This window comes from Hyperoodon ampullatus, assembly GCF_949752795.1.
Source record: "Hyperoodon ampullatus genome assembly, chromosome: 2".
NCBI lineage: Eukaryota > Metazoa > Chordata > Mammalia > Artiodactyla > Ziphiidae > Hyperoodon > Hyperoodon ampullatus.
The window spans coordinates 198,318,700-198,462,878 of NC_136915.1; the positions used below are offsets into that span (position 1 = coordinate 198,318,700).

Below are 144,179 nucleotides of genomic sequence, written 5' to 3' on the forward strand. Positions count from 1 at the left end.
AGGGCAGAGCCTGCGTGTTCACAAGTGTTTCCTTGACCCACACCCTCCTAGCTCTCTGTGAGGGTGCACTCTCCTTTCGTCTCCCCTTCTGACATCTCAACCCTAAACCAAGTTTCCCTGTCAATTCAAATATAATAAAGATATCATTCCCACAAGGAGGGCCGATGTGAGGACTGGAATGATTTGCCAACATTCTGAGAAAGCTTACTTAAAAATAGCATGGCTTTAAAGACAGGTTCTATTCCTTGAAGACGGGAGGAAAGAGGGGTCTTTGTTAGTGCGGATTGGAGGCATATGGCCCACTGAACAGAGCAGGATACAGAAGAATCCCCTAAGGTCTGCAGGCTACCATCCACCGCTACTGCAGCCTGGCTGGGCAGAGGCAAAAGCAAGCAACGCCTCTGCTCTTCAAAGCCCACAGGTGCAGGGGCAGAAGCAGATGTAGGCTCATGGCTCTAAATAACCAGCATTTAGTGTTCTATTAGGACCAAGGATTTATTCCACAATATAAACTGCAACATTTGATACAAGCTACCAAAAAAACAGGCGAGGAGGGAAGGAGCAAGGAGAAAGCCAAAATACAGCTGTGGCAGGTACTTACAGAGCTGCCTCTTTTCTATGTCACTAGGTCACCAGTGACACTAGAAACTAGACGTTTGCGTTCTGACATCAACCAGATGCTAAAGCACCAACACGCTGTTTGGAAGTTTGTTTTGTTTTAATTCCAGCCACTGAAACCAACATGGAAGTTATTGCTCAGATAAATAAACCTAGTCTACCAGGAAAAAAAGAAAAGTGGATAAAAGAAACAAACAAAAACCCCAAAAGTGAAAAACTTAAGCTCCCCAATATGGTAACAGAGTAAACAAGAGAGAAATCCCTCAAATGAGGATTTACTGGAATTTCTGGTGCTCTTCTGGGCACTGAAACTGAGTTGGACTCTTAAGCCGGTAAACCCCAGAAAGAGGTAAGACTTTAATGCTGTACATGAAAAGGTGCAAGCTCCAATCCTTCCACATTGGTGGGAACCCCTGCAAAAAACAGTCAGCATTTCAAACCTCAACAATCACAAACAGCTCTTAAGGAAAAAAATACAAAAAGTGTCAAAAAATTTTTTTAGTCGTTTTTTTCTTTTTTTCAAAGAGTTCTGGAAAAATGATCCCGTAAGGAATAGAAATAGCACCGTTCACAGGCTGGTTTGAATGCCAGTCCTGCAGCTTTGCTGTGACACTGGAGGAGTCCTCTGGCCGAGTCCTGAATTACAGTTAGGGTCTGTTTGTTTTATCTCCGGCCTGGCGCGTCCGTCGCCGCACAGCACGCGCACACGTAGTCCTCCTCCTCGGCCGTCTCGGGAGAGACACCAACACAGACCTGATGGAACCACCGATTGCAGCTGCCATCACACTGGACCCAGTCCACCTGGTTACAGAGAGCAGGGAGACGGGGTTTTCAGGGGAAGAACAGGCCTGACAGACACCGGGCAGGCCACTGCCCCAGCACTGGGACCTCGGGCACAGCAGCCCAAGCGACCGAGTCAAAGCCAGTCTTCAAGTGGTGACTGCTCTGGGGCTAAGACAGCGCAGCCCTGTGACACGGAAGCAAAGGGCGTGGCAGCAGCATCCCTCCCACCTTCTTAGCGCTGGGCGGTGAAAGCTGGAGGAGCAGGAAAAGGAAAAAGGGAAGAGGAAGAGTTTCTTCAAGAAAAGGGAGAAGACCCAGGAACGATGTGAGAGCAGAGATACCAGTGGGGGAGGGTGAGCAATCCACTCAGATCGGCTCAAGGCAGGTAAGCAGGAGAGAGACCCGGCCAGGTGAGCTGTAGCTTACAGGGTTTCTGAGTTAAGGGAACGCACGTCCTCCATGGCCCAAACCTCACTGACCTCGTCTCCTTCTGGCTGCAGGCAGCTCACGGCCGGGCAGACGGCGTCCTCGTCCCCAGAGTCCTCCTGCTCCGAGCAGGACGTGTCTGAGGGCAGGGACTGAGTGTCGGCAGAAGGGACCAGCTCATAGCCACGCGCCCGCTCTAACTTGAAACTGTTCGTGTCCTTGCGGTGGCTCAGTTTGATCCTCTTCTTTTTAGGGGTCCGCAATTTGGCGACTCGATCCCACCGCTCACTGGAGAGACCTTCTCTTTCCAGGCGTCTCTTTACTTTGCTCTCGAGGCCGCTGACTCCGTCTCGCTTCCCACGGCAGCCGTCACTCTGGGTGGAAGACGGCAAACTCCATTTAGCCTCTCGCCAAAACCAGCGATGCTAAGAACCGGCTGCACAAGAAGCAGGTGCTCCCCATCGACACCGACATGTGCTGCACCCCACCCCACCTCCCTTCACATCCTACAGGACCACCTAACTTCACTGTTTAGTCTACCAAAGCAACACTGGAAAACAGAAATGTCACAGACACAATTCGTCTCAAATTAGCCAACCAGCTCTGGGAGATGGGAGATGCCACATTCTTTTGGCCAAACCCACGAGGAAGTGCCTGACGTCCAGAGAGTTTCTATCTAGGTGTTAATAACCCACAGACAGCTAAGGAACCAAGGCAATACCTTGCTTCTTTATGCACATCTCCACCCCTTATAGGAGGAAGGTGCATTAACTGAACACAGCTGATAACAGTGCTACACTATTTGGTGTCATAATGAAAAACAACTCCTAAATGCCAGCGTCTGCCCTCATGCTGTTTTCAGTGAGATTCCTCCCTATCTGACTACATTCTCAGGGGCCTTAAATGTTACAGGTCAGCAAGTTCACTCACAGGAAGCAGCAGCAGCATCTTACGCTACTAAGAAACAGGACATTATTAGTTATCCCCTTCAAGTAAGTCAGCACTCAAAATGGGCACCCTTGGGACTTCCCTGGCGGTCCAGTGGTTAAGACTCCTCGCTTCCACTGCAGGGGGCATGGGTTCAATCCCTAGTCGGAGAACTAAAGATCCCGTATGCCGTGCGGTGTGGCCAAAAAATACCCAAAAAACAAACAAACAAAAAAAGGGTACCCTTGGTCTAGTCACCTGGTCCTCACACCGGCTGTTGGGTTTGGTTTAGAAGAGTTAAAGCATTTGTTACATGTTGACTCCAAGAATGAAGGCTTTATCCCAAAGGCCTTTCCAGCTATAATTACATTTTCATCTCTACAGTAATTCTCTTACTGAAGAAAAATAATCCTGCTTCTAGCTATTATCACATGGAAATGATGAGAAGCACACCTTGCTAAAAAGAAAAAACAATTTCACACAGTGGCTTAAAAACCAGCATCAAAATCCAGGTTGTGAGCCCAAAGTGCTCAGTGACAGCCGTTGGAACAGGGCTGTGGGGTAGGTGGTCTGCATCCTTTCCTGGACCAAAGACAGCATCTCGTCCCCGAGCTATTGATGGATGATGACACTCTGAAGCACGCTGCCGCCCAGACCCCGACGCCCACCTTCTCACTGCTGGGTCTCACTGGAGAGCTGCGGTCAGCTTGCTGTGCAGGGCTGGGCTTTGCCAGTAGCGTCTGGTAGAGCTCCTGAATTTCAGGAAGGGACACCTGGAGCAGCTGGGCCTCCATCAACAGCTCACTCACTTCTGGGCTTAGACCTGTCGGAGACCAGACCAGATCACGGTGACACCCACCTGAGACAAGAGTGAGGGAAGACCACCGCTCCCATTACCACCCTTTCCCTTCAAGTGAGGTTCACTCCACAGGCCCAGAGCCACAGCGTAGCAGGCCCAAACTGGACTGTGTAAGTCTATCAATGACTAGGAGGACTCCTGCTAATGCAGGAGGGAGATACCTCTGCTTTCACAGAAGCACAGAAGAGCCAGGGCCTGGGCACTCTGAGTGGGCCCAGGGTTCCAGGCAGAACTCATGGGGGAGAGTCGCCCTCAAGGAAGGACAGGAGGAAGGAGGCAGGGTCTCTAGAGCCCCCTCAAGTCTCCTAAGTAATGAACCAACAAGGGAACCCATGACTTAGCATCTGATGACCACGATGCCTGGTGTTTAATTATCAGTTGGCATGGCATGAACCCTTTCATCCCTGAAAACAATGGATATAAAGACTTCCTTTCTGTCTCTTTTGCATTTATGAGCCTTTAACTACGATTCTTCTCCTACCTTGCAAATACATAGTAATCCATATCCTACATATGAGGATAAAATCCTTTTTAATGGTTCCTGGTTTATGTGCAACAAAAACCTACTGCACGATCACTTTTTACTATTCAGCCCTCAAAATCATAACAATAATAATGGTGATGATAATAATAAATACAGACCATGGAGGGGGATACAGCTCCGTCCAGTAGAGAAGGGAGAGTGTAAATATGAGGTTCTGCTGTCCCAGTCACCAGGTAAGGAGAAGGACGTGGAGCCAGGAGGCTGAGATAGCTGGCGGAAGGAGAACATCGCACAGTGAGGCTTCTCCAGGGCTAAACCACTCCCACCAGCCCAAGGGAAGTAGCTTGGGTTATCAGGCAGCCACCAGCAAAGAGAAAGACTTGATTTTCCCAAACTGAAAGAAGTCTCCTGGCAACTCAGATCTGGCCGAACCAACTCATATCCAGCAAGCCTCTGGTCTTCCTGGTTGTACCTGGACTGACTGCAGAGGTCAAGAGCACCACTGGGAAATCAGTCACTTTCTCTGTGTGGAAACAGGTCACACGGCCTTTTAATCTCTAGGTAATCCTCCTTCTGAAGAGTCTAACCCGACTGACACAGACATGCACCCCCTCTGGGTAAACCAACTGAGGAACTGCCAGACAGTATTCACATCCACGTCCCTACCTTCACCAGAGCTTATCAGAGGAGCTGGGAGAGACAGTCCTTTGACCACAAATTAGTAAGTAAATAACAGCTGTGTCTTTCCCTTTTATTAACATAGGTGAACTCCTAGTACATCCTGTGTAAGGAACACAAATGTCTCCAATGTAGGCTACCCAAATACCCACAACTCAACTATGAGACAAAAATGTAACACATCATTTGCTAAGTGCCAGGCACTGTATTTCGGAAGCCTGGGGAGAAATTAAAAAGACAAGAAGACAAATACAACAGAGACCAATCTTCTGTCCTCGTCTCTAATCTGTATGACCTTCAACTCTTACACTTCACACATCTCTGCTGGTGCAGCACAAGGGACGCGTAGTATCTGCAAGAGAATCTGCCAGACTTGGAAGTCACCAGGTTAACATTATGAGAGGCCTGAGTACTGCCTGCCTGGCGGCACTCCTCATCACCCACGGAAGAAGACAGAAGCCCGGCCGTCCCAGTGACGCTCAGGGGAATCTGGCTTTGGAAGAAAGATCACAGATGGTATGAAACCCACCACCTCTGCTCTGAAGCAACTTACTAACACTCAAGATACCTCAAAACCTCTTCTTCCTCAAAAGGCAACAAGAGACAGGAGGAGGCACTTCCCCTTTCTCCTCGGTGACTTACACGAGAGGAAGCAGGAAAAAAACAGCCAAGCAAAGAATTTTAAAACACATGTATATTGGGCTTCCCTGGTGGCGCAGTGGTTGGGAGTCCGCCTGTCGATGCGGGGGACGCGGGTTCGTGCCCCGGTCTGGGAGGGTCCCACATGCCGTGGAGCGGCTGGGCCCGTGAGCCACAGCTGCTGAGCCTGCGCGTCCGGAGCCTGTGCTCCGCAACGGGAGAGGCCACAACAGTGAGAGGTCCGCGTACCGCAAAAAAAAAAAAAAAAAAACCAAAAAACCCCCCACATGTATATTAAAAATACATCTGGTTCACACACATCAATGGAAAAAGCACATGCGCATATGAAGAGGTGAAATCTGCTCCACAGGAAGCGTGCCCGGCTATCGGGAGCAGAGGGAACTGAGGCAACGCGGCAGGTGCACGCAACCCTCGAAGGTAAAGCGGGTGCCGGTACCGGTGGCACCACCAGAGCTACCGGCTCCGGAAGAAGGTACAGGGCTGAGTCTGATAACCAGCGAAGGAGAGTTCTGGCTCACCTTGCTCGTCTCTGGCGCCTGTCCTGCTGAGGCCTGCCATCTGCCACATAACAGTCCTGAGCCCGCTCGCTCCTGCATGGACTGGAGGTTACCTGACGAGAGCAGCTGTCGGGCTCTGTGCTGCCAGTTCACGGTTCTTTCAATCATATACCGCAGCGCATCTCCCTCGGGAAGGCGAACTCGGATACGCTGGAGGGAGGCCAGCAGGGGCAGAATTTTCTCTAATGGAGGTTTCTCTGACCTCCGACAATGGGGACACAGCCAGATCCGGGGGCCCTGCGCAATACTGGGTACCGCCACACAGCCGGTGTGGAAAGCATCCCTGCAGAGTTCACACTGGATCATGGGGGCAGCTGGGGCCTTCTGACACAGGCAGACCCTCATCTCCACATCCTGGACTGGCGACAGCAATTTTCCCTCATTGGCTTGTCTGAGAGACTGCAAGGCTTCCATTTCTCGTAAGCGGGCTTCCCCAAGCGTTGCCATCTAGAAAGGAGATAACAATCAGGGACAATGTCACAGAGAACTCAGCCTTCTCCTAAAACTAGGGTCCTGGTGGCTAAGAACACCAGGCTCCAGAGTAGACTCTGCCTGCCTCACTAAGTCAGGTGGGCAACAACATCCACTGTGGCTAAATTTCCACACGTACGAAGTAGAGTCAGTAAGAGTGCCCACCTCACAAGGCCGCTATGACGATGACATGGGCTGTGTGACAGACGCTCTGACTGGCACCCAGCAAACCCTCAGTGTGAGCAGCTACCTAACACACCATTCTTCGAAGTCCAACTTCCTCACACATTTCTCTCTTAGAAAATGTACCTCTCTTGAAGGATACAGGCTTTTCACAGTCTAGGTGTATTAATTTCTGAGGTTTTCCATTTGTTTTCAGTTCCACTAGCTTTTGAGTTCTTCCAGAAGGGCACTTTAGATGAGAAAGTCTGTTAAACAGCTGTAGTAACCTGTGTCTCTTACTGCCTTTAACATTAGGCCTTATATGTGTGCTGGACACTGGAACTGTGCGTAGTGAAGCTGGGTCCCTCACGAAAGAATCAAACAGAACCACTTCACCAGACTTCCCTTTCTCAGATACACACACACACACTCACACACTGTAAGATCATTAGGGCAGAGACAAAAGCAAGCTGCTTTTCTGCAGAAAGTGGCAAGTATACTCATTATAAAGTCTTTTCTCTCTATTAAAACTGAGAGCCATGTCTCAGCAAAGTCCTGAGTTCAGTTAATCTGTATAAGCGACTTGAAAACACAAACATAATCAGCTTCACAACAAAAAGCTGAAGTGACACTGAACACGTTTCTGACCAGTATGTACAAGCTGTCCATACAAGGGACTTCTACGTGAACAGACCAGGCGCCCACTACATAAACCAGTCCAGGCGTTACCGATTTATTCACCTCCCACCATGAAGTAAAAGCTGCCTAAGGGTGACCAATTCAAATCACTAGCTATGTCAGAGTTAGTCACTACCCCCTCGAACATAGCACATCCATCTTCCACAGTGGAAGGCTGGACCACCAAAATACTAATACTTCACTGAGGGAGAAATACAGAGCAACAGGGGGTAAACACAGGCCTTTAAAACTGAGCCTTCCCCTTTAGAAATAAACACTACAGGCTGCAGGAACCATTCTTTTCCCAAGTCTATTCCTATAAATAAGTCCTTAAAACGTTAATTTGTCATAGTTAAACCATTCTCGATGATCGGATCCAGCCACCACCAGATCCATCCCGATTGACTAGAAGAGGAAGCTGAGTCCTAAGGCCAGATCGACTCTTCTGGATGAGAGAAGAAAATGTATGAATGATGGATTAGGGAAGAAACAGATCCAGAAGTAAACCACCTAACAAACCTTTGGTCTATTTAAGAAACCTACTTATTTCTCTAGCTAAAAACAATGTACAGGCAGCATATACGGGTTATGTGATCACAAAGTGATCAATAGGTAATGTACAGAGGTTCACAGACTAGATCAGCAAGACTAGACAAGCAAAGCTCAAGACAGACAGTGTCTTTACAAAAACGAACCACATAACAGTGGAAAGTAGCACCTTGAAAACACCAGAATTATGCTCAGGCAGCCGCAGCTGATTAGAGCCTGAAGTAAGGGACAAACATGCCAAAGAAAGTCTGTGTCAAAATACATAAACACGTCAGGGAAATCCCATGTCAATCACAAGAGAGATCAGGCAGCTACGAAGGATCAGACCAGAAGGAAAGTGCCTGGACCAAGGACGAGCCCAGGCCCAGTAGCAGGTATGTTCCTGCTCTGGAATGGACAATGCTTTGTGCCTTCAAAACCATCCTAAAAGTTTGACTTCATCAAACCAAAAAGCTTCTGCACAGGGAAGGAAATCATCAACAAAATGAAAAGACAACTTACAGAATGGTGGAAAATATTGGCAAATTATAATTTGATAGGCGTTAATACCCCAAATCAATGAAGAACTCATACAACTCAATAGCACAAACAAACAAACAAAACAACATCACCACTACCAAAACCAAAAATCCAATTAAAATGGGCAGAGGATCCAGTAGACATTTTTCCAAAGCAAATACACAGATGGACAACAGGTACGTGATAAGATGCTCAACATAACTAATCATCAGGGAAATGCAAATCAAAACCGCATTGAGGGCTTCCCTGGTGGCGCAGTGGTTGAGAGTCCGCCTGCCAATGAGGGGGACGTGGGTTCGTGCCCCGGTCCGGGAGGATCCCACATGCCGCAGAGCGGCTGGGCCCGTGGGCCATGGCCGCTGAGCCTGCGCGTCCAGAGCCTGTGCTCTGCAACTGGGGAGGCCGCAGCGGTGAGAGGCCCGTGTACCGCAAAAAAAAAAAAAAAAACTGCATTGAGATTATCACCTCACACCTGTTAAAATGACTGTCATCAAAAAGACAAGAAATGACAAGTGTTAGGCAGGATGTGGAAACAAGGGAACCCTCGTGCACTATTGGTGGGAATGTAAACTGGCGCAGCCACTGTGGAGAACAGTACGGACGGTCCTTAAAAACTATTAATAGAACTACCATATGACCCAGCAATTCCACTTCTGGGTATACATCTAAAGGCAATGAAAACACTAACTTGAAAAGATTATCTGTACCCCCATGTCCAGTGCAGCATTATTCACAATAACCAAGATATGGAAACAACCTACATGTCCACTGATGGATGAATGGATAAAGAAAATGTGGTATGTATATACAATGGAATATTATCAGCCATAGAAAAGAAGAAAATCCTGCCATTTGCAAGAACATGGATGAACTTTGAGACCATCATGCTAAGTGAAGTAAGTCAGAGAAAGACAAGTACTGCATGATCTCACTTATATGTGGAATCTACAAAAACAAAACAAAACAAAAACCACCCCACAGATACAAAGAACAGACTGGCAGTTGCCAAAGGCGACTGGTGGGGGAGATGGGTGAAGAGGATCAAAAGGTCAAAATAAGTCCTGAGGATGTGATGTACAGCATGGTATGACTATAGTCATTAATACTATGTTACATATTTGAAAGTTGCCAAGAGCGTAGATCTTAAAAGTTCCCATCATAAGAAAAAAAAACTGTAACCATGTGTAGTGATGGATATTAACTAGATTTATAGTGCTCATTCTGCAATATATACATATACTGAACCATTGTACTATACAACTGAAACTAATATAAACATTACAGGTCAACTATAGCTCAATTAAAAAAAAATTTTTTTTTTTAAATTTTCAAAAAGCATCCAGATCACACAGCTATCTTCTTCTGTTCTGATATTCTGCTCAGTAAACATTAGCTAGATACTGCTTCATCTTCCTGAAGATGATACAATCTTTGAATCAACAGGGCTTACGCTAAATGCAGGTCAGACTCAAAAGTATCCAGTACCCTTTTAAGTGTATTTCTTGTTGTAAACTAGTAAGTTGGCATTGCAGTTCCCATATCCGTTAGCCTGGGTGTCCTGAGTCTGCATCCCTGGACCAAGCCTCGGGCACTGGAAAGATTGTTTCTGAACCTGGGAGGTCTTCCCTGAATCCTTTGCACCTCCATGCACCTTCCATTCAAAACTTTTACAAATAACAATTCTCCCAAAGTCGTTTTGGCAAAACAGAGTACTTTTAAAGTTATTCTTCTACTTGCCTTCCCAATATGACCAGTCAGTAAGAGAAGAGTTAGAAATTATCCTCCCCCACGGAGAAAAGAGGAGGAAAAACCCCAGTACGTACAGCTGAAGCAGTCTCTCTGCTTTCAGTCAGAGCTCTCTCCAGGTCACTCAGACTCTCTACTCTGGGGCTTCTCTTCTTGCCACTTGGCAAGGGCTCCTTTAACTTTCTCTGCTTCCTCTTCAATCCCAAAAGGCCAATATCACATCGAGGACACAGCACCTAATATGGACAAAGCACAACCGCTGGTAAAATGGATTTCAGATGAAGCATTAGGAAGTCCCCCAATAAAAGCCTAAGGAGTGGGAAGGATGTGAGTTTCTTAGTATTTTCTGTGTAACATGCCTCCCTGAAGCCAGAAACTCTCTTCTACAAAGGAAGGAAGAAAGGAAGAGAGGGAGGAAAGAAAGAAGGAAATCTCACAAAAAGACAGACTTTGATTCCAGATTCAATCAAACAGTAAGTTAAAAAGTGTGATGTAGAACGATTCCAGTCATAATGTGTGACCAGCATCAGCTTACAAAAAAACACAGGAAGCAACTATAGCACTTTGAGAGGTGGATGAAATCTTTTATTGAGCTTGTTAAAAGCAAGTGGTGAAGCATGGCCAAGGTTAAACGTCCAATTTCAACAAACTGAGGAACTTCAAGGAGGAAAATTTCTTCCTTAGACAGTGAATGCTATCCCTAAACATATGCAGAAAACATTTCAAGATTCTTCTAAGTTTCAATTGAAGCTTTCAGTAGAAACTTAGAAGAATCTCCCTGGCTCCACTGAGAAAAATATAACTCCTAGAGCATAGATCAGTCAGTGATGCCACCTCCGTGTGTGAGGGACTACATGTTTTGCCAGGCTAGGGGACCCAAGGTCTTGTAGGTGGGCTAACTGCAAACTTACCTCCAAGAGAGAATAGGACGAATTCTCAGTCAGGAATGTATTAGCAGCACATTCTTTCCAAACGTGAACCTCAGCTACTAGTGACTCCAGTCTCGGTAAAGAATTCAGATGCACCGGGATAGATCGGCCTCGTGTAACAAGTTCTATCAGTGTGTCTAACACTGGCACACGTCCTCCAGCCTAATAAATCAAGGGGAAAAAAAAATACTTCTATGTAAGTGGGAAAAGTACCATTCGGACCGGGCCTACCCCATGATTTCAACATATTAAATTCATGGACGGGTGCTGACAAAACCTGCCAGCTGGCCGATGGTGGTGGAGGTGGAGCAGCGTGGGTTCTTCCACTCGACAAGTAAGAACCTACTTTGTGCTGGGACCATGGATACAACTTTGGACCTGGCATATACTGTGGTCCCTTTGTTCAGACTGTTTATGCCCTTGTCAATTCACTTGTCATTTTTGTCCCTATGGATGGTTTGAAAAAAATTCAGCAGAAATGTAAATTTGTAATAACTCAAAGGATTTCCATACTGATTCAAGAGAAATAAAAGCAACAAAACAAATATTTTACTCCAATTCACTCACCAATGATGAATTATAGTAACTCAGTATAGATTATTCAGGAAACCAAAAATGAGTTGTGAAAGCCCACTGGCTCTCCAACTTTATTATGCATTAAGAATCATCTGGGGGTCTTCTATTTATTCTCACAGGATTGAAACTATAAGGGCATAGGTATTCTGCTGGATGCGTAAAAAAGGTGTCTCACAAATTATATGCTCTGCCTATGGTACTCCATTTAGAAACATATGGAGCACTCCCTAAGTGAACAGCAGAATACTGGGTGACATTTTAAAATAAATAATCCACTAAACACGAAGAGGTTCCTTGTTGTTGCTCACACCTCTCTACTATTCCTTCAATATATGACGCAAGGAAAGGCCAGGCTATTATTTCAGGAATGGAGCAAAACTTGCTTTTTGTCCTTATGGACATTGTTGCAAACACAGTACTAAGTAGTACATACGTTACAGCATGTGAAGGGAGCAAACCCACCCAGACATGTGTCCTTGCTTCTGATTTCATATGCTCACGTCTCCTCATCGTCATGACCTCACCTCCTGGCTGCCAGCAACCATGAGTGCAAGGGGGGACAGTGACCGTAACCACTACAGTTCCAACAATCACAGACAAGAGCCTGCATCAAAAACCTCACTGGAGGGCTTCCCTGGTGGCGCAGTGGTTGAGAGCCCACCTGCCGATGCAGGGGACACAGGTTCGTGCCCCGGTCGTGCCCCGGTCCGGGAAGATCCCACATGCCGCGGAGCGGCTGGGCCTGTGAGCCATGGCCGCTGAGCCTGCGCATCCGGAGACTGTGCTCCGCCAACGGGAGAGGCCACAGCAGTGAGAGGTCCGCGTGCCGCAAAAAAAAAAACAAAAACCCTCACTGGGGAAGTTTATGTACACAGTAAACACTTTCCTTGGTTTTTTCTTGGCGGGCTGGGGTCGCCCCTTAATTATGTAATATTTATCAAACAATGTATCTTCTCTTCCCTATTAACAAGAACAGATGTCCAGATGTTTTGTTGAAAACACGTGGCTAAAACTGTCCTGTTTGGCATTTCTCATTAGCAATTGGTTAATTAGCACCACTTAAAATTACATAGATATTCAGAAGACCAGATGGTATTTTATTCCTAGAACCTGATGGCTTCAACAAAACAGAACTTAAGCCTCAAGAACAATATAAATTAAAAATTTAAAAACCTATCCCATTAAATAATTCAAAGATCTTTTTTCTCAATAGGCCCGTAAGACCCACTGATTTATGATCGTTAGAGAGAAAAAGGAAGACACTCCCACCAACCACTTTTCAAATGAAGTTATCCAGCTGAAAATTGGGAAAAACATAGAATATATTCTGTCTATACCTTAATAATGTTACAAGTGAATTTAATTTTCTATGTTAACTTATAGGTAAGTCTTAGCAAGTATAACATCTAGCACAGGGGCACAGATACTCAGTGCTGATTACTTTGGACAGTTACTTTTAGAACGTGCTCATCTCACTGCTTTTGTAGGTATGGAGCACATTTAAGTCACTACTTGGTGAAACTAAGGGCCTAGTTTGGCCATGTAATCACGTATCAAGACTCACTGAATCTGCTACTCTTCATTATGTAAACTCCAAGTAGTTGGCAAGCCAGCAAGAGACAGCCGTACTTGTCAGACGTTAGAAACTGTGTTTCTCCCACAACTTCATTTTTAGCTCTTTTTCTTCAACCCCAACCAAGTAATTAAGTCTGTTATGGGAGGGTCCCAAGCTCCTAGAAGAGGTTGGTTAAATTATCTAAGCTTTAAATACTGAGCCAACTAGTCAGGACAGTAGACGGGGTGGGTAAGTGCATCTACATAAGGTTGAAGAGAAATCAGTAATCTGGCCAACCCAAACACTGAACCTGTGTAGTGAGGTCCAACATATCCCCCTTTGCAAGTGTTTACATTACTGCTCTTTATAGACGCACTTACACACACGGGACATTTTGTAAACCCACCTGCAGGGCCTCTACGTCCTGAAGCCAGTCTCTGGCTCTCTGCACAGAGTCTTTCAGAGCCGCACCATTGGGCAGGTATGCGGGGATCTCCTCGATCTCCTTAACCACTGTAGCAAGGCTGTTCAATGAATGCCGAGGCCTACAAAAGCAAAATGACGCTACTCAGCTTTTACACTGTGGCTCACTTTTCTCGTGGTTTACTTACCAGAGAAAATAGGAAAATCACTTCAGGGACTTCCCTGGTGGCACAGTGGTTAAGAATCCACCTGCCAGTGCAGGGGACATGGGTTCGAGCCCTGGTCTGGGAAGATCCCACATGCTGCGGAGCAACAAAGCCCCTGCACCGCAACTACTGAGCCTGTGCTCTAGAGCCCACAAGCCAAAACTACTGAGCCTACACGCCACAGCTACGGAAGCCCGTGCGCCTAGAGCCCATGCTTTGCAACAAAAGAAGCCACTGCAATGAGAAGCCCGCACAACGCAACGAAGAACAGCCCCCGCTTGCCACAAAAAAGAAAAATCACTTCAAAGGAAATTCAGAATAGCAAATAACTTTTTTCAAAGAGCAAATAACTACTAGATATCAAATTATCTATTTTCAAATGGTTGCATAAGACTGACGCAAATAACTCAGTGAAGCATTTAAGTTCTACTTATTTCTGACACAAATAACTCAGTGAAGCATTTAAGTTTTACTTATTTCTGATTTGACATTGGAATAACCATAAACTTCCATTTGCAAAAGATAACTTAGGGATAATTTACGCTATGTTAAACTAGATACGCTATCAAGACTCATACAGCTTCACTAAGAAAATTAAAAATCTCCAGGATATCAATATACCAAAAGCACAGAACCCAAAACTTTTGTACTCTCTGCTCAATGACCACTATTTTAGGATTACAAAATAAGGTCTGCAACCTAGGTATTTCTTGTACTTTATGTTGTCAATTGGAATAATAAAGATCTGTCAGACAGAAAGCAAGATTAGGGAGGGAATCATCATCTCCCCTCGGATGGTTAGCTTGAGTCCAACCCATCTCTCGAGTATAGATAAGGTCACAAAGCTACAGCATTAATGTGGAGAATTACGGCACCACCTTCATCTTAAAGACAGTGCACACTGACTCTCAGATGTTTCTCTTTAAGGCTCCTTGGAATCTTATTCATTAACTGTGGGTTTAAACAGTTCCACTTATTTGTAAATGTTTTCTTCTCTCAAAGATGTTATCCTCAAGGTCCAGGGAAATTTCATTAAACCAACTCTAGAAAAGGTATTTCCATTTGAACCATTCACTTCACAATCGGTTAAGCAAGGAAAGAAATTAATATTCTTTTGCCCAAGCTCCAAAGCAGCTCCAAACACCTCAGCTATTTCCACACACACAGCTCAGCTACTGTGCCCACGTCCCGTCCTACCCCCCATGCTCTGTGCTTCCAGAGGGACACAGTGCCAGCCTTCCCCGGGCAGGGGCATGGGTGTGCTTGTTTACCTGGCCTTGAGGAGACTCCTGGCTTTGTCATCCCAGTGCTCTGATACCGTAAGCAGTTCTTGAAGCCGTGCCATAGCCTTCTCCACAGCTGAATACGGGGCCAGACCCACCCCCAGGTCTATGAGACGTCTCATATCATCCAAGGTGAGGGAGCTGGGGTCTAGGCAAGCCTGCTGCACCTCCTCCAGCCAATGGGCCTGCTCCAGCCGAACACGCATCTCAGCAAGCTGGGGAAGCTCGACATCAAATTCAAAGCTGACGTCTAGCAAGTCTTGCAGCTCAGCGGCACTGGGCATCTCTTCAGAGAGCAATTTCTGGCTATGCTGTTGGAAATCTTCTACACGATTCAAGAGATCCTTAAAAAACACAGGTTGTTGCATCAAAACAATATTTTCAGTAACTGGCTTCTTGAAAACTCAGAATCTTCAGTGCATGTTCAACATGACCCTCTGCCATTTCACTTGATTCTAGCAACAATACAGGTAAACAAGGTAATACATAAGCCAACTGACAGTTACACAAGTGACTCTAAGAGAGACTTGTACCAACTGTAGTAGCTGGTGGTCACTGTGAAAGGTAAAAATTTCCAACCTTCTCTCTCCTCTGCAGGCCCGTTACAATCTCTTTATATACACGTACCACTCAAAGGGTTACTAAAAGCATTTGCAAATAAATGTACAAATTAACCACAGGGGAAGACAACTTGATCATGTGAACTGGGCTCGTGTACAAAATACAGGAAGGCGGGCAGCCCCACCTCCCCATCCAGGTACCTTCAGCAGTGGCGTCTGACTGAGGACACAGGGCAGGGCGTGCAGCTGGCTCACGAACTGTCGGAGCTCATTCACTGTCAACTGATTGTGGGATTTCCCTCCACCAGATCGATACCTAGACAGACAAAGGCCCAAGGAGACTGCATGAGAGCAGGTACCCCACCAGCCCCAGACTCCAACGTTATGGGTAAAACCAGCCACAACAGGCTGCCGAAGAGCCCAAGCCAGGGCGTGCACAGCGCCCACCTCGTCTGCCTCTTGCCGTTAAGCAGCTGCTGGGCGACAGAGGCACATTTCTCCGCGTCCTGCGTCACTAAGCGGAGGTGACGTAAAAGATCGTTGTCCGGGAATTTCTTCATCTCAGATTCCTCAATCAAAGCCTTAAAGCTGACAAGGCCTAGGAATAAAGAAAAGATCATCTTTTCTGTGATCATTATGTATGAAATACAGAGGGGGAGGTTCAATTTGATCAGTTCTTACCTATGGATATTTGCAATGTTTTACCTCTTTAATAAATTTGCTCTTTTTTTTTTTGGCCGAGAGTGGAAGCTTTAAAAGCGCCTAGAACTGCCCTTCACTGTGGACATGTCTAAGAAACAAAGAACCCCTGCCTTGTCAAAGCAGAGCAAACGCAGTTCTTCTTGTGGCTGGAACCACCTTTTCCTCCTGCATTTTACTCTGCACCCAGCAGGGAACTGGTGGGCTCAGAGACAGTGACCTGCACCCGCCCCTAAAGAGGAGAGGGAAGAGTCACCTGCTGAGCGACAGAAAGGAAAGCAAACGAAAAATGAAAAACGCTTTGAAAGAAAAGATGCGAAGGGAAGCGGTGACTTTCAAATGTAATAACAAGAGACAGAGACTTTGACTGAACTAAGAAGTAATAAACCAGCATTTCACAGACTCTTAATTTGATGATATGCTGTCTTTGTCCTGAGATCTAGTTCAAAAACAACAAGCAAAACAAACAAAAACCTTTTCTAAAGGTCCATATAAAATGTGAAATACTTTTATTTCTGAGACAAAGAGGTGTAAAGGTTATTTGGTAACAATATGATGTTTGTTAAATACACGATCCTGCACAACTCATATATCAAGACTTCACTTTGATGTAAGGACATATGCCTCATTCACTCTTGGCTTTAAAACCTCTGCTAAAGCTCCAAACCTGGCTGGACAGATGGGTTAAGTCAGGCTGCTTCAAGTAATCCATTTGCTGATAACTTTAAGTTGACTATGTTACAACCAGTCCCAATTTGCCAATCACCAAGTCACACTTTCTATATACCACGTACTTTTCTTCTTATTAATCTTTGCCTCCAAAGCTTCGTTCACATTCAAGGCCCATTCGTTGTAAGATTCTGCTCGAAGCTTCAGTGCATTCATCATGGGGTAGAGATCATCCAGAGTGTATCTATACCTGGAAACAGAATAGCAGGCTTAGCTCTGAGATATGTGGGTTTGGAGGAAATCAGATGTTTTACACTAAGGATTTAGTGTTTTCCATAGAAAAAAATCATTCTTTCTACTCACCGCAGTTTATATTTATAAGGAGGACAGGAACATAATTCCTTTACATGATGCAGGCAAACAAGCAGGCCAGGTTTACAAGAACAGGAGATGGCAGACATGAAGCATGTGGTTTTGCATTTTACACACTGACGCTCATCATCTGGCAACAGCTCAAAATCCATTCTTTCTGCATCAATTACTCCCTAGAATAAAGTGTGTACTTTAGAGATCTCCAAAGGATAATACAATCCACCAGCCCCCAAGACAAACATGTAATAGTTGAGTTTAAAAAAAAAAAGAGCCTTACCAAAGTAGAGAGTAGAGAGTGCGTTGATTAAAAATGTGGGGAGGAATTCCCTGGTGGCGCGGTGGTTAAGAATCCACCTGCCAATGCAGGCGGACACGGGTTCGTCCCTGGTCCGGGAAGATCCCACATGTCGCGAAGCAACTAAGTCCGGGAGCTACAACTACTGAGCCTGCGAGCCACAACTACTGAAGCCCACGTGCCTAGAGCCCGTGCTCCACAACAAGAGAAGCCACCGCAATGAGAAGTACGTGCACCACAACGAAGAGTAGCCCCCACTCGCCGCAACTAGAGAAAAGCCCGCGCACAGCAACAAAGACTCAACACAGCCAAAAATAAATGAATAAAATTTAAAAAATGTGTGTGGACCTAGCAAATGTGGGCAAGTTAATCTATTTCATCCATCTAGGGAGAACCCCTTCTGGACACGGTAGGTCCTTATGTTTGGCCATTTTGACCTGAGCATGAGAACAGTTATTAGCAGGCCCATAAAACTACGGAGATTAGCTGTTTATTCTACTCCAAATTGGCCTTGTCCATATTTTGGGTCTAGATAAGAGCAAAAGAAATGCGTATACTTTCTACTACAGAGGAAATGCTATACAGGGCTTCAGAGCAATGTTGCTGGAGAATCCACAAAAAGAACAAATGTAAGTGAAAGGAAAGAAGATGGGGCAGGTGAAAAAGACTATCGTGCAGGAATTGTCAATGTGAAGACGCTGAGTGGTCTATTAGCCTCTTATATGGGAAGTTCTTGGAAAAGTTCTGTGCAACAGAGACTGTAATCGTAACAAGGAACTTCCCAACTGATACTGTCAAGATAAATGAGGTCTTGAACCAGGCAGTTTCTTTTTTTTTTTTTTTTTTTTGCGGTACGTGGGCCTCTCACTGTTGTGGCCTCTCCCGTTGTGGAGCACAGGCTCTGGACGCGTAGGCTCAGCGGCCATGGCTCACGGGCCCAGCCGCTCCGTGGCATGTGGGATCTTCCCGGACCAAGGCACGAACCCACGTCCCCGGCATCGGCAGGCGGACTCTCAACCACTGCGCCACCAGGGAAGCCCTCAACTGTATTTTTAAATACTAGCAATAAACAATTGGAAATCAAAAAAATTTTAAAGTACCACTCTTAATAGTACCAACAAATGAGAAATACCTTATTATAAACCCAAAAAAATATGTGTAAAACCTGTGTGCTGCAGTCTACAAAATACTGAAAGAAATCAAGAACACCTAAATAAATGAGGGGATAGACTATGTCCATGGATTGGAAGACTCAGTATTGTTAAGATGTCAATTCTCCCCCAAACTATCCATAGGTTGAATGCAGTTCCAATCAAAATGCCAACAGGCTTTTTGGTAGAAGTCAGTAAGCTGATTCTAAACTTTATATGGAAAAGCAAAGGAACTAAAATAGGCAAAACAATTTTTAAAAGGAACAAAGTTGGAGGACTCACACTACCTCATTTCAAAACTTATTAGAAAGTTACAGTAATCAAGACCATATGGTATTAGCAAGAGGACAAATGCATAGACTAACAGACTAGAACAGAGTCCAGAAGTAGCTCCACACATGTGTGAATTCATTTTCAACAAAGGTGCCAGGGTAATTCAATGGAAAAAGGGGTCTTTTCAAGAAATGGTGCTGGAACAGTTAGACAGCCATATGCAAAAACAATGATCTCAACCCACACCTTGCCATAAACAAAACTTACTTAAGAGTATTAAAGACTTAAATGTAAAACCTAAAACTAGAAAATCTAGATGACTACACATGAGAAAACCTTTGTGACTTTGGTTAGGCAAAGATTTCTTAAGAAGGACATACCAAAAAAGATCCATAAAAGAGAACACTGATAAACTGAACTTCATCAAAATGAAAAACTTCTGCTCTTTGAAAGACACTGCTAAGAGAACGAAAAGACAAGCCACTAGCTGGAAGAAAACACTTGCAGAACACTTATCTGATAAAGGACTGGTGTCTAGAATAAAGAGAAGTCTCCCAACAATCCCATGAAAACGGGGTAGAGCGAGACATGTGAGCAGACACTTCACCAAAGAGATACATATGCAGGTAGCAAATAAATACATGATAAGATGTTCAATATATCACTCATTAGCCATTAGAGAAATGAAAAGTAAAAGCACAATGAGACGCCAATATACATCTATTAGAATGGTCTTAAAGGAAACGAGACTAAAGAAAAGCTTCCTTAAAATGGTATCAAAGTACATAAGAACTCTACTAAGTAACACCCAATGACATGCAGTTGGGGTTCCAGAAACCTTACCAATTTACGAACAGTTTCCCTTAGAGCCTTCTCGTCCTCAATCATAATGGCCATGTCTTTCTGAACAGTTGATGCCACTACAACGTCTAGTACGTCCGCCTTGGAGGCCATCTTGCAAATCATCTCGTCGTGGGAAAATACACAGTAGCGGTGCAGCAGGCGGTAATGCTCCACGCACTGTCGGCCTAAGGGCAGCTGCGCCAAAAGACAGGGAGGACACGTGACATTCATCTCTCCCCTTCCTGTTTCCAAAGACTCCTGACCTTTATTATCAATTACCAAATATCACATCTTGGGTCATATATTGATATCATATATCAATCCTAAAACTAGATTCTAACAAGCCTTGGACCTTTTAAAATCTTTGCATCTCAAGGATTGGGCAAATTAGGTACATTGATTAAAAACTGGTTTAAAAACCCAACATATTAATAATGCAGTAATGTCTACAACAATGTAGAATCTAATTGGAAATATGAATTTATACATTTCCTGAAACAAACATGTGGAACTGGTGTGGTTAATCTACTTCACTGGTGTGGTTAATCTACACTCAGCAGACTCTTCACCAGGTCTTGGCTGACACTGCAGGGCCAGGGCCTCTCCTGCTGGGAAGGTACACAGCTGGCCGACCTGCCATTTCAGCAGCAACTGGTTTAAGCAACTAGACACATGACAGCTTCTAAGCATTCTATACCATTTCTGCAGGAAAAACGGTAAATGTGAAAAGGCTTGCTAGGTCATAATTACACACCCAATCGACAGTGCAGAAGTTAACGGCCTCAGCGAAATTAAAACCTTGATTGAAACCGCTGTGGTAGGCTCGTGGAAATGTGATCACAAACTCCCCAGCACACTGATTAGTTCGGTAAACCTAAGGAGACAGAAATTGGAGATTTTCAGTGACATCCTCACGAAAGACAATCTAGACATAGACTATCAGATGATTCTCCAGAAAGGGTAGGGAAAAAAGTATGGCTGAATATTACCTAAGGATATTCATTTCTGCCACAAGATGGAGTAGTTCCCCAGACTGCCAGGTTGATAAGTATCTCAAGAGAAAACAGCTTACACCACAAAAATCTGGCTACATCCAGGATCAGGACACATCTTTCCAAATATTATCATACTGAAATAGGATCTCCTACCACCAACTGAAGAAAGTCCACTCTATTTCAAGGATCTCATTCCACACAGAGATCTTCTTGATTTGGGCCTCAAAATTACCTCCCACCAACAATTCCCCTTTTCCCTCTACCCAAAAAACACCTATATTGCTCTAGGCATAAAATCCTCAAACTGAACGAACCACTACATAATAGTAATAATATTAGATGTCTTTTCAATACATATCTCTCCACCAGCAGTTCTCCAAAATGTAGTTCCCAGACCAAAAGCAGCAACACCAACTGGGAACTTGTTGGAAATGCCAATTCTCAAGCAGCACCCAGGCCACAAAGCCGCGCAACTCAGGCTGAGGCCCCGCCCTGTGCTGGAACACACCCTTCCGGGCTCTGACAGGCCAAGTCTGCAGAGGGCAACCAACCGCAGGAGCACAGCCCTCCATCGGGACGGCCTCCTCCTCCTCAACTCTCTGCCACACGCACTCCCCTTCAGAGCCCCACGCCTCGGTTCAAACGCCATTAGGAGCCCTTTCCAGCCCTTTCAGAGTTAGTGGCTCGGCCCCCGAGTCAACACCACTGTCAAACCATACCACTCTTCCGTGATCTGTGTAAACGCTGTCTTTCCCTTACACTGTGAGTCCCCGAATGCAGGAGTTCATTCACCTACCTCTCTAGGTCCAGAGTCTAGCCCCACGTGGTTTGCTCAACTATTAAAGAACAGGGCGAGAGGTCTCTTTTAAAGCCAGCAACTCATAACAGATCAGAAAGACGGATCAACATGGGGCGGGGGTGGAGGGGTCAAGATGGAAAATGCCAACAATGAGGAGATGGTGGTATTTTGATGACTATTGGTCCTTATTTTCTAAGCTTTGGCCCATGTATATTTTAGGATCCCTCAAAGAAAATTCCTTTCCATCTGCCCCCATTTACTGGCCTGTGAACCCAAAAGCATAAAATGAAGGTCACAAGATCAAGAATTCCTCTTAACATGGTAAATGTATCATTTACATTTGGTTGAGCTAACCAAGATGGATTCTTCAACTTCATACATCTCAATCTGGCCTCCCAAAATGCCTTCAGAGTTTCCTCCAAAAGGAAGCCACTAAGCAAAAATAAGTGCCACTTCGTAGAAAAACCTCAGAGGAAAAAGCACCAATAGCATCTTTCAGTCTAGAGTGGGAACCCCGAAATCCAAGCTCAAGACACTGAAATAAATTTTCTCTTAAGCTTCATTAGGGGCAGCGGGGAGAATGTAAGATCCACCAAGCATGTCACCATGTAAATTCAATGAGTTATTTTCTAAAGTAGGGATGGAGTATGAAGGATTCTGACACAAGAGTTTAGATCTAATTATATCAATAACAGAACCTAGCCATTTTCAGAGTAAACTAATTTATACTAACAACACTTATTTTTTACGGTTTTTGTTTTGCTGAGTTGAAGGACTGAAGTTATAAACAAAAGTTATAGTTTAGAAAGCAGGAATGGTGATGGTGTACAACCTGTGAATGTACTCTGAACCGAACACCAGAAAGGAAAGGAAGACACAGCCTCACAGTTACTACTGCAAAGTAAGGCTGCTCAGCAATCTAGTCATCAGCTGCAACAAATCAGCTTTTTATGGTGTCTGAGGATCCAGTCCCACCGGCTTAATGCAATATTGTACTAAATGACACCAAACAGCTGTTTCTACACAACCACATCAGCTTCATAAAAACGTGAGCAACAGGGAAAAAGAGAAGTGGGGAGTTCAGCCTAGGTGGCAGGAGGATTGACCCACAACATACAGGCACTTCGTGAGTCATCAGGGTATTGGGGTTCATGATGGTGACGAGCTGGTGGAGCAGGTCGGGCTGGGAGATGAAGAGCTCCGGGGCCAGCCTTTTCATCACCGTCTCCAGCTGCTCGGCGGCGTACCCTGGGACTCCATACCAGGTCTTTGGCTCACCCCTAAAATAGATTGTAAAAGCAGATCAATCTCAAAATTTACATGAAATTTCAGTAGCTTCTTCAACTCATACACAAAATCAACCAGCAAACACCAATGCAAACAAGATGGTTAACCAGTTCCTATTTTTTAGATCCTGCTTTGTAAGGCAATGTTCAAACTGAAGAAATATCACCAGAAATATGATCGGAACACATGTAATGCATTTTCCCTCTTCAAGGATAAAGTTTAAACATGAGACTTCCCATCTGAGGTCCCTCTTTTCCCTCCTATTTTACCTGACCCTTGACCCTTCAGAAAATGTAGATATCTAGCATTTCTAAGAATATAAAGTATTATGTTAGCTACAGGGTATGTGGTCACCACAATTTCCTACAGCAACTAGCAAGGGATGGCAACTCTCCGCCCTGACAGCGAGTTAAACCAAACTCTAAGTAAGGCGATTAGCATTTCTAAAGAGCTCCTCTTCAAAGCACGTTTAACTGTCAACCAATTAATCTGTAACATCCCTGTGAGGTATGGTAAACATCATTTCACAGCTGGGAGCAACTGCCTGGGGAAGCAGGACTGACACTCTGCACGTAAAAGGCCAGCTCCCTCTTTCTTGTGGTACATCCTCAAATCCCTTGTGTGGGAATTTAAGTGAGTTACAGATCTTCAAATATATTTGTACTCAGAAAGCAAGGGAAATGGAGGGGAAGGAAACAGATGTAAAATAAAAGTTAAAGAGCCCAAATATCCGCCCCAGCCCACCACACACACACACACACACACACACACAGACACGCACGGATGGGGCGCACTCTACCTACCGTGCACAGTGATGCTAGAACTCAGCAGGCCGTCAGGAGCGGTCAGTCCCGAGGTCCTGGAGGACCCACACGCCCCACGCCCCACTGCTCGCCCAGAGGGCTATCTGGGCCGCTGGGCCCACAGAACGGGAAGGGGTTTCCACAGTAAAAGCAACTCGGTGCTTTCTAACCTTTCTGCGAGTAAAGACTTGACAATTAGCGAAAAGCTGTCTATCTTCTCCCCAGAAGCCTGTTATACTTGAAAACTCATGTGCAAGTGCAGGGTTTCATGCATTTCCTACGGATTCTTAAGAACCTTTGTCTTAAATTGTTAGGATACCTGTCCAATAGTAGTAAAAAAAAAAAAAAAACCTACGGAAAAAAAACCTCATCACTCTTCAGACTCAGTTAAGAGATGTGTCACAACTAAGAGGCGGGTAAGTTTTCCAACTCGGCGTGCATACCATCTGTAGGTTCTCTGGAACCCCTTACCAGTGCAGGTAGTTAATGGAATAGCTCCAGTGGTCTTCAATATGCCAACAGAAGGAAGAAAAGCACATTCCCACGTACAACCAAGGAAGCTTCATGCCACATATGTCAGCGGTGATGTGAGCGAGAACGGACTGCTCCATCACTGGCATGTTGTTCAAATTCCAGCCACTGTCAAGATATTCCTAAAAATAAGGAGAATATCTTGACATTATAAATAAAGTATAAATAAAGGTTTATACTTTATACTTAAATTTTCTATCATGCTAACATTTTGGAACTGCTGGTTTCAAAAAGCTGGCTGAAAGGTCTCCTTCAAAATAAAAAGAATGGCGGGGGGGCCACTATGCTTACCTCCTGGATGCCCATAGATTACTTCTGCCCAGCTCTGTGCTTTACATAAATGGACTTGTGTGTGTGTGTCTGTGTGTGTGTGTCTATATTATGTGTGTGTATCTGGTTCCAATCCCTCAGATTTTCTTCAGAACGAGAAACCAAAGTTACAGAATCTGAAGTCAAAGGGAGGTAAGTGATTCTCCCATATCATCTAGTTGGGACTAGAATTCTTCTATGGGTTCTTTCTACTATTCTTGAAATCATTAAAAATCCGGTAATTAAGGATTTGCTGAAAGTATCATAAATTACTTCAAGCCAGCCAACCAATTTCCATGACTATCTCAAGTTCCAAGTGACATACGTGTTGTAGCACAGCTGCTACTAGCCCAGCGTGACGACCTCTGGATCAACGGTGGGCTCGCTCTAAAGGCGCCCCCCGCCCGTCCCCCCGGCGCCCCCGCAAGTCCACATGCTCACAGCCACGCCTACCTCCTCCTCAGGCGAGAGCTTCACTTTCCCGTCTCGGACCGGGAAGCCACTGCCGAACTCCTTCGAGGCAATATCAGCTCCATATTCCACGGTAACATCCTCTTCAATAGTGCTCACCAGTCGCCAAAATTCTTTCTCAACCAGTTCTGTGGGAACCATCTGTATACAAAACAAGGAAGTAAAGAGAGTGACTCTCCTCAGACACTCACAAACTGCCCGTGACCAATCTGACTAGACAGGCTAAGTGACAGGAGTCACAGGATAGCAGCCTGAGGAAAAACTGTGTACATAACGTCCCAAATGTTCCTCAACTGGACCCCGACAACTCAGACATGAACATCACTTTCTAAAAGGAATTTTATAACCAAGAGCTGACTAAGAATTCATGTTCCTCTATCAACAACCTGGCCACTACTGTAAAAGGAGTCAAGGAAAGCAGTGCTAAGATTTAAGAACTGGAGATGTTTTTCTGTTTTGAGAACTCTAATATACAACCTGGTTGACTTCTGTTTAGTAACAGTAGTTAGCTGTATTTGAACGATGCTTTATCCTCTGAAATGCGTTCAAACACATCACCTGAGTCCACCCTCTCGCTCGTTCCACTAGACCTTGCAGAGAGTAATGTGGGCAGCCACGAGGAAAAGGCAGGGTGCAGCAACTCAGCGGCTGCAGGCCCGAGTGTAAAGGGCTGGCCAGGCTGAGTGCTTAGGATCTGCACTAATCTGATATGAGGTCAGAGGCCTGTCCCTCAAAGTGCAAAAAGCCAACCACAAATACAAGAGGCACCAGGACTGGTTAAGCAAACATATGGGGAAATAATATGTAATGCAGGAGGGGTAAAAAGATCTGAAAATTCAAAGGGACTATTACTTGAATGTATAAGCCTGTTAAATAAGGGAACATTTTAAGTAACTTAACAGTTAATGTTAGTGATGTGAGGCGAAGCAGGTGCACTCATACACTGCTATGGTCCTGTAAATGATACAGCTATTAGATGGGGAAAAAATAGATAAATATTAAGAAAATAATCCAATTAAATAGACACATACAGGACTTCCCTGGTGGCGCAGTGGTTAAGAATCCGTCTGCCAATGCAAGGGACACGGGTGGGCTCAACAACCAGATCCCGACCGGTTCCCGGATCCCTGGTCCGGGAAGATCCCACATGCTGTGGAGCAACTAAGCCCGTGCGCCACAACTACTGAGCCTGCGCTCTAGAGCCCTCGCGTCACAACTACTATAGCCCGTGTGCCCTAGGGCCCACATGCCTCAACTACTGAAGCCTAGAGCCCGTGCTCCTCAACAAGAGAAGCCACCACAATGCGAAGCCCGTGCACCGTAACAAAGAATAGTGCCTGTTCGCCGCAACTACAGAAAGCTCACACGCAGCAATGAAGACCCAACACAGCCCCCGCCCCCCGCAAAAGGAGATGTCTGCTATAGCACTTTGTTGGTAGTGAGAAAAAACAGCTTAAATATCCAGAAGTATGGTAGGAAACCATTCATTTTGGTGTACGCATTTGATGGAATAGTAAATGCTGAATGAAGCATGCTTATGCTTCTAAGGGAATAAAGGAGAATTTAAAATACTAACGTTTAGGGACTTCCCTGGCGGTCCAGTGGTTAAGAATCTGCCTTCCAATGCAGGGGACGTGGGTTCAATCCCTGGTCGGGGAACTAAAATCCCACATTCTGCAGAGCAACTAAGCCCGCATGCCACAACTAGAGAGAGCACCGTGCTCCAAAGAGCCCGTGCACCGCAACTAAGACCCGACGAAGCCAAATAAATAAATAACTATAAAATCCTAAAGTTTACAGTGCTAACTTATGACAACATAACAAGAGGTAAATGTGCCCCCAGGGCACAGCACATGGATTGGCACACAGGAGTCATTCAATAAATTTTGCAAAGTTTTCTTTGAATTTTATTTGTTGAGCTGAAAGGACTGCTGGTGATTTCCTTTCATTGGTATTCTGTTACTGTCGCTATATGATTTGTCTCAAAAGGCCTATCTTTAGAGAAATCAAATGAAAAATTAGAATGCATTTTGAAGTACTGTGGAATGTTAATACTACCGAACAAATTAAAGGTTTCATTGTGCAAGACAATGACTGACTATCGGAGATAAGGGCCAACTCAAACGTCTTCAGATATACCTTTCCCCAAAGTTATTAAAATCCTAAATCGAAGCAGTTATGTATGTACATACATGGACTGGCATGTTGAAGTAATCAGATTTGAATGCATCTGCCATTTCCCCGAAAGTACGGAGGGTATAGTCCCTGGCTGCCTGTTCAAAACCAAATGCTTCTTGTGGCTTACTGCACTCCTGTCAAAACACAAAGAAAGAAAAAGGAAAGATATTTATTTATATGTATATTTACTTATGGTTCACATATATATGTATATATATGAGAAATCATATATATATGTTTACTAAAATTACTTATGTAGTGTAATTCCATTTGTGCAATTTCCATTTGTCTGGATGAATATACATTGAAGTATTAACAGTGATTATCTATGGACTATGAAATTATCTATTTTTTAAGTTTTTCAGTGCCTAAGAATTTTTGCAAAGAGCATGCAATGCTCTTTTTAAATAAAAATTTTTAAAGTGTAGTTATTAAAATGTTTTCCTGATTCTCAGCTTGCTGCACAGCTGTGCAGCTAGCTCACTTCCAAGACCTCTTTCCTATTCAGGCCCACCCCAATTTTTGTCATGAGACTCCTTATTATCAATTGCCAAACCTAAACCGGAAGGTGAAGAAAAAACCTTCTTAAGGAAATTTTCTGATGCCACCTCTGCTATTACTGCTGACCTGAGCCAAACACTTAGGACACCTCCAGTCTCCCTTGGGAACATCATGGAGCGGCGGGATCAGGCAGAAGGTGTGGTAACTGTCATCACACCCATCACACAAGAGAAGCCGGTCCTCATCGTTGCCACTGCCACACAAGAGGCAGACATACAGGTCAACCTGCAGCATGAAAATGGGCACAGAACACAGGGTCGTGAGCTGCTGTTTGATTCTGTGAAACTCTAGGAATGAAATGGATCTGAGGCATAATCTAGTCTCTCCAACATGCTGCAAGTGAAAATGTTTCATCCTCTATAAGGGACATTTTAAATAAAAATGCTTCACCTTCTGTTATGAGATATTTCATAACATCTCATGCATTCCCAACTCTGAAGAGTAATCTCCAAGATTTCTCAATTGTGTGTTTTAATTAAAGTTTGTTACTTAAATATCCAGCTTTTAGTAGCTTATAGAAAGATAGTTTTCTAGAAGAATAACATGTTAGGCAATAAATTATCCACCTAACCAAAAACAGAACTAATGAAGGAAAAGTTCAATTTTGCCATGTTAAAAGGCAAAAGATTTTACAGTTTTTACAAAACTTAGTTTCCTTTTAACATGTTTAACAAAACTGAAGTTAACTAACCACATTAAATTACCACTTTACATTCTAATTAATCATAGTTAAGTTCCCCCAAACACAGTAATAAACCTACACAGTCATTACCTACTATGGGTTGTATCGTGTTTCCCCAAAATTCCTATGTTGAAGTCCTAACCCCCAGTACCTCAGAATGTGACTGTATTTGGAGACAGGGTCTTAAAGAGGTCGTTAAAAAGGTCATATGGGTGGGCCCTAATCCAGTATGACTGGTGTCCTTTTAAGAAGAGACTAGGACACAGACACACCCAGAGGAAAACCATGAGGACACAGGGACATGACCGTCTACAAGCCAAGGACAGAGGCCTCAGTAAAAAACCAAGTCTGCAAACACCTTGATCTCAGACTTGTAGCCTCCAGAACCGTGGGAAAATAAACTTCGCTTGTTTGAGCCACTTGGTCTGTGATACTTCATTATGGCAGCCGGAGCAGACTTTTTTGTTGTAGCTAATAGAAACCTGGGCTCTGCTAGTTTTCTGACTGCTTTGTTTCTGTGCTGGGGCAGAGGAAGATGATATTTATGAACAGAACATTTAATTGGAATAACTTCCAATTCCAAGATCAAAAGCACTGTCATCAAGCTGCTCCCAGGTGCTCAGAAGGGGGCTGAGGAAGAGACCTTGGCTTTTTGTTTCCACCTGAGTGAACAGCTCCCCAGGCCTCTGACCCTGCTAGGCCCTCACCTCCCTCCTACCTGCGCACTCCTTCCCTTATCCTTCCTTGCTGTAAAGTTGGAAAACATCATCTTTACTTCTGATCCACCTTCAGCTCGCTTGGAGGTGGGCTAGTCACTTATCGACAATTCTCCATAGGATCGAGCTCACCAGTATTCAGTGCTAAACCGAACGTCCTCCAGAAAAATGGCTGTCAACGCTCCCAGCTGTTACTACTGATTTCATGATGCATCCGTGTTTCCCTGTTTATAAACTGATACTACAAACCACCTCTAAAGGTCTTTTCATTGTGAGACACTGAGCCAGCAGTCCCAGGTAAGGCACTAAGTATAAACTGGGCTGTAAAAGTGTTTAAAGATGTCGACTCACAGCACTGGTGGTTTTTTTCGCTCGACTCCTGGGTTTCTCCTTCTCACTCTCTGTAATACACTCCTTCCTCTCAGCAGGTTCTTGCTTGAGGCTGCTTTTCCCGTCTTTCTCTGTAGGAAGCAGTCCAGGTCAGCACTCCCTCTGCTCTGGGCCCATCAGCTCCCTCCCCCCGTGCTCATCCCTCCTGCTGCTGAGGCACACCGGGGATTGCTTCAGCACCCGGGATTGCTTCAGCGCAGCAGCACCCAGAGTTACTACGTTCAGGAGCTCCGTGCTGCCTACTTTATGATGACGTGCAACTCTCACACCATTCAAATTCCAAGATACAAGCACAAGATAGGATACCAGATGTTGCTCAGGTCTGTATGCTTTCAAAATGGGAGCCAAAGATATGCTCTTCTTAAGACTAAGACATAACATATGTTGGTGAAAGCAAATTCCTCTTGATCTTGACCATAAGACACTGACCGTTCACCAACAGCACCCCCTCCACGTTACAGATTGTCCCTTCATGATCTAAGATTACTAGCCTCTCTAGCTTCCTGGTTTCAAAGACTGAGAATTTTCTAAAACACTAGCTATCAATTAATGAGCTATTGTGCAGAAAGTATTGCGCTAAATGCTTTCCATCAATTATTATTATGTCAATCACATAATCCTTTGCAACCAATCTGTTTCAAAGACAAGAAAACTGACGTTAAAAGAAGTCAAGAAGTATCTCTAAGGTCATACAACTAGTTAGTGGCTGAGCCAGGATTCAGATTCAGATCTGTATTTTTACAACTCCATCTACTTTCCATTATGTTGCGCTGCCTTTTCCACTAACTCACCAGTCACTAAGAAAAGCCCATTTCAATAACTACTTCTTCATTACTAAGTGCCTGCCTATATAGAATTTCTCTCAAGACAGTGTCAAACCTACCTTTCAGTGACTGACATCAAGCAGTGGCCAGGCAAGCATCTGTCAACTAAAACTCAGATTAAGAAAGCCTGCCTGCCTGCCATGCCTGAAACAAACCTATCAGATATCCAGTCAAAGGCACCTACGCTTCTCACAAATCACTTCTTTACAATTAATGCTATTGAACCAAATTTCAAAGTATTGGGTTGGCCAAAAAGTTTGCTTGGTTTTAAGTAAAAATAAGACACATTTTTCATTTTCACCAAGAACTGTATTGAACAACATATTCACTAACCGAATGAACTTTTTGGCCAACCCAATAGCAACTAGTTACAGTTGAGAAATTCAATCACATTTCTAATATGCATATATTCATTTGTTTATCTCTCCTTCCAGTCATCTAATTATGAAAACAAGGATATTAATATAATAAGATTTTATTTCTCAAGGCACAACCCAGTGACTAGTATGTAAAGTTGTTCCAATATTTTCTTAACTACCAGATGAATGATTGTTTTTACTTATTCACTCTTCCTTCCTATTCATGGATGAACTTTCTTACCATTTTCACACTTTGGAGCTGGACATCCCATTCGACGTCTCAGGTTATGAGTTCTGGCTTCTGCTGTCTCTTCTGGTTCTATTTTAATATTCATGGCCTTAAAAAAATTTGTCATATACATGAATATTACCTTTAAAAAGACAGAAATCTTCTAAAATCCAATTGGAATCACAAAGTGCCTATAATCTTATAAATTCTCTCTATTAATAGGACATTCAAAACTCTCTCCCTTAGAGCAGAGATCCCACCCTTAATATTATTGTTACTTAAGGAATCAATGAGGAAACTTAGAAGTTAGGAGTATTCTCCACTTCAACAGGTCAAAAACTGAGGGAAAAGTCAAAGGATCAGGGATGACTTATGGGAAGTGTTACTACCCAAATCGGGAACAGTGTGTATTTCCTCCTAGAAGCCCCTCAGTTCTCATCTACTCACAACTTACATAACTTAGCCAAATCCTCAACAGTTACATAAATAATGTAATTTCATCAGCCTAGAAGAGTTTGCTGGCTCTTCCAAAGTATGACAGCATTCAAGGAAAACTCAGCTTCCACAACAAGTTTCTATTAATTCTTGTTGTGAACTGTCACTACAAACTGCTCCCCTAACACCGCTGAGTCACAGCTCCCTCATCAGTGAGAGCGCGTGAGCCAGTCTCAGTACCTGGTGTCCACGAAGTGCTCATACTGATTGATAAGCAAAGCCCTGTCTGCTCTGGGACACAAGTGACGTTGTGGAACTGTGCCTGTGTTCATTCATGCACAATCAAGATGTCTACTGCTAACACGATTTCTTCCAGGGCCATACCATCACCATGATGCGTCATCAAGACAGACCTAGGCATCCACAGCACTGGGCGTGTCTTACACATTTAAAGATCAAGATGTGCTCAAACAAGAACTGACTTTAAGATGAATAAACTTGCAGCCTGCTTGTGGGCTTCAAATAACCATATATGTTCCTATTCTGAGGGATTCTCACTTCAAAAAAATAGAGTCACTAAATTTTTTCATATCTCCAACTTACCTAAGTGAAAAGTAATTCTCTTATTTATCCATTTCCTCAGAAACCAAAATGGCTGATTTTTTTCATCCTCACCAATAATTATTAAATAACCCAACTACTGATTTAGAACCCTAACCAATGCCATGAGGCTTCCCAGTTCTAAACTTCCCTAATATATTAACCACTGACTCTTCATACTCATGTGTCCACCTCTGCGTGGGAACAAGGCAGCTGGGAGAATTACTCTTCTCCCTTTCCAGGAGAAACCTCTCAGAGCAGAGAAATCTAAGAGCAGCTTGTCTTCTTAAGTCTTTCACTCCTCATCTTCCCTCGTGCTTCACTCTCATTTTACCTGTGTGTTATATATCACCAGCCCCCCTTGCTGACTGAATATTTTCTGGCTTAGCATAAATGTTTGCCACAGATTCCATACTCCTCTTCAGGAAGTCTGAGAAAAATAGCTTTCACTACCTTCTTCGTAACCTCTCAAAAACAGTACTTTTCAGCAAAAATCTCCAACTTCACTCCTACTAACCTTAATTCCCAATAAACCTTGCCCAACATCACGAGGGTCACAATGAACGCCTATTCACCTATTCTTCCCTAGGCTCTGATAGTTAACCATGCAGCAGCTGACTGTCCAGGCAGCATAAACCTAGAAAGATTTCAATTCCTTGCCCCTCTGACAGTGCAATTCCCCCAAGTGTAAAAGCTAGAGTATACACAGCATCCATCTGTGAGGTTAAGTAAAGTTCAATCTATGAAGAGCACGTGCATGAGAGAAATCCAGGGTCAGACACACGTTAGCACTGGGACTTGAGGCCTGTCTGATCAGCCTCACGAGGCTCTCACCTCCGCTCTCATGCGTTTTGCCCGTCGAGCTGGAGGACACGTTTCCAAGGGCTGCACAGACTGCCTCTGGGGAATATCATGGGGTTTGTATTCCTTGTCCTTTGTGTCTGTGGTCAGGTTTGGCTTCTGCAGACACTGGAAATAAAACACAACCGTACTGATAAATTCTCCGCCACCCCTTTTTTAAAAAAATAAATTTATTTATTTTTAATTTTGGCTGCATTGGGTCTTCGTTGCTGTGCATGGGCTTTCTCTAGTTGCGGCGAGAGGGGGCTACTCTTCATTGCGGTGTGCGGGCTTCTCATTGCGGTGGCTTCTCTTGTTGAGGAACATAGGCTCTGGGCGCATGGGCTTCAGTAGTTGTGGCACGTGGGCTCAGTAGCTGTGGCTCGTGGGCTCAGTAGTTGTGGCTCACGGGCTCTAGAGCGAAGCCTCAGTAGTTGTGGCGCATGGGCTTAGCTGCTCTGCAGCATGTGGGATCTTCCCAGAGCAGGGCTTGAACCTGTGTCCTCTGCATTGGCAGGAGGATTCTTAACCACTGCACCACCAGGGAAGTCCCTTCCTCTTTTTTATTTATTTTTTATTTTTTTTTTGTGTGGTATGCGGGCCTCTCACTGCTGTGGCCTCTCCTGTTGCGGACCACAGGCTCCGGACGCGCAGGCTCAGCGGCCATGGCTCATGGGCCCAGCCGCTCCGCGGCATGTGGGATCTTCCCGGACTGGGGCACAAACCCGGGTCCCCTGCATCGGCAGGCGGACTCTCAACCACTGCGCAACCAGGGAAGCCCCCTTCCCCCTTTTTTAATCTTAAGAGAATTTCACTGGATTTTTGCAGGGTATATTTTACAATGATTTATGGAAATACATAACAGGTGTGCAATTTTTAAAATCTAAATAAACACAAAGACAAGTCTGCAGTTACCAACCATATACACACACATACAGTTGTAACAGCTTCACTTTTTTTCAGGAGGTGAATGGTGTTGCTTCAATTCATTTAATTGTTGATATCACCTCATCAGGTTACAACAGGCCACAGCAGGCTCAAGGCAGTCCCCATGAGCCAACAACAATTATCCCTGCTTGCAACTGTAAATTAAGTGAAGGCCCAAACTGCTAGAAAGGCCCCCTGTATGTTCCCCAAATAGCTTTCCATAATCAGAATATCTCATTTAAAAAAGGTTTACAGTAATAAAATATGGAATCCAGTAAGTTTTCTAAATTTTACAATCTCGTAGGTTTAAACATAATTAGCAACCTTCTATTATCAAAAAGATATCATTTGGGGCTTCCCTGGTGGCGCAGTGGTTGAGAGTCTGCCTGCCGATGCAGGAGACACGGGTTCGTGCCCCAGTCCGGAAAGATCCCACATGCCGCGGAGCAGCTAAGCCCGTGAGCCATGGCTGCTGAGCCTGTGCGACCAGAGCCTGTGCTCCGCAACGGGAGAGTCCACAACAGTGAGAGGCCCGCGTACCACAAAAAAAAAAAAAAAGATATCATTTGAATTGAGAAAACAGACCGTGTGACTATTATCCCTTATTAAAGCTTTCCTTTTCTTCAATATATTCCTACAAAGTCTAACTCACAAGAAAAAGGTTAATAGAGAGCCTACAGCAATAACTTTGGTTCTGATCATACAAGAATCTCTTCTTGCTTTTTCTTTTTAGTTTGATTCTAAGCTCACCGAAAAAGAGTATTTAATGCCAATACAACAAAACACAGTGACAACAAAATATTACCACTGAATCTAATATGAATTTCAAGTAAATACCACTCCTTTATAAGAGGTCCTACAAATGCCACAGGAAACACTTTTAAAAGCAGGCTCCAAAATGTAACCAGTGAAGGTCTACTGTATCATCCATACTTGTAATAAGATACACTGAAACTATAACCTTGTACAACTCTTGGCTCTGCGAGCACCATTACAACCATGCAGTGTCACTAACATGATTGGCTCCTTCCTCCTGACATTTGCAGAAAGAATCCAGAGCATGGGGAGAAGGACAAAAGAAAATACAGAGCAACCATCTAACACAATCTACTTCTGACATTTAAGTAATATGTACTGTTAAAAAAATACTAGAGTAGATTTCTCGATACTCTCAACAAGAACGAATCTACCACTGGGAGCACAACCTATAATATTAAATATTCTGCTTCTTCTAATTAAACCTACACACTGATTTGATCTAGAAACATCAACTCAACCAGTATGGAATATCACTGCCCATTCCACAACAAGTCCTCAATTGAGCGTTTAGAGTATGTTCAATGAAAACATGCAGATGGGAATAAAACCTGTCCCCCATCTAAATTAACCTCCTTTATGTATTATGTACACTTTCTATTGAGACCCGAAAGTATGTGTGATTGTGGAGATATGAACTGAGCTGAATCACAGACATTTTATTAAGTGGATGGTCAGAAATTCACATGTTATATACGTGGTTCTCATCTCCCACTAGTCTAAATGGTTCTGTAATCCATGGCCTGCTTGGCTGTATAAGGACTTTGAAGAACTAAGATAAAATCAAGCTCAGAAGCTCTTTAGAATATATATGAAGAGATTATTTTGTTTCAAACCAGGATTCCAAACATACACTTGATGTGTTTGTTTTATATTTATAATGTTATCACATGCCAACTCTTAAACCTCTGTTTGAGAAACCGGGATTTAGAGGTGATTTATATCATCACACCGTAATGACATCATCCTACAGGGACAGAGCAATCCCTTAAGACGTTTAGAAAACACAGGGATACAAGACTGAGGTCTCTGTCCCGTTATCCAGCACGTCGCCACTCAACTTCTCTCAAGTTTCCCGAAACTTACTTTAGGCTTGAGTTTACCCTTTTGCAACAGTTCCTTCATTGTGCACTCTATCCCCGCCCCCTTTAGTACGGGTTTATTTTTTAAGAGCAGTTTTAGGTTTACAGCCTAGTTGAGAGGAAGGTACCTAGATTTACCGTGCAACGGCTGTCCCCACACATGCACAGCCTCTCCCATCATCGACATCCCCTGCCCGAGTAGTGGGACATTTGCTACACCTGGTGACCCTGCATTCACACATCACCCGAAGTCCACAGCTCACACGTCAGGGTTCACTCTTGGTGCTGCACATTCTACGAGCCTGGACACAGGTGGAGGACCATCCGGAGCACGTCCACCGCCGCAACAATCCTCCGTGCTCTGCCTATTCATCTGACACTCCCGCCCTCAGCCCCTCGCAACCACGGATCTGTTTACTGTCTCCATAGTTTGTTTGTTTCCAGAATACCACTGAGTTGGAATCATACAGTAGATGCAGTCTTTTCACACTGGCTTCTTTAACTTTCATAAAAATATGGACTTGGGACTTCCCTGGTGTTCCAGTGGTAAAGAATCCACCTTACAATGCAGGGAAAGCGGGCTCGATCAGTGGTCAGGGAACCAAGATCCCACGTGCTGCAGGGCAACTAAGCCCATGCGCCACAACTCCTGAGCTCACACACCTCAACTAAAGCCTGCGGGTTACAAACTACAGAGCCCACAAGCTCTAGAGCCCACACGCCACAACTAGAGAAGAGAAAAAAACCTGCACACCACAACTAGAGGGAAGCCCATGCACCACAATGAAGGATCCCGCATGCCACAACTAAGACCCAACGCAGCCAAAAATAAATAAAACAAACAAATAAATAATAAATAAATCCTAAAAAAAAAAAAATGCACTTAAAGTTCCTTCTTGTCCTCTCATGACTTGACAGCTCATTGTTTTTTAGCCTCTATCGTCTGGCTGTACCACAATTTGTTTATCCATTTGCCTACTAAAGGACATCTTGGTTACTTCCAACTTTTGGCAATTATGAATAACAAACCTGCTACAAATATCCGCGTGCAGGTTTCTGTGTGGATATAAGTTTGCAACTCCTTTGGGTAAATACCAAGGAATGTGATTGCTGCATTGTATGATAAAAGCATGTTTATTAGTTTACTAAGAAATTGCCCAACTGTCTTCCAAAGTGGCAGTTCCATTTTGTATTCCCACCAGCAATGGAAAAAGGTTCCTGTTGCTCCACATCCTCGCCAGCATTTGGTGTTGTCATGTTCTGAATGTTGGTCATTCTAATGGTGTGCAGTGGTGTCTCATTGCTGTTTTCCATTCCTTTTTAAAAAAATGTATTTTAATTCTCCTTTCCTCTATGGATTATTTTCAAAAATCAGAAATGGGCATAAAAATTTATGCACAAAGAATTCAGCAAGAGGCGACATTCACAGAAGGATGGACAAAATGAAAAGGCAGAGGACTTTCTACCAGATGAAGGAATTAATAAAGCCCCAGAAAAACAATTAAATGAAGTGGAGATAGGCCACCTTCCAAAAAAAGAATTCAGAATAATGATAGTGAAGATGATCCAGGACCTTGGGAAAAGAATGGAGGCAAAGATCAAGAAGATGCAAAGAAATGTTTAACAAAGACCTAGAAGAATTAAAGAACAAACACCTAGAAGAATTAAAAAACAAACAAACAGAGATGAACAATACAATAACTGAAATGAAAAATACACTAGAAGGAATCAATATCAGAATGACTGAGGAAGAAGAATGGATAAATGACCTGGAAAACAGAATGGTGTAATTCACTGCTGTGGAACAGAATAAAGAAAAAAGAATGAAAAGAAATGAAGACAGCCTAAGAGACCTCTGGGACAACATTAAACGCACCAACATTTGCATTATAGGGGTCCCAGAAGGAGAAGAGAGAGAGAAGGGACCCAAGAAAACATTTGAAGAGATTATAGTCAAAAAATTCCCTGACATGGGAAAGGAAATAGCCACCCAAGTCCAGGAAGTGCCGAGTCCCAGGCAGGATAAACCCAAGGAGAAACACGCCAAGACACATAGTAATCAAACTGACAAAAATTAAAGGCAAAGAAAAATTATTGAAAGCAACAAGGAAAAAACGACAAATAACATACAAGGGAACTCCCATAAGGTTAACAGCTGATGCCTCAGCAGAAACTCTACAAGCCAGAAGGGAGTGGCATGATATATTTAAAGTGATGAAAGGGAAGAACATACAACCAAGATTACTTTACCCAGCAAGGATCTCATTCAGATTTGATGGAGAAATCAAAAGTTTTACAGACAAGCAAAAGTTAAGAGAATTCAGCACCACCAAACCAGCTCTACAACAAATGCTAAAGGAACTTCTCTAAGTGGGAAACACAAGAGAAGAAAAGGACCTACAAAAACAAACCCATGGGGCTTCCCTGGTGGCGCAGTGGTTGAGAGTCTGCCTGCCGATGCAGGGGACACGGGTTTGTGCCCCGATCCGGGAAGATCCCACATGCCGCGGAGCGGCTGGGCCCGTGAGCCATGGCCGCTGAGCCTGCGTGTCCGGAGCCTGTGCTCCGCAACGGGAGAGGCCACAGCAGTGAGAGGCCCACATAGCAAAAAAAAAAAAAACCATAACAATTAAGAAAATGGTAACAGGAACATGCATATCAAAAATTACCTTAAACCAGCCAAAAAACACAGGCTTGCTGAATGGATACAAAAACAAGACCCATATATATGCTGTCTACAAGAGACCCACTTCAGACCTAGGGACACATACAGACTGAAAGTGAGCAGATGGAAAAAGATATTCCATGCAAATGGAAATCAAAAGAAAGGTGGAAGAGCAATACTCATATCAGATAAAATAGACTTTAAAATAAAGAATGTTATAAGAGACAAGGAGGAACACTACATAATGATCAAGGGATCAATCCAAGAAGAAGATATAACAATTATAAATATATATGCACCCAGCATAGGAGCACCTCAATGCATAAGACAACTGCTAACAGCTATAAAAGAGGAAATGGAGGGACTTCCCTGGTGGTGCACTGGTTAAGAATCCGCCTGCCAATGCAGGGGACACAGGTTCAAGCCCTGGTCCGGAAGATCCCACATGCCACGGAGCAACTAAGCCCATGCACCACAACTACTGAGCCTGCACTCTAGAGCCCGTGAACCACAACTACCGAGCCCACATGCCACAACTACTGAAGCTTGCATGCCTAGAGCTTGTGCTCCGCAACAAGAGAAGCCACTGCAATGAGAAGCATGCACACCTCAACGAAGAGCAGCCCCTGCTCACCACAACTTCATTGCCTGCGCACAGCAACGAAGACCCAACACACCCCAAAATAAATTAATAAATTAATTTTAAAAATAATTTAAAAAATTTAAAAAAACGAGGACATCAACAGTAACACAATAATGGTGGGGGACTATTAACACCTTACTTACACCAATGGACAGATCATCCAGACAGAAAGTTAATAAGGAAACACAAGCTTTAATTGACACAACAGACCAGATAAATTTAATTGATATTTATAGGACATTCCATCCAAAAACAGCAGATTACACTTTCTTCTCAGGTGCACACGGAACATTCTCCAGGATAGGTCACATCTTGGGTCACAAATCAAGCCTCAGTAAATTTAAGAAAATTGAAATCATATCAAGCATGTTTTCCGACCACAATGCTATGAGATTAGAAATCAATTAGAGGGGGGTTTCCCTGGTGGCACAGTGGTTAAGAATCCGCCTGCCAATGCAGGGGACATGGGTTCGAGCCCTGGTCCGGGAAGATCCCACATGCTGCGGAGCAACTAATCTCGTGCGCCACAACTACTGAGCCTGCACTCTAGATCCTGCGAGCCACAACTACTGAAGCTCACGCCTAGAGCCTGTGCTCTGCAACAAGAGAAGCCACCACAATGAGAAGCCCACGCACCACAATGAAGAGTAGCCCCAGCTCTCTTCAACTAGAGAGCCCATGCCCAGACAACGAACACCCAATGCAGCCAGAATTAAATAAATAAAATAAATAAATTTATTAAATAAAAAAATCAATTACAGGGGGAAGATGTAAAAAACACAAACACATGGAGGCTAAATAATACGTTACTAAATAACCAAGAGATCACTGAAGAAATCAAAGAGGACATCAAAAAATACCTAGAGACAAATGACAATGAAAACATGAGGATCTAAACCCTATGGGATGCAGCAAAAGCAGTTCTAAGAGGGAAGTTTATAGCAATACAAGCCTACCTCAAGAAACAAGAAAAATCTCAAATAAACAATCTAAGCTTACACCTAAAGAGCTAGAGAAAGAAGAACAAACAAAACCCAAAGTTAGCAGAAAAAAAGAAATCATAAAGATCAGAGCAGAAATAAATGAAATAGAAATAAAGAAAACAATGGCAAAGATCAATAAAGCTAAAAGCTGGTTCTTTGAGAAGATAAACAAAATTGATAAACCATTAGCCAGACTCATCAAGAAAAAGAGGAAGAGGACTCAAATCAATAAAATTAGAAATGAAAAAGGAGAAGTTACAACAGACACCACAGAAATACAAAGCATCCTAAGAGACTACTACAAGCAACTCTATGCCAATAAAATGGACAAGCTGGAAGAAATGGACAAATTCTTAGAAAGGTATAACCTTCCAAGACTGAACCAGGAAGAAACAGAAAATATGAACAGACCAATCACAAGTAATGAAATTGAAACTGTGATTAAAAATCTTCCAACAAACAAAAGCCCAGGACCAGATGGCTTCACAGGTGAATTCTATCAAACATTTAGAGAAGAGCTAACACCCATCCTTCTCAAACTCTTCCAAAAAATTGCAGGGGAAGGAACACTCCCAAACTCATTCTGTGAGGCCACCATCACCCTGATACCAAAACGAGACAAAGATACTACAAAAAAAGAAAATTACAGACCAATATCACTGATGAATATAGATGCAAAAATCCTCAACAAAATACTAGCAAACAGAATCCAACAACACATTAAAAGGATCATACACCATGATCAAGTGTGATTTATCCCAGGGATGCAAGGATTCTTCAATATATGCAAATCAATCAATGTGATACACCATATTAACAAATTGTAGAATAAAAATATGATCATCTCAATAGATGCAGGAAAAGCTGTTGACAAAATTCAACACCCATTTATGATAAAAAGTCTCCAGAAAGTGGGCATAGAGGGAATCTACCTCAACATAAAAAAGGCCATATATGACAAACCCACTGCACACATCATTCTCAATGGTGAAAAAATAAAAGCATTTCCTCTAAGATCAGGAACAAGATAAGGATGTCCACTCTCACCACTATTATTCAACATAGTTTTGGAAGTCCTAGCCATGGCAATAAGAGAAGAAAAATAAATAAAAGGAATACAAATTGGAAAAGAAAAAGTAAAACTGTCACTGTTTGCAGATGACATGATACTATACATAGGGAATCCTAAAATGCCACCAGAAAACTACTAGAGCTAATCAATGAATTTGGTAAAGTTTCAGGATACAAAATTAATGCACAGAAATCTCTTGCATTTCTATACACTAATGATGAAAAATCTGAAAGAGAAATTATGGAAACACTCCCATTTACCATTGCAACAAAAAGAATAAAATACCTAGGAATAAACCTACCTAGGGAGACAAAAGATCTGTATGCAGAAAACTATAAGACACTGATGAAAGAAATTAAAGATGATACCAACAGATGGAGAGATATACCATGTTCCTGGATTGGAAGAATCAATATTGTGAAAATGGCTCTACTACCCAAAGCAATCTACAGATTCAATGCAATCCCTATCAAATTACCAATGGCATTTTTTACACAACTAGACAAATCATCTTAAAATTTGTATGGAGACACAAAAGACCCCGAATAGCCAAAGCAGTCTTGAGGGAAAAAAACGGAGCTGGAGGAATCAGACTCCCTGACTTCAGACTATACTACAAAAGCTACAGTAATCCAGACAATATGGTACTGGCACAAAAACAGAAACATAGATCAATGGAACAAGACAGAAAGCCCAGAGATAAACCCACGCACCTATGGTCAACTAATCTATGACAAAGGAGGCAAAGATATATAATGGAGAAAAGACAGTCTCTTCAATAAGTGCTGCTGGGAAAACTGGACAGCTACATGTAAAAGAATGAAATTAGAACACTCCCTAACACCATACACAAAAATAAACTCAAAATGGATTAGAAACCTAAATGTAAGACCACACATTATAAAACTCTTAGAGGAAAACATAAGAATAACACTCTTTCACATAAATCACAGCAAGATCTTTTGTGATCCACCTCTTAGAGTAATGGAAATAAAAACAAAAATAAACAAATGGGACCTAATGAAACTTCAAAGCTTTTGCACAGCAAAGGAAACCATAAACAAGACGAAAAGACAACCCTCAGAATGGGAGAAATATTTGCAAATGAATCAACAAAGGATTAATCTCCAAAATATATAAACAGCTCATGCAGCTCAATATTAAAAAACAAACAACCCAATCCAAAAATGGGCAGAAGACCTAAATAGACATTTCTCCAAAGAAGACATACAGATGGCCAAGCAGCACATGAAAAGCTGCTCAGCTTCACTAATTATTAGACAAATGCAAATCAAAACTACAATGAGCTATCACCTCACACCAGTTAGAATGGGTATCATCAGAAAATCTACAAACAACAAATGCTGGAGAGGGTGTGGAGAAAAGGGAACCCTCTTGCACTGTTGGTTGGAATGTAAATTGATACAGCCACTATGGAGAACAGTATGGAGGTTCCTTAAAAAACTAAAAATAAAATTACCATATGATCCAGCAATCCCACTACTGGGCATATACCCAGAGAAAACCATAATTCAAAAAGACACATGCACCCCCAGTGTTCACTGCAGCACTGTTTACAATAGCCAGGTCATGGAAGCAACCTAATGCCTATCGACAGATGAATGGATAAAGAAGTTGTGGTACATATATACAATGGAATATTACTCAGCCATAAAAAGGAACGAAATTGGGTCATCTGTAGAGATGTGGATGGATCTAGAGACTGTCGTACAGAGTGAAGTGAGTCAGAAAGAGAAAAACAAATATCGTATATTAACACATATATGTGGAACCTAGAAAAATGGTACGGATGAACCGGTTTGCAGGGCAGAAATTGAGACACAGATGTAGAGAACAAACATATGGACACCAAGGAGGGAAAGTGGCGGGATGGGGTGATGGTGGTGGGATGAATTGGGAGATTAGGATTGACATATATCTACTAATATGTATAAAATAGATAACTAATGAGAACCTGCTGTATAAAAAATAAAATAAAATTCCAAAATTCCAAAAAAAAAAAAAAAAGAATTCAGCAACAGGAGAAATCAAATCAAGTTCTGGGTATAAAAATGGAATTGACACAGAGTCATTAAAACCTGTATCTTCAGGCTTCCCTGGTGGCACAATGGTTAAGAATCCACCTGCCAATGCAGGGGACACGGGTTCGAGCCATGGTCCGGGAAGATCCCACATGCTGTGGAGCAACTAAGCCCGTGCACCACAACTACTGAGCCTGCCCTCTAGAGCCCATGAGCCACAACTACTGAGCCCTTGCGCTGCCACTACTGAAGCCCGCGTGCATGCCTAGAGCCCGTGCTCTGCAAAAGAGAAGCCACCGCAATGAGAAGCCCGAGTACCGCAACGAAGAGTAGCCCCAGCTCGCCACAACTAGAGAAAGCCTGCGCGCAGCAACAAAGACCCAATGCAGCCCAAAATAAATAAATTAAAAAAAAAAAACCTGTATCTTAAAAAATATACAGTGACATGTTATGCAGGAAAAATACTGTATACGTAAAGAATACACTTCCAATTTGTGTATATGTGCATAAAAACAGCCTTAAAAAAAAGCAGATGAGAGGATTAGGAGGGATTTATTTTCATCATACTTTCCTTTGTTTTTATACCTTCCACAGTGAACGTGTATCAGTAGGCCCTTCAACAGGTATTTATCTGTGTTGTAGATGTAATGTTTGTAAACGGTATCTTTGAATACCTGTTCCCTTCAGACTATGATTGTATAAATGCTTACCTACTCTTCAACTATGAAATTTAGGGCCTCTCTAAGTATACAGACAAGCTGTTTCTAAACCCATAAAGCAGAGACTCTCTCTCTCCCTTTATTCACCTAACTTCTGCACCGAGATAAGAAGGTTCAAAGGAGAAAATCTATTGTGGGCAACTGTATGTAGATCTGACTATAAAACAGAGACATAAAGGCTCCATATACAACATTTTTAACAATTTCATCCATGGGTTCACTAAACATTGACACAGTGCACATTTCTTTAAACAACTTTCTGAGTATTAGATTAGTCACATTTTCCAGGCTAAAAAGAAAGCCCATCTGGAATCAAGGGAGAGAGAAAAGAAAAACACAATGCTACGAAAACCTATAGGATTTAAGCATTCCAGATGATATGTCTGTATCAAGACAGAGTTTTGATTAGCAGGTTTACCCTCAGAAACTATGTTGTGATCTTCCTCCCTCTCTATAGCACAGTAACAATTCCTAAAATTATAGGGCTCACTGTTCTAGTGTAGAATATCTCAAAGGGTGTAAACAATTATGACATTCTGCTTTCTACCAGGGCCTAGAATAAGTGGGAAGTTTTTATAATATTGTTTTGCTTTTAATTAGAACAAAAGTTTTTATCTGAATAATTTGGCAAATACCACCTTTGTAAGGAAACAAACACGGTTACACAGGAACTATTAGCAGAGGGCTCCATGAGCTGTCCAGCATTACTGAGTCCCCTACTCTCTACCAATGTCAACATTCTATGAGAATCTCCTTGGAGACCTCAGCTGGCAAAAGAGAGCAGGCAGGCAAGTTATTTCACGTGTTGTATTTTCATGTGACAACCAGGAATACACTTTAAACAGTAAGTGAATGCAAAAGCATAAGCCGTAACAAGTAGGTAATAACCAACTGCTGTAAGAAAGGAACATCTATTGCGAAGTTAATACAGATTTCAGTTTTTGATAACAAAAGAATATTTCCTCTGTAACCTTATTCATTCCAAAAACAACCTTCTTAGTATGGTTGCTCTCAAAACAGAACTAAAACATTGGAGGAAAAATCCATAAAACAAAAGTCTTCCAAGCAAGTCTTCCACACATAATCAAGGCCTTTTCATTCCTCCCAAAGACCATGTGCCAATAAGTAGTGAAATAAAACAGGTTAAGGCTAGCCCCACTCACCCTCAAACTGTCTCCAGACAGGAATAAGTTGTAGGGGTTGAGAATTCGCTCATAATGCCCTCTGATATGGGAGCCCACAGCTTTGCCAGGAGCAAACCCCATCTTGGTGGCAATTTTGGTCCATTTTCTCTCCTTGCAAACAACTGCAAATCCACCTTCCTCTGCAACTAACTGTTGAATAAAACAGCAAAAGAAATTAGTTCTTGGCTGTGGTCATCTTTTAAAAATACATTTTCCGAATAAAATATATATATATATGCACTATTAATTTTAAACTAGAAATTTAAAACACTGCTTTTAACAGCATATTCCATAAACTTTTTATACCCTCCAAAAGCTACTTCTCAGTTCCCCAAAGCAGCCAAGATTTTCCATGAGGAAGAATTAAATTAGCAGTGAAACCTCTGATAAAGAAAAGGTTCTAGTAAGCTGAGGAGGAGCAAGAACGGCAGCATGTCTGGGGGAAATAATGCAGGCTTTAGACTGAAATGAACTTTAAGATATAGAATTGTAACAGCCTTTTCAGTGGGTCAGCTTGGACACTGAAAGCCTCTGTTGTCTTATCTGCAATAAAACAGACAGGACTATCTAAGAGGACCATTATGAAGTTTAAAAATTACCAAAAAACAGGTGGCAGCAAAATATTTCACAAGATAAGGCTTTCAGACCTGACAAGCAGAGACCAATTAATCACAAAACTAAATGAAGAATTTTATTTTACATATTTCCAGCAGTAAGTTTCTTATTTTAAGGCAAAGAAGATCAAATTCATGCTGTCAGAAAAATTATTCAATGAGAAAGATGGTCATTAGGCTTTTACCTTATTAAGCTGAAACAAGTCCAAGATCTTCCTCTCCACATGTGGAATTTTCAGAGTACTTCCCTGTAATTCCCAGTACTTTGCAATCTGGTCCAAGAAATTTAATTTTACACGAGTTTGAGCCTAAATGACAAAGAACTGAGTTTTACTTTTACCTAGCTTATTATAAAGCTCCTATTACCTGTGCATGTGATATTTTCATTCTTATTAAGTGCAATACCACTTGTGAATTCAATAGGGGAAACTTCCCCAAAATACACAGAATAAAACTGGTTAAATAATTATATGTTAACTCAACAAAAATTTAATTCAGCCCCTACCATGTGCCAGGTAAGTAGTAGTTACACACTCAGTAAGTCCTCCCGTAACATAAATAGGCGATCTGAGAGGTGCTTTATTTAAGGAGTATCATAAGTAAGATTCTATATGCCCCTTTCGTCCTTTTACAGTTTGGGTATTTTAAAGTCCTGCTCTCTCCGAGTACAAATTTTCTGATTTGCTCAAACACAAATCTAAAAGCAGATTTACAACAGAACCACTTATCTTTAAAGTCCTGATAACTTAAAGATAACAGAAAACCAGAAACTTTCTTCAATGTTATTCCCTTAACAGATTATTACTGTTGCCTACAAGTCATTTTTTAAAATTTTGTCATTTTTCTTTCCGCTCATTGTGAAATTAAGTCAGACAGTTTTAAGACTTTTATCTTGCACAAGACCAAAATTGAGATCAATATTCAGATATTCCCAACCACTTCAAAGTTAATACCCACCTCCCCATCTTTCAAGCTCGACATGAAAATACACTGAAATACTTGAAAATACATACACTAGATGCTACTACTGCCAATGCCCACAGAATTCCAGTGGACATATGTGCCATTTAAATTAAGAATGTTTAGTTTAGTATAGAAAAACAAAACATGGTTCAATATGAAAATCAGATTAGCAAAACATTCATATAAACAATGAACCTCTTTGCTATCAATACCCAAGCCTTATTCACCCAGCACTTTAGGGCTTAAGTCGCCCACAGACTAAAGAAGAAATACTACCTCTTCTCTAGAGAAGTGCTATTCACTCCTCCTAGGGAAATTAAATTATTAAATCTAACTGAAGACATGTATTTTGGAAGAATATCAGAGCTGGAGAATCTTTTCCATTAAATGATTCTGAAAGCACATGCCTTTCAAAACCTAAACTCTAGGGCTTCCCTGGTGGCGCAGTGGTTGAGAATCTGCCTGCTAATGCAGGGGACACGGGTTCGAGCCCTGGTCTGGGAGGATCCCACATGCCGCGGAGCAACTAGGCCCGTGAGCCACGACTACTGAGCCTGCGCGTCTGGAGCCTGTGCTCTGCAACAAGAGGCCACGATAGTGAGTGGCCCCCGCTTGCCACAACTAGAGAAAGCCCTCACACAGAAAGGAAGACGCAACACAGCAAACATAAATAAATTAATTAATAAAAACTCCTACCCCCAACATCTTCTTAAAAAAAAAAAAAAAAAAAAAAAAAAACCTAAACTCTACTGGTTGTCACCTAGATTGAGAAGGATTTAAATGCATTTATTAATTAATAGGCTGGCAATTACTGACAAAAATCAGTGTTTTTAATGAAACTGGGTTAGCTGCAAAGGCTTATCACCATTTGTTTTACCATGATTATCAGTTACTAGCCATGTTTTCGCTTCACTGAAACCACTAGATTTGTGACACAGCCTCTTTCAAAGAAGCCCCCACTGGAATACAGGCAACCAGCATAGTAGTTAAGACATTACCTCCAATTCATTCAGCCTCTGGATACGTGGGGTAAAATGAAGTTTGTCAACATCACATGCAAATGGTGGCTGCCAAGCCTAGTGGAGAAGCAAAGGTTTTCATTAGAAAAATTTATAATTCTGACATTTAAAAAATGGTTTTAAAGTTAAAACCCTGTTTAAGTAAAGCATGTTATCTCTAATGAGTCAACAGAACACAGGGCAGTAGTTTCTTAACTCTTTTTCCACCAGAACAGCAGAATACGTATGATGACCCTTCTTCAAATGATACATTCTGCACACACCCCGCCTAGCACCCCTCCAACCAGCAACGTCACTGAGCCTCAATTGCCGATGAAAAATCATCAACTCAGGCAAAAAAAGACTTTGACTCCTCTATTCCATAAGTATCTCTCCTCCTACAAAATAGCTATATTAATGTCAAATTATCTACAGACTGTATTTTAATATATGTAACCCAGTTACATTAACTTTTATTATAAAACTGAGGATAAGTTCTTCTGTGGGGGGAAAAGAAAAAAACTGACATCCAAAACCAATTTTAAGAATCACCCTTAACATATCTACTGATACAGGTTCTTGGAAGAACTGCTATCAGGAGAAAACAGACAGGAAGGAGAGTGTGTATGGACTGCTGTCTGTAAGTGGAGAAAACTGGAAACAACTTAAATGTTCATGATAAGAGAATAGTTTAAAGGCATAAAAATTATGCTGTGTTAATAGGTAGAGTTTCAGTTTGGAATAATGAAAAGGTTCTGGAGACGGACAGTGGTGATGGTTGTACAACATTGTGAATGTATTTAATGTTACTGAATTGCATGCACCTTTAAAATGGTTACAATGGTATATTTTATATTATTCAGTATTTTCATATTTCAACATAATTTTTTAAGACAAAAAAGTTCATGCTGTTGTATAGCTCTATTGACATTGAAATTTTTCCTTATATATATTTTATGAAAGAAAGAAAAACAGGCTATGCAATAGGAAAATAAAACACTGGAAAGAGAGCAAAATGGTTAACAGTGGTTTGTCTTTGGTAGGATTATAGGTGATTTTTCTTTTGCTTCCTTACCCATTTTAAATGCAGTCGGAAATATATTAAATACATTAAGTAATACCTATTAAATAATAAATTATTTCAGAGTAAGAGAACAAGTTAATACAAATGTTGGTACATCTGTAAATAACAATAAAATACTCTGAAGTGGTAATAAAGAATATCTAGATGTTCTAAACATGGAAAGATAGCCAACAGTGGATGAGTAAAAAACTAAAACATGCAAATTTGTGTTAACATATGTAAATTTTAAAGACTGTTGTAATAGGAAGGGGGAAAGAGGTTATTTTTATTTCAAATTTATACTGCTGGAGTTTATCACTGCTTTTAGTTTAAAAGTAAAACAGGTTTTGTTTTTGTGATACAAACACTTAAGTAAAAATGCCCACCAGCAATGCCTGATTAAATATTATGTTAAAAAGTAAATTTTACAATTTTTTTTCAAAGGAAAAAAGCAGATTACAAATTGGTACAAAGCTATTTACTACCACCCCAAAAAAGAATAGGAAGAAAAAAAGAAAAGAAAAAAGAAAAAACGGCAATACTGTTTTAGAAGTCAATGACAGGTCAGGACTTCAAGTGTCTAATGCTGTCATACAGCCTCTTCAGCAAAGACTATGGCTAATGTTTAAATGCCAGTTAAAGATATACTGTACTGCTAATAAACTTTAAAAAATACTACCTACTCCATCCTGGGTCAAAAAGATTACAGTGATTTTTGTTTACCTTGATAACTAAAGATAAAGAGAGCAATGTGTTTAATTATATATAATACAATGTAGCAGAAGGAAATCCCATCGCTTCTTAATATTCTGTGGCAGGCTAATGGAAGACTTGATATTGCTCAGAGCTTTGCTCTCTAATACTTTATAAAAGCTGTAGGCTTTCTGAAATGAATTGATCTGGGTTGAAGGTTAGACCAAAAATATATCAAAGACAAATGTGTCAGAATATACAAGTAAATGATTAACATACTGTCCAAATGACCTGCAATTTTTATAGATTAAGATTTATGAGTAATGTATAATGATATCCTCCAATGAATCAAATATGCCTTCTACTCCCAAAACACGATACAAAAATTAATCTCATCTTAAGTGTACATATTAAAGTTTTATAAATTAAGGTGAGCTGTGTCTTTGTATGTATGTATGTTATTTAATTGATACTTGTTTTAGCCTGAACCCTTTTTCAAATAAAATAAATCCTAAAAATCAAACATCAAAGGGAAAACACTATGTATCTGTCACTAAGGAAGTTCACACAGTGGGTATAATACGTTTAAAACTAAAACTATGTCAGTAGATCATTCCTTCATTAAACACAGATCCCTGCAAATTTTGTCTCCTCCTCTGGTTACAATGAAAGAGAAAATGGGATAAATGTCATTCGGTTTTGAGACTTTGTCAGCTGTAAAGTTCTACTCCAATAAAACGATTACATATTATTTGCAATGCTCAGTGTCATATTAGAACAAAGATATTCTTGGCAAAGTCTGGCCTCATTGGGCCATGACTTTTACATGCGGAAAAAAGCCATTTACACAACATTGTAAATCAACTAATTTCAATAAAAAGATTTTTAATTAAAAAAAAAGTCATCAGAGAAGGAAAGAGACCATATTAAAGCCTCTAAGGAGTGAAAAATTTCAAACAGGAATATAATCCTCAAATTAAGTAGTCAAATAAATAATGAAAATCTCCATTTAGAAACGTGATACTTTTTGGTTTGACCCTTAAGTATCTAAAAGGGATATCATGTAATCTAACCAAAACTTTCAGCCTCTACCAATAAAATAGTTCATAAAATCATTTTTTTTCTAACATAAAAATAGCATTTCCAGGGTTTCCCTGGTGGCGCACAAGTTAAGAATCCGCCTGCCAATGCAGGGGACATGCATTCGAGCCCTGGTCCAGGAAGATCCCACGTGCTGTGGAGCAACTAAGCCCGTGCGCCACAACTACTGAGCCTGCGCACTAGAGCCCACGAGCCACAACTACTGAGCCCGCATGCCACAACTCCTGAAGCCCGCGCACCTAGAGCCCGTGCTCCACAACAAGAGAAGCCACTGCGGTGAGAAGCCCGCGCACCGCAACGAAGAGTAGCCCCTGCTCACCGCAACTAGAGAAAGCCCACACTCAGCAACGAAGACCCAATGCAGCCAAAAATTAATTAATTAATAATTTTTTAAAGGAAAAAACAGCATTTCCATACAAACAAGATAATAGATTGCAAGGAGTTCAATGTAAATTCCCTGCTGATATTCATCTTAATTTCCTTTAAAAACTTTAAAATGGTTTTATTTTAACCCTTTCAAAATAAAAGTACAGCTATATTATTTAAAAGCTCAATTATTTTCCTGAGCATTAAAAAATATATTCCTTGGGAAAGCAGTTAAGTAGACCATTGACACTTAAAAACCCTCAGAGAGGCCTGAGAAACACCAGGTAAACATTTTCCTTAGTCCTAGCACTAACCAAGCAAAAATAAGTTACCGCACATTTAACTGAGAGAAATGTTTGAAATTATAAAATTGACCAGTATGAAAATAACTTTCATCGAATGCTAAAGATTTTTCAAAAACACCAGGAAAATTCACTCTGTAAATGATCCACTGTTAGCATCCACATACTTAACATACTGGAATACTGTTTTAATATCAGTTTAAGACCTAACGATCAGCAACACAAGAAAGTATACCCTCTACAGAGCTCACTACAAGTTAGTTCTCCGATTCCCTGCAGACAAAACCAATTAAAAATCAGCGTCAAAAGTACATTCTGGTTAGTTTACAAATAACAACATGAATTAAGAACCAAAGCATTTTTCTAATTGCGTATATTCTATCAAACCCAGTCATCACTGAATAAATGCACTCACAGGATTTTAATCCAGTGCCAGCAGAGGTAAACTCAGTGTTGTTAATACAGATTCTTATAGTTTCTATGTTATCAACATTACCACAGAACTTCGGTGAAACTTTTAACGATCCAAACAAAGAATTTATCTTAGTATTTTAAGGCAAGTTAGAAAAGCTTTCTGTTGAGCCTAAGATTTATCAACCTTAATAAAGATTTCAGTAACACATATATGAAATACAATTTAAAAGACTACTTTCTCATCAATTAAATGGTTTGTCAGTAAGATATCCTTAAGACACCTGCACAAATGGAAGAGGTAGTACAAGGCACAGCATAATCATTATAAATTATAAGAACAGACTTACTATTTATGAACCCCTCAGGCATCCTATGCCACTCATGACGACACTGATAGGTGTCTATCAGGAAAGCTTTGTAATACAAAAGGCTTCATTCAAAGTCTCCCCAAGGTAAATAAAATGCTAGTGATGCTGCTTCTCCCTTGCTTCTTACTTCCCTCTGGGCAGACTTGGCCCCAGGCAGCTTTAATTAGCCACCAATTTGTTCAAAGCCTGTTTAAGATCTCCGGTCCTTAGAGAGCCACTAGTAAAAACACTTTATTTTGAGGATTTCCTCTTTAGACTAAGGAACCACACTTTTATACCCTAAAGCCTAGGCATTTAAATTGTAAATAGAACTGAGTGTATGTGGATTTTTCTGGGAAGGCTCACAGCTTTCACCAGGGTCTCAAAGGGGTCTGTAACCAAACAAAGGTCCTGAGAATATGTCTGGCTTTCCTTTAAAAATTTCGCACCTTTAAGTTCTTATCTCACTACCCCAACCCACTTTCTTTCAATCCCTTCTCTTTATACTTAACCAAGCATAATAATAATGGATAAGACACTTGTTCCTCAGAATGTAAGCAGGCGATTAGTATAGGACCAAAAAAAAAAAAAAAAAAAAAAAAAAGAGCAACGCGCTGAAAGTCAGAAGACCAGAATTTGCGATTCGGTTCTCTTACCACCACTTCAGGAATCTCAACTTTCCCATCTGTAAAGTACGAACAATAGCTACTTTCAGGACTATGGTAAGAACTGAAATTACAAATGTAAAGTTTGTTTTATTATAAAGCAAAAATAACAAGTATTACATGACATTAAGTTCTGACCACTGAAATGTAATTTTCCTCTAACAAGAAGTGAATGCAACCTCAACTTTCAAGGAGCAACTGACCTCTGAAGTTTACCTTTAAGGACCCCATCCTTTCAGCCTAACTCTAGGTAGCATCTAGTGGCCAACCAGCACTTTTCATCATAGCAATTTCAACACAGGTTAAAGAGTTCCCCTAAATAAAGCAAATATTTTATAATAACTATAAATGGAGTATAATCTTTAAAAAAGAAGAGGGCTTCCCTGCCTGGTAGCGCAGTGGTTAAGAATCAGCCTGCCAATGCAGGGGACAAGGGTTCAAGCCCTGGTCCGGGAAGATCCCACATGCCGGGGAGCAACTAAGCCCGTGCGCCACAACTACTGAGCCTGTGCTCAAGAGCCTGCGAGTCCGCACGCCACAACTACCAAAGCCTGCACGCCACAACTACTGAAGCCCATGCGCCTAGAGCCCGTGCTCCGCAACGAGAAGCCACCGCAATGAGAAGCCCGCGCACCGCAAGGAAGAGTAGCCCCCACTCACCGCAACTGCAGAAAGCCCGCGCACAGCAACAAAGACCCAATGTAGCCAAAAATAAATAAATATATAATAAAGTTCCCTTTAAAAAAAAGAAGAAAGCAACATTTTTTAAATTAAATATATATATTTATTTATTTTTGGCTGTGTTGGGTCTTCGTTGCTGCACGTGGGCTTTCTCTAGTTGCGGCGAGCGGGGGCCACTCTTCATCACGGTGCATGGGCCTCTCACTGTCGCGGCCTCTCTTGCTGCAGAGCACAGGCTCCAGACGCGCAGGCTCAGTAGTTGTGGCTCACGGGCCCAGTTGCTCCGCGGCATGTGGGATCTTCCCAGACCAGGGCTCGAACCCGTGTCCTCTGCACTGGCAGGCAGATTCTCAACCACTGTGTCACCAGGGAAGCCCGAAAGCAACATTTTTTAAAAAAGAAATAACAGTATATTTGGGAGAGAAAAGAACTTTTGGTTTTAACTTGCACCCTGACTTTTTAAAGATAATTATATATATCATGTATTAAATCCCTCTGTGTATACACTGCTATTTTATACATTTAACTCAATAAAGTCAGAATAAGCTTATATAAAATTAAAAGCAAAAACAAAAAAGGGCTCCCCTGTATCATCCTCATCTGTCATTTCTTCAGGGCTGAGTTTTAAGGCACAGTGATGCCCTTTACCACCTCCTGTACAGTAGAACAGACGTTAAAGAGGGTAGGCTCTCAGTCACACTGCCTGGGTTCAAATCCTGACTCTACTGTGTGGGTCTGAAGTAGGTTCATCTCCCTGTGCCTCAGGTACATGTAAAAAGGGGAAACCAGGAGGCTTAAATAAAATAATAGGGGCAAAGCCTTTAGACAGGTGCCTAGCATTTACAAAGTAAATGGTTAAAAAAAAATGATAATGATTAGGGAATGTTCATGTTGCAAAGCTTTGTAGTTTCCAGGAAGCCTACTGCAACCTTGTTCTTGTTTTTGATTGGTTATGTTTAACACCGTGGTTTTGATTCTCTAATCTTCATTATAAATTTGTATAAGATAGAATTCATTAATATATACTATGCAAGGTCCATTAATCTATTTTTTTGCTGTACTCTTTTTCCAGCATTGAGATACATGCATCTTGCTTTTTAAAGTCAGAGGATGTACTGTCAGATATCCATGTTTAAAGAGCTTCCTAGGGAATTCCCTGGCGGTCCAGTGGTTAGGACTCTACCCCCAGGTTCAATCCCTGGTCGGGGAAATAAGATCCCACATGCCGTGTGGTGTGGCCAAAAAAAAGGAAAAGAAAAGAAAAAAGAGAGAGAGCTTCTTATAAGATTGTCTTAGGTTTATTAATCCAAGGGTAAGGCAGTTAACAATGGATCTGCCAAGAGAGGAGCTGCTAGGGTGGCAATGGAATTCAGCTTCTGTAACACAAAAGACAACACTCTAGTGGGCAAGCCTACATACGGTCCCGTATCAGTATTTTATATTGACCAAGCCATTTCCTGTATGTCCACTACATAAAACTTCCTGACTGCATATTCTCTTATGGGACAAAGACTAAGCGACAGAATGGGTCTAAAATACTTTTTTCCTAATACAAAAGTAATGCTTACTGCTGAAATTTCAGAAAAAAACATATAAAGAAGGAAAAATGAGCCAAAATCTCAGAGAAAAACCTGTTACATTATGCTACACGTCCTTCCAGTATTTTTTCCAAAATGCTTATCTTCATAATTTCAAACCAAAAAAAATTATATTGCCTTTTACTTGTTTCTATACTGGGAACATTAACGTTTCATTGTATTGATACTTTAAAAATTTCTTAGTATTGGACATTTAGGTTATTTCCTTTACTTTCCAATGTTATTCACTATAAACAAAATATCTATACCTTCTAGGAAGCTTATTTCAGCTCCATTCAGGGTCACATTTTACATACTGAAGTTACAGGAAAAAAGAAATCAACATGATCACAGTGATTACAGGTGCCTGCCTGAGACTGCCTTTTATGAATGATGTCGTGTTCTGCCTCTATAGAGAAGTGTAAAAATGGTTATTAAGGAAGAATTTAAAATGAAAACTACCTTCATAGAACAGTGCTATGGATGTTCAATAAATGTTACTGAACAAGTAAAAAGTCTAATTAGGAAAATTAATTTTAAATGTCTCTATAAAGCTAAAGATTAAAAAATATAAAATCAAAAAAGCTCTGCTAAACAGTTGCCAATGAAGAAAACCTGGTGACAAGAATTTGGAAACAAAGAGAACAATGTTTTAGTAAAAACACATCATGCTCCTTATTTAGATATGGGCAACTGTATCAAGCGAGGTTCATATTGTAGCACAGGGTTTACTTAGGTGTAACACAAAAACTCCCACAGCTTTAGCGTTTAAATCATTCCACAGCCAACAGAAAAGACTGCAAGAATAAATGTCCCTTTAAAAAAAAGAAAAAAAATTTGCCCACATACCCAGTCAGTCCTCAAAACGGTCAAGGTCATCAAAGCCAAGATATCTGAGAAACTGCCACAGCTAAGAAGAGCCTAAAGAGACCTGACAACCAAACGCAGTGTGGTGTCCTGAATGAGATCCTAGAACAGAAGAGGACGTTAGGTAAAACCTCAGTTCATCTGTGTAAGTTCATGGACTTGGGTTAATAACAACAGTGGTTCACCGATTATAATAAATGTGTCATACTGATAATGCAGAATGGTAAGAAAAGGGGAAACTAGGTGAGGAGTATATGGGAACTCAACTATCTTCTCAATTTTTCTGTATATCTAAAACAGTTCCAAAAAAAAAGTCAATTAAAAAAATCATTTGGATCAATTTTTATCTTTTGTGTTCCAAACTCTTCTGATTCCAATAGAGAGCTCTCAAAAAATGAAACACAATCATATCTTTAATACAAAAAAATTTAAACTTGACAAGATGAGACCAAAAAGGTCCACTTCGACAGTTTAGTTGTTGCTGGCTATGTGGAAAAATTTATTGTTTGCCTTTTTGAAAACACTTTAAAATTTTCACTTCACAGAAGCAACAGATAGGTGAATAAGGGAAGTTTTTACCAAATCCTCTACTGGTGTTATAATATCCTCTTCAAAGGTTGAGCACAAAGAGAAACTGCTTATGCATAGGTCCTAGATTTATTCCTATTGAGTCAAGCCTTTGCAGAAGTTAGTTCCTTTTTTAGTACTGCAACTCTCAAATTTTTGGCCTTAGGTCCCCTTTAAACTCTTAAAAATTGACGGCTTCAAAGAGTTTTACTTCAGATGGGTTCTATCCATTCATTTTTACTGCATTAGAAATTAAAAGACATTTTAAAAATTCATTTAATAATAAGCAATGAATTGGTGAGAAGAGTTTTACTTTGCAAATCTCTTTAATGTCTGGCTTAATAGAAATAAGCTGGATTTTCATATCTTCTGCTGTCAATCAGTTGTTGTATATGTTGTTTTGGTTAAAATGTATGAAGAAAAGCTGGTCACAGATAAACATTTAGTTGAAAAGAGGAAGTTCCCGCGGACCTGCTGAAAAGGTCCTGTGAACTCTCCAAGAGTCCTCAGCCCAAACCTTGGAAACAACTAACAGACCCCTCCAGGGTTCCCCATCCAATCTGGTTCTCCAGAGAACTCTGTCCACACAGATTTTAAAAGCAGTCCCTTCGCTTCCCTGGTGGCGCAGTGGTTGAGAGTCCACCTGCCGATGTGGCGGAGAGGTGGGTTTGTGTCCCGGTCTGGGAGGATCCCACATGCCGCGGAGCGGCTGGGCCCGTGGGCCACGGCTGCTGGGCCTGCGCGTCCGGAGCCTGTGCTCCGCGGCGGGAGGCGCCACAGCAGTGAGAGGCCCACGTACCGCCAAAAACAAAACAAAACAAAACGAAAAAGCAGCCCCTTCAAGTGTTTTCTCCATTCACTAACAATGATTTCTTGACCTGTTTGTGTAATGCCAACGTTTTTAGAAAAGCCATATGGCAACCCAGTCTTCCCTAAAGTCCTACCACCAAAAAGAACGTGAAAATACCAATGCAATCATTTGCTAATATACACGGACTTTTGATAGTTGTATTAAGATAAGAAGTACCAAGGAATAAGAACATTTGTTAAAGTTTTAACTCCTATAGATGGGGCTTGGTAAGAGCCAGTTTTCAGTTTTACACAACTTCTTGTTTAAAAGAATGTTTTAATTGCTGAATATTAAGTATTTGGGAAGGCAAAGCATTGTTTCTATGGACCATCTATTAGTAAATGAAAATACACCAGTAAAAAAGAGACATGTCGGGACTTCCCTGGTGGTCCAGTGGTTAAGAATCCGTCTTCCAATGCAAAGGATGTGGGTTCAATCCCTGGTTGGGCAACTAAGACCCCACATGCCGTGGGGCAATTAAACCCGCATGCTGCAATGAAAGATCCCACGTGCTGCAACTATGACCCAGTGCAGCCAAAAATAAACAAATAAATACATAGAGGCATGTCATGGTGTTTACTTATTAAAGCATTAGTCCCAATAAGTTCTTTTTCCACCACTTTTAATAAAACTTGGAAATGATAATCTGTATTTATGTGACCTCTAAATGACTTAAATTTATTATTGTTAAAGCCATATGAAAATATTGATATAAAACAGTCCTCCCATTGATACTGCTTCTCAAACCTCAAAGAAATAGTTTCTTCCCAGGCCCCTCTGTACAAACAAGCTAAGTACAATCTGGTTTATAAACAGTAAGAGGGAATAACTAGATCACATGGAGGCCATCTTACTCTTCCAAAATGTCCTTAATAGATAACTACCAAAGTTACCTGGAGTGATTCATACAGATTTTTGGCATATCCCTAAAGTCTCATCAAGCCTATAATGGAAGTATCCTTTTAAATTCACAGAGGGGGCTTCCCTAGTTGCACAGTGGTTAAAAATCCACCTGCCAATGCAGGGGACACAGGTTCCAGCCCTGGGCCAGGAAGATCCCACATGCCACGGAGCAACTAAACCAGTGCGCCACAACTGCTGAGCCTGCGCTCTAGAGCCTGCGAGCCACAACTACTGAAAGCCGCGTGCCTAGAGCCCATGCTCCACAACAAGAGAAGCCACCGCAACGAGAAGCCTGCACACCGCAACGAAGAGTAGCCCCCGCTCGCCACAACTAGAGAAAGCCTGCGTGCAGCAACGAAGACCCAATGCAGCCAAAAATAAATAAATAAATAAATACATTTTAATGATTTGTCAAAAAAAAAAAAAAAGATTTGTCGGGGAAGGGGGAAGGGGTTTAGGAACGAGGCTGAACTCTTCCCCCTCCACCTTCACTCAGCAACACCCACACCTACCTGGGCGCCAAGGGCAGGGAAAGGTAAACATCCCGCACCCTCACTTTAAGGCCTCATCAGGTCTGTAAACACTTGCTGCCCTACCCCTTTAGTACTTGACAAACTGGTGGTCACTCCTGGAGATTCAAAATCAAAGTCAGGAAAGAGACAGTACTGACACTAAACATCAGCCTGAGCCTCAGAGAAGATACTAAATCTTTGTTTTGTTTGATGGTCCATCTCAAGACACATTTGCAACTGCACTAAACAAACAAACAAAAAAGAAACAAATAGTAAGCCATACATTTCACTAAAAGCAAATATTTAACAGCTCTTCAGCCCTGCTGCAATTAAGATATATTAACTATACGTCTAGCAATAAAAGTGGAAATAATTTTGGAACACATATGATCCCTAATAGCCATATCTGAAGTAAAAGACTGAAGCCTGAACCTGTACTGGAATTGCTAGGAAGCTGCTGTTTATCCCACTGCCGATCATCTAATATTTACACAAGGACAACCTGATAGTCTATTCAGTATACTCTAATTCTGACCATGCTTCAAGGCTAGATCTCCTGTATGAAAGATAAAAGGGTGTACTATTACACAGGCAAGCCCAATTTAGGATGGTAGATAAATAAATCTCATGTCCAAAACTCTTAAAATAAATTTATAATGTATCTCAGTGTTACTGTTTTAGAGAGAGCACTATCTTATTTCTTTCACATTTATTGCCACATTTAATAATTAATTTGGGGAATCCCCTGGAGGTCCAGTGGTTAGGACTCAGGCTTTCATTGCCAGGGCCCAGGTTCGATCCCTGGTGGGGGAACTAAGGTCCTGCAAGCCATGCGGCACGGCCAAAAATAATAATAATCAATTTGATTTAAAAGATGACCCTCTTTAACCTAAAATATAAGGAAGTTCCAGCCTGATAAAACTGGTCCTCATTTGAATGGCTGCCTGGTATCAATGGGACACACCATAAAAACTCTTCTATTACCTACTTTCCCAGATTTTAAATAGAGGATTTTACAGCTGTGTCTACAGTTGAGACTTAAGAAAATCATCACCAAGAAGTCACGTAAGTCTGAAATACAGGCTCAACAAACCAGCTCTTTTCTCTCCTTGGCTTCCCAGCACATTTCCTGCGGCCTCCAACCGGATTCTCTTTACTCCTTAACTGTTGGTGTTTCTGCGAGTTCTCATGGCCCGCACTCTCATTCTGCACTCCTATCTCCTCCCTAAACCTGCCTTAACCTAATGCCTTCCCAGATACCCCCAGGCTGCCCCCTCTCCCCATACTCCACCCACCTCCACATCCCCCCAACCCTAATATCTTCAACCATTCTATATACAATTTCCATTACTTGCACACATCCTACTATATAATTACTGATCTTTCTCACCAGCAGACTATGAGTTCCTTTAAGTCAAAGCTGTAAACTGCAGAACCTTAACACAATTCCTGGCACTTACTGACATATCAATAAATGTACTGAACTGAACCCATAACCAACCCCAAGGACCCAATCCATTTCTTCATTCACCAGAACTGACAGAAAGGATTCCTTAGTTTCTTGTAGTGGAGCTGAGAATTTCTATTAATTCAAAGTCAACAGGTAAGAAAATTCCCTATATTAACAGCTGCCTAAACCTCATCAGGGAATCACCTAAACTAGTAGTTCTCAAACCTAGCTGACCTTTCCAATGGCCAGAGGAGCTTCTTCCATATTCTTCCAATTGAAGCTAAGTGGTCACTGAAATTGATGACCAGGAGTTTCCACACAAATGAGCCAACCAACCAAAAGTATATGGAATGGCCAAGCTCATACACATTGATAAGTTAAAAAATAAGGGCACACGGTTTACTTAAAATTTTATAATTACATTTTACAGGCAACTATAACAGACAAAACAAAATGGTACTGTGCTTTGGTATCACATAAGGGCAGCTTTCTAGTACTGATTTTCCTTCAGTGCGTTAGGATAGCCACAAAGAAGCAAAGGAAGATCACACTCTCCTTCCCAAAAAGCCCAGCTAATTTCTGGGATCTATGAAAGCAGCCACTGGCCACCACATATTAGAAAGAAGAACACTGAACTTGGAAGTAAAAAGCCAGTTTGGAATTCCCTAATTTGTCCTTTAAAAGCTGTGTCACCTTAGACAAGTCATTTAACATCTCTCAGCACAGCTTCCTTATCTATAAAATTGTCCTTGGAATTCACTGGCAGTACAGTGGTTAGGACTTGGCGCTTTCAATGCCATGGGCCCGGGTTCAGTTCAGTCCCTGGTCGGGAAACTAAGATCCTGCAAGCCGCACAGCACAGGTGGAAAAAAAAAATCCTACCTTAGCAGCAAGAACTAAGTTAACAAAAGGGAAAAGGGAACCCTCCTACACTGTTGGTGGGAATGTAAATTGGTGCAGCCACTTGGAGAACAGTATGGAGGTTCCTTAAAAACTAAAAACAGAGTTACCATAGGATCCAGCAACCCCACTCCTGGGCCTGTATCTGGAGAAAACCACACTTTGAAAAGCTACATGCACCCCAATGTTCATAGCAGCACTATTAACAACAGCCAAGACATGGAAGCAACCTAAGTGTCCACCAACAGATGAATGGATAAAGAGGTGGTACATACATACAATGGATTATTATGCAGCCATAAAAAAGAACGAAATGATGTCATTTGCAGCAACATGGATGGACCCAGAAATTATCATACTGAGTGAAGTAAATCAAAGACAAATATATGCCATCACTTATATGTGGAATCTAAAAGATAACAGCAATGAATCTATGTACAACACAGAAACAGACTCACAGACATACAAAAAAAACTTAGGGGTACCAAGGGGGAAAGGGAGGGTCGGGGAGGGATGAATTAGGAGTATGGTATCAACAGATACAAACTACTATACATAGAATAGATAAGCAACAGGATTTACTGCATAACACAGGGAGCAATATTCAATAGCTTGTAATAACCTATAATGGAAAATTATCTGAAAAAGCATATATATAACTGAACTACTTTGCTGTACGCCTGAAACTAACACAATATTGTAAATCAACTACACTTCAATTTAAAAAAAAAGAATAAAAAGGTTCATAATTTTCCATCTGCCGTCTCATGTAATCCCAATTTCATGTGGATATAGGCAATATAAGTAATGGTTAAGAGTACTGTGTGGGCTCGTATCAGGCTCCTCCACTTAGTAGTCACATGACCTTGAGCATGTTTACTTACCTCTTTATGCCTCATCATGTAAAGCAGGGCCAGAATTATCCTCATTTTAAAAGGCAGGTTAGGGCTTCCCTGGTGGCGCAGTGGTTAAGAATCCGCCTGCCAATTCAGTGGGCACAGGTTCGAGCCCTGGTCTGGGAAGATACCACATGCCACAGAGCAACTAAGCCTGTGTGCCACAACTACTGAGCCTGCATTCTAGAGCCTGTGAGCCACAACTACTGAGCCCACATGCCACAACTACTGAGCCCACATGCCACAGCTACTGAAGCCCACGTGCCTAGAGCCCGTGCTCTGCAACAAAGAGAAGCCACCAAAATGAGAAGTCTGCACACGTAAGTGAAGAGTAGCCCCGCTCGCCGCAACCAGAGAAAGCCCGCGCACAGCACAAGGCAGCCAAAAATAAATAAATAAATTTATTAAAACAAACAAAAAAAGGCAGGTTAACGGAATAAAACCTTGAAAATCCAACCTCAAGGCTGGAAGCTCAAGGATAACATGAAGATAATGGAACACACACCAGAAGCCAAATGTGTGGACTCCTGCTCCACGATTTTTCCACGAAATCCCTATTCTCTGCAAGTTTTCATGTCCTAGCTAGCTAATACCAACTGCCAAAAACAAATTACCTTGGATCCTAAATCAAATTTTAAACCCTGTTCCCCTCAAAAAAAATCTGGTGAGCAATTATCTATTAACATAAGTCAAGGATGTATTTTACACTTGGAAGACAGGAAAAGCCACAAGGTTAGCAGTGGGAAAAAAAAGTACTTATAGAAAGGAACCCAGAAGAATGGGCTGCCATTAAGTACAATCTTTAAAAACCCCAAACTCACACCCTACACAAATCCCCAAAGCCAGCCTTCCGCTGGAAAATCTGGTGGCTGTTCTCAATTTGTCCAAAATATTGGATAAGAGCCTCTCTGGGAGAGGAAAAAGCTTGGAATATCTGGAATTTTACAAAATGGAGGTTATAGTCCCAAAATTCTTTCTAGACCTTGCTCATCTCCATGGCCTCACCCCCTGTCCCACAAATAAAAAGACACCAGAGTACAAATCCTAAGAGATCCTCACTCTCCCCGTCCAAGTTAAAGCCTGGCAAGGGTGACATGTTCCCATCTGGTTTAAATATCACCAAATGATGAGTTGGTACAACCGCACAGAAAATTGGGAGGATCCTGCCTTAAAGACCTTGAAATTATGTGGTTTTGACAGGATTTGCCCTTTGTCTCTGGAGTTAGCAGTGGAGTAGACAGCCATGTTCAGGTATCTGTATGCCTCACAGGAATGCATGCTTAACAAAAGCTTCAACCAACGGCTGAAAACACATTCAGGTTTAAACTTAGTTCTCTAAAACTACAATTTTTTTTTCCATCATATATTAATATTGTGTGCTCTAGACCTTCAAATAAATGGAATGGTACAATGTGTGCTCTTTTCTGCACGATGTCCATCACTTAATGTAATGTTTTTGAGATTCATTCATGTTGTTGAATGTTATCAGTAGTTTGTTCCTTTTTATTGCTAAGTAGCACTCCATTGCTTGAATATAACATTTTATCCTAACCTATCTATCATTATGAAATGTCCCTCTTTATCCCTAGCAGTACAATTTGTCTTTTTTTTTTTTTTCTTTTTCTTTTTGGCTGTGTTGGCTCATGGGCCCAGCCACTCCGTGGCATGTGGGATCTTCCCGGACCAGGGCACGAACCCGCTTCCCCTGCATCGGCAGGCGGGCTCTCAACCACTGTGCCACCAGGGAAGCCCTCTAACACTACAATTTGATCAAGCTCTGAAGTGGCAAGAATTAATGTAGGAATGCACAAAAATCTGCCTAGGGCCACACAAGGAACATAGCTGGGAAGAGAAGCTCAGCCTAGCTACGTGCTCGCAACTAAACAAACACTTTCCACATTTTAAAGATTTTAAAACTTTGTATGTACACCACTAGACAGTGTTTTAACACATGTAGAAAACCGTATTGAGTGAATTGCTTGATTCAAGACAAAAACAAAAAAGCCACAATAGTAGAAATACAATATATACGGGTCCACCTAAGAAGCAATGTTATGAGATCCCATAACATATTTGAACAAAAAAACACGGTGAATCTAAATTTGTATGATCATATAGAAACTCTAATTAGCTTTATCTAAAAAAATTAAAAAGTCTGCCTACTTCTTAGTAAAAGAATAAAATATAATCGGGCTCTGTCCTGAAGACCAAAATAAACCTTTTCCCTGACACCTCTTCTACTTTTCTCCTCACTTTACAAGCAACTTAATTAAAGACTCAATCTACTAACCCTTCAGGCAAGAATTGGGACTATTTAAATTATGTTAGACAAAATATAATGCTCTCCATCTGCAGGGCTTCCACAGCATCACAGCCCTCCCACACTAGGGGAAATTAAATAATTTTAAACACTTCTTAACACAAAGCTTACCAAACTCCTACCTGTATAACACACATACACTGCAAATTTTCTGAAATAATTTATAACAGCTCTACCTGAAAAAATTGTTTAATTTCAACTAATTTAAAAAAACATCCAGGTATAGAAAAGCTTCATCTAAACCAACAGAAGAATTTACACTTTGTATATTCTAGTTTTGATGTTGGGCTTTTGACTTTTCAAGTTTCACTTTTAAAATCCCTTCGCTGTAGGAGAAATGAGGGATATGTATTTGGCACTAACCCTCGTCTCTCTAAATCTGTCCCCAGACCCTTCTTAGCAGCGAGCAAGTAAAAGCTTTGGAATTTAAGCTCCCTGCAATCCATCAATTAATCTGGACAACAGCTCTAAGTCAGCGTCAGATCTCCTTAGAGCAGATAAGAAGGCATACATTGGAAAAAAATGACTTTGTCCAAGGTCGTGATGGTATTAGATTCAAGACTCTATCCACTCATTTAAAAAAATTTAGAAACACTCCTTCTTTTATGTAATAGAAAAAAAAAAATCCACATACACTCCCCTTGATAAAGCTTATTTTTATCCCTGCAAAATATTTCTTAAAATTTGCATCAGTTGTAAGATAACATTTCCAAGTGAAATGGAATCAACAAGCTTAAAAAAAAAAGCCGTTTATTATGTCACCTTCTGCCTAGTGATGTTTAACTTAGTTCCTGAAAAATGAAGCTATTTATTATTTTGGGGAGGAGAGTGCTTAGATGTTAAGGGGTTATTTACAGAAAATATTTTTCAATGGCCTGACTTTTAAATCACTTCTTTTGAACATTTGAGGTCACCTAAATGTTCGTCAGCAATTCTGCTGAAACAGGAACTGCATCATCGAGGCTGGAAGTGGAACCACCATCTTCACAGTAAAGTGAACCTAATGACATCCTGACCAGCCCCACATTAGACCCTTTGACTCTCATTTCCTTCAAACTCCTTTTCCAGAAGGGACTTCGTTCTACTTCTTGGTCACTCCCGACTCCCAGCTCTATGCTGCCGAGATGACTGTCAGATAGGAACATGGACCAAGGGCAGGAAAGGGAACAGACGGGCACCACCTCCAACCACCACACCTCTGCATCCAGGAGCTGGCCTGACAGCGGTCAGGTTCCCACACAGGCTCCAACAAACGTGTCACAAAGCAACAAAGGCCCTGTAAAGACTGAGAAATCCAGTTCCCATCCTGATTAGGCAAAGAGTGGCCATCTCTCACTAAAGGCTAGAAACCTCAATTCCTAATTGCTCAAATCTCACTCACCCTGAATAAGACAAAAGCTAAGCCAAGTTGTTCTCTGCACCTGAGGTCACTAGTTTGCTCTCAGTTCCAACACTGCTGCTCTGCTTTCCGCCCTCTTACACCCAGGAAAATACGTAAAGGGACTATATTCTCTACACTTTTGTGTATGCTTGAATTATTTTCATAATTTAAAAAATGTCATTTATACCCTGGAAATGAAGGTTCTAGCAGAGCACAGTAACTGGTCCTAAGTCCAGAAAGAAAACTTAAATGATTAAAAGAAATAAAACAGGGGAACAGATGGGATGACTCTAGGCCATGTCCAAAGGCGTATGGCAATGATGCTTTAAGAGGAATGGTCTACAATTACAATTCTGAATGTTTAAAAAAAAAATTTAAAAAGATAAGAATACATTTAGTCAAATTCTTCCATCTTACAGTTATGAAACAGAAACGTCCCACTGCCCTAGAGGCGGCTTCTCCCCATTAGTCTTCATAAACTTGGAAACTGAAAAAGCAAAGTCACCACTGAACTCATCTAATAGTTAATGACAGAAAAAGCATTTTTATAAGAATTTGTTTTAGGTGTACAAAGGTAATATCTCATTTTTCTCTTTAATCCCATGCTAGGACACAGCAGTTGATAAATACTTAAGAAATCCTTGTTAAGCTGCATACAATTCTCATGTCTTAGACAAGTTTCTCACAACTCAGATTTTAAAATCCAGTTATTAGTTTCTCAGACCTTAAGTAATCAAAAGTAAATGGGAGTGGCCCAGTGATATGGCACGGACCCACTCACCCCAAAGGGACTCACTGCTGTGCTTCTGATGATTCCTCTTCAAGGGATCCAAACTTAGAACTTTCTGAAAGTATAGTCAGTCCTTCAGTTCCGAACATTTATTCCACATTATTAAAAAAAATTTTTTTGAGACTGCAATGATCTTCTACACATAAAACAGGTATATTAGCATAATCTCCAAAGAATATCTAATTCTCTTAGAAAGGAAAAATCACACCACCAGCTCAATGCAAGGACTGTACAATGAGGAAAGCAAGGTCTTTCCAGGTTACTGGTTTTTAAACCCATCTAGGCCTTTGCCAAGAGATACACAAGTAGGCTTCGTGGAACCTAAATCCAGGAACCTAATTAATCAGCACTTTCATTTGGGGGCATGAGGTCTCCCTCTATCCTTTTCTACAACCAAACTTTAACGTAGCCCAATTAAAACAACGAGAGGTTACCAAAGCCTGCAAAAAGCTCCCATTTACAGCATATAAACCAGATTCCTTTTTGTTTTTTTTTTAAATTGAATAGTTCACAATGATATTTTTGCCTTTCTAAAAGAAAATTCTCTCACTGGCAGATTTCTGTCTGCCTATATTAAAGTATTGTAAGCATCCTGGACTTTGCTATTGTCTCTCAAACTAAACAAATAAGTAAATGAATTTACTACTGATCAATCAATCAGAAATAAAAAAAATTAAGGACCTTAGAGACAAAGAATGAAACCGAGGGTTGATCATTTTCTCTAATTTTTCTTATCAGTGTCTCTCAATAATGAACTCAACACCACAGCTTTAAATCAGAACATTTATTAAGACTCTTCAAAGGCAATTCTCTAGTCATTCTGCTCTTTAAAAAAGGTTTAGACTGCATGTTTAAAAACAAATCCTACAACCACAGGAAAGGAAACTTTTCCAGTGGGGGTGGGGATGTAAACCTTAAGCTGTTTCATATATTTGCCATATCACTCACATTCCATTCTAAGAGTCTATTATTAACTTGTTGATTAGTTCACTAAGAATTACAGCTAGATGGATGCCTGTGAGTGTGACCAATCTACCACTGGCAAAGTCAAATTTAGCTAATCACCCATTCAAAGACTACAACAAATGAAGTTTGTTTTTACGTTAAGGCAGACACAAACTAAAACTGTAGGACTTAATCCAGCCTCCTACCAAGTGAGAAAAAAAAGTTCTTCTTTTGAGAGGTACAGTTCTAAATTTCTCTTTAGAAACTAGTTACAATTGGGTACAGGGTTTCTTTTGCGGGTGAGAAACATGTTCTAACACTGATTGTGATGATGGTTGTAAAACTCCATGAAAATACTAAAAACTACTAAATTGCACACTTTAAATTGATGAATTGTATGGTAAATACATTATGTCTAAACAACACTGTTATTTTTAAAAAGTAATAAGTTCTTCCTTTGCTCAAGGATATTTCTATTGATAAGCTTTTCCCCCAAGTATTAAAAGGTTTAAGGTGGCAAGGAATCACAGCTAGAGAAAAATTTCATGACACCAAAGAAACTGGAAAAACAACAGAGAGGATTAGGCCACAGTCAAGCAAACCTAACATTAGGGAGAATGATGGGCTGGAATGAGAGTAAAAGAGCTCTGTATCACTCACACCTCCCCCCATACAAAGAGAAGTATATTTAAGTTCCTTCATGTTCTAAGGGCGGAACCAACAGGCTCAATCAAAGACACTGACTGGATTAAGACACTGACTGTATTAGAACATTTGAAAGTTTTACACTTTGGCTATGAAGCCTAAGGGATCAAACTAATGACCACAGGAAGTTAAAGTTGAAAAATGTGTCTATTGTGCCATCTGGGGTTTGACTTAAATCTCTAATGTCTGGACACCTCCAGAGAAGAAATTTGTGGAATCTGCCTATCTATGGCCAAATGTTACATGTTTGAGAGCAACAGAGTAAATTACTGAAGCCACCACATATATTCCTATCAAACTCGAGAGACTGAGAAAAGTATTTACTGAGCAGTCCACTATTTTCTGCCTAATAGTTACACCCCTAAAATTAATCATCTCCAAATACCACAAAATGACCTGGAAAATATAATTTGTCCTTAAAAAGAAATCTAAATACATCAAGAAGGAAATGAAAATTTGCATTTTAAAGGTAACAAACCAGAAGTCAAATTAATTGTAAATTGGGGGAAAAAAAAAAAAAGTCCAGGAAACAAGCCTAGTTATCCTACATACTTGATGTAATTTGAAAATAGGTTTGTTTACTACCCTCTTTAAACTTATAACTCAGGATCTGAATAACATCTTCTTGATTTTATTACCTTTTAGCATATTTATCTTACTATATTTTCACAAACAAATTTCTGTGAACCTCAAGTTTTCAGTAGCAAAGTAGTTTAGGACCATCACTAAGAAGCAGCTATAAATTGAAGCTACATTAAGTACCATTAATTAAAGATGCAAAGATAAGGACAAAAGAAAATAGAAATGCTTTGTAATTCTTCCCCTTATCTCCGAGAAATAAAATACCAATAAACCCAATCCCCATTTTAATACAGTCACTTGTATTCCAAAAACTTAGTGGTCACAAATCATCTAGAAACATGGGCATTAATAGAGCTATCGCCATGGAAAATATTTCTTATCTCTTGGTTTGTTGTTGCTTTATTTCAACTATATGAAACCACTTGTTCACAGTTAGCTTTCTAAAAGAAAACGGTTTCTAAAACAAAGACTGTGTTTACATCTCCATCTCTTCAGATCCCTTTGTTCCAACAAGACCCTTCTTCAAGAGCTACAACTTCTGGAAAGGTTTCCCTTTTTGCGGTGATATCAACTAGAAATACTCCCAAACTCTTTCCAATTGGCACAGGAGTTTGTTTAACAAAGGAGGAAGCAAGCCTCCTCCACACAAAGGAGGTCTCCAAAACAGAGCCCTGGTTATGTCTGTGGATTATTTATTTGTGCCTCTTTAATACCCTTCCTCGGCTGTAGTAAGTACCACTCTCAATACAAAATGGTGGCCATCACGTCTGTCTGACATTCAGAATGGGGAAAGGCAGTCAGATCACACACTTTGCAGAGCTTACCATTAATATTCTGGCCAAGATGCTGAAATGAGTAGCCAAACCTAACCAGAGCAACACTATCCTTTTAGGAAAAGAACCCGACAAAAGGAATAGGAAAAGAAAGTAGATAAAGGGTTTACCCCAGCCCTAGTGCACCACAATACCAACATGGAGGACAACTCACTCCCAGCAACCGACTGCACACATCTGGGCTACTGAGAACTTACTCAAGTTGCCTAGTTTCAGAATAGACGCCCATGGATGCAAATGGATGCAAAAGCGGACTATTCATAGTCCCCGTCCCTAACGCTGACACAAAGCTCCGGTGCTACCTGTCCATGCCCTGTTCTTCCACAACTAAAACCCTGGCCCCAATCACCGCACAACTTCTGCAGGCCTCTGCGCTCCAACCGACACGCACTTCCCTTAAGCAACGACAATCAACCTTGCCTACTTCTTGAGAGAAAGGCGTCTATTCTCAATCATCTCCCTCATCCTAACTGACCAGTTATTCCCGGAGACAGGTATTTCATCTCCATTTCAAACTAGTCCAAGATAAACTCCAATATAGAGTCCACGTTTCAATTCGGGAGGAGGGGGAACTTGGCATCAGACAGACTCAGTCGGGATCTCCCTCGACACAGCTCTCCAAGCTGAGCGGTTACGCACAGAACCCCTCAACTCCAACGTCATTACAAAGAGCAAGCCTAAGAAAGAAAGGGGCGGGAGCGGGGCTGCCTCCGAGGGAGCGGGGGCGGAGCGGGGAGAAGCTTCTGAAACTGTCGGAAAAGCAGTTAAACCTCCGGCCAACGGTCCCGGCCCATCCAACTGCTCAGGCCGCCTCGGCCGGTCCGAAAGGTGGGCACAGCCCAGGGGTCCGGAGCTTGCGGCCGGGGGCTGGGGGAGGGGAGGGAAAGTGACGAGAGGGGAGGGAGAGGGGAGGGGGAGGGGAGGGAGGAGAGGGGAGGGGAGGGAAGGGAGGGGGAGGGGAGGGGAGGGAAGGGAGGGGGAGGGGAGGGGAGGGGGAGGGGAGGGGAGGGGGAGGGGAGGGGAGGGGAGGGGGAGGGGAGGGGCAGGGGCCGGCAGGGCTTCTCCGTCGACGTTGCAGCCGTTGGTGACCGTGTCGGGAACACCCACCCTCACGCCCACCCGCGCAGGGGGCTGCACGAGGGCCTCCGCTCCGGCTCGGGACGCGGGGCGGCCTCCGCCTTCGGGGCTGACACCGCCCGCCGCGGGCAGCTCTCGGGGCGGGGGCCGGGGAGCCTCTGGGCGGCCGCCCCCCGAACCCCACGCTCACGCCCCCTCGGCACGTCCGCTCGGCCCGGCCCGCGGTGCCCCCGTCAGACGCCGTCGCCCCGCCTAGTCCCCGGCCCGGGGGGCCCGCCAGGGGTCCGGGCCGGGGCGGGGGGTCCGGGGCCGGAGGGTGGGGCGCCAGGTGAAGCCGCCCGGGCCGCCGCCGCCTCCACACAAAGGACCAGGGGCTCCGCCGCCATATTGAAAACTTTCCTCCTCGCGACAACTCGCGGGGCGCGCACCCCGCACCCCCGGCGCCCCGCACCCGCCGCACCCGCGCCCGGGGGCTTCCGCGCCAGCCCGCCCTCCGCCCCGCGGGCTCCGGCACACGGCCGCGACCCCGGTGCCGGCGGTGCTGCCGCCTCTCCGTCCGGATCCGAACCCCGGCCGCGCTCCGTCCGCTGTCGCCGCGCCCCGCGCAGAGGCCCAGCCGCCCGCCGGCCGGCCGCGAGCCCCGCTCGAGACTCACCGACGGCGGCCGCACCTTGCAGATCCCGGTCTGCTCGGCTATGGGCCGAATCTTGTGGATGAAGGCGAAAGGGTCGGCGAACTCCTCCCAGCTGGGCTCGAAGACCGGGCACTCGGGCGGCGGCAGGAATTCGCCCAGCGGGCCGGGGCCGCCGAGGGCCGGCGCGGGGCGCGGGCCAGGGGCCTCCATCCTCGCGGCGCCGCGGACGCGGCTGAGCGACGGTTGTCGGCCTCCTCCGGCTTCTTGGCCTTCCTCCTAATCCTTCTTCTTCTCCTCCTCCTCTTCCTCCTTCTCCTCCTCCTCCTCCTCCTCCTCAGCCTCGGATCCGGCTCCTCAGACTCCGGCTCCTCAGACTCAGACTCCGACTCCGACACCGACCGACAACGCCGTGCCGCGCCGCGCCAGCCACGCCGTGCGCCTCCGCCGCGCGCCTCCGCCGCCACGGCGAGGAAAAGGAGTCCCACCCCACCCCCACCCAGCCCGTGCTGAGCGCCCGCCCCCGGGCCGGGCGGGGCGGCCCCCGGGGGACGGAGCTCGTCCTCACGGCCCAGCCCAGCCGGGACCCACTGACCACTGACTACGTGCCAGAGCCCCTTCCCTCCCTCGGGAAGTTACGGGTCTGGGGGAGAAGCCGGGCCCACGGGTGGACGCTCCGTCCCGTCCCGCCCCGTGGGAAGCGCCGTGGTGGAAGTGCAAGGACACCTGGTCAGACCCCGAGGGGGGCAGGGTGTCGGGGACGGAGGAGGCTTTTCCAGGTAGAGGGAAGAGCTTGAACGTGACAACAGCCTGTAGGTGAGAAAACAACAGTTAGGAGGATAATAAGCTAACACTCTGATTACTTCATCTCCTAGGCCCTGTGCCACGTGCTTTCACGATTAATCTTTAATATACACAGCAACCCTACGAGACAGATACTCGTTTCCATTTTACAAATAAGGACAGCGAGGCATACGTAGGTTGATCAAGAAATTTGCCCAAATTCCTAGGCTAACAAGTGGTGGAGACTCCACTTATTGGAAGGTAGGGTGTTGCAGGGAAGTGTGGTCCGCGAGCAATACACGGCGAAGCTGGATGTGAGAAGAGCGGGAGCCTTGAAATAATCCAGATGAGGAATGATGGGGCCTAAATTAAGGCAGTGGTGCTATTCATTAGGAGGGAGGGATGCAAATGGAGGGCATAAAAGTGATAAATTGGGGAGGCGCGATTCAGGGGTGTAGGTACGTGCCTGAGTGGGTGCGGCCGCTGGCATCGCTGGGGAACAAGAAGTCAGTCTGGGGAGGGAGCTCGTGGGTCCACTTCTGGCCATGTTGAGTCTGAGGTGTCTGGTACAGTTGGAGATACCCAACAGGCTCAGCGTATAAATCAGAAGGGGAGAGATGAGAAGTGGAGATGTAAATCTGGGAGTGATTAGCCTGAATGAGAGCCCTTCTTCATCTGATGCTTACTGTGCATAGGCATCCTTGTAAATGCCTTGTGTGTAGTGGTATATTCGCTCCTTGAAGCTTCACTCCCATCCCGCTTGGGAGGCATTGCTATTACCCCCATTTTGCAGAGCAGATCATGAAGGCACAGAGAGGTTCAGTCACTTTAAGAGGTAAGAACAATTTTGACACATGGTGGGGGGGTCAGGTAATGTCCTGCCCCAGAAAAGGGGAGAGAACTCAGAAAGTAGGACTTCAACATTAAAAAAGATCTCTTTTATCCAGAAAGCAGCCAAACCCATGGAAGGACTGTTTGCCAGGGCCTCCTTTGTAGGTAGGTGTCAACAGAGTCCTAGCCCTGCTTTTAGATTCACCTGGAGTAAAGAAGTCTCATCCTTGAGGATTCTTCAGCTAAAAGGCCGGCGAGGGGAGAAAGCTACTCTTCAGTAAACTCTTAAGTAAACCGAAAGGTCCTTGGAGAAGGCAGGCCTTATCTGTCTAGGGCTTTGGGACCTAGCTAAGCCACGACAATGGAGACCGAGGCCAAGGGCAGCTGGCATCCTAGTAGAGAAAAAGTCATCGGTGTAAGAAGGATATGAGACAGCAAGTTAGAATCTAGGTGCGGGAGATAGGAGTCGGCTGCAAAAAATTCCTTTAACTTTGCTGAATCTTTCAAATTTTTTCACAGTAAAATGTTGGGGAGAAAAAATCCTCGTTGTTGCTCTTTGCCGCGTGCGGTCTGTGCTTTAGAGGGTCTCGCTGGACTTGATTTCCTGTCATGTGCTCTTTCCTAGGAGCGACGTCAAGACTATTTTCACACTTAGCATTGGCATCCGCCAAGCCAGGTAGGCATAACTTTGAGGAAAACTCTAGACACGTACGGATTACAACCGAGATGCAGGACAGCGAACCCACGGAAAACTCTCCAGTCCCCAGCTGCCCCCAGGCCGCCCCCGCCCCTCCCCGCCTCGCGTCCCGAACTTCCGGTAGCGACCCCAGCCACGGGATTTCGTGGCTCCAGACGGCGCAGCAGCTGTCGGCTCCCCGCGGACGCGTCGTGACGCTCAGAGAGGGTCGGCCGCCGGGCGGCCAGGGGAACCATAGAGATGCTCCGGGAAAGAGTGCTCGGTCCGCGGCCGCTCCTCCCGCGGGGACACGGAGGCGCTCCCAGCCCTTTATAACGTGTGTTTACATGCGCGGAGGGATCCAGCCAGCTGACAGCGGCGCCGCGCCGGTCCTTCTTTTTTTAAAGAGCCCGGCCGCGGGCGCTGATTGGCCGGCCGGCGTGGGCGCTGATTGGCCGGCCGGCGCGGCGCTCGGGGGCGGGACACGCGCCTCATTGTCTGCTCCGCGGCCGCCGGGCTCCCCAGTGGCTGGGCTGTGCTCTCGGCCGGAGGTCCGTGTCTCGGTGCAGCTGGCAGCGAGGCAGGGGCGGGCCGGCGTCGCGGCCGGGGCCGGGGCCGGGGCCGGTGGGTGGCAGTCCCGGCGGCCGGAGCGTAACCGAGCCCTGTCCGGGTGCCACGTCTCCAGGAACCCCTCCTCACCCGGGACGACACCCCGCCCCGCCGGGCTCCGTCTCCAGCCGCCGCCTGTGTGCGGCCCCGGAGCCTCGCACACGTCCCTGGGGTCTCTATCCTCCTCCTGCCCGCTCAGCCCCCAGGCCTCCCGAACAGCCTGCCCGACCCCGGGTGGGGTCGGGCAGGCTCTGCATCCTGCACCCCGGGCCGGCCGCCCGGTGATGGGGCGCCCCCGCGTTCCTTCCGGGCGCCGCAGACTCGCAAACCGGGGGGCGACCTGGTCCCGCGCCCACCTCCGGACTGGGCTCCGGGAGCGGGGAGGCCGGCTCCCCGGCGGCCGCGAAGGGGGCGGCCCGCGCGGCACGTAGCGCACGTGGAGGGCAGCTCCCGCCCCGAGGCCGCCGCCGCCTCCGACCGCTTTCCTGGCGCGCGGGGTGGGCGTGCGTCTGCCCTCCGCCTGGCCCCTGTCTCTGCGCGGCGTCCCTTCCACAGCGCCCGTCGCTCCCCAACGCTGCTGGACCTCCTCTCTCCTCTCCTTTCCCCTAATTTCACCGACGCACAGGCCTTTCCTTGGCCTCCTCACGATCCAGCTCGGCCCCTCCCTCTAGTCCACTGTCGTCCTCTCCCACCCCTTCGGGGGCCCTGGAATGCTTGGTGTCAGATGTCCCCTGTGGAGACAGACCCACAGACCTTGAGATCTCGGGATGAGCTGCCGCCTTGGTGGCCTCCATGTTTTGCTTTATTTATTTTGTGCACTCCCACGACGTCTCTTTATTCCTGTTCCTTTAACCAGGTATTTGTCTTTTTCCACTGCCGTCCCTGCCCTCTTGCCCTACACAGGCAAGGGTCTCCACCGGATTGTAAACCGCTGGAGGGAGGGAGTCACGGTCTCCAGCCCGGGACCAGGCACGTGGTAGGAGCTCCACACGTTTGTTGAAGGGGAAGGGAAATAGCCTTTAGTGTCTGTGGCTCTGTCTGGCCGAGGATGGAGTTTTGGGCCGGACAAGGAGAAGAATCTGGTTGCCCAGGGGAAGCAGGAAGAGGTCTCACAACAGATCAGTGTGTGTGGGGGGGGGGGAGCCCACGCACTGGGATGCGCCCCTGACATTCCCCAGCTCCCCTGCCCTGATTATTTCCCTGGAACCAGCAACCCTTCCTGCTCTGCTGGACGTCTCTTTGGTGGGACTTCGGTGCTCCCGGTTCTGCCCCAGCCGCAGCTACGGGGGCTGCCCTTGCAGATCAACTCCCACGGAGACAGGGGTCTCATCCCTGGGCTTCTGTCCCTGGGAAGCTGGGCCTGGGGAGGCACCTGGTAATACCTCTTCCTCCTCCGCATCCGCTCTTCCTCTCCAGTCCTGGGACCCCTTCTCTCTGGCTCAGCCCAGAGGGATCCAGGATCAGGACTTTGGTTTACCTGGGTGTGTGGGTCCCTCCCCAGGGAGCCTCAGTCCTGGTGCCGCCAGCCCTGCCCATAGGGCTGGGGCGGGGCAGCAGCGTTATCCACACTCCCTTCGGGGTGTTTCCTCGCATTCAGGTTGGGCCACTTGGGAGGTTCTGGAATCTGCTGGGAAAAGCTGAGAGGCAGAACTCAAGTTCCCTGTTCACTGCAGCCGCCACCGTCACCCCTAAGGAAGGTCTCTGGACTGAGGACCCCTCTCAGCACGCTCTAGGACCTTGGATGGTTGGAATGTTTGAAATTCTCTGCAGCCGGGATGAAAGTCTTGCAACAGGAATAAAAGGACTTCTACACTAATTATATCTGAACTTCCCAGAGCACTCCCAAATCCACCGTGCTCATTTGAAATCCAGTGTTCAACCAAATCCTGTCACATGTTGTCCGGCACAGGGTCTGACACAAAATCCTAATGCCGAGTCCCTTTCTTCTCTCCCCTGGCAGGAAGGGATGCTATTTGAGCACCTAGAGATACTGTGCGACCAGGAATAAGACCACACCAGCGGCTGGGAGTAATTCATAGTCTATTGGACATACCAACCCTGTGAAGTAGATGGGGGATACTGTCACCATTTTTCAAATGGAGAAACTGAGACTCAGAAGAGTTTGTTAGGCAAAATCACACAGGTGACAACAGAGCTAGGACTGGAGTGGGAACACTGGAGCCTGTGATCTTCCCTAAACACCAAGCTGAGGAAAGAGGACATGGAAACCCCATCCCAAAGCTGACCACCAGCTGGCCCTGCAGCTGCCAACATGTGTCCATTCTCTCCCCTCTAAGCCACGCTGGTTTCACACTTTCTGGACTGTTATCTGTAGTACCTTCGCTTACATTCTAACGGTTTCACAAAACAATACTTGCCCTTATACAGTGATGCACGTGCCGGTTGAGACTCATGAGGTTGGTTTTGTAACCTGTTATGGATTCTGACCCTCAGTTGGAAAAAATGCTGCTTGGAGGTTAGTTTTTCCTGTTGTTTGCTAGCTTTCAAGAAGATGTAGCTGCAGTGGTTTCTTCACACCCACCTCACCTCAAGGTTTGGCCGTTGCTCCTTGCCATGTCTTCCCTACATCCTCCAGAACGCTGTCCACGTCACATACAAGATCAATCCCTATTGCTTAATCTCTTCGGTCTGCTTTGTACTGTTTATTATTCACTTGGCTGCAATCTTCTATTCATTTCCCTCCTACCTCTGCCCACAGCCCTTCAACTCAAGGGGTCACTTTGTGCCCCATCTTTTCAGGTTCCCAGTTTAATAAGACCAGGACCTAGCATAGTCTTCGAGTCTCCCAAGACCTGACTTAGAGCAGAGGCCAAAGACTCAAATGCCTTCAGGGGACAGAAATAAATGAGAGAAACCAGCCAGGCGGACTCTGAAGAAGAGAATGCACGTCTGGCTACCGGGGCCATCACTGCTCAGGCCAGGGTGGCAGCAAGTTGCAATTTTTCAAGAGAAGCCAGAAGTCTAATTATTTATACAATCTCTCCTAATTTTTAGATGTTCAATCTTCAATCAAATTTCTAAAAAACAGTGTGTGGGCCAACCAGACGTGCTTGTGGTCCGAGTGTGTTCTGGGTGGAGCCACCTCCCTGGAGAGGCTGGTGGGGTGATGAGTTTGCTGACCTTCGGGGAGAACAATGGTTACCAAGAGAGCACCAGTGGGAGCACCAGAGAGAGATGCCGGAGGGATAGAGGTGAGCTCCTGCCCATCTCCCCACCTCCCTGCCGGGGCTCACGTTCATGCTTCTAGGCTGGAAGGAGAGCTCTGACTTCCAGCAAAGTCTGGAGCCCACACCTGGGACACACCATGGCAACAAGCACAGCATCTCAGACGGCTCACCCCGATCTGCGCTGCTGCCGAGGGGCCTGCCAGGGCTTGTTTAGTATTTATTTTCATTTTACGTCACTGTGCTTCAATTAAAAAATACGTATTTTCCCCTCTTCCTCCACTGTTTGCCCCCTCTAAAGCCCTCAGAGGAGTGCGAGTGTTTAAGGAGTGTGTAAGAGTCTAAAAGTAAAAATTTGGGTGGGGATTTAGGAATAAAGGGAGATGGGCGTCTCAAATATGACAGAAAGGAAGGCAGTGCTGGTCTCCGTGTCTGAAAAACAGTCACTGTTAGCACACAAGTGCCGACATTTATTGAGTGCTTGCTGTATGCGGGGCATTTTCCTGTGGGTGATTTCTTCTCATCCTCATAAGAACACAGGAGAGTAGCCATCGTTATCTTTAGTTTCTAGATGAGGAACTGGGGTTCAGAGAGACCGAGTCATTTGGCCAAGGTCACATGGCCAGTAAGTTTAGCAGAAGCACACTCTGGCCCGAGTCTGAGTCTGAGTCGAGAATCTGAGCTCTTAACCATTGCGCACGTATTGCCCTTCTCTGTTGTACTGCCCGGTCCTCCTGGCACTGCTGTGTCCCTGGCACCCAGCACATGTTTGTGGAAGAGATAGATGACCACTCACCGTATCGCATAATCCCGATAACTAGTGACTTAATGCATACTTGTTGAGCTCGCTCTCTGGGCCAGGTACTGTGCGAAGTGCTGTGGATGTGGCATTGAATAAAACAAAGGCCGGGCCACCAGCCTAGTGAGTAGAGACAGACAGCGACACATACAAGGAGGATAGCTTCTGGTAGAAAGAAATGCTAAGGAAAATAGAATACGTGGTCGCGCAACGGGAGGACGGGAGAGGTGGCGAGAGGCGACTTTAGCCACGATGACTGGAGGCCGGAGAAAGAACGTCTGAGCTCCGATGTGAGTATAGGGAGGGGTCGGTTCTCGGAAAGTCTCCGGAGGAAAGTTCGAAGAAGAAGACCAAATGCAAAGGCCTGAGTTGAGAAACAGCTTGGTTTGTCCAAGGGATGCTCCCTCCCCCAAGGGGGAGGAGGGGCGGGGAGGGTGGGGGGACGGGAGATGGAGTCAAAGAGACAGATGGCCAGTCAGGCAGGACCCAGGAGGCTGTGGTCTGGAGTTCGCGAAGGGATATCACTTGGTCTACAACGTAAAAGACCTCTTTGCCGCGTGGAGGGAAGGTTGCAGGAGAACAAGGGTGGAGGGAGGGACCAGTTAGGTGGTGGCAGTGGTCCAGGCAGGAGACGATGGTGGTGTGGACTCGGGTTGTAGCAGCAGAGATGGAGAGAAAGGGTCGTATTCCGGATGCCTTTTGAAGGAAAAGATAACAGGACTGAGTAGATTGAACATGGAGTGTTAAGGAGAGAGAGGCTTTGAGGATTTTTCCCATGAGTAGCTGGAAAAGTGGTGGTGCTCTTTACTGAGATGGGGAAAACTTGGGGAGGAAAAGATTTGGGAAAATAGGAAGAGTCTATAATTCTATTTGGCTCTGTTAAAAGTAAGATACCTGTCATCCAAAAGGAGGTGGTGAAGAGTCAGGTAATTTGGAGCTCAGGACAGAGGCCAAAGCTGGAGGTGAGATCAGCCCTAGGAGTTCTCAGTGTGTGCATGTGTGTGTGTGTCTGTGTGTGTGCGTGTGCACGTATATATGAAACGTACGTATATATGAAAGGATGTATGTAGACACACACCTTATATGTGTATGTATGTACACACGTGTATGCACACGCCTGTAATGTACACAGCACCTAAAGCCACGGGACTGGGTCAGAACCCTGGGACGCTCGACAGTCACTGGCTGGGAAGAGGAGAAGCCAGGGAAAGAACCAGGGAAGGAAGGCCGGGCTGGCGAGCGCTGCATGGGAAGGGTGTCTCGGGGAGGAAGGGGCTGAGTGAGATGCAGGAGGAAATGGCGGCGAAGTGAGACCGATGATGACGACACAGCTTTCCAGGGCTGTTGCTCTTGAGGGCTGCAGAGGGACGGGGCAGGATTTGGAGAGAACACGAATTCGGGGAGGGATTTGCTTTCTGCTTTTTTTACCCACCGGAAGATAGCAGATGTCCTTTTTACAGTGCCGGGAATGGTCCAGTAGAGTGGGAGAAGTGGCAACGTCGCAGAAGTGAAAAAGGGTAATTGCAGGGGTGACGAAGTCAGAAGGTGAGAGGGAACGAGAGTCGGGAGCCGACCCCCGAGGGCAGGAGGGACGGGGTAGAGGGAGGGCGTGCTGGGGGGCAGTTCTGTGCTTCTCAGGTAAGCACCGCCCACAGGTAAGTCCTGGCCGGGTGTAGCCCTGATGATGGGACAGGTGGCAGGACACAGAGCAACGTCACAGAGGAGCTTAGCTCAAGGCTGGAGAGCTGGGGGGAGGGGCCCAGTTCGCTGCGCGGGTCCTCAGCACCCCAACTCCTCTTTCTCTCTCTCCTGGTCTCCCAGGAGCCTGTCAAACTCAGGGCTGAGCGAGGGCAGTGCTCCCGCTGGCGTGACAGGTAAACCGCACAGGAGGGGCAGAGGGAACAGGGCTGTTCCCTTGAGGGTGAATTCCTCCGGCTATAGTTGCAGAGCCTTTTATTCAGTCAGTATATGTATCCACGTATTTATGTTCTAGAAAAAAGAAGCCTATTTCTGTTACATGTAGTGGTTTGTATCTGAATGACCTATCTGACTTAAGGAATCCAGGTAAGGAAAGTTTAAGCCTTCCTACCATAAATAAGTACTGTTTCTGTAACTCTTATCAAAAAGCTAAATGGTTAAGGGAGGGAAGCATGGTTACCTCTACCAAAATACTAAACTGGCAGGGAACCATGAAAATGGGGAAATTAGAGAATAGTATAGCCTTGGGAGCATAGAAATTACTACGATTTCTTTCCTTTTGTGTCCTGACTAGGCAGACAGATGACCAAGAGTGGGAGACAAGGTATATCAGAGCCTTTCCTCTGATCATTTAGAAACAATCAGAAAAGCACATTCTCTCCGGAGAAAAGACACTAACAGGGGAAAAAGCACACAAGTGCTTTTGAGTCTGAGCCAGCCTGAATTCCAGCAGCCCACCACTCACAAAAGGATTTTTTTTTTTTTTTTACTCTGAGTTAACAGAATCGTGTTCTTTTTTTGTTGCAGGGCATGGGCTCTAGAGCGCGGGCTCAGTAGTTGTGGCGCACGGGCTTAGTTGCTCCGCGGCATGTGGGATCTTCCCAGACCAGGGATCGAAGCCGTGTCCCCTGCATTGGCAGGTGGATTCTTAACCATTGCGCCCCAGGGAAGTCCCAGAATCATGTTCTAATCAAGGTCTGTGAATGAGATTAAGGATTGGGATAAATTAAGGACGCCCTTTACAAGAAGTAAGAAAGGCACCAAATTGCTTAGCACTTAGCAACACTTCAAGTTCAGCTATTTTAATAAATTGTTTGACTTTTGTTTTAAAAAGTAGGGGTGGGTGGTGGCCATCTTTCTAAGATAAACGGCCCTCATCACTGAAGGCCCAGCAGACTGTTATCATTTGAACAGGGGGAGCCCTGGGGAAGTGGAATCTCCAGACAAACCTATAAAGAGAAGGCAGCAAACATCCCAGGACAGGTGGCCTCCCCTCTTGAGGCCGGGAAGAAGGCTCAGGTTCCCAGGTCAGACAGACAGGTGGGCCTGGGAAGTGAGATAACCGTGGTGAGAGGAAGGCTGGAACAGGGCCGTCGGGAGGGCCAGCCTCCCAGGAGTCCGGGAGGTGGAGGCGTGGACCAGGGAGCACCCCCTGCCATCCTGTCGCCCTCCTGCCCTCTTGCTATAGGAGCTGCCATGCAGGGTTTCGCCCGGCACTGCTGCATCACCTTGGTGGGCGGCGGGTTCCTGTGGCTCTTGTTCACTCTGAAAGTCCCCAGGGAAGTTGAAGACGACCAGAACAGGGTGGCTATCGAAGCCCAGGTAGCAACAGTTGCTCTCACTGTGGGGATCAAGGGTGTGTGGTGGGTGTGGACAGGTAGAGTCTTGGAAATGCCCTGTACCTCTCACCGGAGAGCAGGAGGCTCTGAGGGGGGTGGGGTGCGGACCTGGCCAGACCCACTGGTCCACAGAGAAGCTGCATTTCCCCCCATATTTGTTAAGGTAAGGAAGACAGCAAATACTGCTTGAGCCCTGGATACTCTGGCCAGTGGTCAGACGTCCTGAGAATGTGCTGGGCTTGCTCTGGGGAGACTGACCCGCTCTTTCCCTGGAAAGGCTCATGGGAAACCACTAGAGGCTAAACCCTGTTCTTTTTATGAGAGGACGACCAGGCGGTGCCTCTGCCAAGGCCGCAGGAGGGCAGTTATAGGAGAAGGAAGGATCTGGAGCCACTAGAAGACTGGCAGAATCTCACCTTTGGAAAAAATCCAGCAGAGAAAGAAGAGTGCGTTCCGAGGAGGGGAGCGGGCTCCCCAGGGGACCAGAAGCATCAGGAGAAGGAGGGGCTCAGAGGGAAGAAGGGGGGACGGCGAGGGGCAGCGGGCCCGGCGGACAGTCCTCTCCCTGCCCAAGCCTGTGTGTGGAGGAGGAAGGAGGGAAGAGGTAACGCGGCCGCTGCAGGAGGGGGAATCACTGCGTGAGAGAACCCTGGGGGGTAAGGGGGCCTTCGGGCCACGTGTCCAGTTCACCAGTGTTGAGCTCAGGGGTACAGGGACCCGCTGGAGGCCACAGAGCCAGTGGCAGAGCTGAGACAACAGTCTCGGGCTCCTGACTCCCAGGAGAAGGGCTTTTCCTAGTAGATCTCCTTTAAAGGAGAGCTTTGGAAAGATGAGCTGGGTAGAGTCAAAATGAATGACAATGACTATGAAAATAGCTAATATTGGGAATTCCCTGGCGGTCCAGCGGTTAGGACTCGGCGCTTACGCTGCCGAGGGCACAGATTCGATCCCTGGTGGGGGAACTAAGATCCCACAAGCCGAGTGGCACAGCCAAACATTAAAAAGGAAAAAAAGCTAATATTTATTGAGCACTTAAACCATGTGCCACAAAATTCCAGCTCAAAGAAGCCTCAGAGGCCCGTGGGGACGCAGCTCCCCAGCTCAGGCACCTGGTGACCTTGTTAAAATGCAGACTCTGCTTCACTAGAGTCTGCACGTCTAAGAAGCTTCCAAACGGGGCGATGTTGCTGGACTAAGGCCCACACTTTGCGGAGCGAGGACCTGAACCTCCCCTCTGGGGTGGGAAATAGCCGAGCAGTGAGGGCGGAAAGAGAGCCGGTGCCGCAGAGCATCCACCCGGCCTGCCTGCGCGCTGACCGCGCCGCTGGCCGCCCCGGCGTGGCTGACGCTTGGCACCTGCTCGAGGCGCCCCGGCCAGACCGCAGCGGCCTCCCGTACACGCCGCTCCCCGTGTCCGCGCCACCTCGAAGGTGCAGCGGAAGCGCCTCACGGTGCTGGCCCACCTGGCGGGCGCTGGCCTGACCTGGCTCAGGGAGACCGTCCTCCGCATTTCCAGCCTCTTCGGCCCCCAGATCTCGGTGGGGCAGCTGCTGCTGATCCACACCCCGCCAGAGGCCTGTCCCCGCTGAGGGCGGCGTCGGGGCGGGGGCCTCTTACCAGGAGGCCTACTCCCAGCGGACCAGGCCTTCCTCATGAGCTGCGCCGCGAAGCTCTCGGAGTACTTCCTGCCACTGGAGGACGACGCCTTGTGCGCCCCCAACTTCATCAGCCACGTTCAGTGGAAAGTGGACACCCTGGGGTCCCAGCGCTGGGCGCTCCTGGAGTTCTCCAACCTGGGCTTCCTGGGCCAGCTCTTCCGCAGCGGGGACCCCCGGTGCTGGCCCACTTCCTCCTCCTCTTCTATAGGGAGGAGCCCCTTGCCAGGCTCCTCCGTCACTTCCGCACCCTCCTGGCCCAGAAGGACCCGATCCTCTGCAGACCGTTCCTGTTCTACCACCGGGTCCCCTACCATGCGCCGAACGACACAGCCAGAAGGCCTCGGGCACGCAGAAAAAGAGCCCCTACGCCCCTGACAACCCACCAGGAGCCGTGTTAACCGACATGAAGGTTTTTGAGGTCCACCTCCCCTGGGAGGCCTACAGTCTGGACGAGTCCTTCTTTTGGACCCACAGTGTTAGCGCAGGGAACCCCCTGACGGCCATCCTGAAGCGCCCAGCAGACCTGAGGAGGGTGCCGGTGCTGACGGGCACCAGCGTGGACGGCAGGCGCGCCCTGGAGAGGCGGCAGGCGGAGCCGGGCTACGAGCCCGAGGGGACGCCGCGGCGCTGCGCCAGCCTCACCTTGCCGGGCCAGCTCCTGGAGGGGCGGCGGGATCAGGAGGTCGTTGCACAGAGCGTGGGGCACGAGGTGAGCTGCGTGAGGCTGGCGGTGAGCACTAACCAGGTGGGTGGGCTCAGCGTCAGGCACATCGACCTCTGGGAGGAACATGCCAGGGACGTGGGGGCAGCTCAGGAGGAAGGTAACAAGACGATGAAACATTACAATCTTGCAGCTAGGTCATTCTAGCCTATCTGAGTGACCCGGAGGCGGGGTGGGGATGCCAGGGACTGAGGGGCAGAGAGGGAAGACGTGGTCATTCTGGTGCCGCCGAGATGTTAGACCTGTTCGTTCCTTTTTCTACCCAAACAAACGACTCTTATAGGCTGTCTTTTCCTGGGCTGGATATAGCTGAGCCCAGTTTGGGACAAGGCCTTGGTCATTCCCAGAATCTGTCCCTGGGCTGCTGAGGTCAGCACAAATACAGGGTGTTGGTGTGTGTGTTCACACATAGTTAGAGGCCAGGGGTGAGGGGTAGCAGGAGGGGGATCATGGCCAGGCCCTGGAATTTACGTCCTAAGAAGCCAAGGAAGGGCCTCTCATTAGAAGTCGAACTCTCTGAGGCTCTGGAATGCAGCAGATGGACGCATACCCATAAAACTAAGCCCCTGACTCTGTCTTTTTAAGCTGTTCTGTGGCGCCAACCTAGTTCCCTTCTTCCCTCACAAACGAACTCGGGCACAAACAGCTTGTAGCTGAAGCTTCACTTTCTCCTCCCATTCACTTCTCACCCCATGCTGGCTTCCGCATCCCAGCATTCACTTCTCACCCCATGCTGGCTTCCGCATCCCAGCGCTGCTGAAACTCCTATCTGTAATGACAAAAATAGTCAAAGCCTAGTGGCATTTTTTTTTTTCAGATCTCATTCTCCTTAACTCTCTGCAGCAGCACACAGTACAAATTAGTCTTCTTCCTTGACTCCTGGGCTTCATCCATTCAACAGAATTACTGAATCCCCACTATGTGCCAGGGACAAAAAAAGCTCCTCTTGGGGTTAAGAAGTACAGGGTCCTTGGGGAGTACAGACCTGTGTTAAAACTTTATTGGGAGCTTAGGAAAGGCTTTTTGGAAGACATGTAAGCCTAGGCCTGCCAGATAATTGGAGAAGATAACCAGGTGATGGGGAAAGAAGGTCAGGGAAATTTTCCAGTAAAAGAAACAGCATGTAGAGAAGTGGGCCAGAGGTGAGAAGAAACCTGGCTCATTTGGGGAAAAAAAATCATTTAGTGGGGCTGGCGATGGAGGGCAAGCTGGAGTAGTGGTGGGACAGAAGATGAGGTCACAGGACTAAGAAAAGACCTGCTTACAAAGGGCCATGGACAGTTCAGTGGGGGAAAGAATAGTCTTTTCAACAAGTGGTGGTGGAACAGCTGAATACCCACGTGCAGAAGAATGAAGAGTGACTCCTACCTCACGTTGTATTAAAAGTGAACTTAGAATGGATCACAGACCTAGTTGTAAGAGCTAAAAGCTATAAAACTCTTAGAAGAAAACACAGGTGTAAATCGTTGTGACCTTGGATTAGGCAATAGATCATTAGGTATGACACCAAAAGCACAAGTCATCAAAGAATAGATAAATTGGACTTCATCAAAATTTAAAACTTTTGTGGTTCATAGGACACTATCAATAAAGTGAAAAGACAACCCACAGAATGGAAGAAAATATTTGCAAATCATATGTCTGATGAGAGACTGGTGTCCAGAATATATAAAGAAAGCTTACACACAATAATAAAAAGACAAATGACCCAATTAAAAATGGGCAAAGGATCTGAATAGACATTTCTCCAAAGAAGATACACAAATGGCCAATAAGCACGTGAAAAGACACTCATCATTAGTCATTAGGGAAATGCAAATCAAAACCACAGTGAAATACCACTTCACACCCACTAGGAAAGCTATTTAAAAAACAGAAAATAAGGGCTTCCCAGGTGGCACAGTGATTAAGAATCCACCTGCCAATGCAGGGGACACGGGTTCAAGCCCTGGTCCAGGAAGATCCCACATGCTGTGGGGCAACTAAGCCCATGCGCCACAACTACTGAGCCTGCGAGCCACAACTACTGAGCCCACGTGCCACAACTACTGAAGCCTGTGCACCTAGAGCCCATGCTCTGCAACAAGAGAAGCCACCGCAATGAGAAACTTGTGCACCGCAACGAAGAGTAGCCCCTGCTCGCCGCAACTAGAGAAAGCCTGCGCGCAGCAACGAAGACCCAATGCAGCCAAAATAAGTAAAATAAATTTTTAAAATAAATAAATAAATAACAGAAAATAAGTGTTGGTGAGGTGTGGAGAAATTGGAGCCTCATACATGCTGGTGGGGTTGTAAAATGGGGCAGCCACTTTGGAAAACCACTGAACAATCCTCAAAATGTTAGATAGAGTTACCATATGATCCAGCAATTCCACTCCTAGGTCTGTAGGAATGAAAATGAATGAAAAAATGAAAACATATATCCACACAAAGACTTACACATGAATGATCATAGCAGCATTATAATAACTAACATGTGGAAACAATCCACATGTCCAGCAACTGACGGATGAATAAACAAAATGTAGTATATCAGATGATGAAAATGAAATACTACTCAGCCACAAAAAGGAATGCAATACTGATACACGCTACAACATGCACAAACCTTCAAAACATTGGACTACATGAAAGCAATCAGTCACAAAAGGTCACATAGTATATGATTCCACTTGTATGAAATGTCCACAATAAGCAAGTCCAATGGGGCTCATATGGGGGCAATGAAAATGTTCTAAAATTGATTGTGGTAATGGTTGCACTCTGTGAATATGCTAAAAACTACTGAATTGTATACTTCAAGAAGAGTGAATTTTAGGCTATGTGAATTATATCTCAATAAGGCAGTTATTTGTTTAAAAGCTGTAGAAGCAAATGAAAGGGTTTAGAATACCCTGGTGGCAACAGAGAATCATGGAGCAGTTCTGAGCAGGAGAGCGAAGTGACTGTTCGTGCTTTGGGGGGTCACCCCAGGCATCCCGGCGGGGCAGCCAGGGGGTCAGGATAGGCAGCCAATGAGAACTAACAAGATAACGAGAGGTCTTGGCTGGGGACGGGCACTCCCTCCCCTTCTCCCTTCCAGCCCTCAGCTTTCTTCTCACCAATCAATCATAAACTAACCTGTTTTTCCACATACCTCGCTGACTAGTCGTGGTCTCCCTCATCTCAGCCATCCCTAAATGTGGGAAAATTCCAAGGCCTTTCACTCTGTCTGTATATTCTTTCTTTGATGACTTTCGATCATGGTTAAAGCCTTACCTGAATGAACTTTGAGGCACCACCCAAGTCCACATCACCCTCTAAGGTCTCCAATCTGAGCCTCCGAGTCCCGTGTCCAGCTGATGACGACACTCTCCACTTGGGTTTAACTGTCACCTCAGCCCAGCATGTCTGACACCAAATTCTTTAGCTTGTATGTGTTTCTGGCAATGGTTACCTTACATAACATAAACTCAAAATCCTAAAACAGTGCTTTGGTCTATGAACCACTTGCATCAGAATCCCCTAGAATTACTTATTTAAAATGCTTTTACCCAAACTTGCTCATTCTCCCATCAAAGTGCTTCAACCGCTGTAAGCTCCTACCTTCCCATCCACCCCAGTCTAGGCCTGCCGCTTAGGCTCATGGCCAAACTTTTCCTGACTGACCACTACACGTCAGGCCCTGGGCACAGGGACAGAGAAAAAGCCTGTGGACTCTTCAAAAGCTTCTAGCCCAGAGAGAGAGACAAGTGAAATACTGCATTAAAGGGGCAGAGAAGGGACTTCCCTGGTGGCACAGTAGTTAAGAATCCGCCTGCCAGTGCAGGGGACACAGGTTTGAGCCCTGGTCCCGGAAGATCCCACATGCAGCGGAGCAACTAAGCCTGTGGGCCACAACTACTGAGCCTGCGCTCTAGAGCTCGTGAGCCACAACTACTGAGCCCACGTGCCACAACTACTGACACCCTCGCACCTAGAGCCCATGCTCTGCAAGAAGAGAAGCCACGACAATGAGAAGCTCGCGCACGGCAACATACAGTAGCCCCTGCTTGCCGCAGCTAGAGAGAGCCCATGCGCAATGCAGCCAAAAATAAATAAATAAATTAATTAATTAAAAGGGGCAGAGAAGAGGGATCAGGGGAGGCTTCCCAGAGGAGGTGACAGCCAACAGGTGCAGTGTCCTCAGACAGGGAAGAGGAAGGAAGCATGTGAGCGAGCGGCCTGAGGTCCCACCAGGGCCTCCCCTCCTCGCCGCGTCTCCAGGGCCCGAGGGTCTGCCACCCCGGTGAGCCCCATGCAGGACCCCACACCAGGGAGAGAGCTCTGTTACAGGGGCAGGGAGGTCGGGAAGGCTGGAGGCCTCTCACTGGCTGAGCCACAATTACTGAGCCCGCGTGCTGCAACTACTGAAGCCCGCATGCCTAGAGCCAGTGCTCCGCTCAGGTTCTCTTCTTCTCCTGGGCTTTGCAATCCCCTGATGGCCTCCTGACTCTCTTTTTTTTTTTTTTTTTTTTTGCGGTACGCGGGCCTCTCACTGTTGTGGCCTCTCCCGTTGCGCAGCACAGGCTCCGGACGCGCAGGCTCAGTGGCCATGGCTCACGGGCCCAGCCGCTCCGCGGCATGTGGGATCCTCCCGGACCGGGGCACGAACCCATGTCCCCTGCATCGGCAGGCGGACTCTCAACCACTGCACCACCAGGGAAGCCCCTGACTCTCTTTTAATTGAGGTTTCTGTTAATTTTCAGAGCAAGCTCCCCGCTTCTTGGGGATCTTGGTCATTAGGTGGGGCTCCGGTGCGGGTGGGGAGGAATCAAAGTTCCCACCAGCCCCCTGCGCCCTCCGAGTGGCCCCTCAGCAGCCTGTCGGGCTCCCCTCAGGCCAGTCCTCGCTGACCTCTTTCCCTCCCTGCACGCCTGCCACATCCTCTGCTTTGCGTCCTCATGGATTGCCTCTGTCTTGGGAGCTGGGTTCCTGCTCCCAAATGCTGGCCCGGCAGGACAGGACGGGGCTTCCCAGTGAGACTGGGGAGGCCTGGACACCCATCACCAGGGAGCTGGGGAGAGCCCACTGCCTCCACTCCCCCACGCCGGCCCCAGTCCAGGGCCCAGCGGCAACCCTTTCCTTCCAGCTTTTCATTCATCCAAACCTTTACTGAGTACCCAAGGGGTGCCAGGCACCTGTGCAAACTTCCCCTTCTCCTGACACCTTGGGCTCTATCCACGGGTTAACCAGCCTCAATGGAAAACCCGGACGGAGGCTTTGTTGTCACCAAACCTGGGTTTTAGTCCCAGCTCCACTTCCGAGCTGAGAGATCTTAAAACGTCATTAACCCCTCAGAGCCGTCTCCCCACTCTAACCGAGGATTCCACCCGCCACACAGCGTTGGCACGAGGGTTAAAGGGAATCAAACCTGTGAGGCAGGTGCCAGACCCCCAGGTGCATCAGCTTGTCTGCCCGTTCACTCTGGGTGCCAAGGCTCAGCATGTAGAGCCCCCAGCCCTCCCCCTACCCCGAGCTCCCCCCACGGAGGAGGACCCCAGGCCTCCACTCACTCCCAGGCAGTGTCTGGGGGGCTCCCTGCTGGCGCATCCCAGGGCTCCTACTACAGGTCTGAGCTCCTTCCCTCCCCCCTGGGAGCCCCCCCCCGCAGGCCTGGGCAGGTAGGAGTTTCCACTGTGTTGCCCGCCTGACCCCAGGTGGGCGGGGAGGGGCAGACTTCCCACCAAAAGGCCTCAGGGCGCGCGCCTCCTCTTTCTGGTTGGGCTGCTTTAGGATCTGGTTGGATCCCCGGAAGCAGTACCATCACCCAGAGGGCTGACAGCCAGGGCAGCCAGGGCTCCCTGCCCTCGGGCACTGGGGCAGCCCCCTTGCAGGGCAGGAGCATGGGGTGGGGTCTGGACCTCTGTGATCCCAAGTGGTCTCACCTGTAGGATGAAGGCATTCAGGGCTGCTGAGGGAGCAAATGGAGGCTGCACGTGTGAGGGGTCAGAGTCTCAAGAGACACACCGCGTCGGGTCACACTACCAGGTAAGCCCCTTCGGCCAACGTCCAGGCTTTCCCTCCCCTCCCTGCCAACCTAGGAGCACGGCCTGTCCTGGCTGGAAGTCAGTTCTGCACCTGAGAAACAGGAATGCCACTTCCCCAAGAGCTGAAACCTCGAGGGACGCAATCACTGCCGACGTGTCAGGCCGTCCAGCACCTCGGCAGCATGTCAGCACGATGGAATCCATTTCCCTTAGAGTCCGTCGGGGTCCTCGGGGCTCCTTCCCACCCGCACGCTGGCCCTGTCAGGTCAGGGTCGGTTCAGGTGACTCTGATCCCGGTCCACAGGGCGCTGACGCAGTGGGAAGGGTGCGGCCCGGCGCCCACGTGGGGCCCCTGCGAGGCTGCATCCGAGGCAGGGACCCTCTTCTCGGCTTCGAGGAGTGAGCCCCGCCCTTTCTTGGCCTGTAACTGTTGGTGGCCATAGGGACGCTGGGACCGGAGGCAGGTCCAGAGCATTGGGAGGAGGACACAGGGACTTGCAGGACAGTCAGGTCTGTAACCTCGGGGAGTCAGGAACACTTGCCACGCGGCTTGCAGGATCTTAGTTCCCCGACCAGGGATCAAACCTGGGCCCTCGGCAGTGAGGGCACCGAGTCCTAACCACCGGACCGCCAGGGAACTCCCAGGAACAGTTTTCTCTTCGTTTTATTAAAGCTCTATCTTGCTTGGGCTGTGTGTGTCACTGAGGAAAGTTTTTCTAAAAAAGTGTGCCCTGACCTGGTCCCATCGTGCTGGGTCCTCGTGGTCTGGGGCCCCGGGAGCAGCACTTGTCACCCCCAGCTCAGGCTCTCTCAACACCAGAGCCTGGACGCTACACTAGATGAGCCCCAGAAGCCCTGGGGTGGTTGGTAAAGCTCCGGTGACCCCGATGCCAGGCCCTCCAGGCCACTCCCCGTGTGCTCCTGAGAGAACCTGGTAGACGGGCAGAGTGCCAGGCCCCCACCTGCTGGGTCGGACAATTGTCGGGGGATGGGACCAGCAGTCTGTGTGGACAAGCCCTGCAGGAGATTCTGATCCAGGCGAAAGAACTCTCAGGGAGGCACAAAGTTTTAAAGCTGGACAATCAAGAAAGAAGTCTTCTCCAAGATGAGAAAGGAGGGACGGCTTCCCCACGGCCACCGGCGAGCCCTCGGCAGCGGGGGTCTACAAACACAGCCACCGCAAGGCCCCAGCCTGGACGCAGAGGACACCCCTCCCATCAAGGGTGGACGTCATTCCCCTTCTGTATTAGCTTGCTGGGCCACGGTCACGAAGCGCCACAAACCGGGTGGCTTACACAACAGAAACTCATTGACAGTTCTGGGGGCTGGAATTCCAAGGTCGAGGGGTTGTCAGGCCTCGTTCCTAGGATCTGGTAACGGTGGGCGCATGACTCCAATCTTCACGGACCTTCTCCTTTGTACGTGTCTGTGTCCAAACTCCCCCTTATATATGGACACCAGTCAGGTCAGATTCGGGGTCCACCCTCCTCCAGTTACATCTGCAGAGACCCTACTTCCAGTGACGTCAGGTCCTGAGGAACTGAGGGTTAGGACCTCAGCATGTGGTTTGGCCGCGGGGAGCGGGGGTGGTGTTCGGCGTGTAACACATCCCGGTGAACCTGGGCCTTGGGCGTGGATCCTTCGAGTCCCCCTGGTTTCCGTGCACCACCTGGAAGTGGCCGTCCGTGAACAAAGTGTCCCCCCGCTGGAGGGAGGGGCCCTGGACCCAGAGGCTTGGCAGAGGGAGGGAAGCCCAGGCCACGCCTCGGTCCAGCCACCTTAGTGGAGGTGGCCCCGCCCACCCTACCTGGGGGGCAGGGGACGGTGGGCCACCTCCACAAGCCCTGCCCGCTCACACAGTCCTGAGCGAATACGCGGCGGTGGTTGCCCGGCACCAGATTTGGGGTGGCTTGTCACAAGGCGTGAGACGGAGTGCCACAAGCCTCAGGCCCGGAGCCTGGTCACTAACGCGCATTCCTTCTGTCGGAGGCCCTTCTGCCAGGAACCAGCGCCGGCCCATCACTCCGATGAAGTACTCGGGTCTCACTGCTGGCGGAGTGGCTGGGAATGGGGAGAGTCCTGCTTGTACCTAATGAATGGCCCCTCTGACCTACCTCCAAGCTGCTGGGAGCGCGGGGGCGGCGGCGGGTCTGGCAGCGAGAGGGCGAGTGGGAGGGGCCGGGAGCCACTTCGTGCCACGAGCCCCACGCTCGGGGCCAGTCGTGCGGCTCCGGACACTGAGCACGACTGGTGAGAGGCCTGGGCTGCAGAAATCGGGGTAACTAACCAGACAGCAAGTGTCTTCAAAAGCGCTTATTTTGGGGGAAAGGAAGAGCTACAGGGAGGCACAAAGAAGGGAATCAGAACAGAAGCTCACTGCGTGCAGAGCATCGATGGAAGGTGACCGCCCAGATCGGTCCCGGGGGCTGGGGGCGGGCTTCTGCTGACGGCCACGCTGACAACAGCCAACACCGGGGACCCTCGAGGTGCCCCAGGTGCTGCTCTAGGCACTTAATCCTCCTCACAGCCCTTGGCCGCGGGTCCTACTGTTTCGGTCTCAGTTTATAGATGGGAAACTGAGGCCCAGCGACTGGACGGGGCCACACGCAGTTCCTGAGCAGCGAAGCTGGGACTCACATCTGGCCAGTCCAGCTTCAGAGTCCGTGTTCTCAAGCATGAGTAACACTGCTGGATTCCCACGCGGCCCCTCACACCTCTGCAGAGCCTTAAACGCAGCAAGTAGATGTGACTTGTGCTCAGTGCTAATAAAATCCACACCGAGGGGCCCGGCCACCAGGGATGGGGCCTCTTGCCCCCGAGCTGCTCTCTAGAAGAAGATGGCCAAACGGGCCAGGGTCTGCCGCCTCCCCGCTAGTTGCTGCTGCATGAAATCCCGCGTGGGACTCGCCTCCTGCCCTTCCGACGGCAGGAAAGCCGCCCCTCCCGGGAGAGGCCGGCAGTGGCCTGGACTTGCTGGGAAGAACCGCAGACGGGCCCTCCTTCAACTTCTCCCCCATTGCCTGGGTTCTGCAACCTCGTCCAGAGAGACACGGGGGTGTCCTCAGCTGGAGATCGAGTCCACACCCCTCAGTTTAGAGAAGGAATGACCCGAGGAAAGAATTCCTCCCCCCAGCGGCACACTCCCGGGCTTTCTTCCCGAGGACGCGGCTGCAGAGGGGAGGAAGCCCCAGGGGGGCCCACGGCGCCCCTCGGCTGGGTCCTGCCGGGTCCTTTTGAGCAGGTTTTAGGTCACCAGCTGCATCTCCCCGGGCGATGAGCTGGCCTCACGGTGAGGTGGGGCTGAGGTGTCAGGGACACGGGCAGGACCAACCTTTATGACCGCCCCTTGAACCTTAACTCCTGCACTCCTGAGGTCTCAGGTGGTCACCGCACCTCTCTGCCCACAGCCGGGCACCAGAGCTCCCCCTCACCTCGCCCCGAGACCTTTAACCTGGCTCCGAGCTGGGCACGTACCTCGTGGGATGCACCCACACAGGAACCCTGGTGGCGCAGTGGTTAAGAATCCGCCTGCCAATGCAGGGGATACGGGTTCGAGCCCTGGTCTGGGAAGATCCCACATGCCGCACAGCAACTAAGCCCTGTGCGCCACAACTACTGAGCCCACGAGCCACAACTACTGAGGCTGCGTGCCACAACTACTGAAGCCTCTGCTCCACAACAAGAGAAGCCACCGCAATGAGAAGCCCGCGCACCGCAAAGAAGAGTAGCCCCCGCTCGCTGCAACTAGGCCCCGCCTCTGGGGCCCTCATTCCTCACCGGGGGGCTCCTGTCTGGGCAGGGGTCCCTCTCCCGTGAACGGCCTGCTCCGTAGTCTTCACCTTTTGTCACCACTCTGCCCTGTTCCTCCAGGGAAAGCTGGGTGTAGTTCTGAGATGTTTGGCTGTGCCCTCTGCCTCATTCCTTCCAATCGGCCTGGTCAACTCCTAGGCAGCCTTGAAAACCCATTCAGTCAACCCCACGGGGACTGTCGGCCCAGGTTCACAGTCACATTGTACTGTGGCCTGTTCACAGAGCTTCCTCCCCTGACTTTGTTTCTTCCCTCCTAAGCTTAGACTCCAATGGCAGGTGTCGCAGCCCCTGTGCCAGGGACCCCTTGGCAGTAGCTGTGTTGAGGCCCCAGGGTTCGGGGGGTGGGGCCACGTGTACTGCTTGAGGAGCTGACGTCATGGTCCCCAAGGGTGCTGGGGGGGCGCGTCCCGCTCCAGGTGCTTCTTCCCCTGCCCCCAGAAGATCAAAAGTCTTGAAGACTGTCTGACTCGTGTCTTGCATTCATGTGAATAAATAAAATGAATTCTTCTCCCAGGAAGTCAACTTCCCACCTTCAGACGCACCTGTCCAAGCACCCAGCTGTCACCGCATCTCTGGGCCTCGTACTCCGCACCAGAACACATCCTGTGCTCTAGCCGTCTGTGGCTCTCCTCTCGTGGCTGGGCGTCTCTCCCGCTGTGGACAGCCGCATCCCGACGGTCCCTTCTGTCCTTCCACACTCCCCACAGCTGACCTCGCCCTGACCTCAGGCTCCAGAGCAGCCCCTGGGCACCTCGAGCTGAACGATCTACTAGGGGCTGAACTGTGCCCCTGAAGTCCTGGCCCCAGCACCTCGGAATGTGACCGTTTGGAGACAGGACCTTTAAAGAGGTGATGAGGACAAGCTGAGGTCACCGGGTGAGCCCCGTACGACTGGTGTCCTTACAGAGGAGAGAACTAGGATGTAGGCACAGAGGGAAGAAGCAGGAGGAAGACGGCTGTCTGTGAAGCGAGGAGAAAGGCCTCGGAAGAATCCAACCCCGCTGACACCTTGATGGTGGACGTCCAGCCCCCAGAACAGTGAGCAAATTAACTTCTGTGGTTGAAGGCTCCCAGCCTGTGGGACTCTGTTATGGCAGCCCCAGGGGAGTCATACAACGTCCAGAGCTGAATCCGTCTCCAAATCCAGATGGAACCACATGGCAGGGACAGCATCGCATGAGGGCCGAGGCAGGAATCCAAAGTCAACCACGCTCCACTCCATGTGACACGTCATCTGGCCACCAAGTGCCGTGACCCCAGCCCTCCCTCCCCCGCCTCACTGCTCCGAGGGAAGCCTGTTCACCACCCTGGTCACTACAGCTGCCGCTGTCCCCTCACCGCCCGTGCGTGGAGACCTGCCCACCCCGAAAGCTCCCCTCGTGCAAACACCAAGCCATCCCGTGAGGCTAGGTCTTCCCAGCTCAGCACTATTGACATTGGGGGAGGGATCATTCCTGTGGTGGGGACCTGTCCTGTGCTTTGTAGGGTGTAGAGCAGCGCCCCTGGTGTCTACCTACCACGTGCCCCAGTGTGACAACCTAAAACATCTCGCGGCTTCACCGCAGGCTGAGAACCACTGCCCTGAGGACAGGTTCTTCCCAAGTGCGGCACCTGAAGATTTCATACAGGAGGAAGTTAAACTCCTTTGTTCCCCACTGGTCCCCTATACCGTCTAGAAAAATCCATGGCATGTAGAAATGCTCGATAAATATTTGAGAAAGAAATGCAAAGCCAAGGTCATCCAGCTCTGGAAGCTTTTCTCTAGCTGCCTCTTCCTCCACCTCGAGTTTCAGCTACAAACGACTCAGCATCATCTGAGCATAAGTGTGCCCGCATTTCCCACACCTTTTCCTACACCCGCCTCTGCCACCTTCAGCACCCGGCTCCCGGAAGCCTCCCCTGGGCTGGGCTGGGGCCCCCCGTACCCTCCAGGCTCATCCACACAGTTCTCATCCAATTCGCCGGAGCTCTAAGGATGGACAGAGCCAGCAGGTTCTCACATGGCAGCTGTCCCCGGGGAGGAGGCGGGGAACACATGAGACTAGGAAGACTGTTAAAAGCTTCACAAAGGAACAGTTTGACCCGGGAGCCTGTCTTTCATCTTATACGTGCGGAAACGCGTTAACGCATCCGACAGAAGACAAACTTACCCCTGAGAGCGGTCAGATCTAAAGGCTCTGGTCTCAGCCACCCGGGCACAGCTCAGGTGCGGAGCCAGCCTGAAACCGGGCACCACGGAGAGGAACAGCCTCCCGCCCCATCCATACGGTCTCTGAGCACAGGAATTTTCTCTTTTGCCTGGGCTATGGGCCAGGTGCTGTAGCCTTCCCGCCCGTATTGGGGCTAATTCCCCGTCGTCTTCCGCCCTGCACCATCAGCAGGAGAACCACCAACCTCCCCCCGGGGCCGGGTCAGGGGAGGTGGTGGTGCCTGCAGGAAGCCTCCTGGGTTCGGACCTCTGCTGTGGCCAGGACCGCAGTCCTACAGCTCCAGCTGCAGCCCAGGAACAGCAGCTTTGAGAAAATCCCAGCCCCGCTGGGGAAGCGGTCACTTCACGCTCACGCATTAGGCAGAGCACATACTGACTTCAGGTATCTCCAGTTCAGGCCACAGCTCCGAAGGCAATGCTTTCTCCTTCCACCCTCACCCTACCAAGGGCTCCCTACTTTGGAAGGAACCCGGGCAAGGCTCTCCCTGGGGACCGAGGGACTTGGCTCCAGCTGGGTCTTGGAGGTGGGGTCCAGCACAGATTTAACAAAGATCCTCCCTGCTTATTTAAAAAATTCAAAAAGGATGGGAGGTGGGAAAAGAGCATGACTCACATCTATTCCAGTTTAGGGCCGCGAGAGAAGGAAACGGCAGCTGGGACTTTGTCCAGGTGAATCACGCGGCTTGCTCTGCCCACTAGTGACTGAGTCACTATCTGGTACGGGACCACGGCGGGGGCTGGGGGGGGCGCTCGGCTCAGGGTGACGTGTCCGACCCTCCCTGGCCTTCCTCCTTCCCGTTGCCTGGGCTCCTGTGTGATGAGGGGTGGTGGTCGCTCTCCTTGGTGCTTTGAACAAACGGAAGGACTGCTAATATTGATATGTATGAATTCATGTGCCCAGCAACGGAAAAAGCAGAGAAAGGAAGAGAGGAAAGAGAATGTCGGCTGTTGGCGTCCAGGTAAGATTCCAGCAGAGCAGGCTGGATGGACCCACCCAACATAGACCCAGATCCTTGACACGGCCCCGGGGAAGGTTTCTCTGGCCAACCCCCTTTCCTCTTGTTCCTTAACTGCTCCTCCAATCCCAGCCCCCAGAGTCCTAGAGGAACCATGAGGTTAAAAGGTTCTTAAGTGGAAGGTTAACAGCTCTAGGGGCTTCCCTGGTGGCGCAGTGGTTAAGAATCTGCCTGCCAATGCAGGGGACACGGGTTCGAGCCCTGGTCCGGGAAGATCCCACATGCCACGGAGCAACTAAGCCCGTGCGCCACAACTACTGAGCCCTGTGCCACGACTACTGAAGCCCACGCACCTAGAGCCCATGCTCCACAACAAGAGAAGCCACCGCAATGAGAAGCCTCTGCACAGCAAAAAAGAGTAGCTCCCGCTCACCACAACAAGAGAAAGCCTGCACGCAGCAACGAAGACCCATCGCAGCCTAAGATAAATAAATAAAATAAATAAAATTTTTTTAAAAAGTTAACCCCTCTAGCGAGGGAGACTCTATTCCCTAAAATGGAAGAAAGGGGTGCAGGTAAGGAAGACCCAGGCCAGGGCCAGAGCTGGGCTTTTTAAGATTAAGACGAACCAGTAAAATAGGCTGAGGGCCTTGTCGAGCAGGGACTGTCAGAGCTCTGCCCTCAGACCTGTGGGGACAGAGGATGCTGGGGGGCCAGAGCCACAGCCTGGAACTGACAGCCCCCATGGCGCGCACGTGCCGGCCCTGTGGGGGTCACGGGGTGGGGCTGGGCACCATCCTCTCAGCAAACCCCTCTCAGGGGTCCATCAGGCAGGGCTCACAGACGCTGGGGTCAGTTCCTAGGTTAACGCTAGTATCTCGTCCCCTGAACCCAAGGCAAGGCCTCCAGTGACATTCCTAAGCAGCCCCAGGGCTCACTGGCGCAGACACACATCCTGAGCTACAGGCCGGAAGTGAGCGTCCAAAAATCAGAGCAGGGAGCCCCAGGCCGAGAGCACGGGCCCCCGCGCCCCTTGCCGAAGGGGCCTCTCAAGCCACCTGGACCCCGGGCTGCGCTGGCAGAGCGTCGCCCAGCCCTTGGTTCCTGCCGTGCCCTTGCACTGACACCACACTGATCTCTCAGACCACAGACCCTAGAAAAGTAGTTCCTTTCTCTTTGGGGACCCCGTTGAGAATAAAAGCTATAGACCTCCTCGCCTAAGAGGCTCATGGGCACTTTGTAAATTATTTCAGGGGCTCGTCTTTTGGAATCCTGGTTCTTGGACGCCGTGCCTTAACAAGGTGTCGGGGGGAGCCGTTGTAAGACGCTCGCGGAGCGGCCTGCGAGTGCACAGGGCCTCGGCCTCCACTGCCCTCGCGGGGACAATCTCCTGGGCCCAGGGCCTGAGACGCGCTCCCTCGGCTCCCGGGCAGGCGCACCCGCAGCAGCTCCAGCCGGAGCCCCTAGGCGGCGCGGCTCACCTTTCCTTGAGGCCGGTCCTAACACCCGTGGTGCTCACCCGGAACCATGGGCGCCGCTGCGGGCGGAGGCCACCCTGCGCTACCTTCGAAGGAGGGCAAGGGCGTTGGAAGGTTGGGGACGGCCCACTGCGCGGCGGAATCCCGCATCACACTTCCGCCCGCCCGGGGCGTGGGAACAGCGGACGGAGGATGCAGAAGTGCGGAGAGACGGCTTAACATCCGGGTCCTCACTCTCGTCCTCGCCATCCCCCCACCCTGTGCCCCTCTTCACGGTCTTCCAAGGCGGCCAGGTCCTCAGGGGGCTCCTGTCCTCCCCCTGGCACCCACACACTGGGCACCGGGGGGACTGGGGCCTCAGCCGACCATGCAGGCCCCCCTCGCTGTCCCCCGGCGCCACCGCGGGGCTGGTGGCTGATGTCGAGCTAAGAAGAACCAGCAAGTAGCACGAGTGCCTGCGTCTGTGTTCCCTGGAAGCTGTCTGTACAGGGGTTCTTATAACTGGGAGGGGCGGTCACCTGCGGTTGGTCTGCCAACCTGCAAGAAACGGAGGCACAGAGCCACGTGCTGCCCACCACCAGGGAACATAACTCCAGAACGTGGGGCGTTCAAGACGGTGAGACGAGTGCCTTCAAAATCACAGTCCAGAAAAAGGGTGGCTGCTTTATGTCAAAAAGTTTAAGACACAAATAAATACAACACTTGGTCCTTGATTATATGCTGACTTTGAAAAACTGACTCAAATTTTGTGGCGACTGGGAAAGTTTGAATACTGATTAGGTATTATTTGGGGAAGTATTATTAGTTTCGTTAGTCACAAAAAACAGATTTGTGTGTTATGTAATAGCTATAAGTGAGTTTAAATGGGTCAGCAGAGCAAAATAAACACAGTAGACTCAGATATTGAATCCAGGTAGTGGGTATATGGGCATTAATTATGCTAGTCTCACCACTTTCCTGTAGTTTAGAAAATTAATAGTTAAAAAAATATAAAACCTTGTGACAATCTCCAATGGGATCTAAACTTAACCTACTTTAAACATTGCTCTGTTCAGAATATATAAATACATTTCCTATTCAATGTTTTAAAAAAAGGGCAACTTCATGTGGTACATATACACAAGGGAATACTACTCAGCCATAAAAAAGAATGAAATGATGCCATTTGCAGCAACATGGATGGACCTAGAGATTATCATACTAAATGAAGCAAGTCAGAGAGAGAAAGACAAATACCATATGATGTCACTTACACGTGAAATCTAAAATACGACACAAATGAACTTATTTGCGAAACGGAAACAGACTCATAGACATAGAAAACAAACTCATGGTTACAAAAGGGGAAAGGTGGGGAAGGGATAAATTAGGAGTTTGGGGTTAACAGATACACACTACTGTATATAAAACAGATAAACAACAAGGTCCTACTGTATAGCACAGGGAACTACAGTCAACACTCTGTAATGACCTATATGGGAAAAGAATCGGAAAAAGGATATATGTATAATTGAATCATTTTTCTGTACAGCAGAAATTAACACAACCTTGTGAATCAACTGTACTTCAATAAAAAAAAATTTTTTTTAAAAAGGGCATCTTGGGCTTCCCTGGTGGCGCAGTGGTTGAGAGTCCGCCTGCTGATGCAGGCGACGCGGGTTCGTGCCCTGGTCCGGGAAGATCCCACATGCCGCGGAGCGGCTGGGCCCGTGAGCCATGGCCGCTGAGCCTGCGCGTCTGGAGCCTGTGCTCCACAACGGGAGAGGCCACAGCAGTGAGAGGCCCGCGTACCGCAAAAAAAAAAAAAAAAAAAAAAAGGGCATCTTCCCCTCAAAGCCTCTAAGGACGGCAAGGGCGCTACTTCCTGAGGGCAGCTGCTCCGCCCCGAGAAGCCACAGCTTTCCTAACGTGCAGCCTCCCATATACGCTGCCCTGCTGCCCACGCACTGAGCTACAGACACCTCTTCACTATTATCTTTGTGATCAGGAGCCCTGCCTGCCCTCCCTTCATGCTCACACAGGCAGCAGGGTAACAGGGCGGCAAAGCTGCCTGTTTCCTAAACGCCACAGCTTCTAGAGTCTCACCCTGGAAGAAAACCCATAAAACTTGCACCAGGTCTTAACGCCAGGTTCCCTCTGGGACTGTGAACTGATGAGAGGGTGGAGGGGAAACCAGTTACTCAAAAGGAAGAGATGGTGTTCTTAGACCTCTGACCCCGTGTTGTCCGTTACCTGAATGGAGGCCTTTCTGTTACTCCCCCCGCCCCGCCCACCCCGGCCCCTGTGGGAGCCACAGTGAGCGGGTGTGTCCCCGGCATGTGACCGGTGAGACCCTCACCCCAGCCTGACTGGCAGGCCCGGGGATGCCTGTCTGCCAGGCTAACAGGCATGAAACACTTTTCCTTTCACAAAGGCAAACTTTCGGGTAGATTCGACCCTGTGGCACAGGCCAAAGACCTGGGTTCCAGGCACAGTGGGATCTGTTAAGTGAAAGACAGCCTCTGAAGCTGAATTTGCAGGACTCTCCCATCCCTAGTGTGTTTGTTTTCATGCCTCCAGCTCTGCAGGACCTGCCCCGCTCAGGGGGTCCACAGGCCGCCGCCAATCCCTCCCCTTCATTCCCACTTGCCTTGAAAGCCGTGGGACACCAGCCCAGCCGGACGGGTGCCTGCCCGTGACCATAGCCACGGCAGCTCCCATCCTGGGCACCGGGTCTCCATTGTGGATCTGCCATGGCGGGGACCGCACTCGACCCTGTGGCTGGAGGGTTCAAAGCAGGCACTGGAGATCTCGGACACTGGGAGCTCCTCTGGTAGGCCTTTGCAGCCAAGACAACGGGTGAGTCAGTGACCAGAGGCACCTGGAGCTCCGTGAGGTCCAGGTCAGGGCATCCTCAAAGCAGGGAGGCAGAGATGAGCCAGTTGAGGCTGGTGTAGGTGGGGAATGGGGAACTCGGTGTCCAGGTTGGGGCATCATGGATGATCTCATTGTCCACCATGAGGGCAGAGTCTGGGTGCTCAGGATGGAGCTGGAAGGGTTCTACAACTGCTGTAGACACTTGGGGGCCGGTAAGTAGCAAACCTCAACTTGGACCTCTTGTCCCGTCAGCAGAAAGCCACTCTCACCAGCAGGGTCTTGGGGCCTCAGTGCCCCCAGAGCTGTCAGGAAACAGGTAACCCTGAAGCCGGTGCCCTGGTCCATCCAGGGCGGGAGCAACACCGTAAGGATGCAGATGGCACATCACTTGCCCAGTCCTCCTCTCCAGACAGGGCGCTTTTCTGTCTAGAAAACTACTGTGACCCAATACAACTGTGTCCACTTTTGTAATTCAAAAGTCAAAAGACTTTGAAGCATACTTTACACTTAAGTGCATATGCTTTACTATATGTGCAGTGAGTGATACGACAAATGTATGGACCTATAGAACAAACCAGAAAAGATATAGAAATTCCCATCCCTCCCTCTGACGCTGTGCTGCTTCACCTCTTCAGAGGTGACAAGAGAATGCCCACAGGGGCTTGGAGTCCTGGGGAGACATACGACGTGGAAGGCCGTGGCGTGTGTGTGTGTGTGTGTGTGTGATGGGGGAGGTGAGGTAGGGGAGATGAGGGCTGGGGGACAGAGGGCATGTCATCAGAGCTTGGCCACCCTGCTGCGGTAGAGTTGGGGTGGGGTACCTTGTTGAGCATGCAGATTCCCAGGCCCCGCCTCAGACGGGAACCCAGGAACCTGCAGGTTTAACAAGCGCCCTTGGTGTCCCCTGGACTAGAAAAGCACCAATCTACAGCAGACACACAGTAGTGATAGTATAAAAATTCTCCATTTACTCGCAATATATACACGTATCAAGTCATTATGTTGTGCACCTGAAACTAATAGAATGTTGCCTATTGTATATCAATAAAAATAAATTTAAAAAAAAAGCAAAAGGAAAGAAAGAAAGAAAAAAGAGCAGGTTTTATGCAAGTTGTTGACTAAAAAAAAGAAAATTCTCCTTTTAAGAAAGATCTAAGCCTAGGGGTGTGTTACGTCCTCAGGTCACCGAGCAGCAGACAGTGTCTGGACAATGCCTCTAAAGGTCCAGTGCCAACTGCTGGCTCCCAGCCGGCCTCACCCCTGGCTCTCCAGGCCTCGGGCAGGGGATGGGGTGAACTGGAGAAGGGGCTAGAAGGTAAGCAGGAGCCCCTCCCAGCTGGAAAGCCCTGCTCAGGAGTCTAAGAACAAGCAGAGCATCAAGGCCAATTCCTCCCACCTGCTGGACTAGACACAGACCAGAGTTCAAAGGAGGCTTGGATCAGACAATCAGACGGCAAAGCCAGGAGCCAGCCGGGCACGGCCTGCGTCCACAGTCTCAGGGCAGGGCTGGAAGCTCAGGCTTCTGTCCCTGATCCACACCCGGGACACACAGCAGCCCCAGGGGAAGCCGAGTGGACAGACAGGCCAGAGGAAGCATGTGGACGCCACCGGCACCGGCCACAGCCCACATCCTGTGGTTCCTCTGCTTCCACATATATCCAGCCTCCTGGGCCAGAGAGGAGGCTCCAGACATGCTGATCTCCTGTGGGTGCCCAGGGCACATTGTCCACTCACCAGTGTCCAGTTGGTCCAGCACCGGCTGGAGCATCTCCTTTCCTGTGTGCAGTGGCCTCGGGCAGAGTTGCTGGCTGCATCTTCCTCACAAGACGCCAGCGGCTCAGGGTGGGTGCCTGTAAATGCCAATTCTTACTCTATCCAGAGGCAAAGTGAGGTCCATCCCCCACGAGGACACGGGGCACGAGGACTGTGTGGCTGAGCCCCCAGGTGGAGCCCACCACAGGGCATGAGGGACCTGAGGCCCACTTCTCAGCCAGTCCTGCCTCCTGCCTGAGCAGGGAGGGGGACTCAGGGGTCCCGTACCAGCAGTCCCTCAGATCACAGACACCTCATCCTGCTTGGTGAGGAATCGGGGTGTTTAGGGAGATCTCACTTGACTTTTGATTGGGATAAGAACACAGGCTAATGCAGAAAGCCCAGGCCACAGCTTAACACTTACAACATGTCTGTAGAAAGACAGGGAGGGTTTTCCAGGAACAGGAAACTGAGGAGGATCCAGATGCAGAAGGGAGACGGCCAGGACCCCGGGAGCTGGCGACACATCCTACCAGGGCCACCTCAGTTCAGGCCGAGCAGGGGCCCCTGGGAATGTTCTCCTTCGGCCACGCTATGCTCAAGAGTCTGAGGGTAGGAGAGGGAGTTTCCAGGCTCTGCTTTCATATCCGCTCTTTCTGCAGTCTCCGTTCCGGACTGGACCCCGACTCAAGCATCTGGCAGTTTCCAGGCAGAGCTGTTTGCCAGGACCGCAGTGTCACAGAAGCTTGGCCTCGGTGCTGTTCTTGACAGGGGCCCCCCGAGTCCCAAGAGCTTCTCCCCCAAGCAGAGCTCCCCTGACTCTGGGTTGGAGGAGGGGACCCCCAAGCACTCAGTCACCCAGGACAGAAGGCTCCAGGTCCACAGAGGCAGCTTTGTGCGGGGCTGGCCAGGGTGGTGAGGGGTCTCTCGGGTCCCCAGGCCGTGTGCCTGGGCGTGGCGCCCTCGGGCTGGCACTGCCCGCCTGGCCCCGCCCCCGGGTGGAGGTAGGGGCCGGGGGATCCGAGCAGGGCGCGGGGAGAGGAGGGGTCCTGAGATTCTCCAGGAGTCTGACGCCTCTTAATGCGTTACCTGGTCTGAAACCCAGAGACTGGACTCCCTTTCCAGGCCCCCCTCCCTGCTTTAAGGCCCTCATTTTCTCTTCATGCGCTCAGGGCTTGAGGTCTCTAGAGGCAGGAACTAGAGAAAACGGACACCAAGCAGCCCCCCGGCCCCCCTCCCTGTCTGCTGGGTCGGAGCGGCTGGGGAGGCTCAGAGCCCTGCGTGCTTCTAGCCCCAGGCCCCTCAGAGAGGGGTCTCCACGACGGCACCCTGTGACCCCTACACCCCGAGGGGCAGAGGGCTGAGTTCAGGGCTGTGGGCTAACAGAGGCAGAGGCTCCGGAGTGAAGCCGGTTTGAAAGCTCGCCCACACGGTCCTCTTTTGGGGGGCTGTGCCCCTACTCTGGACACCTGTCGCGGTCCCCTGCAGTGCACAAGAGCTAATCCAGATGAGGACTGCCCGGGGGTCACCGCGGAGGCAGAAGGCTCACCCCCCCCGTCGGCTCTCCTCACTCCAGCGAGTCCGGAGCCGGGCGGACTCCCGCTTCTGGTCCTGCGCGCAGCCCGCTGGAGCTGGTCGGGTCGTCTACACCCGCAGCCGTTCAACCGTTTAGTTAGGAGCTCCCTCAGGACGGCCTCAGGGCCCTGGCAGGGGCTCGGCATGGGGTGGGATCACAGGTTCCCGAGAGGCGCCGGGACCCGGGGAGACACCCGGGCTCTTCGTTCCACGGAGGGACTTCGCGTCCCGGGCACCGACGGCGGAGAGAGGGCCGCCGGGAACACCCCGGTCAGCTGGGCCGAAGCTCGGGCGCCTCTGACCTCGGGCCGGAGTGCAGAAGAGCCGGCTCAGAACTGGACAGCCCGCGGAGCCCCGGCCACCCGGGGGCGGAGAGGTCCCGCGACCTCCCGCCGCGGCGCCCGGGCTCCTCGGCGCGTGCGTCCCACGCCACCCGCCTTTCCGCGCAGCCCGCAGTCGCTGCGGACGCCCGACGGCGCCCAGCCCCGCACCGCGGACTCCGAGAACCTCAAAGCAGACGCGCTACCCCCAGCGGCGCCCCCAACCCCGGCGCCGGCTGCCTAGAGAGGCTTGCCTCCCCCCAGCGGCCGCCTGGCCGCCCCTACCCCGCGCTCTCGTGCCGCCCGCCCACACGAGGCCCCCTCGCGCCGCTATTGGGCGGCCGCTTATGAAAGAGCCCCGCCCCGCCGGTCACGCGGCAGGTTGTAGCCCAAGGGAGGGAAAGCCGCGAGCGTCGAGTCCCTCTGGCCAGCTCGACCCGCTTCCCCGGTGGCCTGTGTGCCGCGCTGAGAGCTTGAAACGCTGGGCAGAGCCTTCGTTCCGTTTTTAACTTAGGGTAACACCGCAGACCTATCGGAAAAGTGCGTAACCGGAGGGTGGTGCAGACTTGAGGTGCGCAACCACCGGAGAGCGAGAGATGCTGTGATGAGAACCAGGTGCGGGGAGGTTCGAAGGCGGGACAGAATGCGGCTGGGGGAGGGGTGGCAGACGGGTGTGGGGAGAGCATCGCAGGTGCAGGTGCCTGAAACTTACCTGCCCTTGGGGGCGTCCCTGGTGGCGCAGTGGTTAAGAATCCGCCTGCCAATGCAGGGGACATGGGTTTGAGCCCTGGTCCGTCATGATTCCCACGTGCCGCGGAGCAACTAAGCCCCTGTGCCAGAACTACTGAGCCTGCGCTCTAGAGCCCGCGAGCCACAACTACTGAAGCCCGTGCACCACAACTACTGAGCCCGCGTGCCACAACTACTGAAGCCCGGGCGCCTAGAGCCCTGCTTGGCAACAAGAGAAGCCACCGCAATGAGAAGCCCACGCACCACGCACCGCAATGAAGAGTAGCCCCAGCTTGCTGCAACTAGAGAAAGCCCCTGCGCAGCAACGAAGACCCAACGCAGCCAAAAATAAATAAATAAATAAATAAAATAAACAAACAAACAAACAAACAAACAAATAAATAAATAAATAAATAAACGAAACCTACCTGCCCTTTGGCTGGGGCCCCTGCTCCAGTTCAGGTGACTTCAGTCCCCCAAAGAGCGAGGGGTCCAGGCTGCCTGAAGCAGATGAAAGAGGACTTATGGCTGAAGATGGAAAGGGCCTTGGATGCTAGTCTGGAGAGTATGCACATCATTGCACCGGCGATGGGGCGCCATTGAGGTTTTTTGGGGGTTTTTTCTGGCTGCGGCCATGCTGCATGTGCATGACCAGGGATCGAATCCTCGCCCTCTGCATTAGAAGCGCGGTGTCTTAACCGCTGGATCGCCAGGGAAGTCCCCATTGAGGGGTTTTGATCAGAGGCGTGATGTGATCAGAGAAGCATTTTAGACAGTACACACATGTACGTTTTTCTTCCCCCAGTAGTGGTTTCGTAGTTTTCCATGATGAAGGGCATACACACATTTTCCCTCTCCCCAAGCTGTCAGCTGAGGGACCTCTGAGATGAGGTTTTACTTCTAAATACCTAAGTGTAACTCGCTGGTCCGTCTTCTAGTGTGAGAGGCTGGCTGTCGTCTGGTTTTATAAGATGATTGGGGCCCCCGCAATGATACCCTCACTATTGTGCAACGCCATCCAAAGGACCTCACGCACCTGTCATCTCCTGTGGACAGGTGACTGCACCCAGTGTACGTGGGTCGGGCTTGGAGGCTTGGATTCTTGCCTTGGAAAACCTGCAGCGGTAATGACTTCCTGCTGGTAGAGCTCAGGAAGACAAAGTTAGGGTCACCCACCAGTGCCCCTGGATTCCTGCACCTATTTACCCACAAGACACTAGCCATGTCATTTGAAAGTATCCTGAAATATTTTAAAACTAAATGCCCAGGCTTCCCTGGTGGCATAGTGGTTAAGAATCCGCCTGCCAATGCAGGGGACGTGGGTTTGAGCCCTGGCCTGGGAAGATCCCACGTGCCACGGAGCAACTAAGCCCGTGAGCCACAACTACTGAGCCTGAGCTCTAGAGCCCTCAAGCCACAACTACTGAGCCCACGTGCCACAACTACTGAAGCCTGCACGCCCAGAGCCCGTGCTCCGCAACAAGAGAAGCCACCGCAATGAGAAGCCTGCGCACCGCAACGAAGAGTAGGCCCTCCTCCCTGCAACTAGAGAAGGCCCGCGTGTAGCAACTAAAACCCAATGCAGCCAAAAATAACTAAATTAATTAATTTAAAAAAACAAACAAAAAACCTAAATGCTCAAGTGTCTCAGGTGGCTTAAGTCCAGGGTGCCCAGCTGAACCTGGAACTCTGAAAAGTGTCCTTTGGTCTCAACTGTGGGGTTTTCTGAGGCTGCCAACTCTAAAGTGGATGTTCTGGTCAAGGGATAAGGGGAGAATGTGTGGGTGGGCATTCAAGTTAGTGCTTTGGAACCTCGTGTGTACAAAGCTCAGATGTAATCTATTGCCTGTCACTGCCTTGAACAAAACAATTTGCACGGGGTGTCCTGCTGAAGGCGGGCACTTCAATGATCAGAGTGAAGCTGCCTGGCCATGAACTCAACACCATCGTCTCTCCCTTTGCCTCTTTGGCATTCATCCCACTGCTGGCAGAGTCACCCAGTTTAAGTCCTTCCATCTCCCTACTAGATAGAGCCCCCTCTGACCCAGGGATTATAAATACATTTGAAACAGTGACTTCCTCAGTGTTACTTGTGGAAATGACACCGCCCCCTTGACACTATGCTTCTTTACATCACACCAATTAAAATTAGTCCTTTTTACAAGGTATTTGGATTTATTTCTACTATCTAGACTATTTCCAATTTTAGATTTTTATTTCTGACTTTCCCTCCTCCTTTTCTCTATATCTCCTGTTAACCTCAAAAATAAAAGAGGCAGTTATTTTACCAGCAAAATGGGTTTATTCAGGAATGGCAGAGAATTTCGCCTTGGGACAGGCAAGCTGTGGTGAATCGCAGGTAAGCTGGGAGAGCGCAGAGAGTCGTGCTTTCACCAGGTTGAGGAGGAGCTTGGGGACATGTGTTCTGAACAGGACACAGGGGAAGAACAGGGGTCCAAGTTTGTGAGGGCTTCTCATTGGCTGCCAGGTGGTCAGAGTGGGACCACCACTGGGCAGGGAGGGATTTTCCTTCCCTTTTTGTTTTAAGCAGGAGATAAACTGCCTATGTGAAAAATGCCTCCCTTGTACCAGAGGGAAAAAAGCAACATCTTATCTTCCCTCTTCCTGCTGGTGATGCAGGCACGGGCGTGAAAGGCCCCCCTTCTGGCCTCCCCACTCCATGTAAGATGAGGTCCCTTGATTTCTTCTCACACACCCCCACTCATCTCAGCTCCAGGAATTTAAAATACTCCCAAGGTTGGAGGGGAAGGCCCACGGTCAACTCTAGTTTTCAAGCCATCTGAAGAATCCTGACACGTCTGCATCCTTTTCCTGTCGGCACCCCTTCCCCGTGCACCCCCATCACGTAGCAACAAAGTGACATGTAACTGAAATGACAAACACGGTGAGCCCGGGCAGGGGAGGGGCAAAGGAAGAGGGAGAGACTTTGTGGGAACAAGCTTATCCTCTTGGTGAACAATCAAGGTACCAGGGAGACACCAGGGCCATGCCCAGGCTCATCATTCTTGAGCCAGTGACGAGGCTGTGCAGGTGGTTCCTGCTTCCAAATGACTGAATTGCTTACAAAAGTGGGCTCTGTATAGGACCATTAGTTACTTTCTTTAAAAAACCTTTTCATGATGAAAATAACATGTGTTCAGAAAAGTGCACAGAAGATGTACAGCTTAATTTATGACATAACCACTATGCAGATATTTAAAAACTAGAATGTTACCAACCTTGCAGAAGCCCTCCTGACCCTGCCCTTCCAGATCACGACCCCCACCTTTGTCATAAATCAAGTATCCGTATGCATGGTGCTGTTTCTGAGAGATTTTGTTTTACCCTTGTGACAAACTGTGATGTCTCTCCAAAAGAGAAATTCTCCCATCTGGTTTTTCTCCATGACCGTCTTGGCTAGTCTTAGTCCTCTGAACTTACATATAACTTTTATTTTAAAAAAATATTTATCTATTTATTTGGCTGCGCCAGGTCTTAGTTGCAGCACTCGGGATCTCCATTGCTGAGTGCGGGATCTTTAGTTGTGGCATGCATGTGGGATCTAGTGCCCTGACCCGGGATCGAACCTGGGTCCCCTGCATTGGGAGCTTGGAGTCTTAGCCACTCGATCACCAGGGAAGTCCCCTTACATATAACTTTTAGAATTAGTTTGTTGAATTTCACACACACAAAACCTGTTGGGTTTTTGGGATTTTATTAAATTTATATACATCAGTTTGGGGAAAAGGCAACATCTTTACAATTAGTCATGAGTTGGCAAAATTTTTCTTTAAGGACCAGATAAATATTTTAGGCTTTGTGGGCTAAGAGGCAAAACTGAGAATTTTATGTAGGCAAAAACCATCCTTAACTCACAGGCTCCTGAATCTCAATAAATCAGATGTCAGCTTGAATGGATCAAATGTAACCATATGCTTGGTTACATTTTATTATATTCAGGATATTGTATTAGCAAAACTGTTTGCAGAAAGAATCTGAAGTTTAGGATGGTGTCATTTTCCTCTAGAGAGGGTTTTTGTTTGCTCATGCCAAAGGCCTGGGCCAACGACCACTTGGGATCACCTTAATCCAATTTCAAGGGCTGAGATTTTGAGGCTGAGCTGCAATCCGTCTTAGAAACTTTCTATTCCCCACCCTGCTTTGCCCTGCTTCCGGGGGCAAAGGACCGAGGGCCCCAACCCGAAGTGAGGGCCTGCCGCCTGGTCCACACCCTGTGACAGGCCCTGTCCCTGACTTCTGCAAGGCCATCAGGACCACCCATCACCCTCCGAACTGCCTCCTCTAAGCTGGAAAGTGCCGCCAGGAGGAGAGCGTCTATCACACTAAGCCCACCGCCCGGGGCCTCCATCTTCTCCGTGGTCCCGTTCCAGTAGTTCTCCAAACTCGTGTTAGCGCCCTGATGCCTCCGGACTTTTAAAGTATGTATCCAGCCTTTCGAGCTGCCCTCACTGGGATGGTCAGTCCACCAGTACTGGAAGCAGAGGTGCTCACAGCCACACGGCGGAGCTCTGAGGATCCTCATGCAGTGCGCTAACAGCAGTAAAGTGTCAGTACACCGCTATCCACCTTTAATTCTGTGTCAAAACAGGAAGGCCCTGGAAAAATCAACCGCTCCCCCACTGCAGCTGCAGCCTCGATACTCACAGCCGCGGTCGTGGGCTCCCCCTGGTGCCCCGGCGCACACAGCGACCTGACTCACAAGGCTGTCCCCAGAGCCCACCATGTGTGGGGGGCAGGGAGACGACCTTCATTCCACGACAGGCCCCAGGGTAGATCCTAAGGCGCAGGCTTTAGCCCTCCTCTCTGTTTCCAATTATACATTCTTCCCAAGGACGTGCAAGAATCTAATTGTCACTGTTTAAATGCCTTTATTTCTTTCAAATCAAGCTGAAAAGGCAGAATAACAACTCGATATTTCGGCTATTGGAGGAACAAAGTCTGGGAATTCTCAAGAAACGAAACACAAATGACCAGTAAATATATAAAAATTTCATTAGAACTAAAATAAATGCAAATTAGTACAATGAGACACTATTTTTCCTACTATTAAAGTATCAACATATTCATTTAAGATAATAAATACCCAGTGGGGAGGAGGGTAAAGCCGCACAGCTGTTCCGGGGTGTGTGCGTCAGTCAGCAGAGCCGTGAAGACGCACACACCCTGCAAGCCCGCTACTGCTGACGCAGCCGGGGAAACAGTACAAAAGCCTGGACAGATTCAGCTACAAGGTTGCACCTTATATCACATGGTTTAGGAGAGGCTGGAGACAATCTAACAGTGGACTGTAAAATAAATTACAGTACAGAAATACAACGGCGGAGATGGACGTCACCTACGTGGGAAGTCAGTATTTTGTTAAATGGAAAAAGCAAGTTATGAGAGTACCACATGATCTCATATTTGTTTTAAAAACCCTACGTTTATTTATACAGTACATATGGAAAAACACTGAGAACATAACACCACATTACCGTCGGCAATCTCTGCATGGTGAAAATATGAATGATTAAAAACATTTTTCTACCTACTTTTTTTTTTAACATCTTTGTTGGAGTAGAATTGCTTTACAATGGTGTGTTAGTTTCTGCCCTACAACAAAGTGAATCAGCTATACATATACACATATCCCCATATACCTACTTTTGTATTTATCTGCAATGAATGTGTACTAGTTCTGTGATTAAAAAAGGAAAGAAAAGTAAAAGTCTAATTAAAAAAACGCTTTGCCCAGGTTTTGGCTCATGATACGAGGGGCCACATGTCCCCAGAGGCATCTATGTGGTTTTGTTCCTTCTGACCTGAGTGGATATTCTCACAGTTTTTCTGCAAATGCCATAATCATGGACATCTGACTCTCTGTCTAGAAAACAGTTCTCTCATTTTCTACCAGAGCTTGTGAGGCTACGGCCGGGGACGGAAGCCACCTTTCTAGGGGAGGAGGTTGGTGGCAAAACTGTGCCCAAGGCCCGCACTTTAGTTGGGGGGCCCTTAGACCAAGTTCTGGGGAGAAGGAGGGAGGAAGCAACTGGAAAACAGGTTCGAAGGAATGTCTGTAAGGTCTCCACTTAGCCCTCATTTGCATTGTAGGTCTCCTGAGCCTTAAAGGCACGGAAGATGGGAGGATACCCGGAGCCTGGTTTCACAGATTCCTTCTGAGATGGTGAGTCGTTTCAGAAGAGAAATGACAGAACTGAGAATCGTACTGAACATCGAACTGTCAGAGCAACCCCACAGCTACAAAGAGAGGCATCTGGACGGAAAGTCTGTATTCTGGGTTAGTCTAGAGATTCCAACTGAATCAGAAATCTGTGAGGACCACGCCCAGCGCATACAGTAATGATGACACCATCCACTTAAGAAGTCTGTCCTAGGAGCAAAGGGAGAGTTAGATGAGAGTTATATGCGTCCACGTCAGACAAACCAATGAAGTCATGTGTGATGTGGCAAAGGTCCGCCCCCTACGTCCCACACTCTCTGCTGACTCCAGGAGATCTTGGGAACACAGCCAGGGCTGAGTTTCGCTCGGGGTAGCTGACAGATGGGGTTGGAAATCTGACTTCCGGCTTGCAGGCTATATATAGCAGTGCGGAGCGAATACAAAGAAAAACTACATCGAGATTTGAAGGGACAATAAAGTCACTGTCAGCCTGCGGGGGGGGCCCTAAACGTGGTCTTAGAGGCATGTCCAAAGGAATGTGTTTCTGATTAGTGGTTTAAATACTGCAGTTTGGAAATGCTTTACTTTTAGAAAGAATAAATTACTGTAGATAAAGTTAGCCACACAACAGACGTCCGTGCACTTTCCTGAATGAGAAAAAGGCGGGTTTCAACCGTCAGCACCATCATGAGCACCATCTGTCACGCGTCATCATGGCTAAAAGGTCGCATAACTGGTCTCTGAGGGTGAGAGCCCAGGGTACAGGACAGCAGGAGGCCGGGAGGGGAGATCTGTGGAAGCACCCCGTGTCCTAAAACCGGGGGGAAAGGGCGCTGAGCAAAGGCGGGAACGCCTGTGAACTAAGCAGGAGGCCGGCGCTGAGGCCGTGAGGAAGCACGTGGACGCGTGCTGGACGGGGCGGGCCGACACCCGTGACTGACGTTAGCGCAGAGAAGGCGACTCGGCCGTCCTTGTGGGGAGTAGCTTTTATAGCGGGGGTGGAGCTGAGTCCCCTCCCCTCAGTCACTCATGGGAAACCCGTTCCAAGGCCACATAGAAACTGTTCTTGTCGTCCAGGCAGTGCCAGCCGATGGGGCCGATCTCGCAGTCCGCGCAGACCAGGAACTTGATGTTGCCCACGTCCTTGGTGAAGCCCACGTTCTCGAAAGTGAACATGTCCTCCACCAGCCAGTGCTCCTGCAGAAGGTCGCCCTCAGGGGTGCCGCCGTCGGCCAGCGCCGGCTTCTTCCTCATGGGCGGGAGGCAGAGCTGCGCGGAGAGAACACAGCAGAGCCCTGCTCGCTCCGCACGGCCGGCCCCCGAAGCTCCCCCAGCCCGGGCGCCCGCCTCTCAGGAGAAGGGGGAGAGGCGCTGCCTGGTTGCCGCGGTAACCGGGACGCCCTGGGTCCTCAGGGCCGGCCTGTTCCTCCCCTCCCCCTCCTCGGGCTCCTCCTCCCCGCCCCCGCCCCCGGACCCTCCAGGGCCAGCTCCTCCCGGACACTCGGCTCCCTCGTGGCCTCCTCAGGGCCTCCCCCAACCGGACAAACTGCACGAGCTTCCCATGCTGCCCACTGCATGTGTATTCTTTAAAGTGGCTCAGCTGAGGCATAACTGACGCACACCAACGCGGCCAATCTGACACATTCTGGCACACGTATACTGCACACCAACAAAGCTTTACCACGATCAAGATAACGAGCATATTCATCACCCCCAAAGTTTCCTTATGCTGCTCCATTTCCTACTTGTCGTTTCTGAAATCATCTGATCAGTTTACTGGCTGTTACTCACCAGGGGGCTCCCTCCACCAGCTCACTTTTCCTGTTATTACCACATCCCCACTGCCTGGAACGGCAAGTGACACAGAGCAGAGCGCAAATATTTGGGACAAGACCAAACAGGATGTCCGGCTTCACGCTACTCCATCACTGTTGTTACGAAGATACGGGCTTTATCTCATAAAAGGAACATTAAAAAGGAAAATCTAGTTCTAGAATTTGGAATATTATCTCTAGGACCCTTGCATCTCCCATTCACGAGGAGAAAGCATGCGCACGCACGCACGCACGCACGCACCCCCTTTGATTTCTTCCACGTGATTAGCGGACGCCTCAGCTGCTGACGCCTCAGCTGCCCCGCCCACTGCAGTACACGTCAGCCAAGCTCCTTCCCTGCTCCTCCCTACGGCTGCCGCCGATGCGCAGAGTATTTCCCACCCCATGATTCACTACCAACGCACCCCCAAACTCTAATAAAATAGGATGGCCTTAGTGTGCTAGCCCGGCATTGGCAATCAGGACAAAAGCTAACAATTTTTAAAGTTTTTTAAAAATTAGACTGACATCAATCCAAAACAGGTCAATGCTCTGGTGGGGATGAGAATGTCAGGAAGTCCACAAGAGCTGCCAGTGTGTGAAATACCCTGGAGCCCGCACTTCCGAACTCCAGGCCTGCTGACGCTGGTAGGGTATCCCTGGCAGGGAGGAGGGAGCTCTGATCCAGAACATTCCCCCTCCCTGTCCTCCAAGCACTCGGCTTATTAAAACACATCTGTGCATTTCCCTTTGCTGTGTCACCTGAGACTTCATCTGAGGACATCACAAAATATGACAGTCCCTCTTCCTGTTATATTGTCATTCCAGCCACTCTTTTTGCCTCATCTGATGGTTAAATGAGTCCCTAATGCTTTGTGTTACCCTGAGTAAAGGCAGAGGCAAAGAGAGGTAGGAATCAAAATTCAGGAACCAGAAAACCTGAATTCCAGTCCTAAGAGTAATTTTCTGTGGGCCTAAACGTCCCTAGGTACATTTCCAGCCTACCTCCTATACTGTGGGTGTGAAATCACATCTTAACTAAATGCAAGAGGAGTGAAATGTGAGGGGAGAAAATCGAAGACTATATAAGCATTAGCCCTCAGGACATGTCTAGCAAAGGAGCGCGAATCTCCCTCACATTGTCCCCGTTCGCAGTGCATAAGGCCACCTCTGCTGTCTCCCACTTGATTAGTGACTAAAGGGCACGAACTATTACTAGCCATCCATTCAAGGGGTCAGTCACACTGGGTCCTGTTCCCTCTCTTCCTCAACATTCCCATTTTTACTGAAATCCTGTTAAGTCAGAGCCACGTATGTGCACTTGTCTGTGTATCTGTGCCTGGACCTCAACAAAGTAGAGGACAACGCTAGGGTCACGCTGTGGGATGTAACATGTGGGACACAATGAGGCTTTCTGGACAGACTACTGGGGTGGAAATCTAGAAATTAACACCTAATTTGAGGTGGCCAACTCGGCTGCCTGGGGGCCAAAGTCACCAGACCCCTGACGAGGTGGGTTAGCTGTGCGGCCAAGGCCCCGGCCAGCACCCCTGATCCCGGACAGCTCTGTGAGACACATCGAACACCACGACGCTGAGATTCTGCTGATGTCTCAGTGAAACCTCTTCTGCTTTCTTCAAGAACTATTAACAGTACCCGTTAAAAAATAAAATATTTTCTTTCTCTTTGTAAAAATACATTCTCATTAGAGAGAACTTGGCAAGCATGCTGTACTATAGATGAGAATAAAAACTGTTACAGGGGCTTCCCTGGTGGCGCGGTGGTTGGGAGTCCGCCTGCCGATGTAGGGGACGCGTGTTCGTGCCCCGGTCCGGGAGGATCCCACGTGCCGTGGAGCGGCTGGGCCCGTGAGCCGTGGCCGCTGAGCCTGCGCGTCCGGAGCCTGTGCTCCGCGACGGGAGAGGCCACAACAGTGAGATGCCCACGTACCACACACACACACACACACACACACACAAACTGTTACAGTAACCTTCTGTTAACCTTTTTTGTAATTTTTCCCCCTTCAGTGAGTACATGTGGTGGTTTTATTATTTTTTATTATTATTATTTTTTAAGATACTGACATGGGGAAAGAACCCGACATATATATATATATATATATATATATCTGTTTATCGCTGCACTGGGTCTTTGTTGCCGCGCGTGGTTTTCTCTAGTTGCAGTGAGCGGGGGCTAATCTTCGTTGGGGCGCGCAGGCTTCTTACTGCAGTGGCTTCTCTTGCTGTGGAGCACGGGCTCTACGCACATGGGCTTTAGTAGTTGCAGTGTGTGGGCTCAGTACTTGTGGCTCACGGGCTCTAGAGAGCAGGCTCAGTAGTTATGGCACACGGGCTTAGCTGCTCCGCGGCATGTGGGATCTTCCAGGACCAGGGCTCAAACCTGTGTCTCCTGCACTGGCAGACAGATTCTTAACCACTGCGTCACCAGGGAAGTCCCTTGTGGTGGTTTTAAAACCACACATGTCCACAAATTCTCTGACCACCTTTCCAAGATGTGGAGACTGTGCCTCTCCCCTTGAGCCTGGGCAGGCCAAGGTGGGAGTGACAGGCTAGGTTAGGGAAGGCTGGGCCACTTTTGCAGGTTGCTCTTGGAACAGTTGCTCTGGGAGCCCTGGTGACTCTGAGGCCTCCTGGCGGATACCGGGAGGAGCGGCCGGCCCATCACAGCCTGTTCCAGGTGCCTGAATCCTCTCAGTCCACAGGCAGACATGGGAGTGAGCAAGCTTCTGAGATGACCCCTCTAACCGCTGCCCCGTGAAAGACCATGAATGAGAGAACTTCTGAGCCGTAGCTGGGCCCTGCCAACCCCCAAATTTGTGAGCAAAATAAACGTTAATGTTTTAAGTCACTGTCTGGGGTGATTTTGTTATGCAGCAGTAACTACAACAACACTGCCCAACACACCTGAGGCATGTTCCATTTTGATTCCTGATTTTTCACTGTGATAAACTATACATAACATAAACTGTACCATTTAAATTATTTTTAAGTGGGCAGTTTGGTGCCATTAAGTACATTCCCATTATTGTGCAGCCATCACCACCATCCGTCCACCCTTTTATAACCACACTTGCCAACACCCCTGACCCGCCCCCGCTTCCTAAACCCCGGCAATCACTAATCTGTTGACCATTTCTAAAATTCAAAAATGTCATATAAATGGAATGATACAACAGTAATCTTTTGGGACCAGCTTTCTTCACTCAGCATAATTCCCTGGAGATTCATTCTCATCCAAGTTGTGGTGCCCGTGGTGTGGCATCATTCACCAGCAGAAGGCCTGCTGGGCTGTTTCCGGTTTTCGGCTCTTAGGAATAAAGGTGCAGTGAACATTCGTGCACAGGTTTTGTGTGAACATGTTTTCATCCCGCCAGGGATAAAGGCCCGGAGAACACTAGCTGGGTCCTATGTTAGGTGCATGCTTAGTTTGAGAATAATGTCTCGGTTTGCTCTCATTCTCACCCAAACGATGCTCTATTCTCTCTCTCCCACAAGCTCATCTTCCACCCCCCTCTCCTGCCCCAACTGCCCTCTCCCTCAAAAGGTAACAAAGCAGCTATTCCCTTCTCTAACTCATCACCCTTTCCCTACATTATCAAGCTCTTTGGTGTTTCTTTCCTCTGTGACTGTAATCTCCTCTGCCCCAGACTGCAGGTGAGATTTCACAAAGGACCGAGTCGGGGGTCTGAACATTTTATAAAGAAACCGTTCACAGGGCTTAAAAAAAAGAACACGTCGGGTGACCGATGGCGCCTGCGACACGCGGATCCGCTCCGCCTGCTCTAACCCTCAGGCTCACGGACTGAGAACTTCACTCCCTCATTTACTTAAATCCCAATGTCTGTGTCCTCCCTCACGCGCAGTCTCGGGGCAGCGGGCGCGGGACACGAGACGTGGGACACGGGATCTGTGCAGCGGTGTGAACGACACTCCTAGTGATTCACGACGTCGGCGGGGATCACAGACCCGGGAGCGAGCGAGCGCTCTGCGGGTTCGGGCCTCGCCCCCAGGACGGCCCCCACGTCCCGTCCCTCCCCCACCGTGCCCACCCGCCCAGTGCGAACCGCCCCCCAGTTTCCCCGCCCACTCCCCCCCCCCCCGGGACCCGCGCCCACTCCCAGGGCAGGGCGGGGCGGGGCGGCGCAGTAGGGAGGAGGCTGCGGAACGTGACAGCGGGACGACGGGCACCGACACCTGAGCCTGAGGAAGGAACGCTCAGGCTCCCTAGAAGGTCGGTCTACAGCGGCCCGGCGTCGGCACCCGCGGTCGGCAGGCGCGGCCCCGGGGCGCCAGTGTCCGGTCGTGTGTCCGGGTCCAAGCCGAAAGGGACCCGGTGTCGCCGCCCCTCCCCCCGTTTCCCTCCGCGTCCCCTCACCTGCCGGCGGGAGAAGAGCGCCGTGCCCGGCTGCAGCACGCGGGAGCCGCAGCGCTGGCACAGCACCGCCTTCCGGTTCCGGCCCTCCGCCGACACCAGCTCGCTCGGCGGCGCCGCGGGCTCCATGGCCTCCACCCGGGCCCTTGGCGGCGACGCGCAGGCGCGGTCTCAGGGCGACCTCTTCGCACTGCGCAGGCGCGGTCTCGGCGGCGGCGGCGGCGGCGGCGGAGCCGGCAGCGCTCCTTCAGCGCAGGCGCCGCTTCCCGGCCCTGGACACTACTGCGCAGGCGCGGCCGTTCGCCGCCGCACAGGCGGCCGGGTGTCGGCGTGGTTTTGTGCTAGGTCCCTTCTGGGACGTGACAGAGCTTCTGCCCAGGCTCACCTGGGCGCTGGGCTTCCCTTACACTGAGTGAAACTGAGGCAGTCCAGGTGTGCGTTTAGTCCCGTGAACGACGGGGACGTCCTGGGGTCAGACCCCCATCAGCAAATCTCAGCCGCAGTGGCTCACACGGGACGCGACCTACAGGGACACCTGCCTTGTGGGCGGAGACAGGCGCCTGGAAGCTTCGGTTGCTGCTCTCTGTACTAATCATACTGACCACTAACTACGTGGCAAGACCTGGTGTTGACGCGCTTCCAGAAACGTCTCGAGTCCCAGTTTCCCTATGGGTCGGTCGTAGCGCAGTGAGGCGGTAAAAGTCGGAAAGGCTGCCTTCCAGGGCCCACGGGTCCAGGCATGGCCCTAGAGCCACTGCTGGGTCGTTACACTGCATCTCACTCTCTCCGGTTCGTCCTCAGATGTCTAGCTTACTAGTTGTAGTGCGGCAGGCGTGGCCTTCCTGCGATGGCAGGGGAGGCAGACAGAAGGGGAGCCAAGCCGCCTGAGAAACGTCGCATCTACCCACCACCCCCTGTCGGCGGCACGTTTTTCTTCTTCCTCTCTGTCCTTCATTAATTCAACCTTTGCTGAGCAATAACGGAATATGCTACACCCTGAGGATACTATGACGACAGGCACTTTGTACTGGAGAACGCAGTTTAAATAGGAAGACAGACCCAAACCCAAGGACATGTGATAAAGACAATCCAGGGAACAAAGCACAGATCAGGAGTAATTCCATACGGGGAGTCAGAAAAGGCTTTACCTAGGTGACACTTGAATTGGGCATTAAAAGGTGACGAGGATTTTTTCGGGAGAGCAAGATTATTTCAGATAGAAGGAAGGGTGTAATATATCCACAAGGGTGAGAACAAACTTAGGAATGGTTAAGACCACTGTGGATGAAGCACGTGATACCTGGGGGAAGGGAGGGTGGTAGAGGAGGGAAGATCAGAAAGGCGCCGTGAGTCCAGATCGCCATGGGTCTAGTGTCATGCTAAGGAATTCAAACCTTATAACATGGACAGTGGGCATCTATGGACTTTTAGGCCAGAAATAACTGTTTGATATTTACTGAAAATGTGTTGTATGTTTGGTATTGTAATGGCCCTGTCCGTGCTTTAGAAAGATAACTGATGACCAAGTGGAGGGGCTAGACTGGAAAGCAAGAGAAGAGTAGAGGTAAGGGTATCAGGAGACTGTGCTCCCTGAGTCTGGGCAAAAGATAAAGTCTGAACGACGTGGTAGCAGAGGGAAAAAAAATACAGGAATGGATTTGGGACAATTAAAGTAAACTCATGTACAACCTAAAAACTAATCGGATGTCTGTATTGTGGTGGAGGTGACAGGTGACACAAGATGAAGGTAGCTTTCAGAGGTTGCATAACTTAGTGGCTGCCTGCCAGTTACGGGAGCTAGAAAACCAGGAGGAACCACCAAATAAGGGGTAGCCGTGCGTAGGTCCATGAGTAGGGGAAAGCACAGAAGACTGGGGAAAGAGTGGAAAGGGACGGAGGGGGGCTATTCAGCTGTGGCTGCCATCTAAGAAGTATTTGGGAATTTGGTCTGAAACTCCGAAGTCAGCCATGAAGACAGCCCAGAGCCCAGAGCCATGGGTTCTTCACCCCCTCCGCTCCTGTGCCGCCCCTGGTCTCTTCCTGAGAGAACGAGGCACACGTCTCACAGTTCGGTTTCATCGCAGGCACAATCCCTCTGCTAGAGAAAGGCCGGCCGGCCTCTTTGGCTCCCCCTTCCCTTTGCTCTGGGAGTATTAAGAGTTTTGCAGTTCTGCAAGCCTTCCGCGTAGCTGTTTGCATCACAAACAGCTGTTTGTGACACAAATCGAGGCAAATGGAAAAAGGACTGGGGCGACTAAAACCCTAAAATGCAACTGGTTACAAAACAAGCCCAAGATTGCCTCTTCTTTATCCCCTGTGGTTTCTAAGTAAAATCCAACTGTGCGAGTCCGTGAATATGCAATTCAGATAACCTTGTATTGATGGGAGTCTCCGGAGATCTCTTACCTGTCTAACAGAGACACAGCAGAGCTAGTTGGCAAACACACAGGTGAACGGGCTGAAGAGACAGGACCTGCAGCTGATCCCTATGCCTGGTCCCCCAAAATGTCTGCAAGACAGGCACTTGAGACCATTGATTTTCAAGATTTTCTTAAAAAAAAATACAAACAAAATGAACTTGAGGTCAGTACAACTCAGGGAAAGAGGAAAAAAAGGAATTTCAGAGCAAAGGGAAAATGCATCCTTCTTTAGGTGATCACGTCCCCACACTCCCAATACCCACAGAGCAGGAACGTCACTGCACAGCACAGGGGAGCCTTGGAGGGACAGCGCGTACCGAAACTAACAAAAGGATTTTAGTTGTCGTTGATTATTCTGTCCTGGGATGAACAAAATCCACTTTAAAGACAGGGAAGGGGCGTTCTAATAGCAAAGAACTACATGTACAAAACACAGCAGTAAAAACCACACCTTAGCAGAAGTATGTCCTTAAAAGAATGAGGGAGTAATCAGGCAGCTGAACTTCTAGGCAGCTGCCACCCCGCCCCTCCCCCGCCCCCTCTAAACGGTATGGACGCATAACAGTGGAGCGAGTAGCATTTCATTCAACAGAGGAAGACCTTCACAGCAGGGAGGACTACTGTGAAATCACAGGAACTTCTGGCTTATCCCTGGCCCACTGAAGGCCCACTTCTCCACCTCTGCTCACCTAACATGTGCTGGCTCTGTCACTCTCTCAGTCCCCAGGGCCCAGAAATGCCAGGGGGCCAAGGAGAGACCCTCAAATAACACTCCCTCCTCAGCCTTCCAGCTGTCGCAGGTTCACTCACATTCCACCACGTCCAGCTCCCTTCCCACACTCTACACCCAGGTCTGACGCCAACCCTGTCCCCCCAAAGTTTTGACGGGGCTCTTCCCTCTGTTTTCCTCCAGAACGGAACTGTGTTGCCCCTGCTACCTGTAGACTAGAAAGATATTTATTGTTGTAAAACAAGAGTTGGTATCCTTCCAATCATCGAGGCTGGATACTGCCCACACCCCGGCGCCCATACTCACCTTAATTCTCTGCAACACGCGAGGCACAACTTAAATGTATATTCTCCCAAGCGCACGCTGAGTCAGAAACGAGGAGAAAGTGCCCCCGCGGCCGGGAGGAGAGGCGCTCTGGCCTCTCACACCCACTCAGTGTGCAGTCTCCTCCCTTGAGGGTCTGCTGCCCACCCTCCTCGGGGACAACCACCAGCGCGAGGGGCGTCAAATAAGCACAATCATCGCGGCACTGGTGCCTGTAATCGCTCTGTGCACACAGTGAGAAACAGACATTCTGGAAAGGATCCTTGGTTCCCTGCAAACTGTCTCTCGGACCGGTCACTTCTCGCGGAGAACACACACGCCAGCGTCGCAGCGCTGAGTTCCCATGGAGGTCACGACCTCCCAGCTGTCGATGATGGGGTCGTAGCACTCGATGCTGCTCAGCAGGGAGTTCCCGTCGTAGCTGAGGGGAAAGAGGCGGGACTGAGCTCTGCAGCCACACGGCCCCCTCCCACACAGGCCCCCTCCCAAACAAGCCGTCTCCCTCCCGAACCAAACCCCATCTCCACCCCAGATGCGGCTCGGATCACACCGCCCTGGATGCCTGGTTTAACCCTCACCCTGCAATCGCATAAAGTCTCCCCCGAAGCACCGTGGCCCCGACGTAGCATCGCGGGGTGGTCATGCTAGTGACGGTTGTCCAGGAATCGGTGCGAATGTTGTATGCTTCGACAGAAGAAAGGTGGGCTGTACCATCGAATCCCCCCACCACATAAATATGGTCATTCAGCAGGGCTACTCCTGCACCTGGGGAAGAAAAGGTACAGCAAATGAATCTGCTAAGCTCAGGATCTGACTTCTAGAAACAGAACACTGTCACTGACGGCTAGCTGAATTCCCGAATGGCCGAGGGATGGGGATGGGGCCAGACAGGCCTGGAAGAATCTAGTCCAGCACAGGTTACCCGCCTGTAAACCCTCTTGAACTGGCTGTCATCTTCACCTTTGTTAATTCACGGCCCAACCCTTATCAGGAGAAAAGAAGGAAGTGGAAAAAAGAAGGCAATAAAGGGAGGAAAGGGGTTGTGACTGGCTCTGGAGCACATCTTGCCCAGAGGAAGGGCGCTCTGCTTACTGTGCCCCAGCCTGGGGGCTCAGGGAGCCCCTTCGCCGCACACGCACATTCCCTCAGGCAGTGTGCACCACGTGCACAGAGCTGGACTGGCTGCTAAGATGCAGGGAGGGGCCCAGATGCAAAAAACGAGTAAGACAGGAAGCCTTCGCCCTCAAATTGTACCCCAGTCAAGGTTTAGGCTGCCTTTAGTCTCACTGTATTTAGAGACAACAGGCTGGAGGAGAACGGACCTGACTCATGTTTCCCTCTGTCTCCAGGGAAAACGGGGCTGCAGCCCTGGTCCGATGCCTGGCCTGTGGCTGCACCCTCACTGCACATACAAGGTTTGGACAGCTCCATCTGTTGCCCCCCAAGATCTGACTGGTCTTACCAGAGCGCTTGGTGGCCATCGGTGTGACATTAGTCCAGTGTCCTGTATGGGGATCATATTTCTCAACTGAATTTAAGATATTCAAGCCATCATATCCTCCTGAAAGACAAAGCAGAGACCACTCCAGAAAGAATGGTAAGTCCTCATGCCCATTCCCATTCTGCCTTTCTCGAGTGGTTCAACTAAGTCTTTTAGTTCCAGTTCTCCCTCAAGGGTTCCAATAATCCAAAAAGAAATCTGACAGTACCCTATTTTCTGCTTCCATGAAAAGGAGAATCCCAGTTAATGAAAAATATACTGCGACAGACCGGGGTTTTAGTGGAAGGACGTCTACGAACTTCATTCTGGTAAAAAGGATCCCACCCCGAGGCTGCCGCCCATCAGTTCTCCCCGCGTCCCAGCCCGCACACCTAGGCAGTAGATGACCCCGCTGGCCACCACGAGGCCTGCGCCTTCCCGGGCCGTCTGCATGTCTCCCAGCATGCTCCACTGGTCGATGTTTGGGTCATACCGCTCCATACTGGTGTGACGCCTGCTTCCGTCAAAGCCCCCAGAGACATAGATCATATCTGCTCAGAATGAACAAGTCACAGCTGTTAGAGAACGAGAGGCTTCTAATAACTCTTTTCTCTACAAATCTCCCACGACTCTTTCCAATGTTTGGGGGCAAAAACAAGTGTTTTTTTAAGGGATAAGTCAATTAAGTCCTTTTTAAAGAGGACAGCACAATCGAGACATGTAAAAAGAATGGGGTAAGATGGAATCTTCAGAAACATTCCAAGACTAGATGGGAATTTGCAAAACTAACAACTAGTGCCAATTCCCCACTCAGCACACTGGAACTTGATTTACCAACTCTGTTGTCAGCGTTGAAACACCCATGAGTATTTCTGAAAGCAGAAAGGCATATCTGATCTCACCAGTAGCCTCCACATTTCATAGAGAGGTATGAACCCCGATCCAGCCACCCCGAAATGCAAACACTGCCCTGTGCACCAGCCTACCTCCTAAGGTGGTGGCTCCAGCCAGGCCTCGTCGGACATTCATAGGGGCCACAGAATACCAGACCCCATCTTCGTCTGCTGTGTAGTCTAGACACTCCACTGAGCTGAGGCGGGAACGGCCATCGTAGCCGCCAATCACATAGATCCGGTCGTGAAGGGACACTGAGGCTACATAGCGTCTCTTCCGAGTGATGCTCTAGGATTCAGGAGAGAGGAGGTACCTCTGTCATTTCAGTCATGCCAGTCTTAGGCCTCCCCTTCTGCTGTCCTTCCTGTTTTTATCTATGCACCTCTGCTGCTTCACCTGTCACTGTGAAGCCTTCTGAGCAGAGGTTCATCTGCTGTCTGGATGAAAACCTCTTGCTTGTTGTGATGCTCTTACAGGTTAAAGCCTTCTCTACATTTGCCTCCTTCCAAGGCTTCCAAAGGACCTAATGTCCTTCTGTTATCCAGTATCCGATTCCTTTCTATTCCATAAGGCACTGGGCTAAAGACCGGTATCCTTCCATAAAGTAGAAAGTGATTACCACCATGCTATCTAAGGGCCAGGACCCAAAGACCCAAAAAGTTAGGAGAAATGATCAAAAGATTTACAAGTTTTCTCAGAATTACTACTGTTCATTCAGCACTGAAACAGACACGCCGAAGGAGAGAGATACAAACTTCCAAGTTCCGCTGGACGCCAGTTCAGCTTAGCACAGTTTAACACAGTGTGCAGGTCAACAGGGCACGAGGGGAGCGCCCTGGGAGTTGCACAGGCAGCTCGGGAAGGCGCGGGAATGGTGGCGGCCAGCTGAGTGTAACGTGATACAGGGTCATTAATATTTCTGATGTCTCATTAGTCAGTAACTAACTACTGTAACTAATGCCGTAAGGATCATGATGCTGTTACCAGGCTCTTCTAGTCCAAGGGCTGGACTAGTTACGATCCGGAGCCAGGGACTGCATTTAAGCTCTTTCCCCAGGCTTGGTTCCACCACTACTTACTGGCAAAAAGCTCCACTCCTGAGTCTTGGGGTCATACTTCTCTACCACGTCGATGGGAGACTGCTGGCTTCCGAAGCCCCCAACCACCAGAAGCACTTCGTTGGCTCCTGAGGACAAGGGAGAAGGAGAGAGGTCACTTCCCCATCGCTGCTGGGTAACTCCTCCCAGGGAAGGAGAAGGAGAAACGGGGCTAGGATACCTTGTTCTCTGCAGCGCAGAGAAGCCACCTGAAGTAGGAGATTCATCATACGGCTGCCTAACAGGAAATTATTTCTTCCTGAGAACCCGAATCTCTGAAATTTAAATTTCTGGACAACATTAAAACTCCGGAAGGCAAGCGTGAACACACCCTACACCATTTCAACCCATCTAGACAACTTGGCTGATTTCACAACGGGCCCCAAGTGCAGGCTGGAGGCTGGAGGGGCTCTATCTGCCCTTCTCACCCTGTAAAACTCAAAAGGGGAGATTTTTTGCAACGGCAAAGAATGCTCTCCTAACCTTGTCCCCAAAAAGTTGAGAGTTGTGGCTTAGGAACCAAATGATAGATTAAAAAAATCTTTTCCATGACTTTTATTTTTCCAAATTAGCCAACTATACGACCACATTCCCTGCTAATTCATCAAAACTGCCAGGTAATCATAAGACTAGGCTTTTAAAAGGGAGTCTTTTTCTCTACTATTTTCCCAAACAAGACATTTTGATAGCTTTTATATCGTCCCCTTTCCCCTAAGGACTTATTTGGATAATCTTATTCTGATAATATTTCTTTTGAGGAAGTCCCCCGTGTATTGTTCTACTGGAGAGAACACTTAGCGGGAGCATTTAGGGAAATTCAGTCACCAGGAGGGCATTTTGTTGACCTGGACTTGAAAGAGCAAATGCAGTGCCTTTAAACTGATAAGAAATACAGACAAGCCCCTAATGAAGTCACGGCTGTGACAGTCACCCACAGCTGCTATGACCATCAGGGAAATGCTCACATACGCTTCACAACACTCAGCAGGAAGCACGCCACCATCACTTACGAAGTATTCTTGCCGAAAAATTGAGGCTGAATCTTGATTCTTATCAAGCGTCTAGTCTAACCACCAGTTTACAGGAGATACAGGGGACAGAAGAATGTGCTAAATGAGACTACTTGGATGCAGTCAACAGAATCTAGACTGCAGAATCTAGACTGTGGGAAATTCTACAGGTTTCTTTAACAGATAAATTGCAAAGGAAAACCAAAGCAGGAGGGAAAAAACTATGGATTAAAAGAGACTAAAGAGGACTTCCCTGGTGGCACAGTGGTTAAGAATCTGCCTACCAATGCAGGGACACGGGTTCAATCCCTGGTCCAGGAAGATCCCACATGCCACGGAGCAACTAAGCCTGTGCGCCACAGCTACCGATCCTGCGCTCTAGAGCCTGCGAGCCACAACTACTGAGCCCACACGCCACAACTACTGAAGCCTGTGCGCCTACAGCACGGGCTCCACAACAAGAGAAGCCACCACAATGAGAAGCCCACGCACCACAACGAAGACTAGCCCCAGCTCGCCGCAACTAGAGAAAGCTCACGCGCAGCAACGAAGACCCAATGCAGCCCAAAATAAATAAATTAATTAAAGCCCAACAAAAATATGTGAAAAAAATAGTTTCAAAATAAAATAAATGAGACGAAAGAGTGCTATGAACTCAGTGCAATGTGTGGGCCTTGTCTGGATCCTGATTGGAGCAACTGAAGTGTCAAAAACAAAGAAAAATCAATTACGGGAAAACTGAGGAAGTGTGTATGTGTACTTGATATCTGATGAAGATAAATACTTGGTTGTGTGTTTCTTATCTTTTAGAGATACACACGAAAGCATAATATATATGGATGGAATTTTATCCTGTCTGGGATTTGCTTCAAAATACGTAGGCTATGAGTTGATAACTGTTGAAACTAGACAATAGGTATGGGGGAAATCCTTATATTATTCTGTTTTTATACGTTTGAAATTTTTCTTAAACCCACACATAAAGCATGGACTTTAACCTCCCCCTCTGAGAGGGCACCTGTCTGTGAACTTGCCAAATAAAGTACGTGGCCCCTTCTCCAAGGTGAGCAGCCATCTCCTTTTAGAAAACAAGGCATTTGAACAAAGGGCCCTTTTGTATGATGCAGATTTTATTTCTGAAATCCCTCCAAGCTGGGGGAGGCCAGGGCCTGCGTTGGCAGCACTTCCCCGCCATCTGCCCCTTTCTCCCCCTGACCTGAGCAGAGGAGGTGAGACAGCGATGAGTCCCGAAAGCACCCACAACAACCGAGGGGATTTTCTATGCTTCGCACATTAAAAAAAATTCCATTGATTTTCAGCTTTAATTTCAAAATCTGGAGGACCAGTAGCACTCCCGTTGGCTGCAAGTTTCTCAGTAAACCTCCTGGTAACCCTGCATCCACAGAGGAACGTGGACAAGGTGTCAGCGTGAGTCGCTCAGTGATTTATGGCTCTGAACCCTGGGGCTCCTAGATCACTAGAGGCTGGGGTGTCCGAACCTCTCTGCAAGGAAGGCCTCTTTTCATTACTTTCCCTGAAAGATCCTGTGTTTTGAAAGACTGCCTGCCACGTGAGTTTAAGTGGTTAACTTCCCCACTGCAGCCGGAGTTCATGTCAGTGCCAACAGAGCTTTTGATAAGGATGAGAGGGCCAGTGTTTTAACACTGAAAACATGTAATTTTAGTCAATCCTGATGTCTGTTTAGCCTGTGTAGCTTTTTCTAGCACAAAATTGATTTTCTTTTAAAAAGTTTAAAAAATAACTCAAGGGCTAGTATGACTGTCATCCTCACTCACATGTTACCCACCCTTTGGTTAAAAAGATTTAAGAATTTTATGTCTTGTGATTATAAAACATATAATATATAAAATACATTATCAGTGTTAAAAAGCTTAAAAAGAAAGTGTTATGAAAAAAATTTAGCTATAATTCCACAATACAAAGACACAGCAAAACATAAGATTATTTCCTTCCAGTTTTGTTTCTAAATATTTATAAAACATAAATGGGACCATATTGTAGTGCGTCCTGTTTTATTTCATTTTCTCAAAATATTAACAAAATCCTTTAATATATGATTTTAATATTCTTAGGCATTTCAGGAGTTCATGATTTGGGGTTATAAATAATCACATATAATCCTATGATAAACATCCTTGAATATGAAACTTTTCCCAGTCATTTTCTTAACACAGTAATGGGAGGACTGCCTAGTGAAGAACATGAACCTTAAAGAAATCTTTTGATCTGTATAAGATACTGAGGTTGAAACAAATTCCATCCCCACCAACACTCTAAAGGTGCCAATCCATTCTACTCTCAGTAGCACTGGTATTGTTTTTTTATTCTTTGATACTTTGGTAGGCAAAAAATTGTATTTATTGTCTTAATTCTTGCCTTATCACTGCTAAGACTTTATAACTACTTCGGCCGAATCTCGCCCCTTATATTTAGCAGGACTCCCCTTCTATGAGCCGTACACTCAAGTCTCTAGTGTTTCTTTCTTGCATGCATTTTTATGAGCTCTTTGCCTGCAAACGACTTTAACCTTTTGCTGTGGCTGCAGCAGATTTATTTTCCTGATTTGTCTTACAATGTTGTACATGGTTTTCATTTAGTCAAGTACACTGGCCTTTCCTTTTGCAACTTCTTCTATTGCTTTGTGCCTAGAAAGTCTTCCTCCCTCAGAGGAACTCCTAGGGTTTCACTGTTTTTGGACCCTCAGCTGGGACCACTACTCCAGCAGACTTACTAATGTGAGAAAAAGCCAGGGAAAGGGCTGACCAGAAGGAAGCCTGTTTGTTCTCTGCCAAGGAATGGGGCACTTGCCAAGTTAGATTCTTATCTTTATGATGAGGAAAATGTGTCTAAACACCTGATAAGAGCAGTGTGAAAAGGCGCATTACTCACACCAAGGCGTCCCAACAGTGCCAGTCACTATTTTTTTTGGGGGGGGAGGAGGGGAACGTGTGTGCGCTGGGGTGTTTTGTTGGAGGAAAGTGCAGACAGGCTGCAGGACTGCTAAGAACAGGTTCAGGGACCGACATTTCCATGTGCTCAGAAAAGAAGCCAGTGACAAAGTAGGAACTACAATTTCTATTACATCTTTTATGAGAGAGTAATGGGTAAGATTAACAATTAAAACAAAATCCCCACACATTATTTGGCATGCTGTTTTTCCTCAGCTGTATATTTAATTTCCTTATGCTGTATGCAAAGAGCCATCATCCTGGTAACTGACTTAGCAACCTCTATGAATAGAGACGGGCAGAGAGGACAGGATGGCTGGAACAATTTACTTCTAAGGTACTAACGTGGAGATGCTAAATTAAGAATCTGGTAGGGAACAGTTTCATTATTTCCTTCCTAGAACTTTTGAAAAAATGACCTCAAAACTATGAGGGCGTGTAGAATCATATTCTAATCCCTCAAGGTCAGGACAATAAGCAAGTTCTCTGAGCAAGCAGGAGCTTTCTGCTGCCTGTTCAAAGAAAAGCAGGAAATGCACTCTAAAGAACCTTCTGGGTTTGGTGGTTCACACAAATTTTCATTGGACTTAGTTCGATTTAACAAGCAATTATGTACTGGTTGGGACACTTCTGGCTCTACAAGAAAGAAACACATCTTCTGTATTGGAAAGAACTCTAGTGGCTGAATTTAACTCCTTTCATATGCCGAAGAAGAAATGGTAATCCAGAGAAGCTGAAGGACTTGTCGAAGTTCAAACAGCACGTTAGCAGAGTAACAGAACCGGGAGTGAAAAATCAAAGTAAGCGAGATGTCTTATCTCCTAGTGCCAGATTCTTTCCTCTACATCACTGGCTTACCTGGTACTTCCAGAATATATATTTGTTATCTTCTCTGTAAGCTTATGGTAATAACACGGAGGTATATAAACAAAACACTAGTAGTTAATATTCCCCCGCAATCTCACTTTATTAAAGGTTTAGTGTTTATCCTGTATACATATCGTTTGTTTATGCTCAGGCAAACGCACATATATAGGAGCTTTTGCCTCTTTCTTTTCCCCCACTCAGTGTACACAATTAATCTTACGTGTATCTGACTCAATGCTTTTAACAGTTTCGTGACATTCCATGGTACAGCTGTGCTATAATTCAGTCAACCATTAATCCCCCTTTACTTGGCATTCAGGTGGTATTCATTTTTTTCTGGATATTAGCAATTTATAGTAAACGTTCCTATGCATGTATCTTTCCTCATATGTGCTTATTTCTGTACTGACACACTGTTTCTACAGTACAGGTTCCCGGAGGTGGGACACACAGGGTGTGCCCGTTTTAAACTCTAGTGACTACCTTGTTCTAATCTGTGGTTCCAGACCTCCTAGTGGAGCATCTTTTAAGCGCATGGTGTTCCCTCACGCGTCCTCCTCTGTGTGCTACCTGTGCGCCTCCCAGGCCGGCTTCTGTGGGGTCACTGCTCTTTTTCTTGTTGATACATATGGGTTCTTTTTACGTAGAAATGTTAACCTTTTGTCATACATATTGAGTATATTTTCTCCCAGTCCCCGTCTTTTGACTTTACGTCTTTTGCCATCAATTTTAAAAAAACAAAAAACCCCAAAAAACTGATGCAGTCCAGTAACCTTGAATAGTTCTAGGTTTTTCTGTTTTAGTTAAAAAAGGGGAGTAGAGAGAAGGGAGGTTGCTCTCTCATGGATACAGAATCCCAGTTTTGTAAGATGAGAAGAGTTCTGGACATGGCTTGTACAACCGTGTGAATGTATTTAACACTGCTGATCTGTACACTTAAAATGGAGAAGATGGTAAATTTTATGTTATGTATATTTTACCACAATTAAAAATAGAAAAAAAGGCTCCCACCCAGAAGTTATACAAATAATTTTCGTATAATTTCTTCTAATATTTTCATGATTTTTCACTTAGTCCTTCAATCTTTTTAAAAAATTTTCCTTTTGTATTTTTTCCATTTATCTTGCGTTGATTACATATCTCTGTATATAACAAGCAATACAGATCACATTTTGTCATCTCCCAGGAATTAACAGAACAGCATCCCTTTAAAAACAACAATAACAAAAAGTAGTATCTCTGGGTGGTGGAATTATGGATGACTCATTTATTTATTTTTTGCTCCTCTGTATTTCTAAAACTTCTACAGATATGTACTACTTATGCCATTAAAAAATGAGATAAATCATCATTCTACTTAAATCTATCAATGAAAGGCTTAATTATCAATTAACACCTTAGCACACATGAGTCCACAGTCAGATAAGAGCAAAAATAGGAAGTGATAAAAACGAGATACCACCCCATATACACAGAGTAATTTATAACCTGTGAAATGCTGTTACTACATACAGTATCTAGGATCCTGGGACAGTGAAATGGAAGTGACGTAACATTTGAGCACAGATTACGTGCCAGCTGCAATGTCAGGCATCTTACATGCGTGATGTCATTGGGCCTCCACAACAACCACAACAACTAATGTGTGATAAGACATTAGTGTCCTCATTTCAGAGGCGGAAGCGTCGGCTCAGACAAGTGGACACCCTGCCCAGGCTCACAACCAGCCAGTCACTGGCTGGGCTGGGATCTGAACCCAGGTCTGTCTGCCGACATGACAGCCTCCGTGCACAGCACTCACGAGTGCCGAGAGCCGTTCTCAGCCTTTCACTTGCTCTTCACGACAACCTTCAAGGGAGGAGCTATGATGGCCCCCATTTTACAGATGATGCAACTGACATAGAGAGGCTGAGTTTCCTGCCGAACACCTGGCAAGTGGTAAATGGGGACCTGCACCCAACCCACAGTCTGGCTTGAGTCCAGGCCCTTGACCACCGCATGCCATTGCCTCTGACCACCCGGGACTCCTCTGCAGGTCACCACGCTGCTGCTTCCCCTTCCTCTTTTCTCTTCACGTGGAGAAGGGCAGAGGTGGGGGAAGCAGACCACTTACTCACTACATGACATTTGAGATATTTCTAATTCACAGGCTCCAAATATACTGAAATACAGTGATAACTTATGTTGCATGATACTTGACAATTTATGAAGTGGTTTCACACACTTTATCTCATGTAATCCTCCAAAGAGTTATGTGAAATAGAAGGGAAGATATCCTTGGTTTATAGGAAAGAAAGCTCAGGGTGGTAAAGGGACTTGTACAAGTTGACACAATTAATACAAGATGCCAGCTTACCTAGACGCGCCCTTGTCCTGGGTCCCTGCATCTGACTGCGCAGCTCAGGCCTCAGATGAAACTTCTTTGCTTCATCAACGAGGTCCCTGCACTGTAAACTACAGCGGATGAAAGGCTGAAATACAGCAGGTAGGACAGTGAGCTGCAGGACCACCTCTAATAAAAGCATAAATGGCACATATAAAGAATTAAATTCTTAACACAGAAAACCAGTTTCCAAAGCCCTGTGGTTCCAGGAGGGCTGATGGTAATAATTATGCTACGGGTTTCCGGAATGATTAAAAAAAGATTTTTTGAATAGACGTTACATGATTCAAAGGTATGTGAGGGGTATGTGAGTGGACTATAAGGAAGAAATTACAAACAGGAGGCAAAGAATTTGAGATGTGACACTAATCACCGGCATCTTTTCTAATGCGAACGACTGCAAAGCTGTGTCTGTAATTAACTTCCAAAGAGACCAGGGTTGGGCCAGAAGCAGGAGCACACACGCCCTCAGGGCCTCACCTACACATTACAAATCAGCGGCCCCCAGGGTAGCCTCCAGGTAATGCACATGGTGAAGGTCAGAAAACGCACCACCGAGATCTCAGGCTGGAGAAACACTTATAAACAAACACGATATGATCCAAGTTGATATTATTGGGTTGACCAAAAAGTTCGTTCGGTTTTTTCCTAAGCTGGCTCTAGTAGCACTTAGCTGACTTTAACTTCCTTCGAAACAATTTTTTTAGATTGTATTGTGACAGCTGTCATATCGGTGTGCATTAAAAAATACTTATCAAAATCGTTGAATTTTTCTGTAGCCATTTTAATACTGAAGATGGAAGAAAAAAGCAACATTCTTGGCATATCATGCTTTATTATTTCAAGAAAGGTTAAAAATGCAACTGAAACGCAGAAAAAGATTTGTGTAGTGTATGGAGAAGGTGCTGTGACTAATCAAATGTGTCAAAAGTGGTTTGCGAAGTTTCGTGCTGGAGATTTCTCACTGGACAATGTTCCACGGTCTTGCAGACCAGTTGATAGTGATCAAATCGAGACATTCATTGCGAAAATCAACGTTATACCACGCGGGAGACAGCCGACGTACTCAAAAGGTCCAAATCAAGCATTGAAAATCATTTGCACCAGCTTGGTTAATTGCTTTGATGTCTGGGTTCAGTATTAAGTGGAAAAAAACCTTCTTGACCATATTACCGCAAGCGATTCTCTACTGAAAGGTAACAAAAATGTTCCATTTTTAAATTATGACTGACGAAGAAAAGTGGATAGTGTACAACAATGTGGAACGGAAGAGATCGTGGGGCAAGTGAAATGAACCACCATCAACCACACCAAAGGCCGGTCTTCATCCAAAGAAGGTGATGTTGTGTATATGGTGGGATTGGAAGGGAGTCCTCTATTTTGAGCTCCTTCCGGAAAATGAAATGATTAATTTCATCAAGTACTGCTCCCAGTTAGACCAACTGAAAGCAGCACTCAACGAAAAGCATCCAGAATTAGTCAACAGAAAACGTGTAATCTTCCATCAGGATAACGCAAGGCTGCATTTTTCTTTGATGACCAGGCAGAAACTGTTACAGCTTGGCTGGGAAGTTCTGTTTCACCTGCCAGACATGGTACCTTCGGATCTCCACTTATTTTGATCTTTACAAAATTCTCTTAATGGAAAAAATTCCAATTCCCTGGAATACTGTAAAATGCACCTGGAACAGTTCTTTGCTCAAAAAGATAAAAAGTTTTGGGAAGATGGAGTTATGAAGTTGCCTGAAAAAGGACAGAAGGTAGTGGAAAAAAACGGTGAATACGTCTTTCAATAAAGTTCTTGGTGAAAATGAAAAATGTGTCTTTTATTTTTACTTAAAAACTGAAGGAACCTTTTGGCCAACCCAATAAATGCATCAAACTCCTTTCATGCTGGCCTCACCAGAAGTCAAAAATAGAGACTAGGTAAGCAAAGCACCTTTTCCAAGGCAATTTGGAACAATTGCTGTTTAACAGAGAAGGGGACAAAACTTATCATCCAATGTTGCTTATGCAAAACACCGAGGAGCACGTAAAATGAAAAGACAACAAAGCACAAAATTAAATTAAGCCATAGACTTTCATTTCTGCCAGGAGACTGACCGGCCAAGCGACCGCCTGCAGACTCCCCGCCCCAGGCCCCCTGGGACATGCTTCCCAGGACGCTCGTGCCTCCTCTGAGGTGACCAGTTCTGGGTTCACGACACGAAGCTACAAGAGATGCCCACAGCCCTGGGTCCTGTGTGGCTCACCTCGGCATCTATGACATCTGTGATGTACCTGGGCGTCAGCAGGGGCATACGGACGTACTGCAGCAGGTCCGGCAGAGACTCTTCCCGCCCCTCCCTGGCGTGCTTCACCCAGTTGATGACGGCCTCGAAGACGGGCTCTTCAGAATCCACCTGCGAGTGCGTGACCACATGGTGGGGCTGCTCTGTAACCTTGCTTCCCTTCCCTTCCCTTCCCGCCCCATTCCCGCCACCGTTATTTCCCATCTCCCAGAAATAAGCAGGCTCTTGGGAAAACAATCGTTTCAGACACAACTTGCTGAGATCATGAAGAGAGTTATAGTCAAATCGGGTGAAAAAAACCTAAGAGAGAGAGTCCCTAATAGACCATCAGTCACAAATCGGCTTTTAATTCAGAATTTTCCCCATTCCTGAATTTTTTTCTGGTTATTTCTGAAACTTCAGCAGGGGAAGGGGGAATCTGCTGCCCTATTCGAAACTGGCTCTTTTTTTTTTTTAATTTATTTTGTTTATTTTTATTTTTGGCTGCGTTGGGTCTTCGTTGCTGCACGCGGGCCTTTTCTAGTTGTGGCGAGCGGGAGCTAGGCTTCGTTGCGGTGCGTGGGCTTCTCATCGCGGTGGCTTCTCTTGTTGCGGAGCACGGGCTCTAGGCACACGGGCTTCAGTTGTTGCGGCACACGGGCTCAGTAGTTGTGGCTCGCGGGACCTAGAGCTCAGGCTCAGTAGTTGTGGCGCACGGGATTAGCTGCTCCGCGGCATGTGGGATCTTCCCGGACCAGGGGTCGAACCCGTGTCCCCTGCATTGGCAGCCAGATTCTTAACCGCTGAGCCACCAGGGAAGCCCCCGAAACTGGCTCCTAAAATAACTTATATTCATAGGTGTTGTCTAAGGACCTCCATGCTCACTCTCGGACCCCTCAGCCAAGGCTGTGAGCAGGAACTTCCCTTAAGGCATCGTAAAGAGTGCAGGGTCTTCAAAGCACTGTCAATTAGTATTTGAGCAACTACTCTGTATTAGGCACCGTGCTATTTGAGATGACACATATAATTAATCATTTGGGGAACTTAGGTCTAAGCTACATATGACAGACTGGATAAGACACACCCTAGAAAACCTACATTACGTCCCTGGACAAGCATAAGGTACAGTAACACCTAGTACCTCCCTGAAACTGACACCTGAGGACTAGGCCTGTGTCCCTCCATCAGCCCCTAGAGTGTGTCTGTTCTGAGATAACTTTCAGAGTGTGACAGTGCCCAGACAAAGACATCACTCTGTGGACTTCTCTCAAGAATTGAAAATACAGAAAATGTTTCAGAATGTTCATTCATTTGATGGATTTACCAAACACCTACTAGTGCCAGGAATTGTGGAGGGTAATTATACAACGGTGAAATCAGACATGAACCTTCCTCTTAAGTGGGGAGATAATTGTTAAATCAGAAAAACGAACAATCCCACTCTGTCATTATGTACCACATAGGAAAAGTACAGGGGCTATGAGACAGAATACATGAGATTTCATTAGGCTGATGGGACAGGGAATGCCTCCCTGCAGGAGCAACAGGTTTAAACCTGATGGAAGAGTAGCAGTTAGCAGTAGCCTCGGGGCAGACAGAAAGCACTTGGAAAAGCCCTACAACTGCACTTTCCAACACAGTAGCCGTGAGCCACGTGTGCTATTTACATCTACATTAATTAAAATGAAGTTAAATTAAAAATTCAGCTTCGGGAATTCCCTGGCGGTCCAGTGGTTAGGACTCCGCGCTTCCATTGAAGGGAGCACAGGTTCAATCCCCGGTCGGGGAACTAAGATCCCGAAAGCCGTGTGGTGCGGCTGAAAAACCCCCCAAAACCCCCAAAGTCTGTCCTTAATAGCAATGAACGTGGCCAAAAAAAATTCAGCTTCTCAGTCACACTGGCCACATTTCAAGTGCTCAACAGCCACCTGTAGCTAGTGGCCAGTGAACTGGACAGCACAGACACAGGTCCTTTCCATCTTCACAGGACTTTCTATTGGACAGCCTGGGAAACGACAGAGGCTGGTGTGGCAGAATGAATGAGGGAGGGGATGAGAAAGATCAAGCTGGAGAAGTAAACAGAGCATCAGGAGACTGGATTTCACTCTAAACCGTTAACAGGCTTCAGGTAGGCCAGTGTTGGGCCCCACTGACGTCTGGTAAAGATTTCTCCGAGAGCCGCGGGAGGGCGGTTTAGAAGGGCTAAGAGCTGGGAGGCCAGTTAGAAGCTACTCTGGTCCATCAGGCAAAAGGTGATGCTTAGCCTACGGCAGTGATGACAGAATCTGTGTGACCTACTTTATGGGAGGTCGAACTAACCCAGCCCACTCACGGATTACATGCAGGTGAGGGTGCTGGAGGGCAGTCATGGCTTTTTCAATAAACTTTGGTTAAAGGCAAGGAGGACAGGCTAATAGTTCTGAACAGCTGCGTGCTAGACTCTGACACGTTCTAGGTTTAATGTAGATATATCCATTTAAAATGGGGTTTTTCAATCATGAGCAGAGATCCTTTATCTTACTGAGGACAGAATAAACTAGAATTGCAGAGAAACAGCTAAACTGGGAAGAAAAGCCCCCAACACTAATGCTTCACTATGGAGAAAATATTCTCCATAATAAATTTTCTCAGAGACTTCGTTTATGTATCAGGCACTGACATTCTTATTTAATGCTCCGAACAGCCCTACGTAGTAAGTACGACTAGTATCTATATTTTATGGGAGAGGGATCTGAAGGTCAGGGGTTAGGGGACACGCGTCACACAGCCAAGCCCAAACCCCAGTGTGACCCTGAAGCCCCTGTTGTTTTAAACAATGTGACACGCTGCCTCCATTGTTTCAAGTACTATTGTTTTACATGGTCCAGAGGAAGCGTTAGCCCCGGGGCCAGACATCTGGTTCCTGTTTCTGGCTGGTATATGAAAGACAAAAAATGTCATTTGCTGAAAAAAAGCAAAGGCCAGTCTCGCTGGACACTTAAGGAAGACTGTACAAAAGAGTTCATCCTGGCTTCTGCAGAGGTCAGTTGTTTGCCCTCCCTGTTCCATCTGGTTTTATCCCCCAGTCTCCACTGTTCTAAAATAAATGGTTGCTGTGACTACTTCCAGATCTGGTCAAATAGAAACACAGCTCACAGCTCCGTGGTGAAGAGAGCAGACTGTGGATGCAGATGGGCGGTGCAAGTCCTGCCCCTCCTAGCTGGGTGAGGGTGATGACTAATCACAGCGCCAGTTTCCTCCTCTGAAAAATGGACACAGTTCTGAGAACTGAACAAGATTTACAAATGCTGGACTTCCCCAGCAGTCCAACGATTAAGACTCTGTGCTCCCAATGTAGGGGCCCGGGTTCGATCCCTGGTCAGGGAACTAGATAGAGCCTGCATGCCGCAACTAAGACCCGGCACAGCCAAATAAATAAATAAGTAAACGTTTAAAGTCGTTTCTCATTATTATCTCAGGAGAGTGAGAGAGGAAAAAAAAAAATAAAAGAACTCTTAGCCTCCTTAGAGAATCGAATGTCTCCTCACTGGGGAAAACAAACCCAACAGGTAGACTCCTCCCCAGCACTTGGCTCTGCTAGGGGTCTTCCAGAAGCTCCTAACCAGAGGGCTGGAGCGCTGGAGAGGAATGCCTGGCTGCGGCGACACGTACAGCCCCCGCTGCACTCACTGCAGCTCCCAGCCTAACTACAGATCCACACGCAACGCCCCCCCCACCCTGCGGAGGACGAAGGCTCGCTCCCCGCTGGGCCGTGCCCCTGGGCGCTCCGGCACACGGAGGCGGGACCCTACGGCGTCAACGCCCGGTCCGCAGGGCCTTCTACTCCCACAGGCGCTGATGGGCGCTGATGAGCTGCCTCCGGCTCACCATCTCCAACCTGCTGCCCCGTCCGTTCTGATCCGCCCCCTTTACGATCTCGTTTAAATCCGGAAGGTTTTCTTCTCTCCTCTATGGAACTTCCTCCCCTTGAACAGGCTCATTATTCTCCTGACACTCAGTCGTCATTTTGGTCTTCCTGTTTGTCGCCACTACTACACTGTGACTTCTCTGGACACAAGACTGTCTCTTATGCACTCTTGGCTCCCCAGCACCTGGCATGGCGATGGCTATACGGGAAGACATTCTTGGTAAATGTTTTAAAATGCTTATTCCATACTGTTTAATAGTGATTCTTAACCACTGGGATCACAAATTTCATTGAGGGAGGTAGCGAACTCCCATAAATAGGCAAATACGTTTGGCACGTAATTTCAGGGACATTTAATGAAACCTCAGAGCTTAATATGGACCCTGCTACAGAAGTATAACAACTCCACCTTGCTTTCTGGTCTTCTGGCCCAGTCCTGAAGAGAGCTAATGCCAAGCCAAGTCTGTACCTGGATCTCATCACACTTGATGAGCTTTTCCACCTCTCCTTGACTGAGAAGAATGAATTCTTCATGCTGCACCACTTCAGGAAAATGCTTCTGGCTAAAAACCTCAGCTGCTTGCATCAGATCAACACAGTTGTGAGTTTCCGCAAAGTCCCTGATACCCAGGCAGTTAGAAGGGTCCAGCTGGCTTTCCAAGAACTCGCAGCAGGCTTGCTTCACGCCTAGGACAGACAAAAACAGTGAGTCCTTGAGGACACTCGGCCAGGTAGATGGGCCTATATTCTTGGATCACAACATCTCCATGTTGTATCAGAGGAACCCTGGCTCAACACCTAAGAATCAGGTTAGAAATTTTATGCTTTGGGAATTCAAATCCTATTTTTGTCTTATGTGCTGTGTGGCCTTCCGCAAGGACTTTACAAATATCTGCTGCTGCATTAGAACAAGTACAGCAAGACGAATTGCTTGTATGGACACCACCACAATTAAACAAACATGCCTATAAAACTCTTGGGAATCAAGCTATAAAATCAACTTAATTTAGCATAGTGTACCTAATTTCTACTCCACATGAAGACGTACTCAAAGACTCCGGTGAAGGAAAAATAGGAGATACTGATAACAATCTCATATTTGTCTAACTGAAAAGCTCAGAGTATAAAATTAATGTTAGAGCTGTGCACTAATGCAAAAACTTCACACTGTTTCAATCATGTATCAAAAACTGAAAATAACAGAAACAGAACTGGAGGTGAGGACAGACAGGTTGGGAATTGGAAGGGGGACCATCTCCAATCCTGTGAAAACTTTACACTTTCATTTTTGTGTGTCAGTTTAAATTTTTAATAGATAATTTACATGATTCAACAAATTAAAGGTACAGAAGGGTTTATGTGAATAGTACCCCCAGCCTCCCGACCCACCTGGCCATCTAGTTCCCTTCCACGGAGGGAACGACGCTTATCAGTTTTCTGTGTTTCCCTGCAGGACTGTTGTGCACATAACATGGAAGGAAAGGCATCTATTATCCCCCCCTCCACTTTTTTAAAAACAAAAAGTAAATGCTCTCTTCCAAAGAGCCAAAGACTCACATTTGGAGGCTACTCTATACCGCACTTGAAATCTCAACTTGTGTGCCATGGGCAGTAAACATGAGGCCCACAGTCTGCCTCCTTAATTTTCACGATTAAGTTTACATCACGAATTTTAAACATCTCCAGAGTCACTGTGGCACGAACAACTTTAGCACCTGTACCTTTCAGCTGAAGCAGGCAGGCTGCAGGGAGCAGTTCCTGGACATTCTCCACCGTCACGTGCACGGTCTCCGTGTACACAAAGTCCAACAGGATTTCCATGGTCGAGGCAGTTAAACCCTGGATATCTACATACGGTTTCCCCTTCTCTGAAAGCTGAAAGTTCAAAGGGTATGAAATCATGGTGGTTATAATTCCACAAGATTAAGGCAGAGTCTCATATACAAGAGCTTCAAGGGACATTAACAATATTAACTGAATATCGGAGGAACCCTGGCTCAACGCCTAAGAATCAGGTTAGAAATTTCATGCTTTGGGAATTCAAATCCTATTTTTGTCTATGTGCTGAAAGATCTAAAAAAAAAAAGATCGACTATTTTGTTTGATTTGTACAAAGCAAACACGGCATATATTTGTAGCTTTTCAAATGGGGGGAGCTATGTGTAACCCAAGAAGATACAGAGGTGACACCTTCCTGGAATATTAATTTTACTTGTGAATAACTTTAAATGCTGCTTTCATATTAAAACAAATACAGACGTAACACCAAATAGAACCAAAAGTTGCCATGAGCATGCCACTAGTGTCCCTGAGCTTTTAAGATGAAATACAAACTTCGCTGAGATTTCATGCTTGTAGATGCCCCAGGAGTTCCAGCTCCAGACCCTCCAGGATGAGCCAGCACTGTCCTATCTGTCCCTAGACTACACGCAGGTCATCTTGAGAGGGCTTCTGCTGTACCACTGAAGACAACAGGGTTGTTTGATACTTCTTCAAATACTGGGTTGACTCTCTTTTGGGATTACCAAATTACTGGTGGTACATTTAATCTAGACTATATCCTTGGAGTTATGAATATAGTTGAGGCCAGATAATCATAGAAAATGGTTTAGCTAAGGGTAGAAATCTTCACTTTTACAGGATAGTCAACTATCTGAAAACTGATTACCTTACAAAAATTTTACTAGATTGTAACCTTAGTTTAGAAATTCCAATTACTTACAAAATCCCAGTGCACGTCCATTATGAACTAAATCTTTATCATCAGCCCAGAATAATAATCAGAAAGTATTCTCTACCAAAGCCAAGAACAAAATAAATCCCTAACAATACAAAAAGTCACCAGTACATTATTGTGGAAAAACATTTTACTAACATTTAACACAGCATAAGTATTTACAAACAGAAACATGAGTACCTTTATGCCAGGAATTTCTTAGTCAATAAACTATATTCCCATTAGCCAAATAGCTTAAATATGTAAATGAGATCACTATGTAATAACTTAGAGCAACTGTAGTATTTCACATTAATATTTGCTTTACAATTTTTCAGGGTGCCTCTCATTTACTATTATTTCATCTGATTCTCACAGCAACCTGGTAAGGCAGTTAGGTCTGATATTACTGCCCTTTAAGACATAAAGGATCTAAGGTTCAGAGAAGTTATGTGACTTAACCAAGGCCTCAAGTAATAAGCGACAGATCAAAGCCAGGCCTCCTGCCTCACCCTGTGCTCTTTCAGTTGCACCACATTTAAGGAGCAATTTAGGGATGGAAGAGAACGAACAAGCCATCAAGTTCAATCACTCTGTTCTACAGACAACCTAGTGAGGTTAGATGGTCACCAGGGTTCACACAGAATTACTAAGAGAACTGAACCTAAAATCCAGGTCTCTCCCACCTCCTAGAGAAATGAAAATTAAAAAAAAAAAATAAACAAATGGGACCTAATGAAACTTAAAAGCTTTTGCACAGCAAAGGAAACCATAAATAAGATGAAAAGACAACGCTCAGAATGGGAGAAAATATTTGCAAATGAAGCAACTGACGAAGGATTAACCTCCAAAATTTACAAGCAGCTCATGCAGCTCAATATCAAAAAAAACGAACAACCCAATCCAAAAATGGGCAGAAGACCTAAACAGACATTTCTCCAAAGAAGATATACAGATTGCCAACAAACACGTGAAAGGATGCTCAACATCACTAATCATTAGAGAAATTCAAATCAAAACTACAATGAGATATCGTCTCACACCAGTCAGAACGGCCATCGTCAAAAAATCTACAAACTATAAATGCTGGAGAGGGTGTGGAGAAAAGGGAACCCTCTTGCACTGTTGCTGGGAATGTAAATTGATACAGTCACTATAGAGAACAGTATGGAGGTTCCTTAAAAAACTAAAAATAGAACTACCATACGACCCAGCAATCCCACTACTGGGCATATACCCTGAGAAAACCATAATTCAAAAAGAGTCATGTACCACAATGTTCACTGCAGCTCTATTTACAATAGCCAGGACATGGAAGCAACCTAAGTGTCCATCAACAGATGAATGGATAAAGAAGATGTGACACATATATACAATGTAATATTACTCGGCCATAAAAAGAAACGAAATAAGAGTTATTTGTAGTGAGGTGGATGGACCTAGAGTCTGTCATACAGAGTGAAGTCAGAAAGAGAAAAAGAAATACCGTATGCTAACGCATATATATGGAATTTAAAAAAAAAAAAAAAAAGGTTCTGAAGAACCTAGGGGCAGGACAGGAATAAAGACGCAGACGCAGACGTAGAGAATGGACCTGAGAACACGGGGAGGGGGAAGGGTAAGCTGGGACGAAGTGAGAGAGTGGCATGGACGTATATACACTACCAAATGTAAAACAGATAGCTAGTGGGAAGCAGCCGCATAGCACAGGGAGATCAGCTCGGTGCTTTGTGACCACCTAGAGGGGTGGGATAGGGAGGGGGGGAGGGAGAGGCACGAGGGAGGGGATATGGGGATATTTGTATACGTATAGCTGATTCACTTTGTTATAAAGCAGAAACTAACACACCACTGTGAAGCAATTATACTCCAATAAAGATGTTAAAAAAAAGAAAAAAAATCCACGTCTCTGGAACCACTCCTTTAAACAACTTCAATGCAAGGGTATGCAGAACAGTATGGAGGTTCTTAAAAAACTAAAAATAGAGTTATCATTATAAATAGAGTTATCATACTCCTGGGCATATATCCAGAAAAGATGAAAACTTTAATTTGAAAAGCTACATGCACCCCAATGTTCATAGCAGCACTATTTATAATAACCAAGACATGTAAGAAACCTAAGTGTCCATCAACAGATGAAAGGATAAAGAAGATGTGGTGTGTATACATATATGTGTGTGTGTGTGTATATATGTATACACACAGACACACACAATGGAATATTACTCAGCCATAAAATAGTAATAACAATTGTGCCATTTGCAGCAACATGGATGGGCCTAGAGATTCTCATAGTAAGTGAGGTAAATCAGACAGAGAAAGACAAATACCATATGACATTACTTCCGTAAGGAGTCTTAAAAAGTGATACAAATGAACTTATTTACAAAACAGAAATAGACTCACAGATATAGGAAACAAATATATGGTTACCAAAGTGGGGGAGAGGGAAAATTAGCAGTTTGGGATTAACAGATACACACTACTATATATAAAATAGGTAAACAACAAGGACCCACTGTATAGCACAGGGAACTATATTCAATATGTTGCAATAACCTATAATGCAAAAGAATCTGAAAAAGAATATACAACACACATGTATAATTGAATTAGTTTGCCGTACATGTGAAACTAACACAATGTTGTAAATAAACTATACTTCAATTAAAAAAAAAAAACTCAAGGGGATAGGAGGATGAGTTAAATAGATGAGGGAGATTAAGAGGTACGAACTTCCAATTACAAAATAAATGAGTCACAGAGATGACACGTACAGCATGAGGAATAAAGTGAATGATACTGTAATACATTTGAACAGTGACAGACGGTAACTAGGTTTGTTGCGCTGATCATTTTATATTGTATAGAAATAATGAATTACTATGTTGTGCAACTCAAACATAGTGTTGTAGGTTAATTATACTTCAGTTGAAAAAGACAAGACCATTTGACACTTTCTTGCCTCATGTCAGTTTTTAAAGAAAGACTATAAAATAATCACTGGTGAGAAAAAAATAAAAGAGAGTTCTTTTACAGAACTCCACGCTAATTCCTGAACATGCAGAGAAAGAGTGAAGACAGGACGCACAACGTGTGGTGAGCAGCCAGCAGTCCGAGTCCTCAGTGCTTCCTGCTGGCAGCCGTGATACTCGCCCAGTTAAATAAATACCACTGCTTCTGGTGCTCCTTGGGGTACTGTACAGGACAGGGTCTGTAATGTCGCCCTGCACAGGGTCACTTTAAAATTAGCCTGGGGCTTCCCTGGTGGCGCACTGGTTAAGAATCCGCCTGTTAATGCAGGGGACACGGGTTCGAGCCCCGGTCTGGGAAGATCCCACATGCCGCGGAGCAACTAAGC

The 144,179-nt window shown here is 46.9% G+C and overlaps 4 protein-coding genes across 6 annotated transcripts in view; 1 reads left to right on the top strand and 3 right to left on the bottom strand.

The window, feature by feature from the left end:
* Positions 1-699: 699 nt before the first annotated feature.
* Positions 700-71,325, bottom strand: KDM5B (lysine demethylase 5B). Of its 3 annotated transcripts, none has more exons than XM_079697284.1 (27): positions 71,126-71,325; positions 47,669-47,746; positions 45,893-46,015; positions 45,073-45,243; positions 32,955-33,089; positions 31,098-31,194; positions 29,635-29,744; positions 27,952-28,110; positions 27,339-27,458; positions 25,129-25,287; positions 24,307-24,488; positions 22,863-23,025; positions 20,706-20,825; positions 19,952-20,146; positions 17,381-17,562; positions 17,143-17,267; positions 16,097-16,247; positions 15,851-15,965; positions 15,078-15,433; positions 13,584-13,722; positions 11,029-11,208; positions 10,195-10,353; positions 5,954-6,439; positions 4,256-4,367; positions 3,423-3,577; positions 1,881-2,201; positions 700-1,419 (listed from the first exon to the last, which is right to left on the bottom strand). In XM_079697284.1, the coding sequence occupies exons 1-27, from the start codon at positions 71,297-71,299 to the stop codon at positions 1,282-1,284; spliced, it is 4,605 nt and encodes a 1,534-aa protein (XP_079553410.1). In that variant the 5' UTR covers positions 71,300-71,325; the 3' UTR covers positions 700-1,281. The 3 variants fall into 3 exon arrangements, with proteins under 3 accessions (XP_079553410.1, XP_079553409.1, XP_079553411.1); XM_079697283.1 differs by having other exon boundaries at positions 71,111-71,325; XM_079697285.1 differs by lacking the exon at positions 32,955-33,089 and having other exon boundaries at positions 71,111-71,325.
* A 7,940-nt stretch (positions 71,326-79,265) lies between these two features.
* LOC307066838 (alpha-1,3-mannosyl-glycoprotein 4-beta-N-acetylglucosaminyltransferase-like protein MGAT4E) lies at positions 79,266-90,076 on the top strand (the record flags this gene model as incomplete). The annotated part of the gene is given in 11 exon segments (XM_079724066.1): positions 79,266-79,276; positions 79,791-79,843; positions 81,136-81,269; positions 82,717-82,863; positions 82,865-82,919; positions 82,922-83,113; positions 83,116-83,270; positions 83,273-83,765; positions 89,420-89,534; positions 89,578-89,674; positions 89,978-90,076. Coding segments are annotated over 11 exon segments (1,551 nt in total).
* Positions 90,077-112,541: 22,465 nt separating this feature from the next.
* On the bottom strand, positions 112,542-117,885 carry RABIF (RAB interacting factor). Its single transcript, XM_079728515.1, has 2 exons — positions 117,752-117,885; positions 112,542-112,808 (listed from the first exon to the last, which is right to left on the bottom strand). Exons 1-2 carry the CDS (start codon positions 117,875-117,877, stop codon positions 112,563-112,565), a joined length of 372 nt encoding a protein of 123 aa, XP_079584641.1. The 5' UTR covers positions 117,878-117,885; the 3' UTR covers positions 112,542-112,562.
* A 3,534-nt stretch (positions 117,886-121,419) lies between these two features.
* Positions 121,420-144,179, bottom strand: part of KLHL12 (kelch like family member 12) — a 26,684-nt gene continuing 3,924 nt past the window's right edge. Inside the window, exons 3-12 of the mRNA XM_079698352.1 lie at positions 139,821-139,974; positions 138,569-138,786; positions 134,175-134,324; positions 131,896-132,010; positions 124,676-124,782; positions 123,689-123,884; positions 123,095-123,253; positions 122,685-122,783; positions 121,801-121,987; positions 121,420-121,643 (exon numbers count right to left, since the gene is read on the bottom strand). Coding sequence (XP_079554478.1) covers positions 121,517-121,643; positions 121,801-121,987; positions 122,685-122,783; positions 123,095-123,253; positions 123,689-123,884; positions 124,676-124,782; positions 131,896-132,010; positions 134,175-134,324; positions 138,569-138,786; positions 139,821-139,974 — 1,512 coding nt within the window. The 3' untranslated portion in view covers positions 121,420-121,516. The remainder of the gene's footprint in view (positions 121,644-121,800; positions 121,988-122,684; positions 122,784-123,094; positions 123,254-123,688; positions 123,885-124,675; positions 124,783-131,895; positions 132,011-134,174; positions 134,325-138,568; positions 138,787-139,820; positions 139,975-144,179) is intronic.

Coding starts and splice junctions, on each gene's coding strand:
- KDM5B (XM_079697283.1), bottom strand. CDS start 71,299: ATGGAGGCCCCTGGCCCGCGCCCCGCGCCGGCCCTCGGCGGCCCCGGC. Junction 25,288..27,338: donor ACTTCAACATGCCAGTCCAT/GTATGTACATAC, acceptor TTTTGTATACAG/ATGGTTCCCACAGAACTGGT. Junction 16,248..17,142: donor AAAGATTAATAAGAAGAAAA/GTACGTGGTATA, acceptor CTTTATTCCTAG/GCCTTGTCAGCTTTAAGGCT.
- RABIF (XM_079728515.1), bottom strand. CDS start 117,877: ATGGAGCCCGCGGCGCCGCCGAGCGAGCTGGTGTCGGCGGAGGGCCGG. Junction 112,809..117,751: donor CGCTCTTCTCCCGCCGGCAG/GTGAGGGGACGC, acceptor CTCTCCGCGCAG/CTCTGCCTCCCGCCCATGAG.